The sequence below is a fragment of the Nannobrachium achirus genome (genome assembly GCF_963921795.1).
Source record: "Nannobrachium achirus genome assembly, chromosome: 3".
Lineage (NCBI taxonomy): Eukaryota > Metazoa > Chordata > Actinopteri > Myctophiformes > Myctophidae > Nannobrachium > Nannobrachium achirus.
The window spans coordinates 24496865-24641043 of NC_137812.1; the positions used below are offsets into that span (position 1 = coordinate 24496865).

The window sequence follows — 144179 nt, forward strand, 5'->3', positions numbered from 1 at the left end:
ATTTTGTCCATGGACCCCCCCATCTGAAAAGGTTTTGTGCCAGGGACCCCCAGAAGCAAGGATTTGAGTTAAAAGATATTCGCTTTAAAAATACATCATAATTATTCAAAGCATTTATGATTTTTCAAAAATGGCAGATCTACATGCTCATAGTGTGGCACAATGTGACGTGCTGTGAGCTTGTATATCTGCTATTTTTTAATAGCCAAAGTATAGATTGTGATTAAAATGATTGTGACGTTGTTAATTCATTTAGCTGGGGACCCATCCAGCCCAAAGATCCCTGGGGGTTCCCGGACCCCACTTGTGAGAACCAATGCTTTAAATGCGACTTAAATGGACCCTTATTGCACAAGAGTGACAGACAGGATGCAAGGATACAAGTTTAAAATACAAATCACTTGCATGAATTCCCATGAGATTCATAATTCATTGTTAAGATGAACTGCGTTATGCTTTCATACTTGTTTCTCAACGTAAGGGTCTGGGGACCACCAGTTGGGCTGTAACTCCGAGGTATAAAGATGAGGTAAGATTATGATTAGCATAGTGCATGTGGTTCTCAAAGTGGGGTCTGCTGGGGACTCCCAGGGGGTCCAAATCAGTGATTAATAGTTTAATAGGAACCAAATGGACTCTTTCCTTTTAGCATTATTGTATAACTGTAGGCTACCTCTGTACTTTTCCCTTTGCAAACTGTTAATAAAGTATTCCGCCAATCAATAAATCAACCATCCAATTCAATTCTTGAGATAGCTTTATTGGCATGAGAAAACATAGGCCTACGTCCACAACATTGCCAAAGCAAGTGTCAAAATTAAGAACTGAAAAAAGGGAACATAATATACAGTTGAAGGGGTTACAGCATTGTGTGTAAACAGACTCACTATCTGTGTGCATCATGTGTAATCAGAGGGAAGTATGTGTCTCTGATGACTTGGTATAGTGGGCAGGTGGTAATGTGTAGGTATAGCTTTGTTTCTACCAGATTTTGTGTGCCATCCACATGGCCAATGCATATCAAACTAAGGATCCTTGAAATTAAATGGAAAAAAAGTCAAGAATCACTGGCTTTACTATATGATGATGATATGGCATCCTGTCAGTTAGGTTAGGACACAGCATAGCCAGCCAGACCAGCCAGACAGACAGAGAGAGGAGACACAATCTGAATGCATGCATGGGGTGGGTTGGTATTGGCCACACCCTTGTGTAAGCCGGCGGACCAATGGCGTGGCGCTGCGAGGAAAGTTGGCCTTTTATGGAGAGGGGGGTTGCGGCACGCAGCGCCCATAAAGCTGCCTTCCTCACCGGCTAATGTTGCAGTCACTTCTCCTCTTGACACCCGATCAGCACACAGGCAGCAGCAGGACTTATTGCACTACTCTATTCTACCTACCTGAGCCCATCACCCTCAACACAACACAGGTAAGAGTAGTGAAGACAAGAGAACAGAACATGACTTCAAGATCAGGCATTATTTAGATGGTTTGTTTGCAGCGGTAGATTTGTAAAGTAGATTTACTTTCTGTAGGCTACTTAAGTACAATTGTGAGGTATTCCTACTCAGTATTTCCAATACTTTTACTTCTACTCCTCGGATCAAAATATTGTACTTTGTTTTACGTCAACTATTTGAAAAGCCTAGTTATCTTTGGTACTTTTTTTGATGCCAATACTTTTGTACGCTACTCTTACTCAATTTCGAACTTCTACTTGTAACAGTAATTCTACATTGCAGTATAGCTTATACTTTTAGTTAGAATTCGAGTACTTTTTCCACCACTGGGTTTGAGGCTTGTTGTGGAGCCTTGGCTGAATGTCGGTGTTGCCATGTCTGCTTATTATAAGCTACTTTCAAAGTCTCTAAATATTGGTAGTTTTCTCTCTCGAAACATTTATAGATCTACAAGCACATCATCTGTATTATAGGTTGATGCAGGCGCACCCTAGTATTTATTGGTCGCTTCTTTTGGGCTTAGTTTTTACTAGACCTGGATGCTTTGCTCTCTCAAATCTGGCAACACTCGTATGAATGATTCAATGAATGAAGTAAAATCAGCTGATGCGTGTTGACTGCGTCTCAGGTGTCGCACAGCTCTGTATGCACTGGGAAAAATAGAAATACTCCCATGTTTCTAAGTGAAAGTATCAATACTGCAATATAGAAATTGCCTATTCCAGTAAGTCAGGAAATTAACGAAATATTGACATAAAATGTTTGAAAATGCTTATTTTTGAAAATGCTATTTTCAAACGGCCTAGGTATATAACATGGGGCTAAAGGCGTTTATGTTTTTATAATTTATATCAGCAAAATGAGTAAAGTTGTCAAATTTTAGAGTAGGCTACAGTGGTTACTTTACAGTTTACACCACTGGTCATAAATAATTTGTCCCGTTGTTGTACACACCTATAGTTTTCTTTCTCAAAGGTTTCACCGAGCAACTTTAATTTACTGGAAATTAAGAGTTGAATGAAACATTAACTAGGCTTCATGCAACGTCATAACTTCAGCAGGTTCACTGACAGTTTTGCATAGTCAGGTAATTGTTTAACTATTGTATGATACTGACTTTAGATGGTACACTACGTCATAAGAGTAGTAGGGCTACTTTACAAGTTGGCTTTCATCCCTCTACTCTTTAATCGCAGAGTCCTCCTGATAGGCGCCGTGCAGGCATCTTAATTAGGTTAGCCTTGTTAAAGGAGGGAGTGGCCGCCTTGTGTCTGTCTGTTTGACAGTCCTGTGTTGTTGTCCACACCGGGCCGTGCGTGTCGTGCCGTGCCGGGCCGGGCAGCCGTCATCATCCCTAAGCTGCCTGCGCTCACTATTTCCTTATATGGCCATGGCGAGACAAGGGAGAAGAGAGTGCCTTTGTTTCAGCTATAGATTTCCACACTGTGGAACTTGTGCCACTGCGACACCTAGTGTCGAGTCTCTGTAACTGCAAGGGGGGGGGGGGGGGGTGTGACTGGAGACTGGATTACAGATGGGGATGTTTCTCCCCCCTCCCCCTCCTGCAGCCAAATGCATATTCATTTGGACGTGAAGGGGTTTGAAAACCACTGTTTTATAGATGTGTTTCACACAGGGCAGGCAGCACACATTCTCTTTCCTTTTACTTAACTTATATATTTTTCCCCCTGTTCTCTGTCCCTTATGCAGCCATGGAAGATGAAATCGCCGCCCTCGTCGTTGACAACGGATCCGGTATGTGCAAAGCTGGCTTTGCAGGAGATGACGCGCCCCGTGCAGTGTTCCCCTCCATCGTTGGACGTCCCAGACATCAGGTACACAACACTGTACTAAGTTCAAACTTGGCTGGATGGAGTAAGATCTGTATATTTTATGTGCTTGACCATTGACATCTTGTAGAATTATTTGCAAAATGTCATAATTTACTTTAGTGCTCAAGCCTTCTATGTACAACAAATGGTCTAAAATAGCTGACCTACAAGCTCACAACATGTAAGCTTGTAGAATTGTCACGACTTTTCAACAGCAGCACGAGAGTGCCGCGCTGCAAGCTTGTAGATCTGCAATTTTTAAATGTTTAATGCATAAAATAATCGTTACTGTTAAAGGACAACTTTGTTTTTTTTTACAACAAGGGTTAATATTTTAGATTGTAGTTAGAAAAAGAACGTCACTGCTTTCTATTTTTGCAATTTTTGTATTTTGATTTCAGTGGGTGGGGGCGTGCGTACAAGTGGCTAAATATGTCTTTTTAGACACAATAAGCCGGCAATTTCTTTGTTACTGTTAACACCAGCCCCCATAAATCATATCTGCCCATGAAAGATTGTGGTGCATCTTGGGAATGGGCTTGTGTCTAAACATGCATATTTAGCCACTTGCAAGTAAATTAAAACATTTTAACACATCTTTATGTAATTGCCATCTAAAATATGAACCCTTGTTGTAAAAAACAAAGTTGTCCTTTAAAATCTAGAGTTGCACAAAATTATTGCGTTCCCGGTCTAAACCAAATCTCCTGTGCCTTCTCCTTCCCCTCCAGGGTGTGATGGTGGGCATGGGCCAGAAGGACAGCTACGTGGGCGACGAGGCCCAGAGCAAGAGGGGCATCCTGACCCTGAAGTACCCCATCGAGCACGGCATCGTCACCAACTGGGACGACATGGAGAAGATCTGGCATCACACCTTCTACAACGAGCTGCGCGTGGCCCCCGAGGAGCACCCCGTCCTGCTCACTGAGGCCCCCCTTAACCCCAAGGCCAACAGGGAGAAGATGACCCAGGTAAGAAAACCTCTTTAATCAATGGTTTAGTCTCCCTATTCACCCTGAGGTGTACAAAAATGGCAGATCTACTAGCTCAGTATTTCTCAAACTTTCAAATTTCAAGGTCTCCCCTTAACTCTGACAGTGTACGAAATGGAACCAAATGGACCCGTAAGGGTTCATTTGGTTCCTTTTTTATACTGACAGAGTTACAGACTGGTATGGGTCAATTTAGACCCCCATAAAGAGTCCCTGGAATCCACTTTGAGAAACACTGTACTAGCTCACAACACGATGCATTGTGAGCTTGTAGATCGGCTACTTAAAACGTAAAAGATGTATACATTTGTTCATTAATCGAGGCAAAAAGCTTGAAATCATATTGATTTGAAGTCATATTTTGCAGCCCTAGGAAGACTACATCTGTCCTCTTTCCTCCTACTTGTCACTCTCCAGGTCTCCTCTTTCCTCAGTTGATCTTTCCTCTTTTACGGAAGCTTAAGGTTTCTGCCTCCTGTGTGCTCTTGTGTACTGTAGTAAAGGATTGATGTTTGGAGCATGGAGTAGATATGGGTCATGTTTGACAAGTCAGTCAAGTAGATGTTGCCTGGTAACTAACTGCACCGGCGTTTTATAACAATGAGAGGGTTGTAGTGAACTACTAAATCTGTTCAATATGAACAAAGTGTGCTTTAATGGTTCTGTTCTGGCATGCCGTGTGTTTCTTAACTGAACGAGCTGAAACGTGCTGTGATTCGATTCTGGATTGACTCGAGGTTATTAATGTGATTCTAGAGCAATGACTTTGAAAACTACTTGGCCTAGCCCTAGAGCGATATTAATCGTGATGACTAGCTTATCCTGACCTGACCTCCCACCCTCTTTCATTCAGATCATGTTTGAGACCTTCAACACCCCCGCCATGTACGTGGCCATCCAGGCCGTGCTGTCCCTGTACGCCTCCGGCCGTACCACCGGCATCGTCATGGACTCCGGCGATGGCGTGACCCACACCGTGCCCATCTACGAGGGCTACGCTCTGCCCCACGCCATCCTCAGGTTGGATCTGGCTGGCCGTGACCTCACAGACTACCTCATGAAGATCCTCACTGAGAGGGGCTACAGCTTCACCACCACAGGTTGGCACAAACCACCCTGAAACCACACTTTGACACTTGCCAAAACACTTCCACCACACATTGAAACCAGCCAGGCGGCTTCTAGTGTTGTATTGTTAGAGGTGTAAAAAAAAACATCCGGGATTATACCGCAAGCAAACTTAAACCACATAATCCCTCTAGACTTGGTAAATGGGACATGAGCTTGCTCTGTAGTCTGTACTTGGACTCCTTTCTACACTAAATCTCTTGGGCAAAAATGTCTAGATCTGCTATTTATTTGGCTAATGCCCCCCCCAGAATATGGATGCTGGGGATAAAGTGGCTAAAGAATTATATATTGTGTAAATTATTTTCTTGACCAATCTCTTTTCTCTCCCAACAGCCGAGCGTGAGATCGTGCGTGACATCAAGGAGAAGCTGTGCTACGTTGCACTGGACTTTGAGCAGGAAATGGGCACCGCGTCCTCGTCTTCCTCCCTGGAGAAGAGCTACGAGCTGCCCGACGGACAGGTCATCACCATCGGCAACGAGAGGTTCCGTTGTCCAGAGGCCCTCTTCCAGCCCTCATTCCTTGGTGAGTCACATCATAGGAAAGCCTGTCTAAAAGCCAACATGGATTAAAGTTGTCAGTCGCCATGACTGATTCCAGTTTGGACTCTGTAGAAGCCAGCACGTCTTCAATGGAAGCATGTTGCGCTGTGAAAATGGCTAATAGCTGCAAGCTCTCAATTTGTATTGGGCTATTTTTGGTATTTAAAAATTAGGAGTATTTGGAAGTGTCAACTAGCATGTTTTGAAGCATTTCCCATAATGTTTTAGATATTTCATAAAGCTAAAAGTTAAAGCCAGTCTGATTATGTCACCTGGTTGGCAGTATGTAAAACAGCATGGCTCAATATTACTATCATATTTTACATTGGCTCATTTTAACAGTTTCACAAATCACTTGGCATTTGGCCATACACTTTCAGGCATGAGCTTCTTTAATCTATGAGCAAAGATGGCATTCATCTAAACTGGGGTGAAATTATTCATCAATTGGCTCATAAAGTTGACGTAATTTGTTTAGTGCGTGTATTTAATCGTAAAAGTCAATGCTTGTTCCAGTATATGCATTTCTATCTAGATTCACTGCATGGATTAATCGTATGATGGAACTAATTAGTTAAAGCCCTAATCTAAACCTCTCCTCCTACGTGTAGGCATGGAGTCTTGTGGTATCCATGAGACGACCTTCAACAGCATCATGAAGTGTGACGTGGACATCCGTAAGGACCTGTACGCCAACACTGTGCTCTCCGGCGGTACCACCATGTACCCTGGAATCGCTGACCGCATGCAGAAGGAGATCACCTCCCTGGCACCCACCACCATGAAGATCAAGGTAAAAAGCTTGTCCTTATGCTCATTACAATCCCCCTTGTAGTGTGTGTGTGGTAAAGGCTTTGACAACTGCTGCCACCTGGTGGATGTTAGGAGTTACAACAGCTAGTCTTTATTTCCTAAACCTATAGTCTGCCTTTCTTTGTTGTGCACTAGCCGAATGTTTCCCAATGTAAGGACTTGATGCCTAATACCAATTGTCAAATATTAAGAGGCAAACATTGAAAACAAGCTCACACTTCGTTTCAGTGAAGTGTTGTGAGCTTGCAGTTTGGCCATTTTCACAATATTTTCTGTGGAACAGTCACTAAATGTAATGCTTCACGTCACGCTAGTCTTAATTCAACACTACTGTAGTGTTTAACAAAAAACCCATCAATTGATCCATGATCGATCTCTCCTCTTCCAGATCATTGCTCCCCCAGAGAGGAAGTACTCCGTCTGGATCGGAGGCTCCATCCTGGCCTCCCTGTCCACCTTCCAGCAGATGTGGATCAGCAAGCAGGAGTACGACGAGTCCGGCCCCAGCATCGTCCACAGGAAGTGCTTCTAAACGGACTGTAAAAAAAAAAAAAAGAAAACCCTCACACCTCTTCCACCGATCTTGATACAGCTCTGCGTCTGCACACACAACCTTGGCACACCGACCGACACACACTGGCGTGTGCAGAGCCTGTACCACCCTCCTCTTCTTCACCCTGACCCCCCCCCCCCCCCCCCCCCCCCCGCCGCCTCACCACTACGGCTATGGTACCATCCACCTGATTGGTGGAAACCTTTTTTGCAGGAAGTTTTAACTGGCCGGAGTGAACCGGGTGGTTTGTGTGCGTGTGCGTGTGAAAACAGTCATTTGTTTGTGTAGGTCATTCCAAGATGTCTTGTCTGTTTGTTCACCACCTTATTTGCCTCTATGAAGGTGTATTCACTGGTGGGTGTGCTGCCCAACAGGCGTCTATATAGTATTTGCTTAATGTGTAAATTATCTGAAACTTGTTTTTGTACTTCCAGCCTTAAATGATATATTATATTTACTTGGGGTTCCAGTTTGTTTTGTTCATTATGCAAGGAGATGAAGCTTTTACCTTTTGTATGGAGGTGTAAAAGGTTTGTTTGTGGGGCGTGTTGCCCCCATTAGTCTACACTGACCAGTAAGAGCCCAATAAAAGTGCACATGTGAAAAAAAAAAAATGTTCTTTCCGTTGTCTTTTAATCCTGTTCATTCTCAAGATTTAGACATTTACTACACCTGTGGATTTGGTCCAGGTTGTTGTTGCCCACCCACATTTTCAACTAAGGGTGTCGCACAGTGGTTCCTAAACTGGGGGTCCCCAAATTACTTTGAGGCTTCCCCCGATAGTATATTAATGTGCAACATTTTTCTGATCGTAAACATACCTAGTGTCTAAAGAATATCTGCCGCCTTCTTCTTTTAAAAAAAAAAAATTAATAGACTCATCAAACTACAATGTAATGCCCAACAACTCGAGTGCTCGTCAAGGTGGGATCAAGGAAGGCTGAAGGTTTGAACTCTTGTAGAAGCGCTGACCTAAAACTATTAATGTAGGCTGGTTCACAAGTTTACCTGGAGTGGCAATTTCCTCACTACTTTACAACTACGAGAGGTTCGAGTGGAAAGAATTATCTGTCTAGTTGGTTCAAAGTAGAAGATGGAAGGGGGAGTCACATGCTGTCTGCACTCAGAATTAAACATGATGTATATTTAATGGTAAAATCGTTCAGACTTTCATCAGGCATGGTTGGTTCAAAGCGAAGAATGGACCAATGGGAATTTGTTTCACTGCCTCATTCACATGGTGCTTACATTTAATATAAGTCAGTCTTTCTTGACCACTTCCAGCCTGGCGTCCCTATTTTGGTAATTTCATTGGCTCAAAATAAAATAAAAAATGGAGCTTGAAGGTAGGTTATTTAGTTAAAATAAGTGTTAAATAGCTCTTGATTTCAATTGTATTCACCTAGAATGTTTGTTCAGGAGTCTCCCTCTTTCCAGCACTTTAGTAAGCAGATAAATGTCTTGATCGAACAACAAAATTAAGAACTATGTGGTACACATTGAAAGAAGGTACACATTGTAGGGGTACATTTTCTTACTGTGATTTATGTCCAATCATATTCTATGGTCATTCATAGGATGGACCATAGGTCCTATGAATCACCTACAGTGGTGACTCATTTATGCTCCCAATGGAGGAAGTATATTAGCTTATTGGATGAGCATGAAAATGTTACATCAGCTTTTGCATCACGTTAAATATGGACGGACACATAGGGTTATTTTCTCTCCCTCTGCCCTTGACTCTTTTTAAAAGGAAAAAAACAAACAAGCAAACAATGAAACAAATAAATGCCAAGAAAGCTTTCAGAACATCTCATTTTATGAAAGAATAGCTATACTAAATGATATTAACCAATAATTTTCTCCCAGTTACTTTCTTTTTGTCTTGTTAAAAGATCTTGTAGCCTATGTAATGACTTTTTTCTAATCAAAATGTAATTGGTAGGTTACTTTATCATATTTGTGTTAACCTTTTTCAAAAGACAAAAAACAGACATTACAAAAGAAGAAGAACATAAAAAGTCTAGTATTTGTAGCAGACCTATTTTTGACACGTCTTGTGAATCTGCTTATTTAAAGCGACTTTGGGCTTTGTTTTTTCTGTAAAGTCGCTTGTAAATATTGATAGTTTGCGGGGTGCAGTTCTTTTTGGGTCTTGTTTCTAAAGTTCAGTTGCTTATTTGGGCTTGTTTCCTAAATGTTGATTAAACCACTCATCAATCATTTTAATGTCAAGGACCCCTAAATTAATATTTAGCCTATTCGTTCCAAAGACTGATTTGTCCACATATCCCCATCCAAAAATATGTTTGTGTTGTGCCAGGGACCCCCGTTACAGATTTATTTTTTGAAATCAGAATGAGCTTGTAGATCGGCTTGGCTATTTTCAAATTGTATCATATGGGAGTTAGGCTATATTTGTTTTTTTAATTATTAACTATAAAACAAAATAAAAATATTTTAGAGATAAAAATATCGAACAAAACACATGTTTTAATCTAACTCCATATCAAAGTGGTCGTGCTTATTTTTCTCCCAAAATCTGGCAACGCTTGGGCTGTAACAGGAAACGTGTCCGTCTGTCAAAACGTTCCGGTGGTGTTCTGTGGCTCAGGCCGATTGGATTCCATCCAGAGGGAGAGATCTGTTACAGTTATCAATGAAGCTTCTTCTGTCATAACCTGCTGCCTCACACACAAGTTTAAAACAGCAACAACTATGAGTACATCTATAGCAGGAATAGTGGAGGACATGGACTATCAAATTGTACAGGTTAGACCACGTTCAACTGACGTTTGTGTTACCCAGCTACCTTTGTTTAGCTAACTGTAAACTGTAAGCTAGTTTAGCCAGAACTGATGATGACAGCCTATGGAGATTTCATTGCAAGAATTTGTCCTTGTAATGGGAATTGTGATTATTACACCTCTGTGTAATTAACCTTTTGACGTGTATTTTAAGTGCCCCTATTCAAGCAAATTATTGTGCTGCTGCACACACAGTGGTATTGCCTTCATGTCACAGACTGTTTTTGATTGGCACTATACTCAATAAGTTTATTTATGAAACACATTTAAAGGGAGAGTAAGTGATATGGATAAAACTAAAATAATGTTGTTAATCACTGTGTTCTTTCTGATATAATCATTGAGTGTTCAGTAACAGAGGTCTCCTTGTCTCTCCAGCTCTTTAATGAACAGAAAATACATTTTCAGTTTGGTGACAAAGTTCAGCCAACCAGGAGATGGTATCCATTTATCAGCTTAAAGTTGTACTATGTAACTTTTTTTATAAAACAAATCTTAAAATTCTCCTAACTATTAAAACACAAAAGTTTTAGAAGATCCGTGCCGTGAATTTCAGCCTGTAAAGCCTTCTCTATATGTAAACTGAGATCCTTGCCGGGGACCGGTTCTCGCGCGAAAATTGCGTCATCACACTACCGGCCAATCACAGCGAGGGTTATACAACTGCCGGCCAATCACATCGCATCTTGAAGTGGGGTCGCCATTTTGTTGTCGCCGGTTTGTACCATCCAGTCTCTAGGTAATTTCGCCTACCAGGCAGGGTGAAGGAGTGTATCTCTGGAATTACTGAACGCACAGGAACAAGGGACCCCTCCAAAGATAGATCTCAGCGAGGTGGAGGCAGACGCGGGGGTCTGAAGGTACGAAAAACGGCCGAAAGACGCGGACGCGACCGCGGTTCGCTATAGGGCTAATGACCACTAGGTGAGCAACTTACACAGTATGGCTTTAAATTTTTAGTGTTCCAATTCTAAGTTTCACTTGTTACTTGCGCCAGCAGAGAGCACAAGTACTGCCATCGGCTGGGTATATATAGTCGATTTAGTAAGGGGAACATAAGAAAATCTGCAAAGTAAATCATTACCAAGAAATGTCTTCACCAATGCTCACATGCTACTTAAAGCATATTTATTTTTTGTATTTCTTTCCTGTATAGTAAATTAATGGGACACAAACACAAATCAGTTTTTTATGGGGTTTCCCCCGGGAGTTGAATTTCAACCTTTTAGTACATATTATTACACACCTTTAGAAACACATTGGTGAAGAAATTTCTTGGTAACGATTTACTTTGCAGATTGGTCAAATATCTTATAAAATCCCCTTACTAATTGCAGTACTTGCGCAATGTACAATGTACATACTGTTCATTGTACAGTATGTGTGTGTATGTATGTACAGTATTTATGTATGTATAATGTATGTTTGTATGTATGTACAGTATGTATGCACTGTATGTATGTATGTATGTATGTTTGTTTGTATGTCAGTGTACTCTCTTGTTTAAGACCGTAGCCCAATCAGGGACCAAGATCTCTGTCAAAGTCATCAAAACAGGCAATGAGGGACCAGTATTCCTGGTGATGCCAGTAGTGATGTCTTTGGTCATAATATACGTAATCTCCTCGAGACAGACTCTGATAGCTTACGCATCAGGAAAGGAAGAGGAACAAAACAGAGTGGCCGTTCCCTTTTCTTTGACGATGGCTAGCCAGATTGTAATATACGTATCAGTTTGATTTTGGAAGTGGTCTAAAATATGACCTTGCTGTGTAAGGACATATTGATGACCCATGATTCTGTTATCTCTGTGTCCCCCCCCCCCCCCCCCAGGCTGTTGGTGACGAGGACGTGATGACCTCGGCCTACGTGGGAATGTCGGGTTTGTCCGACGAGATCCTGCTGTGCATCCTGCGCCACGTCCCCGTGGGCGACCTGCTGCTCAACGTGGCGCGGGTCTGCCGCAAGCTGCACGCGCTCTGCCACGACAAGACCCTGCTGACGCACGTCTGCCTGTCCGAGCACTACACGGTAGGTAGGGCATTCACCAAATATTTGAATATTCGAATATCAAAGTCACTATTCGACGTTGTTCACGGAAGTCGAATATTCGCTTTAAAAAAAAAAGAAAAAAAAAAAGAAAAGAAACTTGGCTAGATAGGAAGTCATAAAAATGAGTTGTCAATGCCCCTGGTGGATGAATTTGTTAATGCTCTATACCAGGGCTTCTCAAACCTTTTTAGGCTGTGACCACCAAAATAAACATATTTGAACTGGGGACCCCCACCCTGACAAGCACTTAAATTGTAGATGTTACATTTAATGTGACGGAGATAAATATTGTAAAAATAGCAGATCTACATGCTTGCGCGGCGTTGTGAGCATGTAGATCGGCTATTTTCACAATGTTCGCCTCTTGCTTACTTAATATTTGACAGTTTGGCCAGTTTGGCCAGTCCTGTCGAATATTCGATATTTGAATACATTGAGGTCGAATAATTCGAATACTAAAAATCACTATTCGTGAATGCCCTACTACACGGTAAAAGAACAACCCACGACTTGTCACGTTGGTAACGCTCTGGCCTAGTTCTGAACGTCACCTGTAATTGGTAGATCTACTTTTCAGGATTCAAATTCAGTTGTAGCAAAAGCTCAAAACTCTACGCATTTCGCGCCATGTTTCGAGCTTGCGGATCTGCTATTTCATTATGCTTTTGTGTGATGCTGTAGTATGATCAAGTGGGGCATTCAATTATGAAAACACACAAACGGTTAAAATATGGAAAGAGGTTTTCCGCCCGACACATATACAAATATATATAAAAAACACCTGGGATTCGAACCCGGGTCTCCCGCGTTGAAGTCTTAAGGGGAACACAAAACGGACGCGGAAGGCCGCGGCGATACGCTGCTGTTCTATTTCTAGGCATAGCACATGGTGAAAATATTTTTCCTCACTGGGGGAAATGTTGGTATTTATGTGCGGTACTTCACGCGAGTCAATACTGCAACTACAGCATTTTTTTTTTTTTACTCGTTTCTTTTTTCAATCCAACCCACTTTATTTATATAGCACATTTTAAAAACAGAGTTTATAAAGTGCTGTACAGAGAATCACGGCTAAATACACTAAAGGCTAAAATACGGAAAACTAGAAAAACATGCAGTGCAATAAGAAAACAAAAAAACTGCAGAAAACAATATCACTGACAATAAAAGACACAGCCGCGTCAGACAGTGAAACAATAAACAAAACTAAAACCATATGAACTCTCAAATGGAATTAAAAGCCAGGGCGTACAGGTGTGTATTCAGACGAGATTTAAAGATCTCGACGGTGGGGGCCAGTCTGACTTGGGAGGGGAGTGCATTCCATAGGGTGGGACCCATAGATATATATAAGAAGGCTAGATAGATAGCTCACGCCCGCTGTTGGCCAATGGGGACTGACGTCGCTACAGGTCGGCCATCTTGGGACAGGACCGATCGCCCAGTATAACATTAATGTCTATAATGCATGTACTATTTAAATGACCAGAGCTTGCTCAATTTTCAACCTATTTTGAAACGGATTGGTTTGTTATAAACCTAAGAAACGTAGCTATGTTACTGTATAATTAGAATAATTATAACCATGGATTTCCATATGAAATAACATTAAGTATATAGGTAAAGTAAAGCAATTAGCTATACACACTGTATTTATATTGTAAATATGTAACATGTAATAGTTCCATTATTAGTAATATTTATATTATTTAATACATTATGTATTAAATGTAAGAATGTATTTATTTAATACCAGTAAGACTCCCTAATCGGGAGATAAGCGACCGTTGGTCGCTTATCTCCACAAATAGGCCAAAAGTTTGTTTTACCAATTATCAAGACATACGGGCAGTTGACAGTTTGCCATGGTTACTCATTGAAGTTGAATCTCCATATATGGAGACATAAGTTGCTCATACCATAGCAACCATGTTTTTTACAGGGCCTGGGATTGATGACATCAGAAATCTCCATATATGGGCATGAAAGGGATTTTGTTTCTGGAAATATGTCTGTGGGGTGCCACATTTGGAATAAAACACTTACATCACACATCTGGATATCCATACAGCCCATCTAGTTTGCCTGTGTCCATTTATGCCCATATATCTGATGACATTGGGACAATGATCTCCATATATGGGCATAAAACTTATGTTAATTAGTAAAGCCTGGGGATCTCCATATATGGGCATGAGGGGTACCCTAAAAGGTCATCATCTGGGAATAGCAAATATAGTTATCCTAGAAAGTGAAAATCTTACATCAAAGGCCATAACTACCTACCTACCACCATACTGCATTCCTCATTAAACTACCTACCAGTAAGATGCCTATAGGGAGAAAAGCAAAGGGCGAGGTTGCACCATTTCTTGGTCTTCTGGCCAGTGATGTATATCGGACCATTTAACCATATATGGAGACATCTGGTACCCAAAGATATTCACAGATATGGGCTTAATATTGATGACATAAGGGATCTCCATATATGGGCGTAAAAGGGATTTGGTTCCCCTGGCATCACAGGGATCTCCATATATGGGCATAAAATGGATTTGGTTACCCTGGCAACACGGGGATCTCCATATCTCCATATATGGGCATAAAAGGGATTTGGTTCCCCTGGCATCACAGGGATCTCCATATATGGGCATAAAAGGGATTTGGTTCCCCTGACATTACAGTGATGTCAGTGGCTGGTTCTACAGAGGGGATCTCCATTTATGGGCATAAAAGGGAATGTATGTATGATGATGTCAGATATCATAGACGTCATAGGACTTTCACATAACGAATAACTGAGTAAGCATGTAAACCCGTAAAATCTATATTTGGGCATGGCTGATTTATGACCTCATCATGATGACACGAGCAAACACAGCTGAATTGTATAAATGATCAGTGCAGAAACCAACAGAAGTATTTGACCAAGACTCTTCGATTTAAACATCAACAAAGGTGTGACGTTTGTTGATGGTCACAAAGGTGTGACGGACGGACGGACGGACGGCCGGTGGAGGTTTTTGCGACCGTCAGGGAGCAGTTTACTATGAAAACCTCCACCGGCCGTCCGTCCGTCCGTCCGTCCGTCACACCTTTGTGACCATCAACAAACGTGGCATCCCTGTGATGCCAGGGGAACCAAATCCCTTTTATGCCCATATATGGAGATATGGAGATCCCCGTGTTGCCAGGGTAACCAAATCCATTTTATGCCCATATATGGAGATCCCTGTGATGCCAGGGGAACCAAATCCCTTTTACGCCCATATATGGAGATCCCTTATGTCATCAATATTAAGCCCATATCTGTGAATATCTTTGGGTACCAGATGTCTCCATATATGGTTAAATGGTCCGATATACATCACTGGCCAGAAGACCAAGAAATGGTGCAACCTCGCCCTTTGCTTTTCTCCCTATAGGCATCTTACTGGTAGGTAGTTTAATGAGGAATGCAGTATGGTGGTAGGTAGGTAGTTATGGCCTTTGATGTAAGATTTTCACTTTCTAGGATAACTATATTTGCTATTCCCAGATGATGCCCTTTTAGGGTACCCCTCATGCCCATATATGGAGATCCCCAGGCTTTACTAATTAACATAAGTTTTATGCCCATATATGGAGATCATTGTCCCAATGTCATCAGATATATGGGCATAAATGGACACAGGCATGGGCTGTATGGATATCCAGATGTGTGATGTAAGTGTTTTATTCCAAATGTGGCACCCCACAGACATATTTCCAGAAACAAAATCCCTTTCATGCACGAATATCACTACACAGCATGTCTACACTCATGTCATCAACATGGACCAGTAAGATTTTGGAAAAACACATTTTTGCCCTATTTGTGGAGATAAGCGACCAACGGTCGCTTATCTCCCGATTAGGGAGTCTTACTGGTCATAGTAAACTGCTCCCTGACGGTCGCAATAAAAATCTGTCTCATTTGGCTTATATTTATTTTATATAAAATAGTCTCATGTTGCCATTCTGTAAAATATGAGATTAGAGATGGGGCCTCAAGGATATTTTCTTAAGGACATAACAAAACCAAATAGACCTCTTTTTTAACTAAAATAATACATTTTATTTCAGCACTGCAACTGCAAGTCATTTCCCAATCAGTAACATGACCAATCCTCCCCTCCCTCTGAGATCAGACCACCAACAGCTAGACGAGTACATACATAATATATACCAACTATAGTCATAACAGCAATAATCATTGCGACCGTAGGTCGCACTTACTACAGAAAGCTGCTCGAGGTGTCCGTCTGTCCGTCCGTCCGTCCGTCACACACGTCACACGTCACACTTTTGCCCTGCTCATATCTCCGCAACCGTTGCCCCGATCCATGCCAGATTTTGCACACACACTCCTTACCTGCCAAACTACAACCTCCAAGGACCCCCGGAGCTCCAGGGACCCCCAGCTCCCTCGGGGACCCCCAAGTGTAAAAAATGAGCACATGTGCAAAAATTACCAAATGACCACCCCAACGGGGCTGCTCACGGGGCATTCCCGGGGACCACCCACTCCTGGTGCTCCAGAACGGATGCAAAAGTGGTGGCGCCCCCAGTGGAGGACCCCCTGCCACTGCAGCTCACATAAAATGCCGTAACTCGGGCTAGGAGCGACCGGGAGAGCCGGGGCCGGTACCTATTCGTCCGCCTTGGCGGCGCGGAGACCCCACCCCTCATTTCTCACATGCCCCTCTAGCGCCACCATGAGGCCGATTCAGATTTTGCCCTAAAATCACGAAAATCACTACACAGTATGTCTACACTCATGTCATCAACATGGATCAGGAAGATTTTGGAAAAACACATTTTTGCTCTATTTGTGGAGATAAGTGACCTACGGTCGCTTATCTCCCGATTAGGGAGTCTTACTGGTGATATATAATATATTTATATATATATAGATATTTCTTTTTTTGTTAAACCCCATGCTGCACAGGTAGCTTTTGGTGGCCCTTGATATTTAAAGTTGTACTATGTAACTTTTTTTATAAAACAAATCTTAAAATTCTCCTAACTATTAAATCACAAAAGTTTTAGAAGATCCGCGCCGTGAATTTCAGCCTGTAAAGCCTTCTCTGTATGTAAACTGAGATCCTTGCCGTGGACCGGATCTCGCGCGAAAATTGCGTCATCACACTACCGGCCAATCACAGCGAGGGTTATACAACTGCCGGCCAATCACAGCGCATCTTGAAGTGGGGTCGCTATGGCAGCCATATTTGTTGTCGCCCGTTTGTACCATCCCTTCTCTAGGTAATTTCGCCTACCAGGCAGGGTGAAGGAGTCCGTATCTCTGGAATTACTGAACGCACAGGAACAAGGGACCCCTTAAAAGATAGATCTCAGCGAGGTGGAGGCAGACGCGGGGGTCTGAAGGTACGAAACACGTCCGAAAGACGCGGACGCGACCGCGGTTTGCTATAGGGCTAATGACCACTAGTTGGGCATCTTACACAGTATGGCTTTAAGTAGGCTACATGCAGTACACCTGTTTGAAGGTTCAATGGACCAATATTATATTGAACAGCTCAACAATGATCAATGAGGTTGGGGGTTAGACTGGAACTTTGGGGGGCTGTTGAGAGGGCGGTGGTGTGGCAGTGTAGAGAGACAGACAGGATTTACCATCATCAAGTATACCTGTAGCATTAGAACTGAATAGCAAAATCACAGTGGGTTCCTTTTCTCAGATGGCATTCAGTGCACTACTCATGGGCTCATACGTTCTTGCTTGGAGTAAACTTTAAATGTAAAGCCTGAAAGGAGGTAAACCAGACTCAAATAAATCCATTGGGGAAAAATAAATGACCCATTATTTAACATCTGCATTACTTACTTTACAAGAAGACTACACAATTATAGAATGTAGAAGAATGTTTTATTTGATCATTGTTGGCCTGTTATATCTCCTATGGTACCAGATCAATACAGCATGGAATTGTGGATGAAATGTTTCCATATATATATATATATATATATATATATATAAAACCACTGAGGAACATTGGCTCGAAGCCAAAATTAGGCTTCTGTATCTGCACACAGAGTTTGAGCGAATGGCCTTTAAAAAGGACCATTTTGGGTAGTCATTTTAGCAATATTTAGAACAGGGACACAACTAACTTCATCAGTGTAGGGTGGTGACTGTCAATGCCTGAGCAAAAACACATCCTCTGAACCTATATCCTCCTATCCTATGGGCTGTTTTCATCTGGAATCTGCAGATGCCTGGCGAACGACCCACTCTGCTGCCTTCAGAACAGATGGCATCACCAGACCTCCATTGCTTTTCAGGGTCAGCAGGTGGTAGCTCTTGTCCTTACAGGCAGATTCAGCATCGGTCACAAGGCTGGCCCGGCAGACATCACAGGACAGCTTCTTCAAAGTGCGTCGCACAACAAATCCTGAAATTAGCAGTAGACAGATTATTATAATATTATTAATATTATTATTACAATAAATGTACCCCCATTGATTCCGGATGGGGACCCAAATGCATTCGGGTCCCCATCCGGAATCAATGGAGGTAAATTTACTATAATCTGTCTTAGGAATGTGATAAACACAAAAAAAAAATATTATTGAACTCAAGTCTCCATGGTGTGAATAATCTATATATAAAAAAGTCATTTTGGGGGTGAACTACTCCTTTAAGGGTAAGGATGTATGTATGTACAGTATGTATGTATGTATGCATGTATGCATTAGCCTATGCAAACTTTGAGAATAAGACTTAGACAACCACACTAAAAGAGTTAAAAAGTGTGTAAACAGGTGGTAGAAATATTTCTAAAAGCCAGGGTCAACAACACTCTTGCAATGTTATTATCTCACAGCCCTGTTGTTCCTGTGCAGCAGAACTTGTATTGTACATAGTGATTATCCTAATTATAATATAATATTGTCATATTTGTGGCAGGTGATCCAATTTGGATACTCCTTTCATTGGAGCAGCCATAGGCAGCAAAACAATCAGGCATCTTCACATACAGTAGGCTATATTTCTGTAAACAAAAAGACAGCAATTCCCTGTATCAATGTATCTAAATGTAAGATATTTTAACAAACCAAACCGCTTGGAAATCATGTAATTCTGCCTCTCTCACCATTGTAACTTTGCTGTCAACTTTGTAATAATATATAGGTCTAGCTCACACTCACAGGCACAGCCTCTTTCTTGTCTCTTAGCCTGCAGCTAAAAAATACAACTGCACATATGGAGTAATTTAGACAAAAGATTAGTTGTCATGAAATCGTTATTGGTCTCAGGAAAACCTGATAATATTTGAAAATCTCGATTGTTGTCTTGATGAACTTGCATGTGCAAGTAGCCATGCCACTTAACTATGCTGCATGCTCTTTTTTCGAAATGAAAAGCTTCAATTTCAACATGTCAACCAGCCTGAATCATAGCCACGTTAATAATGTTTGTAATAATCCAAACCGTTATCCGTCAAGATTTCAGAGAGTAAAGAGTTTTTAAGTGTGCAGATCACTCACCTTACAGGCACTTTACCATACAGCGTGCCGGCAGGACAGGGGGGATGGTCCTGTCCTAAGATGGCCGCCAGTGAACGACGCCGCCGACTCCGCCTTGCACCATCTAGCCTTCTTATATATATCTATGGTGGGACCTGCGACTGAGAAAGCTCAGTCACCTCTGGTCTTTTTATTGCCCTTTGGGGCTTCCAGTCTCAACTGGCCCGTGGAGCGCAAAGGCCTAAGAGTTCTGCAAGGTATAGGGGCCAGGTGCCAACCCATTTAAAGATTGATTTTCCCTCTCCCTCTAGACGAGTGACCTGTCCGTGCGGCAGATCCTGAAGCAGCTGGCCAATCACGTGCAGTCCCTCAGCCTGAGCGGGTGCTATTGGCTCTCGGGCTCCACCATGGAGCACCTGGTGCGTTGCCGGGCGGTGACGCGCCTGGACCTGGCCGGCTGCCGCCTCACCTCCCTGCGCCTGTCGCGCCTCCTCTCCTCCCTGGGCCTCCTCAGGGCGCTGGCCTTCGACGTGGCGCCGGGCTTCAACGCCGCGCAGCTGGGCTCCGAGGCGGTGGACGCGCTGAGCCGCCTGGCGGAGCTGCGGCAGACCCTGCTCACGCCCAGCTACGGCGTGGTGCCGTGCTGCGCCCAGCTACGCAGGTGAGAGCAACTCTATGGGTTAACCAGATCGCTAACCCACCCTTTAATCCAGGGGTCTTCAACGTTTTCAGGCCAAGGACCCCTTAGTTGAGAGAGGGAGAGATGAAGCAGGGACCCCCACAACCTTTTCATAGATTCCATACAGTTTCATCGTTTGACAGTCTCAGCACAATAATCAGTGTATTTTGGATTCATCTCAATTTGTGTTTTCAGATATTTAACCACTTGAGCCGTCATTACCTAATAAACTTGACCTTTTACTATGTACTTAGTCTGCTCTTTTTCCCCTCTACACCAAACCTCTTTGCCGAAGATAGCTGATCTACAAGCTCACAACGCCTCGCAGCGTGAGGCGTTGTGAGCTTGTAGATCAGCTATTTTTGGTTACAGTTCTCAGAATATGGACACTAAGGTTCAAGTTGTTAATATAAAAAGGATTGGAAGATTTGGAGGACCCCCTGTAGTAACTCCGAGGACCCCCTAGGGGTCCCGGACCCCCTGTTGAAGACCCCTGCTTTAATCAGATCATTAAAGGTATGGTGAAATCAAAAATATGTATTTTTTTCTCCCCACACTTTTAGAGCATATCCGTGGTCATCATAATGGGCATACCTAACTATAGATGGGGGAATCATCAATATTTGTGTATTTTTAATCAAAATTCACTAAAAGGCCAATTCTAATTGCTGCGTGATGACAAGGGATTCCCAGGTGTTGTGCGCGTGTGTGTGCGTGGTTATATGCCTAAACCTAACCCTAACCTTAACCTCAGTAAAACTATGCCTAAATTTAACCTTAACCTCTGCCTAACCCTCATTGACGTTTTGGAAGTATTTTGACAGGTTCATGGGTATCTTAGTGGTGTAGTAGTGTATGGACAAAAACACATGTAATAACAACAAATAAGAAACCAGGAATCGCCATCCAGAAAATGTACCTCTTGTGACTTGTGTGTCTTGTTGCACCCGAGTGCACTCGGGTCCCCATCCGGAATCAATGGGGGTAAATTTACTAAAAAGATTTTTTCGTCTTAAGAATGCGACAAATACAAAAATTACTATTGAACTCTATGTCTCCAAGGCATGAGTAATCAATAGAAAAAAAGTCATTTTGGGGGTGAACTACTCCTTTAAGTGTGTGTGTGTGTGTGTGTGTGTGTGTGTGTGTGTGTGTGTATAGCCCATCTACGCAGGCACGTTGAGAGCTTACAGATATTCTTTATTTAAAGTGGGAGGGATACGCCCAAAACAGCTAAATCATCTAATTAACTAATATTTTTGATTTAATGTCAATTACACCCATGTTAAATTAGTACAGTAACTGCAATAAATTAATTTGATTGGCTAATATGGGGGGAGGGGGCTTTTTAGATACAATAAGCCCATGTGACTTATGGGGCTAGTAGATAGATAGATAGATAGATAGATACCTTTATTATCCCAAGGGGGAAATTCAGTTGTCCAGTTGTAGCATAGCAGTATACAGTTATTTACAAAGTTACAGAGAAGTAAGAAAAAAGATAGTTAAGAGGGAAAAAAAGAGCAGTACAGTACCAATAAAGAGAAGGTGCATCAATAGAGGGGGCGAATAATATATAAGTATATATACATAAAGTGTCTTACAAAAAGAGACCGTAACAGTCAATGCTAGTTAGTGCAACAAGTATCTCACTGACATTGTTAAACAAAGCAGAATACTCAGAAACTACTAGTAATGTTACTATAAATGTTACTATAAATAGTAATAAAGAAATTGCCAGCTTATTGTGTCTAAAAAGACACATTTAAGCACTTGCATCTATGCCCCCATGCACTGAAATCAAAGTCATTAAAATCACTAAAACAACAGAGAGAAGTAAATAAAAACATTTTAACGCTCATCTTTTCTTTTCTCTAATTACAATCTAAATCTGTGTGTGTGTGTGTGTGTGTGTGTGTGTGTGTGTGTGTGTGTGTGTGTGTGTGTGTGTGTGTGTGTGTGTGTGTGTGTGTGTGTGTGTGTGTGTGTGTGTGTGTGTGTGTGTGTGTGTGTGTGTGTGTGTGTGTGTGTGTGTGTGTGTGTGTGTGTGTGTGTGCGCCCATAGGCTGGTACTGCAGTTTGATATCCCAGAGGTGACCAGAGAGGGCGCCAGCGTGTGCTGCCAGTTAATGGTGGGCCAGAGTAGCGTGCCACATTACCAGCAGCTGGAGGAGTTCACCGCTAGATTGGCCCCTGGAGAGGTGATTGATAATACTAATACTAATACTAATCATACTAATACTAATACTGCTAATAACCAGTAAAGCGCCCTAAGGGCGAGAAGCGTTGTGCTTTGGCATGAGATCAACTTTCCATCTGCGTCCTAAAATATATAGTATTGGAACTTTGGCTACAGTGTGCATGGACGCTTCTTTGTCTTTTAAAGACTATTAATGGGATGAACTTTGACCATAACAAATGCACAGACCTGGTTGGTTGCTTAAGTTGGACAAAATGTGGCCGTATTTTCCCAAACATGGAGTGACTGACGTCTGACATCATATATGTTTGATGTCATAGACCACATGAGCAGGGGCGTAGCCAGGAATTACATTTTGGTAGGCGAAATGCCAGCCAAAATGCCAGCCCAGCCCAGCCCCCCCCCCCCATTTTTGAGCGGTGGTCACACCGTCTCCATAGCGTGGCCGTGTGTGTATCCGTGCGTGTGTGTGTGTGTGTGTGTGTCTGTCTGTCTGTGTGTCTGTAGCCTCTGGTGTATGTAGCCTCAGTACCCTGGGTGACCAGAGAGGTGCTGTTGAGTCCAGCCTGGCCTGTGCATCAACACACACACACACACACACACACACACACACACACACACACACACACACCCCCAGGGGAGGGGGGGGGGGGGGGGGGGGGGTTGGTGGGTAAACCACCGCTCAGTTCACACGGGTGTGATTTTTCCATTCAAAGTGGATGGTAGATACAGATAAAAAAAATATCTACCACAGATATTTGCCACAGATACTTTTATCTGTGGTAGATATTATAGATATATTTTTTATCTGTTATCTGGCCCAGTGGGAATGGGCCTTAAATTTATGGAAGAGGCTTGCTTAACGAGTTGTAATATGCTACAGCTGGAGAGACAACAAGAGTAGACGTCAATTCTTAATCCAGCAGTGCTGGATTTAAACAACACAATGATCACATATTGTGTTTGGAAGCTGTTTACTTACTACATTAAGGACTTTATTCATTTGGAACAGAGGATATCCTACAGGTCTCTGTTGTTGCGACTTGAGTTAAATGGGCCGGCAGCCCAAATTTACATCTCTAAAAGGGTAACACTTTCTCAATGGCCAGGCCGCCTACTAGTCAATGAATGGAACTGGTTGAGCGACATTCTATAGGCCTATGGTCCTCTCCACACTGTAGGACTACTGCCCAGTCAGGCCTTTACACAATGGAAATAAGAGCCTTTTTTTTTTTTTTTTTTTAGGGAGACTTTTTTTTTTTTTTTTTTGCAAGATCAGATCTCAGTTAGTAGCCTCGTTCGCCTACCGCTGCCTACGCGCCTGCACATGAGACTGACACAATATGTCCAATTGCCCATATATGGACATTCCCAAGCTCACAACGCTGCGAGGCGTTGTGAGCTTGTAGATCGGCTATTTTCGGCAAAGAGCTTTGGAGGGGAAAAACAGCAGACTAATGCCTCATTCACACTACAGATATATAGTTGAACGTTTAGCTTGGTAATTCAATGTAATCTCAATGGAAACCAGCTTTAAAGCTTTCAAAGCTTTGCTTGGAGCGTCTCCTGTATCTTTAAAGCTGGTTTCCATTGAGATTACATTGAATTACCAAACTAAACGTTCAACTATATATCTGTAGTGTGAATGAGGCATAAGTACAGCGAAAGGTGAAGTTTATTAAGTATTGAAGGTTCAAGTGGTCAAATATCTGATAACACACGTTAACACGAATCCAAAATACACTGATGATCGTGCTGTCAAACAATGAAACTATATATGGGAATCTATGGAAAGGTTGGGGGTCCCTGCTTCATCTCTCTCTCAACTAAGGGGTCCTTGGCCTGAAAACGTTGAAGACCCCTTAACTTTCCCACTGCCAGATTATTTATTTATTTATTGGGTCTGGTGCCATCAAAAAGCGGCTTACCTTTGCGACGTTATAGTAGATAGACAGACAGACATTTATTTATTTATTTTTATTTTTTTGGGTTGTGCAATAGTGCACTTTGGTCTGCCAGGCAGCAGAGGGCGGCGTCATGCGAGAATGAATGTGAATTTGCCTGTTATGTGTTGAAGAAGAAGAAGACCAGTCACTGGCCATAGAGCCTTACAGCCGGAGGAAATCAACAAGGAAGTGAATTGTTCTCCGTTGATCTAACGCATAATGGATTTTTTACACCATCACCGCGGAAAATGTGTTTACAGTAGACGGCCGCGCGACCCCTCATCAGCTTACAGTCATCAGACGAACGAACCGAACGAGCGCCGTATTGGCGGAGAGGTCTTGCGCAATCGGGCGAACGTGAACGTTCAAAGCGGTGGGAGAGTTAAGTAGGGTGTTCAATTACGACAAAAAACACAAAGTTAAAATATGAAGATAAGAGGTTCCTGCCCTGCGACAGCAACAAGCATATGAGCGTGTGCATCTCTTCTCTCCTGCTCCCAGGTCAACCAGACGCTGCTGCTCCTCTACCTGGCCGTGTTCAGTGTCCGTGTTCCGGAGCACCTCCGGGTCTTCCTGGTGTCCATCCCCGGTCCCAACCCCGCCCACTGGGCCGCCGCCGCCTCATTGGCCCAGAGCTTGGGTCACCATGGCGATCTGGAGGCCTTGCAGCTTCCTCGCTCCTGGCTGGACCCTCGCTCCCTAGAGCGCGCCCTGCGGGTAGGAGGACCGTCACTTAACGTAATCACCCGTGATCACAGTAATAGTCCTTTAACCTTTTAACAAAAACCTTTTGTTTTGACCCAAAAACATCACTTACCCTACCTTAAAAATAGAAAAAGTATAACAAGGACCCCCAATGTCCCCATGGACTTCCATCTTTGTGCCAGGGAGCCCGTCAGGGGCGTCATTTGGGCCTCCAGGGTGCAACACCCTAGAGTATTTAGGGAAAAAAAGTAAATCTCTAGCCCATTCCTGTCAAGAGTTAATTTCATCCAACTTAACTCATTTAGTGCTCCTGAAATTAACAGATTAAAATGTCCAGCGTGCCTCCCGCAGGCTGCATCCACGACCGTTGTCTTATTTTGAAGGCCAGAAGTCCAGCGTAAACACTTCCGGTTTGACGTCATCACGTCATTCACCGGAATCGCTCGTCATCAACATACTGTTGTGTAATGGCGGATCGGTGCTTTTCAATATGTGTTATATAAGCGAGAATCTACTGCCATCCTCCCTTTAACTCTTATTGTGCCGATCCCGAACAAGTTCGGCTTTATTTCAATCCAATAATTTATTTTTTAATTTTTTTTACTTACCGTGAGCTGCTTGTAGAGCCGTGGGTGGTCCTGGCTCGTCCTACGCTTTCCAGCGAGCCATTTTACATGGTCCGACGAAATATTCCATTAAAAATGGTTTAAAATACATTTTTGAGCCCCCCAATGTTCACCAAATGTTCGGCGCCGCCGGCGGTACGACGTCCAGTATGCCGATCCCGAATTAATGCGGCTTTTTTAATGAAATTAATAAAATGATCCGAGGCCTACTGAAGCCCCGGCCTAAATTTTCCATCCAGTGACCGAGATCCAGCCGCCCCCCGGCCGGCCGTAAACGAGTAACGCCGCCGCGAATCGCCGCCGAATCCAATGCAAACCCACATCTTTGAAGGTCATTTTCTCTGGATTGTGTTTTTAGGGAGGCGGCGCGAGGTTTATTTACGGCGAAATCGCCGAAAAATGATCTTTTAAATGAGAAAAAGCTAATAGCTATTTTGTAGCCATTTTCATCCGGGACCTTTTCATGACGTGCACGAACGTGAGCACGCGCGTCACTGCAACGTGAGTCCCCGGATGCTAATGCGCTCGCCTATGGGAGATACCCTGGCATTCTTTGGCGCCCTCTAGGGGCTGGCACTGGAAGGAAAGTGTTGTTTTGAGATAATGGACATTAAAGATGAGATTCCCCGTCTGCCTCAATGTTATGGGATTACTATTTTGTGCTTGTGGATCCGTGATGATGATGAATCGGCGAGGGCGATCGTCTCAGGACCTTCCGCCAGGCTACAGGGTAGGAGAACCGCCGTTACAGTAATAGAGTACTTTTCGCGAGTATACTCGGGATCGGCACCATGTGCTACTCGAGTATTTTTCACGAGTATTCTCGGGATCGGCTAATTGAGTTAACATTGAGGTGCCCACAATATTTATGTGCCCACTGCCCAGTCTTCCTGCACCCTTATTGTGAAGGGCTGATGGCAGACGTTTCTAAACCTCGCGCACAGCATGTTTCCGCGTTGGTTAAAATAGCTGATCTTCAAGCTCACGTTGTCTCGTGGATGCGACGCGTTGTGAGCTTGCATATCAGCTATTTTCGCAGCGCAACACACATAGGACAAAGTGTAGTCAGGCTTGCGAGACGTAATGAAGAGGAGATTCACAGTGCAGCTGCAGAGTGCAGACAGCACCGCATATCAACGTTCACGAGGAGCTGCATGCAGTGCGTACGATTGGAGCATGTGAATGAAAAGAGAGATGAGAGGACAGACGACCGCGGACACGCGGACCGCCGCATGAACGGCCGACGAACGCCGACGAACGCCATTCACGGGCGTCAGAATGACCGCGTTCGACAATATCGTTCATCAAGCGAAAGCAATTACGTTCAGTTCACGTTCGCCCAAAATATGAACGTGTTCATGAACGATCGTTCTTTGAACACTGCCTATGGGAGTATTGTTTCTAATAATAAGAACATAATATAAAAACAGAACAATCAAAGAAAAACTAGAAGCAGTGTTCTTCCGAACAGGACTCCGGCAGGTCAGGTAGGTTTTCTTTGGTCTACTGGTGGTGACTATAATAGGCCAAAGTGAAAAGGGTGCCATGCGTTCTTGAGCCTTTCACGGCAATCGGACGCTGCATGCGGGATTTGAGGCAAAGATGTGTTTTGCAAAAGTTGAACCGCTGGTGGCGCTATAACAGGCCAATGTGAGAAGGGTGGCATCTGTTCCTTGGCCTAGTGGGAATGTGTGTGCAAAATCTCACACACATAGCAGGCTGCGTTTGAGACAATTTGTTCAAAAAGGAGCAATCCTGCAAACCTTGGAATTCAATGTTAGCCAATTAGATAGAATATGATATCGGACAAATCCGCCATGATTACATCACTGTAGAGATACTGTGTTCTGATTTGTGTGATTTTCGGATAAAATCTGAAGGAGTAATATCGAAGAATGTGTTTTCGGCCTTCTGGTGGCGCTATAAATGGCAGATGTGAAAAATGCAGGGCACAGGTTTTCCTTGGCCTCTGGGAAGTGTGCATACAAAGTTTTACACTAATCGGCAGATTGACCTCTACACAACATGTATGCAAAAGACTATATGCAACAGACATAAAATACTGTGATACTATTCACCTGGACAGTTTGATGCTGTACATAGTAAGCCTTGCCGAGCCATGAAGACCATATGACTCGGCCGAGCCATGAGTCTCATAGGGCAGGAGCCCATCTCCTGTTTCTGTAGCGTGAGGCAGCTTGATGTACAAGTACACCCCCTGGACATGACGCTAGTATGTCACGGGGACTTACCCCCAATCAAACCCTTGATGCTGAATGCCAAGCAGGGAGGCAGAGTCTTTGTTATGACCCGACCCAGGTTTGAACCTGGATCTCCCAGTCTCAGGGCAGACACTCAAACCACTAGGCCACTGAGCTGGTACATGATATCATTGCAATCCTTGGACATCACAACATAGGTGTAGACATCACAGTTTGTATTCTGCTTGGTTCAGGAGTTATGTTTAGTAATGGCGGATATTAAAATACCCATCAAGGGGGGACATTTTTGGGAAGGCTCCATATCAGACATTGTTCAAGGACCCAAACTGTAAAGTCTACGAAATATGGTTTTATGCTTGTATCAACCCCAGGCGGGATTCGAAAGGCATATGCCCCAACCACTACACTAGACAGCCACAGGATCAAAAAAAAGTTGCCTTGTGCCTTGATTTTATTGATTTTCTTTCTTCATATTTTGGAGGCTTGGGGTGAAATCAATCTGAGTAAATGTAATCTGAGTATTTCTGTAATTTTCGAGTGATCATATTTTCTTTCACTCAGAACAGAAAAATAACGGCCGGTAGAGAAGGGCTCATTTTAAACACTAGAAGCTGGGGCGCCCGAGTCGGCGACCTGGTCAACTCGGGAACGATGTAAATAGGGAATGAATGCCCCGCCCTTTAATGCAAACCCCATTATACCTGTTGTCATAGGACCCGTTTTGACCATCTGTTTGCCTGTGTCCATTTATGCGCATATATGAAGATATCTGTATCTGTCTGTCTGTCGGCGTCCATTTTATGTCCATATATGGAGATCACTGCAGATACAGTTCTGGGTCAATTTTATGCCCATATATGGAGATATCTGTCTATCTGCGTCCATTTTATGCCCATATATGGAGATCTCTGTATCTGTCTGTCTGTGTCCCTTTTATGCCCGTATATGCCCATATATGGAGATATCTGTCTATCTGCATCCATTTTATGCCCATATATGGAGATCTCTGTATCTGTCTATCTGTGTCCCTTTTATGCCCGTATATGCCCATATATGGAGATATCTGTTTATCTGCGTCCATTTTTAGCCTATAAATGAGATCTCTGTTGCTTTTTGTTTGTTTCTTCTTTAACTCTTACCACGCTTTGAACGTTCACGTTCGCCCCAATTCGCAAGACCTCTCCGCCAATACGGCGCTCGTTCGGTTCGTTCGTCTGATGACTGTAAGCTGATGAGGGGTCGCGCGGCCGTCTACTGTAAACACATTTTCCGCGGTGATGGTGTAAAAAATCCATTATGCGTTAACATCAACGGAGAACAATTCACTTCCTTGTTGATTTCCTCTGGCTGTAAGGCTCTGTGGCCAGTGACTGGTCTTCTTCTTCTTCAACACATAACAGGCAAATTCACATTCATTCTCGCATGACGCCGCCCTCTGCTGCCTGGCAGACCAAAGTGCACTATTGCACAACCCAAAAAAAAAAAAAAAAATAAATAAATGTCTCTGTCTATCTACTATAACGTCGCAAAGGTAAGCCGCTTTTTGATGGCACCAGACCCAATAAATAAATAAATAATCTGGCAGTAGGAGAGTTAAGCAGAATACGCAGCCTGCTTAAATCTGCATCATTCAAGTCATCCTCCCAGTCCCACGCTTTTTTGCTTGTCTTATGTTTGTCTTTGTCTCTTTTATTTTCTTTTTCTTTTTTGGAGCGGGAGAGTTCAGCTTGAGTTTTTTTGGAGAACCTGTTTTTTGTCAGTCTTGTGCTGTTGATTTAGCTCGTCTTATGTTTGTCTCCTCCGTCTGCACCTCAGCCAACCCAGATCTCGACTACTGATTGTTCTCTTCAGCAAAAGCTGTAAAGTCATTTAAATCTGCATCATCGATGTCCTCCCAGTCACACTCTTTGTTGCTTGTCTTATGTTTGTCTCCTCCTCCATCTGTTTGTCTGTGTCTCTTTATACCCATTATGGAGATCTCTGTATCTGTCTGTGCCTCCGACTGTGTTGCAGACACAGTGCCAGTTCCCCCTTTAATGCAAACCCCATTATACCTGTTGCCGGTTCCCCCTTTAATGCAAACCGGCGGCCGAGCGTCTAGTCAGCGACCTGGCCAACTCGGGAATGATGTAAATAGGGAATGAATGCGCCACCCTTTAATGCAAACCCCATTATACCTGTTGTCATACAACCTGTTTTGACCATCTGTTTGCCTGGGTCCATTTATGCCCATATATGGAGATATCTGTATCTGTCTGTCTGCGTCCATATTATGCCCATATATGGAGATCTCTGCTCTTTGGGCGGCCAAGCGTCTAGTCGGGTGCCGGCCTACTCGGGAACGATGTAAATAGGGAATGAATGCCCCACCCTTTAATGCAAACCCCATTATAACTGTTGTCATAGGACCCGTTTTGACCATCTGGACAACTGTCCATTTATGCCCATATATGGAGATATCATGCCCATATATGGAGATATCTGAATCTGTCTGTCTGAGTCCCTTTTATGCCCATATATGGAGATCTCTGCCCTTCGGGTGGCCAATCGTCTAGTCGAGGACCGGCCTACTCGAGAACGATGTAAATATGGAATGAATGCCCCACCCTTTAACGCAAACCCCATTTATCTGTTTGCCTGTGTCCATTTATGCCCATATATGGAGATATATTTCTGTCTGCGTCCATTGTATGCCCATATATGGATATCTCTGTATCTGTCTGTCTTCATCTTGAGCAGTAATACGCAGCCTGCTTGCTTTGCCACCCATGGGGAATTATGCCCCTCCGATTGTTAGGCACTACCCATCATGCCCGTTGTTCAGTTGGCGTACGTGATGTCAGAGCCCTTTATGATGTGATGTCACAATGAGTCGGCGCTTGCGCCGATTTCCTCCGGAACAGCCTGATGTCAACAATCAGCTCCGCATAAGTACATTCCGAACGTTTCGCGCCGTTTCGGGAAAACCGTTCATCGGGTCGAGGCCGGGCACTGCACTCCGCGCCGCGGCGCGGAACGCGCGTGCCGGAGCTGAAGCCGGTGGGACGAACGGTTCTCGAGATACGCGGATTACATACGATACGCGGATTACATACAGATAGACAGAGATTTATAGATAGATGAACGTGATCTGGAGTTAGATCAGACGTGTCAACATTCAAGATTTTGACATACGCATATGCCATGGGCATCCAGGATGTTAACATCAACTCAACCCAACGTGGGGTTTGAACTCACAACCTTCCGTATATCAGGCAGAGGCACTGACAGCAGTCACACATAATGGACCAGTCATTTAAAAAATAAATAAATAAAAACGTTTCATGTAATGTCAAGACACTGAGTGCCTTCTTTCAAAATGATATAGCACCCCCCTTTGGCCAATTGGGGTAAGATTGGTTTCAGTGATATTTGGACTAACCCTCTACAGTAGTTCATCATGGAAATTTGACTTTGCATGTATGTTTTAGAGGCAGAAGAATAATTTGCATAAAACTGCAATATTCATTGAATTATTCAAAAAGCATGTTTCAATTTACAAAAAATCTGATCTGACAGATCTTTAGATATTGGTCCAAAGTTCATGTAAAAAAGGTTCTGTGCACGTGACACGAAATTTCCGGATTAAAAGCAGGTTTAAGTGTTTTACAAACTGCTCAAAATGGCAGTCTAAGGACGGAGCTTACTTAACAAAGACACAGATGGCTTCCGCTTCAGTCAAAAGCAAGTTGTATGTCTTTAAACGAAACGAGACATGACTTATGCCCGTTTAAAGTTTGAATTTTCAAATGCTTTGTATAGCGCCCCCCTTTGGCCAATTGGAATAAGATTGGTTTCAGTGATATTTCGACTAACCCTCTACATCTTTGCCAAATGCCATGAACGTGTAATTTTTCATGTATGATTTAGACTAGAGGCAAAAGAATAATTTCTTTTATATGTTTCAGCTCAGGATGAATGACACCAATTAAGATTAACCATACCATTTATTGCAATGATATAACCAATTATGCAATGATATTGCAACTTAGTTTGGCGATGTAGCTCTGCTTTGATTATCAAATTATCTGCTCGAACATGAGCCATAATCTGATATATCAAACTCCCCCAGAGCAAAGCATGATATACAGATAACATGCACATAACATTGAACCTTCCCAGTTGCATGATTTAAGAGATTACATATCATAATCCATAGAACACAGTACTATCTGTAATGATACATATACCATAACTACATTTACATGATTTAAGAGATCACATCATAATCCATAAACACAACATGATTTGAGATCACGTCATAATCCATAAAACACAGAACAATCTGTAAACCATACATATAACATAAGTAACTACATTTACAAGGAGGAGGAGGTGGAGGGATTTTTTTTAACACATACAGCTGCACAGTGCACAACCAGTAGTAACAGCTAAACATTCTAGAATGAACATAGAACAGGAAGTTGCTGAAAATAGACTGTTTGAGATGCATTGTGGGTAAGAGGGCGTATGAGAATTAAGCTTGTAGCCAATGAGAATGAACATGAGGTGATGGATTGCTCTGTGGGGGTGTGAATGAATTAACTGCTTAATGAAGAGGGGGTCCGGGGAGATAGCAACAACACATCCTGCCTTCCACAAATAAAAGAACTACCGCTGGCTCCATTTGCATAAAACTGCAATATTCAGTGAATTATTAAGAGTTAAGAGTTACAGGGCAAAACGTAAAGTGGGCCGTTATAGCGCCACCATGAGGCCGAGTGGATGTAATTATTTTATATATATATATATATATATATATGTTACAGTACGTTTGGGTAACTCAGTACGTTCATTGTAAGAGCGCTTGTTTTGTCGTTCACCACACACCAATCACCACCAGATGGCGACGACAGCCATTCACTAGTGAAGGCGCTGACGTCACTCGTTTGCGACTCTCTTTCTTTATTTACTAGCCTAGCTCGGCAGTGTTTAGCCATTAGCTTACTATGAGCTAGGGAGCGCTCCATTGTAGTCACTTGGACAGGGCGTTTATCGTGGGCTTGCCCAGGCCTTACGGCCTGGGCATAAATATAACGATTGCATTCACCACGGCTTCGTAACTCGCGCGGCGCTCCGCCGGCCGCGCGGCCCTGGCCCTGGCCCGCTCTTCGCGGCCACTCGCGCCTGCGGCGCTCAGGGGCGAAGAGCAGGACCAAGGTCCGCTGGCCTTCGCGCCGCTTGCAATGTCGTGGACAATCGAGCGGCTCCGCCTGGAGGACGTTGTTGTGGTGACCGCTTGTTCCGCCCCGTGCCGCACGACGAGTGCTCCGTTTCTCGACCGTACTGTTTCTCTATCAAACCGTGACATATATATATATATATATATATATATATATATATATTTTTTTTTTAATATGAATCTCCTCTCCGAAGTTTGAAACTGTAGCCCTTATGGTTTGCGAGAGAAAAATACTTGAATGTGAATTTTTGCATTTTCCCATTATAAGTCAATGGGGACAATTAAGCGTTGTTTTTTGCCAATTACGTCACCATGGTAACGCGGATCGGAAGGAAAAGTAATAGCACACCATTCCCGGCCGAGCCGCACGTTTTGATGTATATATATATTGTGGGGGTGGCGTAAATGGTGCGGCACTAGTTAGGTCCCACTAAGCAATTTGGTGGTTAAAACACGTTCAAATGACGTCTTCGCCCTAACCGGACGTCTAGCTAGATCCGGTCTGTGACGAGTTTAAATTTTAAAGTTTTTTCAACGGCTATACATAGACTAGACATTGTATCACCGTCATTTTAACGGCGTTAGCGGCCGCCGAAAGTAGTGAAAATGATGGCAGCCAGCAGGGTTTAAAATCACTATTCCTTGGTTCTGAGAGCCGAATGATACCTTAACCACCGCAGCTGATCGTATTTGTAATGCATTCTTGCACTGCTATTATTTGACACAGGGAGTCGACGGGGTTCGAACTCGGGAACTTCTGTCCATGAAACCTGTGCGCTGCCGCTGGACCACGGAACGGCTTATTACTTACATGTGTTCCAGCAGCTATTAGTAGTTGACATATCGCCTCCCGCTGTTCGTTTTAGGTCGGTGCATTTTGTTTGACAACACAAACTAACTTTATATTGATGGATAGCTATAAAACGATTTTATTTAATCATAATCGTATGGTGGGGGTGGGGATGTGGCCGGGGAGACATGCAGTCTTGTGTGTTTGTGTCTGTTGGTGTCAGAATTAATTATGTAACTCAGAAGTAATAGTATGCTGTCATGAGCAGCACCACGGCATTATGCCATTATTTATTACACTTTTAGAATTTTTCAAAGGTATTGCCCAGCACGTCTTTTAGACGCCTAAAAGATGTGCAATGGCCAGAAAACTGCTCAGTGGATGCAATTAAACTACAACTATTAAGGTAGAACCGGGAGATACTGTTAGCATCCGATAATGAACAACTTGATAAAAATGTATAAAAAAAAAAAGATGGTCTAACACACGTTTGTCCTAAACGGTGATATATCGTTTAAATGGAAGCGTTCAGATGACGGCTACAACTAAACTAGACTATATAGTGAAATTGGCTCTTAAAATTACTTTAGTCCAATATTTGAAAACCAGGTGTGGATATTAAAGCTGTTTTTTTAATCAACAAGTATGGAATAATGGATTAAATGTAATCAGCTACAATCGGTCTATAGACAGACTGACGATAGACGGTTCAAATGACGGCTAATCATAACCATAGGTCTAGATGACGGCTAGTGTTTACTGGGGTGCTGAAATTTGGGGAATCGTACAGACAGACATAAGTATGAGCGAGTACAAAAAGTGTTTTGCCATTGCATGGCAGGCACACTTAATGACAATATCTAAAGTGTCCCACAATCTGATTACTGGTAAACTGACTCACCGGGCTTTCCTCAATGCCAGCGAAAAGCCTGGTTGGTTTCATTCAATGAACCAGTGTGATCCGGTTTAAAGCCCGCCTTCTGTATCCGGTCATTTGCGCGCACAATACATTCATCACACCGTTTCTATATCTGCTCTGGACCCAGACCGGATCCTACAAAGACTGGATACTCCTGCTGTTCAACTGAGTTTCGTTTCCCAGTAAATAGGCAGGAAGCGTGTATCTATTCTGCATCTAGCTTAAGGCAAGACCCACATTTAGACATTTTAGAGTGAACATTTTTGACACAAAGCTTTGCTCTAGGGGTCCCTGGAACAAAACATTTTGAGATGTGGGTCCACGGCTAATTACATATGATTTTGGGGGTCCTTTAACGCATGTAGGCTGGGCCTGGGTTTCATTTTGGCTCAAGGCTGCTCCGAATTATGCAAACAGTTGTAGGCTACTTTGTAGAGGTTAGATAAATATACATTATTTTAAAGGGATGTCTTAATCCCTTGGTTAATTAATAATAATACATGCATAGAGGACCATCCTTTTAATTGTCACTCAAATAATTGTGATTAACGATTTAATTGTGTTTTTGTCATTGATAATTACATTTCTGTTTGGCTTTTAGGCTTTGAAGATGCACACTTTACTTTACTTGTTTATTTAGACAGGACAGTACCAGTTCATGAACACAGAGATATTGACATATTGTATAAGAATACATACAAAGATCTTTGTGTAAACCAGACGGAATTAGCTAATGCTAAATTTCATCCGTTGTCCTCGGGACATAAAACAAGAAACAAAACAAAACTAACAAAAACAAAGAACAGAACAATACAGGGTGAACTACACCACAACAAAAAAATAAATAAAAACACAAAAACAAGGTGCTTGGCGCAACAGAGTGCCTGGTGCGACAAAGTGCCTAGTGCCAGAACTAAGTTAACCCTAACCACGTGGGACAGACTAACCTGACAGGCTTATTCGTACAGGCATCAATTATTTTCTTACAGGTGGTTACAAGTTTGTGAGCGTTTTAGCCATTGCTTCAGCTGCCCTTTAAAATCACCGAAAGTGGGGATCTCTCTAATTTTGGCAGGGAGCTGGTTCCAGTATTGGCACCCAATTATGGAGAGAACGTTTTTACCAAAGGTAGTTTCTCTAAAATCTATTTCACAGTCTCCCCAGGATGTTGACCTAGTACTGCGTCCAATGTCCCTCTTCATATGGATGAATTCCATAAGAGGAGGGGGAGCCAGACCATTAAGGCATTTATATATTAAACATGCATTTTTAAAGTTCCTAAAATTTTCAAAGCTGAGGAGGTCATACTTTTCCAGGATCTTACCGTGGTGATAAGAGTTTGGTTTTTTGTCTAGTATTTTAATAGCCCTTTCAAATACCTGTTCAATAGGTTTGGTGGTTGTTGTATTTGCAAAAGACCAGTTTGTAAAACAGTATTCCATGTGAGAAAAAATCATGCAGTGAAAGTATGTTTTGGCTGCTTCTATTGTTAGGTAGGGTCGAATTTGTTTGAAGTTTCGCAGATTGTAATTGATAGTATTTGTTACTTTTTCTATGTGCTTCTCGAAGGTTAGATTGGAGTCCAAGATTACACCTAGATACTTGAAATGTGACACATGCTCCAATTCCACCCCCTTTGAGAAAACACCAGATCTCACAGTGGTGACTGGTCTCTCGCTGAACAACATAAACACTGTTTTCTTCACATTGAGCATGAGGCAGGCATTGTCTAGCCAGGCGTGTACCCTGTCAAGTGCACTAGTTAGACTCTCAGAGATTTGCTCAGTGGTCTTGCCGTGGACAGTGATGACGGCAGAACTGACGGCATCTTCGGCATACATTTGTACATTGCACACATTATGGCACACATCTGGTAAATCATTGATATATAAAGAAAACAATAAAGCGCCTAAAATGGATCCCTGTGGAACTCCTACTGGATTATCAACATACAGGGACTGGACACCGTTTATCACCCCACACTGTTTACGGTTTGATAAGTATGATTGTATCCAGCGAATTGAATTTCTGGAGAAATTGAAATCTGATAATTTTGTGAGGAGGACGTGGTGATTTACGGTGTCAAAAGCCTGTCTGAAGTCCAGAAACACAGCACCTACATATGGGTTTGTATCCAGACTCTTCTTGGTTCTTTCAATGAATACACTATTTGCCGTTTCAGTTGAGTGTTGTGTTCGAAAGCCAAATTGCATTGGGTGGAGTGCTGTCTCCCCCTTGTTGAGATGTTTAATCATTAGTTTGGCAACCCACGTCTCCGCAATCTTAGATATGCTGGGGAGGATGCTTATGGGTCTGTAGTTCTCAACCAGAACTGTGCTACCTGATTTGAAGATGGGTGTAATCAAAGCTACCTTCCAGGAAGAAGGAACCACATTTTGTCTAATAGACTGATTGACCAGAATGGTGATAGGTTTGGCCAATGAGTCACTGTGAGTCTTTAGGAAGTTGGTGTCAAACCCATATGCATCCTTGGCTTTGGAAACTTTCAGTTCGCCAATAATCTTTTTTACCTCACTCTCATTCAGTTCGGCAATAATCTTTTTTACCTCACCCTCATTTATTTCCTCTAGCTCCATGGGCTGTGTTATCGAGATTGGACAGGATGGGATGTTAGGGGGGGAGAACATTTTAGTTATATCAGTGATACTAGACAAAAATACATTATTAAAGGTGCTGGCCAGTGTTTCAGGGTCATTTACAGTGACCTCACCCAATTTTAGTTCAAGTGTGTTTGTGTTCTGAACATTTTGCTTACCCAGCAACTTATTCAGAACTGACCAAACATTTTCTATACCCTTTGCATTCTCTAATTCACTGATGAAGAAACTTGCCTTTGCTTTCCTCATACGCTCTGTTACAGTATTTTTGGCTGAGACAAAATTGTCTCTGTCAGTTGGTAAACCAGTTTTAAGACTCCGTTTTAGTAAGCAGTCCCTAGTATTCATCATGTTTCTGCAGTCGAGATCTAGCCATGGTAAAACACGTTCTCTCCTAGACCTGTTCTGCCCCCTTGTGGAGAATGAGGATATCAACTGCTCCAGTTTGGTAACAAATTCATAACTATTTGTCTCAACATCAGTGTGAGAGAGAATGCTGTCCCATTCAATTTCACTCACTGCATCCCCTAGCTGTTGTAGCTTATTTTTGGGAATGTAGCGAGGAAAGGAGGTTTTTTTTGGGGGTTGAGTTGCGGTGGTGAGTTTCCTAACTAGGAGTATTACATTATGATCAGATAGACCAGTTAAATAATTGTACATGTTTACTATCCTATCTGCTTTATTAGTAAACACTAAGTCAATTTTAGTTTGGGATTTATTTGTTACTCTAGTTGACTGTTCAACTAGTTGCTCTAAGTTAAAGGAATCAGTAATTCGTTTGAGATTTTTCCTTTTTTGTTTATCATCCCAGTTTACATTCCAATCACCTAAAATAATCGTTTCATTTTTTGATTCCCTAGATTTCAGGAGCGATTTAAGTTGGTCATAAAAGTCAATCTTAGCTTTTGGGTGACGATAAAGACATATTATGGTGAAAGACATTTCTTCAGATAGAGACACTTCTATCCCTACACAGTCGAAGTTAATATCAGGAGGCACCACAATTTCTCTGCAAGTCAGAGTGTCCTTGATGTACAATGCCACCCCACCCCCCCTCCCCTGTGACCTGTCCTTTCTGAATACATTGTATCCTGGCTTGTTCACCAGGGCTGATGGGGATTCGTTGGTCAGCCAAGTTTCTGATAGTCCCAAACAATCAATATTGGACTCTGTAAAGAGATGTTCCAATTGGTTTGATTTGTTAACCATGCTTCTAATATTTATGTGGCCACAGAAAAAACCCTTAGGTTTGCACAGAGGGTCCCAAACAGTTCTGGCTTGATTTAGAGTTTTAAAATGTTCTTCTATTTTAAAAACACGATTCCTGGGGCCTTTCTCGGTGCAACCGTTATTGTTGATGGGTGTGTGATGGATGTCCAGCGGCCTAGCTCCGCTGCAGAGGCTTCTAGGCACGGTGGTAGCAGCCTCGGGAGTTGGTGTCGCCGTCGGGCCGATGTCCCGCTGCCCGGGGCTTCTAGGCACGGCGGCCACAGCCCCAGGTGGTGGTGGTGTTGCGGGGTCGATGTCCAGCGGCCTAGCTCCGCTGCAGAGGCTTCTAGCGGTGGTAGCAGCCTCGGGAGCTGGAGACGCCGTCGGGCCGATGTCCCGCTGCCCGGGGCTTCTAGGCACGGCGGCCACAACCGGCAGATATGACACACAACCTAAATACACAAAGAAATTACTGACATATTTGACAACTTACTACTTAAAAAATAACATTGATAGTGGAAATAGCCGATCTACAAGCTCACAACGCGTTGCGATGCGACACGTTGTGAGCTTGTAGATCTGCTATTATTTTCTAAAAATGTATGAACATATTTCAACATTCACGATTATGACGATTATGACAAAATAATTGCGATTATGTCAAATAAGTGCGATTAGACGATTATGTAATAATTGTGACCACCCTAGATAACACACTCACCATCCCTCGCAGGCGTGCGGCTATAGACTATATCATATAATTTATAATCTCTGTAGAGGTGCTGGTCACACTCTGGAATCCTTTCCCCCTTGGGCGTACATCCCATCATTAGAGTTCTCAAATTCTGCCCGAACCCGACCATACCCGAACCCAACCGACATTTAGGGTAGGGTAGGGCCTAAATTGTATGCTAATTAGTCGGGCCGGGTAGGGCTCGGGCTCAATGAAAAAATACAATATTCGTTTTTTATTATTTTATTACTATTATTATATGATAGACCCGACCATACCCGACCCGACGTTTTCGGGCCGGGTAGGGCCTAAAATGTATGCTGACTAGTAGGGCCGGATAGGGCCTCGGGCCTGCCCAGTTAGGGCCGGGCCTTAATTTTCAGGCCCGTTGAGAACTCTACCCATCATCCCCTGGTGAGTTCTCAGCCCCTGGTAGGTCGTCACCTTAGGCCAATAAGGCCATCCACAGTGGCATTTCCGCTCAATTCTTTCTGAAAATACAGAATTATAAGGAGTAAACACACACACACACACACACACACACACACACACACACACACACACACACACACACAGCTTTGCTGCTCGCTAGTCGCTGACCGTTTTCAAGAGGAAAGAAGAGCTTAAAGTAAACACAACTTTGCTAGTGTTCCGTGTTGATAGCCTATATAGCCGATCTGCAAGCTCCGCGACGAATTGTGACTGCTGGGCATGGATAAGTTAATTCACATGATGTGGAGAAACGTTTGATTCTTACTTTTGAAATGCATCAGGTCAGTCGATGTCTGACTGTTGATGAATCTCTCCACTGTGTCAGTGTGTGAAAGTGATGTGTCGTTCATGAGTGATTCATTCATAAAAACGAATCACAAGAAAGAATCGTGAACAATTCGTTAATTTCCTTAAAATGATACGTTCACGCTTTCGTTCATACCCCCGTCCCATCTCCCTGATAGCCCCCGACCACAGAAAGATCATCAGAGACTGTTCGAAGGGAACGTCATTTCGACAGTTAAGGGAAGAAAGAACTGAACCAGTTGGAAAAGGGGTCACATACTGTGGTACAATTTTGAGGTCTTTTTCCTTGCTGGAGTATTTCCTATTTTCAGTACTTTTACTTCTACTCTACTATCTCAGAGGAAAATATCATACTTTTACTCCACTGCAATTATTTGAAAACTTTACTTACGAGTTACTTTGAAGATTTGGATTAATATTACAAAACATACATTAATAACTTCAGCCCTAAGTACATTTCGGCCATTTGAAAATAGACGATCTACAAGCTCACACGTGTCGCATCACTATCACTACATCACTACTCACTACATCTATATAACAATTGAAAACTGACAGAACGGTGCAATCGATCTACCCACCGGTCGACGACCCAAAACGAAACAAATGCGCATGCGCGAGAGAGAGAGACACGAGAGAGAGAGAGAGAGAGAGACAGTGAGAGAGCGAGCGAGCAAGAGAGAGAGACAGACAGACAGAGCAGTGAGAGCATTGTGAGTGAGAGTGAGCGAGCGAGAGAGAGCAAGAGAGAGAGACAGACAGACAGAGCAGAGAGAGAGAGAGAGAGAGAGAGAGAGAGAGAGAGAGAGAGAGAGAGAGAGAGAGAGGGGCTTACAGTCCCTGTGGGTCTAAACCGAAAGTGAAACTTTACAACGGCATGGAGAAAGGCAGCAGAGCAGTCCTCAATTATTCATTATTTTCCTCACCGACACCAACAAGGGAATAAGGGACGTGTTTCAGCTCAAACAGCCTTCATCTGCTTTGTTCAAGATGCAATCATGGAATAATTATAACTTTAAAAGGGACGACCGACTACTGCTGGAATTTGAAGTCAGTTACACAACATTTGGTTACCCGGCGAATTACGTAAATGTGAGCGCCCGTTAGGGCGCGATTTCTAGATATGAGCGGCCGCGTCAGCGGCCGCGAATTTCTAGTTGTATACAATTTAGAACTTGTGAAATGGGACATTCTGCATTATGAGTCTATTTTTCTTTTGGTAATTTTAGTGCATTTTGACACCAATGCTTGTACCCAAGTAAATTTGGAATTCTGGACTTTAACTTGTAACAGATTTCTAAATCTACATTACAGTATTGATACTTTTACTGTACTTAAGTGAAACAATTGAGTACTTCCCACCACTGCCGTATACTTGTCACATCACATGACAAAGCGACAACACACTCACCATCCTTCACAGGGGTGCTGATAACATGGATATCTTCATCTTTTCTGGCTTTAGGATTCTGACTCTTGCTCTTTCCCTTGGGCTTGCATCCGTTCTTCGGACGGAGTGTTTCTGAACAATTACATGCACCGCCACAGTCGCACGTTTGGAGACTCATTTCTTGAACTGTGTAAGAAGAGGACACAGTATAATTCAGTAATAAAAAAATGGCAAACAGGAATGAGTAAAAAACAAAATCATAACCAAGTTAGAATTAAATAAAAAACATGTTCTAGGCCTCCTCAAAGTGAAGATGGGAAGGAAATCCAGTTTAGTTGTAGGCAACACACATGGTCTTAAGCCAGACAGTTTTAGTATGTTTGCTTTTTTTGATCTACACAATTATGAGTGGTAGTTATCATGTTTCGTTTTACAGCCCATGTTATAGCCTATTTGTGTCACTAGATGGTGACAGGTAACTGCGTGTGCATATGTGTTATCCAAAAATAAACTATTAAATAACTAAGCAGTCCTCTCTCCTGGTGGAGACCTCACAGGTCTCCACCAGGCCAGGAAGGTTATTGTAGCCTCCTGGTGGCCCTATAAGAGGCCCAATGTAAAAAGTGTGCCATGTCTTTTTCAGCCTTTAACGACAATCGGATGCTGCATGCATGATTTTGTTCCAAAAATGTGTTATTTCATGACCTAGTGGGAAAGAACCAAGCTGCTTTCATGATCCGAGGCATGTTGTTCAAAACGGATCAATCCAGCCAACTTTGGAAGCCAATGTTAGCCGATCAGGATTCAGGATTAGTCTTGATCACGTGGCTATAGAGACACTGTGTACTGATTTAAGGAGTAATATCCAAAAATGTGTTTCACATAAGTCGGCCTCCTGGTGGCTCTATAAAAGGCAGATGTGAAATATGCAGAGCAAAGGTTTTCCTTGGCCTCTAAAGAGTGCACATACAAAGTTTTACACTGAGCAGTGGAGTTATAGGTAAAAATACAAATGGGCCTGTTATAGCGCCACCATGAGGCTGATTTGAATTGAATTTCTTCCTCTACCTATTGGGACTGTGCATGCACAATTTCACCAAAATTGCAGGCAGTGTTCATGATTTTAGGCATTTTGTTCAAAAAGGACCAATCCTGCAAACTTTGGAAGACAATCTTAGCCAATCAGGAAGGAATATGAAAAATCTGAAAGACCTGTTTCATTGAATGACTATTAAGATACTGCATAGCGATTTGCGTGATTTTTGGACTAAATCTGTAGGCTACTGTCCAAAAATGAGTTTTCCACAAATCCGCCTCCTGGCGGCGCTACAACAGGCCCATGTAAACCATTGGGGCCAGGGAGTGTGCGTGCACAGTTTCGCAAGGTGCCAGAGATTAGCTGTCCACAGAAGGAAGGAAATACAGACACGCAGACACAGACGGACGGATGGGCAGGGTGCAAAACATTGTCTCCCTGTGCCTTTCGGCCTGGTGGAGACAATAACAAGGAGTCCCTTTTTTATGCCTCAGACGTTTCAGCAATCGGCAAAATCTCGATATTCCGACGGCACGGAGATGTCCCAGAGAGAGAGAGGTCCACCCCCCCCTTCATGCACAGAGGTTGGCATGATTACAATAATTAATTAATTAGCCTAAAAGCCAGCAAATAAATAGCCAAATCTGAGCACGTATCAATATAGCCTATAAGGCCAAATCTCATTTAAAAAGTATAAAAGCTATTTGAGATGTTTATAGATTAGAATCTTTATTCTTTACACACCTGCTTCCAAATAATTAATTATATAATTCCAGTTCGCTGCGCATATTAGGTCATTTCAATTAAGCTCTCACTCCAGTCAGCACTGGTATGAAAAGAGTCGAGCAGCTCCCTAGTTTAAACTAGGCTATAAAATGACATAATAGGCTATAGAATAGATCTTCAGCCAAGTTGTGAATGAAAACGTAGGCCTGTGCTTTATTATTATCCTCACCTCAAGTAGACTAAACGCTGAATTATTATTTCTTCAAATTGACTGGATCCAACCTGATCACACAAGTAGGCCTAAGAGGTAACATCCAGGTCTTTATCCATCATGCTTTCACATCAAACAAAGTAATCACTCAAACCTATGTTTGAGTGTGTGACCAAGTTTAACATCTTAAACATCACATGCTGCACACGTCGGCATCCTCAGTCAGCCGATTCTCCTCCTCTTTCTCTCCCCGTGTGTGTGTGTGTGTGTCTCCGCTCTCATAGGCTACTACATTGAACAGCCTTTCGGACTTTAAGGTGCCCTACACACTACAGGCGTTTGCCGTCGGGGCTGCCGCTAGGATCAGCGGTGGCCGCACCACGGTGAAACACAAACACACTCGTTCAGTGAGTAAACGCCGCGCGGTATTTCACAAAGATGAACACAATCCATCTCTCACCGCCCGCGTAAGCATGCACAAACGAGCACGCTCGCGGGGGATTTCACGGGACCGCGCCCGCTCTCCTCGCCGCCCCAAAACGTCGCTGCGCGGCTGAAAAAGCCGCCCGCCTCCCATTGAAAATGAATTGCTAGGAGGCGGTGACCACGGCTAGTGTGGAACCCCCTTAAGTCTCTTGGACTTTAATGCCATCGGGAAATCACCACGCCCTCAGCAATCCAGCCCTCATCAGTAATACCAATACATAAACGGCATACTGATTATTTGTAATTTGTCTGAAGGCTACTCTGGTGAACATCCTGAATGTTATAGCCTAGTAAGCCTACACCCCAACACCCAAACCTACCTATGAGCCCCCCAAAAAGTTTTTATAATTAGGGTGACCATTAGGCTATTCATCCGCTCAGGGGCGGTCACATAGGGTACGCCTGGGAGCTCAAGCGTACAGCTATGAGACCCATAGGCGCCGGAGCCAGGTCTTTTTGGACTGGACTGCTACCCCACTTTTCAGGCTATCGACCTATTTCTTCTGTCTTTTGGTCTGTTTTTTTCCCCCAAACGGCGCTATGGTCCCAATGTCCCCATTGTCTTGCTAAATCGCTGCTGGAGGTTGTTGCGACCCCAGTCACTCATGCTTGCTTCCAGGGGCGTTAAAGCCTCTTGGAGAGTGGGGGGGATGACATAACCGCGCCCTCATGCATGCGCGCAAAGCGCGCGTGCACGTTTCGCGCGTTGGCGGTTTTTCGCGGTTCTGATCGCGTTTTATTCGTGTTTCCACGGTTTATTTTTTTGCTAAACAATCAGGAACAGCACACTACACTTTCCCTTTGCCTCTCTCCACATGCACCAGCCAGCAAGATAGTCTATAGTTATAGTAGATGGAATTCTTGGTACCAACACTCCAACAGACAGACAACACCATTATCATATAATCATTCAGTTCCAAAAGCTTTTCAGTTAATCTACTTAATTTTACACCACTGTCTACTACAGCAAGCATGATGGTATTGGTTCCCAAACGTTTTAGCCCGTGAACCAAGAGAAACGAAACCCAAACAAGTAGAAGTGAAAATAGCCGATCTACAAGCTCACAACGAGTCGCTTCGCGCTGCATTGTGAACTTCTAGATTGGCTATTTTCAAGACCCATACAATGTGTCCACAACGCTAGCCCAAACAGTGTTAGCTAGCAGCATAGCATCCATCATTACTCAAACTCTAATATAGCCACGACTCACTCACCAATTGCTGACTGAGTGACGATGAGACGAGCAGGACGATGTTTAATGCCTTTATAGCCTACATGGTCTTGTCTTGGTGTTCTGTTTATATTCCTTTATGCCTGTGTTGTTAATTTCACCACGAGTCCATCATGACGCAAGCAAGATACGCACTGACGACAGAGAGGTCGACCGTTAAAGGGGCGTCCTATGAAAGCCATTTCCTCTCTGCACAGAAGTGCATTTCAAAACAAGAGTCTTTATTTTATTTTTTTCATCTATACAATCGATCATTCAACATGTTTATTTTGAAATTGTCCTGGAAAATAGTAGCCAAATAGCCCCTACATGCCACTGAGAGGTTACGTTTGTGTTGTTTGTGTTGATGAGAGCCAGCTTGCAGCGCAGGGGAGGAAGAAAAAAAAAACACTCCGGCCGGCAAAAAAGGTGGGGGGGATGAGATTATGTGTTTATGAAAGTGGGGGTGTCCCGTCGTACTCACAATGAATGGTGGTGACGCGCCTGCTTGGCTTCCAATACACAAGCTGTCTGCTATTACATGTTCAACCGGTTCTGATGACGGCCAGGCTGCAGTGGTGTAAAGTAACAAATTACATTATACTCACTCAAGTAGCCTACTGTAGGCCAAGTACAATTTTGAGGCTTTCTCAGAGGCAAGTATTGTAGGCTACTTTTACTCTACTACAAATATTTGAAAACAGCTGTTACTTTGCATATTTCGATTATTATAAAGGCATACATTAACCACTTCAGTCTATATATTTAGGCCATTAGAAATGAAAATACAAGATCACAATGCAGACGCTTAGCTATGGCTATGGTTTGAAACCGGGACAAGAACATATAGAGTTATAATAATATAAGTAGGCCTAGGGAGGCGAACCACTGTTCCCTAAAACCGGGACCCTCAAAGCAATGCGCACTTTCACCTCCATTCTCTAACGTTTGTGTACGCGCAAGTAGCCTACGCACCAGAGCGTTGCATAATGCATACAGGCAGTGAGTGATTGACAAACAACCTCTTATTCAGACACGCAATGAATTCGTTCATGTTTTCTGATTGGTTAGGTGAGCATTTCATGAAAAGAACATGATAAATGTCTATGCAATTACTAAAAACAGTTACTTTTAGGCTATTTTAATTCTGGCGAAAACCGGGACAATTTTGTAGTGAAAAGTGAATGTTGGAAACCGGGACATTTTGGAGATATTTTTCGGGACTCTGATCTGGACACAAGCAGCCCATAGCACTCCCCCCCAAAAACCCACATAAAGTGCCCACTGCCCAGTTTTCTCCACGAAAACAAACAAGAAACATAAACTTTCACATGCGGTTTGAACTTACTGGATAAAAGTGTAAATGTAAAGAATTTAAATTAAAAAAAGACAAAAGTGTTAAACCAGCACTAAACAAATCCATCAAGTTAATAAACTAGTATAGTCTAGTCTATATTTGTGAGAATTAACTACTAAAGTAAGCCTATGACACTGTCTGATTGTCATTACCTTCATCTTGATTCTTCTTCACCATCTGTCTTGTGCTGCAAAAGTTTCACTTCCAGTATTTATCCGTGCCCGGTGACGCTGCTGCTGCTTACTGGTAAAATTCCCTTTCATTGAACGCTTTGGTTCCCATGGCGACGCGTACACGCAGCAAGGTCCGTGAAGTGAGCTGCATTAGCGTTTCCGGCCTGGGAGCTGGCTGCAATAAGCCAAGCTCCAGCCTTCAAAATAAAAGTCCACTAAATAATGTTTATTTTAAAGACACAAATGTATTTAAAAAATACGTGTATGATGTATGTCTCTATACTAGTGTACTTCTAATTGTCCTAACACATTTTCCAGGTTCTTTCAGATTGAAATTTGTGGTATGCGAGCTATTAAAGGCCACTTAACAAGTTAATTCCATTCTTTCTATTGTAATCCATAGAAGAGCTTCAATTGGTTGTTGACACAAGTAGGCTACATCTAATGAGGTCCAGTTACTTAATTATCAATTTTACTTTATCTGTTTATTTAGATTGGGCAGATGTAATGTATGGTAGGCTACTATAGGCTATATTAATGTAAGTAATGAAAATACACTGTGTGTGCATGTACACCAGGGGTCTTCAACAGGGGGTCCAGGACCCCTAGGGGGTCCTCAGAATTACTACAGGGAAAGGCACCAAATCTATGTGTGATAGGACCATTCTTTTAGAATAAATAAACAACCCTCTCATCCCTTTTCTGAGGAGAACTTTAGCCAAAAATAGAAGATCTACAAGCTTGTAGATCGGCCATTTTTGGCAAATAGGTTTGGTGTTGAAGTGAAAAAGCCGGAGACCAAGTACAGAGTGAAAGGTAAAATGTACTAAGTAAAAGATGGAACAAGGATGTAAGGAGTTCAATGTAAAAAAAAGAAAACGCCCCCAAAAGCTCTAGTGGGCACTAGACAGGAGGCGGCTCTTTGCGTTGGCACTTTGAACACACGCACGTGTTCGGGAGGCCTCCTCTATCACACCACACTCTCCGCTAAGCAGGAGAGGTGTAAAATCAATTTCTGTTGGCTTTCCAGTGCAGCCACTCGCTCAAAATAGTGACATTGTCAGACAATTTCAAACTCTAGTTGGCGCTGGAGAGCAGACGGCTCTTTGCGTCGGCACTTTGAACACACGCACACGTTCGGGGAGACCTCTATCACTCCACACTCTCCGCTAAGCAGGAGAGGTGTAAAATCAATTTCTGTTGGCTTTCCAGTGCAGCCACTCGCTCAAAATAGTGACATTGTCAGACAATTTCAAACTCTAGTTGGCGCTGGAGAGCAGACGGCTCTTTGCGTCGGCACTTTGAACACACGCACACGTTCGGGGAGACCTCTATCACTCCACACTCTCCGCTAAGCAGGAGAGGTGTAAAATCAATTTCTGTTGGCTTTCCAGTGCAGCCACTCGCTCAAAATAGTGACATTTTCAGACAATTTCAAACTCTAGTTGGCGCTGGAGAGCAGATGGCTCTTTGCGTCGGCACTTTGAACACACGCACACGTTCGGGGAGACCTCCTCTATCACTCCACACTCTCCGCTAAGCAGGAGAGGTGTAAAATCAATTTCTGTTGGCTTTCCAGTGTAGCCACTCGCTAAAAAAAGTGACATTTTCAGACATTTTCAAACTCTAGTTGGCGCTGGAGAGCAGACGGCTCTTTGCATCGGCACTTTGAACACACGCACGCGTTCGGGGAGACCTCCTCTATCACACCACACTCTCCGCTAAGCAGGAGAGGTGTAAAATCAATTTCTGTTGGCTTTCCAGTGGAGCCACTCGCTCAAAATAGTGACATTTTCAGACACTTTAAAGGGGAAGACCACCCATTTTCAATATTGAACTGTCATTAATATACCTTAGAGGAGTTGTGTGGAAATAAAGTTCTGTGTTGCCTAGAACTGGAACATTGATTTGGGGGTTTGTATTTGCGACCGTAGGTCGCACTTACTACAGAAAGCTGCTCGAGGTGTCCGTCCGTCCGTCCGTCACACACGTCACACGTCACACTTTTGCCCTGCTCATATCTCCGCAACCGTTGCCCCGATCCATGCCAGATTTTGCACACACACTCCTTACCTGCCAAACTACAACCTCCAAGGACCCCCGGAGCTCCAGGGACCCCCAGCTCCCTCGGGGACCCCCAAGTGTAAAAAATGAGCACATGTGCAAAAATTACCAAATGACCACCCCAACGGGGCTGCTCACGGGGCATTCCCGGGGACCACCCACTCCTGGTGCTCCAGAACGGATGCAAAAGTGGTGGCGCCCCCAGTGGAGGACCCCCTGCCACTGCAGCTCACATAAAATGCCGTAACTCGGGCTAGGAGCGACCGGGAGAGCCGGGGCCGGTACCTATTCGTCCGCCTTGGCGGCGCGGAGACCCCACCCCACATTTCTCACATGGCCCTCTAGCGCCACCATGAGGCCGATTCAGATTTTGCCCTAAAATCACAAAAATCACTACACAGTATGTCTACACTCATGTCATCAACATGGATCAGGAAGATTTTGGAAAAACACATTTTTGCTCTATTTGTGGAGATAAGTGACCTACGGTCGCTTATCTCCCGATTAGGGAGTCTTACTGGTGTAAAGTACAATGTGTGATGTCATCAAGTTGTGATTTGCAATACAAACCCCCAATCAATCTTCAGTTCTAGGCAACACAGAAGGGTAACTTTTTTTATTTATTTCCACACATCTCCTCTAAGGTATATTAATGACATACTGTAGTTCAATATTGAAAATGGGTCGTCTTCCCCTTTAATGCAAGGACAACAGGAAACCAAATGATGTTTTTCAGGCCAGCTTTTTCAGCCTCCGCCTCTTTCAGGATATGAACAGGATGCCGGGGGCGGGGCCAGGAATAACATGAATATAGAGAGAAATACTTGTTACAAGTAAAAGTTCGGAATTCAAAATGTACTTGAATAAAAGTACAAGGTATTGGCATCAACTTGAAAGATGTTGAAAATAGCAGATCTACAAGCTCACAATGCAATGCAACGCGTGAGCATGTACTGGAGTAGCCTAGAAGTAAGAGTATACAAGTGAAGTATAAAATACCTCAACATTGTACTAAGAATATTACTTGAGTAAATGTACTTACTTTTACACCACTGGCATTGTAGACCCAGATGCGTGTGAAACATGATAAAGAAATAGTCATGCAATAGTATGAATTTCAGTTTATTTACACTAAGGATTTGCAAATGCAAAATATTATAGCAGCATTATTTTCTGTAAGTGGCTAGCAGAGTCAGACTTAACTAAGCTTAAATTGTCTTTATTGAAAAACGTTGAGGGGAAGGGGGCTGGGGGTCAAAACTTGGAACTTTAGGGGCTCACATGGGGCTGCTGTCCTGTGGGCAGAGCAGAGAGCAGTGACTATAGATTCCAATTGGGGGTGTTGGGAGCCCAGTCAGCCTAGGTGGGGGAGGGAGAGAGAAATGAGGTGAGCTTCAGAATAATTACAAAGTCAGTTGAGCCACAAGGTAGTGAAGACGTGTTCAATCTGCCCGTTCCACACAGTTCAGAATAATGAACTCACTTACACTGCCTCCCTTGCCACCCTTTGGCCGATTGTTGCGAGCTTCGCGTTTTAGCTGTTTGGCATAGTCCTCTGCCATACTGCCGAGTCCTCTGACATACTGCCGAGTTTCGTAAAAAGCGACTGTACGGTCTAGCCACTAGAGAAAAAGTGGCGGAAGAATAATGAGAAAGTCCAATATCAATGAGTGGCCTTTGCCACTACGTGGCTTGGCCACTAATTAAATAAAAACTAAGGTAAGATGACTAAATAATATTGACAATTTCTGCAACAAATACAAACTAGACTAAATGCTAGGGAGGGATTAGTGAAGAAGAGATCCAGTAGAACTAAAAGAGGAGTCATTTTATGTTTGGTTACGATCGCCATCAAGGCCTGCTCAAACACATTTTAGATGACAAAATCAACTGCAGTTGTCAACGCAGTGGTTCTCAACCTTTTCAGGCCGCGATCTACATGCCCTTTAACGCGATCTAACCCTAACCCTATTTTCACAATTCCTGCCTCTTATATTTGGCCGATGTTTAATTTGTTATTACAAAGTCCTTAAATTATCACTTAAACTTTGTGTTGGTTTGTTTACTGTTGAGTGAGAAAACAGTGTTGCACAATGCACATTATCTAATCACCCGGGGACCCCCCCCGAAATAATTTGGGGCCCCCACTGGGGGTCCCGACCCACAGGTTGAGAACCACTGGTGTAACGGACCAATTCTAACCCGCAGGGCAACAGCCCCAGGCACCTGAGCTTCAGCCGCGCCCCAGCGCTGCGCGCACAGCTCTTCGAATCACTGCTGGATGTGGGCGGAGTCAAGGACGCCACGCGGCTGCTCAGCCTCAACCTGAGCGGGATAAGCCACACCCCTTACCCAGAGTGCAGCAGCAGCGGAGGGTAAGGATGATAACAATTAATTGCTGTTAAGAAATTATTAGATTAAATTAAACCAGGGGTCTTCAACAGGGGGTCCGGGACTCATAGGGGGTCCTCAGAGTTACTACAGGGGGTCCTCCAAATCTTTGTGTGATAGAAACTTTTTTTCCTCCTTTTTTATATTAACCACTTGAACCCCCATATTCAGAGAATTGTAGCCAAAAATAGCAGATCTACAAGCTCACAACGCCTCGTGCTGCAAGGTGTTGTGAGCTTGTGGATCGGCTATTTTCGGTAAAGAGGTGTAGAGGGGGGAAAAAAGAGCAGACAAAGTACAGAGTGAAAGGTCAAGTTTATTAGGCCTAAGATTGTTCAAGTGGTTAAATATCTGAAAACACAAATTGACATGAATCCAAAATACACTGATGATTGTGCTGCCAAACGATGAAACAATATAGAATCTATAAACAGGGTCCCTGCTTCATCTCTCTCTCAACTAAGGGGTCCTTGGCCTGAAAACGTTGAAGACCCCTGAATTAAAAGATTTTAATGGTTTCATTAAATGTTTTTGATTCATTATTATTTATTATTATTTGTCTACATGTACTGTACATGAAGGCAATTATGTTTCTGCACTAATCTTTGGTTTTGGACAAGAACACATCTTCCTTTTGGTACTAAAACGCCACTTATCAATTAACCAATTAACCGATCGATAAAGTTATCAATTTACAATTTACAATTTAGGCATTTAGCAAACACTTTTAATCCAAAGCGACTTACAATATGCAGGTAATACATCAATATAATAAGCAAGATAATAAGTCCGTACATCAACAACAATACAACAAATGCATAGGAATATCAATCTAGAAATACAATAACATAGGTAGACCACGCACCTAATCAGTACAAAAACATTTCTAAAACCTAAAAATGCTATCTAGTGGGAAGGGGAGTTTTACAGTAGTGCTATGGGTTTAGTTGGAGTCTGAAGAGCTGAGTCTTCAGTCCATGGCGGAAGCTAGGGAATGAGTCTGTAGTTCTAAGTGCGACAGGGAGTTTATTCCTCAGTTTGGGGGCCAGGAGGGCAAATTGGCGAGGGTTCATGTCATCATCCCTGTGTTGGCTGATCTGAGTGAACGGGTGGGGTTGTAGGGGTTATCAACTTTAAATCGATGAATCAGTCGATAATTTGCATCCCTAGCGTAGGTAGGGATGGGACGATACGCAATATTATCGTTTATCGTGATAAAAAACACTTGCGATAATCGTATCGTGGAGATTTAATTTATCGTGATATCGTCCTGCATCATGCACTGGGATCAATTCACCTTTTATTTGCTAAGCTGCATATCCAGTACCACTTAAAGGAGATACACCATGAAAATGCACTTTTCCTATTTTAAAACCTTTTTTTGGGGTCCCACTGGCATCTTCTATCCTCACAAAGTCCCATTTCTGACCGTTGTGTATTTCTCTGGTTTTGGGAGGGCACAAGTTAAAAGCTTGTCACGGGTGCTCAAAACAGGCTGTCCTGATTTGCTGCCGAATGGGACGTCACGATCTGCAAAAGCATCCCACGGGTGCTCCATTTGCCCTCCCCTATGAAGCTCCAAACCAGACCTAATTTTAATAATCCAGCCCCTCTTCTGCTCATTTGCATAGCAGCCAGCGTGGCTCAAAAGTTAAACCAAGGTGAAAAAATAAAAAATATATATATTAAATAACCTGAGCAGCCAAATTATCATGACAACGTATGCTCACACATATCCACGTGTGCACGTTGCAGAAACACAGCATTTCACAAGTGCCACATCCATTGTAGCTGCTATCAAAGGAATTGGAAATATGGACTCACCAAGCTGGTATCTGCTGTATCTCGTTAAACAAAAAATAATCCATTTGCAGCGTCGCTAGGCAGATTAGCCTTGGCTACTGGCTAGCAGGCTAGCTCGGATCCAAACAATCCACCGTCTTTTATACTTCATCAGATCACAACAGATGATCCTCTGATGATGTCCTCTGCTTGCTCTGATCGCGCTACCATGTTAAACTGTTAAACAACTATTCTAATCTGTAGTAGGCTATAGTCCAGTCTTGTTGTGGACAACGATGCTCCGAGTGAGTCTGACAGCTGCAACAACTTTCTCTTTCAGTTGGGTGAACTACTGAACTTTGCGTGACCCTGAGATTAACCCTTAAAAACCCATGGAGCTGCTCAGATGCAGCCTAGATGGCTGGATAATAATATTCCGTTTATAATGGTTGCAATATGTTAAAAAGAAAACTATAACTATAATCGAAATGAAAAAAAAAAAAAAAAGAAATATATATATATATATATATATATATATATATATATATATATATATAATTGTTATTATTTGCAAGACCTTTTGTGTAGTGTTTGGTTGGGGTGCATATCTGCACACACAACGGCAGAACTGCGCCACCCCCCCGCAGGCCAATTTTATACTGCAGCTGAAAATGCTCTGAGAGCCATTCAAAAATGAGAGAGGCTCTCTATTCAGGAGTGGTAATTTAGCCTCAAATCTTTTGAAAAACGTTTTTGGGACATAAACAATATGACATAAATACTTTTTAAATGCATGGTGTATCTCCTTTAAACCCTCTATAATTGGTAAAAGGTACTTATAATATACGTACTTGATACAGTTTTTTCACTCTCTAACAAATCTCTTTGCCAAAAAATTGCCGATCTACAAGCTCGTACTTGATACATTTTTTTTTCACTCTCTAACAAATGTCTTTGCCAAAAAATAGCCGATCTACAAGCTCACAACGCGTCGCGTGGTGTGAGCTTGTAGATCTGCTATTTTTTTGGCAAATGTTCCGCCCCAGGATAATGGATTTTGATTATCGCGATAATATCGTAAATCGCGATTTCTTTCGTCACAAAAATCGTGATATGAAATTTTCATATCGTCCCATCCCTAGCGGAGGGGGGATGCGGTGTGGCGGCGGGGGAGCCGCCGGGGAGGACCGGCTGTCCGCCGCGACCATGAGCCGCCTGGCGCTTCGCTGCTGCAACCTCCGACACCTCAACCTCATGCACACGCACTACCACCACGACGGCGGCACGCCCGGGCTCGGCGGCGAGGAGGAACACCTGTGTGCCAGCCTGTCCGGACTGAGGCACCTGCGCTCGCTGGCGCTGCCCGCCTGCGCTGTGTCCGACGGCTCCTCCTCCTCCTCCTCGGGCGCACACAACAACAGCACCGCCGCCTCACCCTCGCCCTCTTCACTGCTGCTGGGGTTGAAGAAGACGGCCCGCCTGGGGGTCCAGACTTACAGGTAGAGTTTGTCCCCCGATACGCCAGGATCAGAAATGCTGCCAATGTATAGTGCCTTAAGAGAACGGGTACACATTATTGTGCATCATTATTTTATGCTTTAACTATTGAAAAATAGCAGATATACAAGCTCACAGCGCGGCACCGAGTGCCGCGCTGCGAGCTTGTAGATCTGCTATTTTTGAAAAATGTTGAAAATTAGAATTTTGACCCGATTCGATGTCTTTTGAATCCTTTTAAGATTTTTTTGAAAAACCCTATGTTTCTATGTCAGCAATCTGGCTTAGCCATCGTCAAAGAAAAGGTCCTTTTCACTTAAATGGAGCTCAGTTAGTCTGTTCTTGAGGCCACGGACACGGAGGCCACGGACCCCCCATCTCAAAATATCTAGTTCCAGGGACCACCCAGTAGCAAAATTTGAGTTACAAACGTTCGCTTTGAAAATACATATATTCAAAGATTTGCATGCATTTTCACGACTTTTTCAAAAATAGCAGATCTACAAGCTCGCCGCGCTGTGAGCTGTATATCTGCTATTTTTCACTGAATTCCGAATTCTGAAATCCTATGATTTGGAAGTCTCGCGAGACGAGATTTAGAACGTGACTGAATCGCTTTACGGCAGAATCTAAACAATGACGTAACGCTCCGGACTTTGCTGCATGTTAGCTCAACACTCCCTGCACCCCACTTTGAGAACCACTGTCATCGATTTTTGTTTAAATTTTATTACACACTGGTATCGAATTGGTATCAGCTAGGAATAACTGGTCTGTATCGCTACATCTCTGCTTCCAGGCCAGAGTTGGACACCTCCTCCGTGGCCAGGGACAGCACCTCATCGGGGCTGGCGCGCCTCGTAAGCGGCTGTCCTTCGCTGGAGGCCCTGGAGATCCTCTGCCCCGGCTTCGTCTCTGTCCTGCCGCGCCTCGAGCCGTGCACGCGCGCATGCACGGAGCCCCGTGGCGTGTGCGCGTGGGCCAGGGGAGTCGGGGACGTGCACGTCGCGGCGCTGGAGGCGCTTCCCCGCCTGCGCCGGCTGACGCTAGCGGGTCTGCCGGGGATACTCAAAGGGACGGGGCTGCTGCAGGTGGCCAAGGGCTGCAAGGACCTGCGCACTCTATCGCTCGCCAACCTGGGCTCCCTGAAGGCCATGGGCTACGCCGCCGCCCTGCTGGACACTCTCAGGCACTGCGCGCAACTGCGGGAGCTCAGGTTAGATTCTATCCTGAGCTGCCGTTAGAAAGAATAATACTTCATTCACTATTTGAACAAAAGCCAGATTGCAGCGAGACTGCAGCCAGATTGCAGCCAAATGGCTTCCAGATCACAGCCATATTGCAGCCATATCGGTGTGGCAGCCAGACTGCAGCTAGATCACAGCCAGATCACTGCCAGATCACAGCCATATCACTGCCAGATCACTGCCAGATCACAGCCAGATCACAGCCATATCACAGCCAGATCACAGCCAGATCACAGCCAGATCACAGCCATGTCATGAATTTTATAAATGTGGACTCAAATAAAGAAATTGAAGTAAGTGTGTGTGTGTGCGTGTGTGCGTGCGCAGGTTGGAGCAGCCGCACCTGAACGCCAACGTGTCGTTCTTCGAGGCCCTGTCGTGCTGCTCTCAGCTGCAGCGCGTCTGCATCGTGTCGCGCAGCGGCACCTTCGACCCCATCGCCACGGAGGACTTCATGTCGCGCTGCCACGCCGTCACCGTGTGCCACATGTTCATGGGCGGAACCCTGGTGGCGTGTCGCACCCTGCAGAGGGTGTTACTGGACAGGTCAGTGTGTGTGTGTGTGTGTGAGTTTGTGTGTTTTTCTCTTTAAAAAATATATATAGTTTATAAAGCTTGGCTAGATAGGAAGTCATAAGAATGAGTTGTCAATGGCCCTGGTGGATGAATTTGGGTTCCAGGGGTTCTCAAACCTTTTTAGGCTGTGAGCCCCAAAATAAACACATTTGAACTGGGGACCCCCACCCTGACAAACACTTGGAATTGTAGGTATTACATTTAATGTGACTCGGTTCCGCAAATAAATATTGTGAAAATAGCCGATCTACATGCTCACAACGCCTCGCAACGCGAGGCGTTGTGAGCATGTAGATTGGCTATTTTCACAATGTTCGCCTCTTGCTTACTTAATATTTGACAGTTTGGCCAGTCCTGTCGAATATTCGACTATTCGAATACTTTGAGGTTGAATAATTTGAATACCAAAAATCACTATTCGTGAATGCCCTAGTTTGTGCTCCTGTGCCCTCCTCCTCCTGCAGGTTCTCAGCGGAGCGGGCAGCCCTCAGCGTGGTCATCTACCCGCTGCAGCACGAGGACCTCCCCCTGGTCATCAGAGACATCCCCCTCCCCCTGCTGGACCGCATCACGCTGTTCCAGAGCCGCGTGGCCCAAGCCCCGCCCGCCTCCGCCGCCGCTAGGCCCGCACCGCGGTGACTATAGTGACGGGACCATGTTGTGAAAATGACTCGTCGCCGCTGCTACTGTGGCGAACATGACTGCCAAAATAAGCTTGAATCTTAAAATGGCACTTTTTGTCAACCACTTGAACTCCTCCCAGCATCCCTATTCTGGGGGGGGGGGGGGCTATGGCAAAAAATAGACGATCTACAAGCTTGCAACGCGTTGCGTTTGTTGTGAGCTTGTAGATCTGCTTTTTTGGGCGAATCGCTTTGTGTGTATAGTGACATTAGACTTTAGAGTGTACCAAATGTGCTCTCTATAGGTCTGTTTGATCAAGTATAGAGGGTTTAAGACAAGTGGTACTGAATTAGCAAAATCTCCACAATACGATTATTGTGAGTGTTTTCTTTATTACGATAAACGATAATAACAATTATTGTCCGATCTCTAATTCTTACTCCTCGTCCCCATATTATTCAAACGAGTCCAGTGACCTCTCATGGACCTTTGACACTACAGTGTCACACAAAAGCATCAAAAGTAGCTACACAGTACAAACTCGCAACGTGTTTTGAGCTCGTCGCATGTGATTAGGACTCCTACAACACCATCTGATTTTTTTTTATTTTTTTTGGCCAGTAGAAATTAATTCGGGCCTTGCAGGGTTAAAAAGAAATAAAGTTTTCTGTGTATGACAAGTTGGTGCTGATATGACAATGAAGTGTTTGTCTGCTACATGTTTTAAAGTCGTGGTAAAATGGCTTTTTTTTCTAGCTCGCTAATTTTGTCCAATGAAATGCTGGCCAACCAACCAATCACAGATTGCAACCAACTATTTGCGAACTTGCGACCGACTGTGCCCCTGTCCACTCGGACTATGGGATCTAAAGACACACGCTGAGTCAAAAGTGGTTAATTTATGAAGATTCATTCACCATCCCAATCGGAGCCTACAAATGGTCTCGCAAGTTGGCACCGGCGCCTGACAGCAAATCTCGAGGACGTCCCATGTTTACTGGTGCTGGATCCCGCAAGAGTTGGGACTGGGAAAGATCGACAATAAAGTTGACTTTCTCCTGATTTGTTTCGCTGAAAAAAGCCATTTTAGTATGGAAATCTTGGGAGGGAACATTGCGTGGCTTGTGACGATTGGATCCAATAGGCTATTTAGTTCAGTGATGGGGCTAAATAATGATTCAGAAGCTGTGTTCACGTTCACTCTTCCATTGACGCCTACTTCAAGTTCACACAGATACGGGGAAGTAAACCAGACAAAAGTCTAAACCGGCAAGTCTAGCTATTTTTGTCTTGGGCTAAGCTTACAGCGCAGCCATTTGTCTCTCGTCAGGAGAGAGAGACAGACAGAGACAATGCTAGCTGAGACTCGTTTATTGGCTTATTGGTTCATTTTAATGTACTGTTTTAAGCCACGTTTACATGATAATGATCAGTAGTGTTTGTCTGCAACATGTAAAAAAAAAAGACTACCTCCAAAACAGACAAGGCCTGCCCCCCCCTCCTCTGTTTTACAGGCTCGTGAAATGGTATCCACTGTGTGATTTCTGTCTATAGTGTACAGTATGTGAATGTTGTAATAAACAACTTAAAACTGTTTTTTTAATACGTTGTCTGTCATGGCAGTCCATCGTAAATGTCTGTTCACCATTAACGAGACACACTAGAGTCGACTAGACGTACCCTACCAGTCAATAGTTTGGACACAGCTTCTCACACACATTGAATAGAAGCTGTGTCCAAACCTTTGACTGGAAGGGTACCTTAGCTACAGGTAGTTGAGAGAAGTGTATTGTACTGTACCATATCGTCTGTTCAGTGTTTCTCAAACGTTTTTGTGCCAAGGACCCCCAAATTGGCTGCGGACCCCCATCTGAAAATGTTTTATGCCAGGGAACTCCCAGAAGAGGAGGAAAAAAGTTTCCAAACATTTTTGATATTTTTCAAAGATAATTCAAAAATAGCAGATTTTACATCATTTATGTTTATTGATTTCTCAATCTGACCAAAAATATTTGTACAAATATATATATATATATATATATATTTCCCAGATAAACTTTATTTTGCAGCGCTACTCCTCCAACACGCTTGTAGCGTGTGTCATCAATATTAAGCCCATAGTGTCGACCATCGACACCGGCTTCATCGGGAATCGATTCCTTGAATTTTGCGAAGAGATACGTTACATAGTATCTGCAGACCATTTCTGGAAAATGTGCTCTATAAATAAATTCATTATCATTATCAGGTTATTTATATTTGTGAATTAATTTTCTCCATTGACTTGAATTAAAAATTATACTTTTCCCAAATATGACATCATAGACCACATGAGACTGACACAGTATGTCCACATATGGGCATTCCAACAAAAACAAAGACAAAAGGAGACAAGAATGTATTTTACAACCAATTATGTATTATTACATACCGTTAAATAAACTTGTGAAAACATACACAAGATTGTGGATCTTATCTTGTGGATACAGTTACAATATGTAGATATATGTGTGTTTCTTTGGAATTTAACGCAGTTCCCAAAACAGGGACGCCTGGTCTCATGCCTCAATTTACAGTATAAGACATGTCTTTTTTCCCCATCGTCGTCGTCGAGGTTTTAGTGCTGCCCTGGTGGCCATCTCAAAAACCTCCCTCACGCCCTCCTTTGTTTTTGTAGAGCACTCCACGTATCCGAAGGCACCGATCCTGTCTGCCACGCTGCGCCCCTGCTCCGCTGTCACAGGTTCTTGGTTAGTTTTGGCCAGCTCCGCGCGGGTGGACTCGTCGTTGAACAGGTCCTTTTTATTCCCCACGACGATGATGGGAACGCCAGGGCAGAAGTGTCTGACCTCCGGGACCCACTTACGTAGGATGCTCGCGAGACTTGCCGGACTGTCGACGGAGAAGCACACAAGGGCGACGTTGATATCCGGGTACGAAAGAGGACGCAGTGTGTCGTCGTCCTTTTGACCGGATGTGTCGCAAAGCGCTACCTGTTTTTCGTCCACTTCGATGTCGGCGGCATAGAGCTCTATGTGCCCACAGTGTTCGAGACGAACACTGTGGGCACATATATGGAGATTTCGAGTATCTGTCTGTCTGCTGGCATTGTGTCACTTTTATGCCCATATATGGAGATCCAGATGTCATCAGTGTATAACCATACATGGCACCTGTCTGTCTTTGTCGCTTTTATGCCCATATATGGAAATCTCTGTATCTGTCTGCCTATCTCCATCTAATGACTAAATAAGGAGATCTGAGTTGTCAATTGTCATCATATGCCCAGGCATATCGGCTGGATCGGCAGTTCTGGACACACCTGGTATATACATACAAGCGTATATGCATACACTTGTATGCATACACTTACATTATTGAGCATATCGGTTGGATAGGCGGGCACAGCACTCACAGATGCGCGCAGTATGAAGTCGGTTGGTCCCATATATGGGCATAGCGGTCATACAATATATCAGCAGTTCTGGACTACCGGATCTCCATATCTGACTAGATATAGGTGCATGGGTTGGACCGCTGGTTTTAGACAACCACAACCACCTTGACGTCAGGCCTCACCTCACGTCGTCGCAATGTGTGAGCGGCAAGTTTGAAGTCTGTCGGGCAGACAGTTCTTGAGATGCGTGAACTAGGCTACACTCATTCATGCATTTATTGTACGATTCGTATGTGTCTCCGGGACAAAGCAAGTAAACATTTGGGGTTAAAATCACTGTTTTGTATTAACTTTGTTTGTATAGAGTGGGCACATTCAGAACACGCACACAGAGCGTGAAGCCCTGGCGAATATGAAAAAAACATCCTGCAGGGATCGCTATGCTGAGGGTTTCATAGAGGCCCTGTGGCCTGGCTGTGCCTCCCAGGATGGCCTGGGCCACTGAGATGAGCACGTCAGAGTGGATGTCTGCCCCGCTCCGCCTGAACACCGGGCTCCTCTGGACCCTGAATGTGATGAAGATTACACTGCCATTTTGTCTCTCTTTCAGGTGAGAGAACACCACTTTTGGACCAGTGAGTGAGAAGTTGACCACAGCTTCTCTGTCTTTGTGGCCTGTTTGCTTTAAAGCATACATGGGCAACTGGCTGCCCGGGGGCCACATGCGGCCCCCACCTTCACTTATTGCGGCTCTCAGGTTAATACCGGAATACTGATATATTATTGATTTCAGCTGTTACAATTGCAAACATGACCTGCTTTAATTCCGTCAGTCTATATTAGTAGCTTAATGACTAGTATAGTAGTATTAAAATGTATTTTTTATGTCCAAGTTATTTGTATTTAGGTTCCTAAAGTTAACATGAGTATATAACTAAATGCGTTTGAAATTAAATAAAAATGTTACATTTCAGGATTCCAATTAAAAAAATAACAAAAAATAATGCAGGATTCCAATTCAAAAGAAGCAAATATTGCCGATCTACAAGCTCAAAACGCATCGCGCTGCGATGCGTTTTGAGCTTGTAGATCTGCTATTTTTACTTCTATTGTATGCGATACTAGAATGACAAAGTAGGACGTAGCAATATGCAATGTGGCCCTCTGGAGTGAAGGTGGAAATATAGTGGCCCTCGTAAAACAAAATAACTGATTATTTAGTTATTTTGTTTTACCTTTATGATGTCAACATTTTCTTTATTTTGGAGAAGAAGCCATCCTCCTGTTGCTTCTCTTGATTCCCTTCTGCTCTGCTCTGTCCTGCACCACTGCTGCCCCCACCTGCAGGAGCGACCACTCCGTTGACGGTACCCTCGACGTCGGTCTCATCCTCGGCATAGCGCAGGAGCAGTGAACGCTGCCGCTGGGTCAACTTCTTTGGTACCCTGATCTTGATGTGAACAAGGTGATCACCGTAGCTGTAACTGTTCATCTTTCGGATGCCTTTCCCCTGCAGCCGGATGACCTGGTCAGCTTGGCATCCTGCAGGGATCGCTATGCTGAGGGTTTCATAGAGGCCCTGTGGCCTGGCTGTGCCTCCCAGGATGGCCTGGGCCACTGAGATGAGCACGTCAGAGTGGATGTCTGCCCCGCTCCGCCTGAACACCGGGCTCCTCTGGACCCTGAATGTGATGAGGATGTCTTTCTTCCCTACGGACATACGGACAGTCTGACCATCATCGACCCCTGCAGGTACAGGCACAGTGATGGTCTGCCTCTGCTTATATTGGCCTGTACCTCGGCACAACACGCAGGGTGTGATTATGATGGAGCCCCTCCCACCACAGCGTCGACACGTGGAGCGCATCACAAAGGGACCCGTGTTGATGGACTCCATGCCAGTGCCGTTACAGTAGTTACAATGTGACACCTTGGTGCCCGGCTCACTGGCCTTCCCATCACACCGGGGACAGGTGTCCTCCAGGTTCACTGTCATTTCTTTGGACACCCCCTTCGCTGCTTGGGCAAAGGTCAGCTCCATCACAAACTCAGGCCTTTGTTCAAACATGCTGCTGAAGTCTCCGAAGCCCCCGCCTCCAGCGAACTCTCCAAAGATCTTTCTGAACATCTCCTCCATCATCTGCTCCTGTTAATTCTTAATGATTTCAGGTTCACTGGTATCTCTCAATACTGACCTCACACTCTTGGGTGGGCTTGGCTTTTGCTCGTATCATCATCACTATGATGTCACTATGATGTCAGCCATGCCCAAATATGGAGTTCCATGTGAATCTCGCCCCAAAATAGGAGGTCCATGATGTCAGGATATAGTCGACAAGTACCATGGCAACCTGATGTCAGCAGATCCCTGATGTAATCAGTGTGTATGCCCATATCTTTATGCTCATATATGGAGATTTCGAGTATCTGTCTCTGCTGGCATTGTGTCACTTTTATGCCCATATATGGAGATCCAGATGTCATCAGTGTATAACCATACATGGCACCTGTCTGTCTTTGTCGCTTTTATGCCCATATATGGAAATCTCTATCTGTCTGCCTATGTAATGACCAAATAAGGAGATCTGAGTTGTCAATTGTCATCATATGCCCAGGCATATCGGCTGGATCGGCAGTTCTGGACACATACAAGCGTATATGCATACACTTACATTATTGAGCATATCGGTTGGATAGGCGGGCACAGCACTCACCGATGCGCGCAGTATGAAGTCGGTTGGTCCCATATATGGGCATAGCAGTCATATATCAGCAGTTCTGGACTACCGGATCTGACTAGATATAGGTGCATGGGTTGGACCGCTGGTTTTAGACAACCACCTTGACAACCACCCTCAAATCACGTCGTCGCAATGTGTGAGCGGCAAGTTTGAAGTCTGTCGGGCAGACAGTTCTTGAGATGCGTGAACTAGGCTACACTCATTCATGGATGTATTGTATTTATTGTTCGTATACAGTACATGTGTCTCCGGGACAAAGCAAGTAAACATTTGGGGTTAAAATCACTGTTTTCTATTAACTTTGTTTGTATAGAGTGGGCACATTCAGAACACACACACAGAGCGTGAAGCCCTGGCGAAGATGAAAACACCATCCTGCAGGGATCGCTAAGCTGAGGGTTTCATAGAGGCCCTGTGGCCTGGCTGTGCCTCCCAGGATGGCCTGGGCCACTGAGATGAGCACGTCAGAGTGGATGTCTGCCCCGCTCCGCCTGAACACCGGGCTCCTCTGGACCCTGAATGTGATGAGGATTACACTGCCATTTTGTCTCTCTTTCAGGTGAGAGAACACCACTTTTGGACCAGTGAGTGAGAAGTTGACCACAGCTTCTCTGTCTTTGTGGCCTGTTTGCTTTAAAGCATAGCTGTAGCAATGTGTGACTGGATTGGATCCCCTTCAGCTCGACTCAGTTCTTCATTTACCATATTGCTGACTATTTAGTTATTTTGTTTTACCTTTATGATGTCAACATTTTCTTTATTTTGGAGAAGAAGCCATCCTCCTGTTGCTTCTCTTGATTCCCTTCTGCTCTGCTCTGTCCTGCACCACTGCTGCCCCCACCTGCAGGAGCGACCACTCCGTTGACGGTACCCTCGACGTCGGTCTCATCATTGGCATAGATCAGGAGCAGTGAACGCTGCCGCTGGGTCAACTTCTTTGGTACCCTGATCTTGATGTGAACAAGGTGATCACCGTAGCTGTAACTATTCATCTTTCGGATGCCTTTCCCCTGCAGCCGGATGACCTGGTCAGCTTGGCATCCTGCAGGGATCGCTATGCTGAGGGTTTCATAGAGGCCCTGTGGCCTGGCTGTGCCTCCCAGGATGGCCTGGGCCACTGAGATGAGCACGTCAGAGTGAATGTCTGCCCCGCTCCGCCTGAACACCGGGCTCCTCTGGACCCTGAATGTGATGAGGATGTCTTTCTTCCCTACGGACATACGGACAGTCTGACCATCATCGACCCCTGCAGGTACAGGCACAGTGATGGTCTGCCTCTGCTGATATTGGCCTGTACCTCGGCACAACACGCAGGGTGTGATTATGATGGAGCCCCTCCCACCACAGCGTCGACACGTGGAGCGCATCACAAAGGGACCCGTGTTGATGGACTCCATGCCAGTGCCGTTACAGTAGTTACAATGTGACACCTTGGTGCCCGGCTCACTGGCCTTCCCATCACACCGGGGACAGGTGTCCTCCAGGTTCACTGTCATTTCTTTGGACACCCCCTTCGCTGCTTGGGCAAAGGTCAGCTCCATCACAAACTCAGGCCTTTGTTCGAACATGCTGCTGAAGTCTCCGAAGCCCCCGCCTCCAGCGAACTCTCCAAAGATGTTTCTGAACAACTCCTCCGGGTCTACATTGGCACCTCCGGCCCTGTAGTACTGCTGCTCCTGGCCGGCCCCAGGGCCACTGCCACGGCTGGGGTCGAAGCCTGCCGCCCCGTATGTGTCATACTGCTTCCTCTTCAGCTCATCACTCAGTACCTCATAAGCTTCAGCTAGCTTGGCAAACTTCTCTTTGGCTGCAGGGTCATCCGGGTTAGTGTCAGGGTGGTACTTCTTTGCCATCTGATAGTAGGCCTTCTTAATCTCCTTCTGTGATACAGAGCGCGAAACCCCCAAGACTTCATAGAAGTCCTGCTTGTTTTCCAAGGCGCTGTTGGTGTGGAAGGAGCGACCGGTGATGACATGTTGATATCTTCCTGTTAATGGTGGCAATGTCACGGCATTTCTGAGCCTCCAGGAGCCAGAGCTGACCGCTGTGCGACACAGCCGTGTCCTGAGTGTCGTTGTGGGGTTGGCGTCTCCGTGTCTTGCCCGGACGAACAGCAAACAGGCCCGGCGACGTGCACAAGAAGACACCGCTGTCACCAGCCAGTGTGTCGTGCACCGGGCTGTGGAGGTTGCCATCTTTGCATCTCTACTCTACTGTCAAAGGCTGGCGGTGGTCTGTGCATGCGCAGGGCAAGCTCTCGGTGGCCTGGTTCTTGCTCGTATCATCATCACTATGATGTCACTATGATGTCAGCCATGCCTAAATATGGATTTCCATGTGAATCTCGCCCCAAAATAGAAGGTCCATGATTTCAGGATATAGTCGACAAGTACCATGGCAACCTGATGTCAGGAGATCCCTGATGTAATATCTGTCTGTCTGTCTGCTGGCTTGTGTCACTTTTATGCCCATATATGGAGATCCAGATGTCATCAGTGTATAACCATACATGGCACCTGTCTGTCTCTCTGTGTCGCTTTTATGCCCATATATGGAAATCACTGTATCTCTCTGTCTACCTGCCTGGACTTCAAGTTTGAAGTCAGTCGGACAGATCTTGAGATGCGTGAACTACATTCATTCATTTATTTATTGTACGATTTTTATTTGTCTCCGGCACAAAGCAAGTTGTGGGTTGAGGTAAACATTTGGGGTTAAAATCACTGTTTTGTATTAACATTGTTTGTATACAGTGTGCACTTTCAGAACACACACGCAGAGCGTGAAGCCCTGGCGAAGATGAAAACAATTGGACTTGACAATGTTGCCACTTATAGTACCCCCACTATATGTTGGGATCCTTTAAGATCTTAACGATTCCGGTTCCCATTCCTATTGGGGGTTCCAAATAGACCCTTAGAAATCTGTAACTCTGAGGGTACAAATGGAACCAAATGGATCCATGCGTGTCTGTCTGTCCCATTTATGCCCATATATGGATTTGCAACCTGATATAAATAACAACAACTCGAGACCAGTATGTTATATTGACACTGGAGTTGGACACTACACTATAGTAGTGTCCAACTCCAGTGTCAATTGTCAATTAAGATTAATAAAATACAAAGATGTAAGACAAAAACAATTAAATTAGCCATTTCTGAGATGCACATGCGATGCCTACAGGTATGACAATTATTAGGCTAATTACAGGGGGGAAATGGTTGGGTTAAACAACTTCAGAGTTTTGAGATTTAATTTGCTTTGCCATGATTCAGAGTGCCGTCACAGAAAGAAAGGATATATATAGGCATACTCAGTGGTGTAATGGTCATAGAACGCAGTATGTGGCTGGCAATTCTTTCACATGCACGCACAGGTACGGATTGTTCACTCTAGAATGCATGTGCCCCTGAGACCCCAGCCATTACCATTTACTTGACAACGGCAAATGGCTACTTTACATAACAGCTTTACAAGTGAGTGTGGACAGCAATACAGTATGTTGGCTTCAGTTGGGCTGCTGCTAGTCTATCTGCACGCAACAATGTCTCATCCACCTTCGCAGCAGAAGAGGGTAATACCGGTACTCGTTCAAAGCAAACTTTTAGTTACAGCTCCTATAATTTAATGCGTTCGTTGAGAAGATTTTCAAAGACTAACACTAAGCTAAAAACCAGTAATTTCCTATAAAAAATGTTTCCTACTACTATTTATACAAAGGTAAAAAGGCACATTTATATTAATCACAGCCATTATAGGAACGCGTGACATCATGAAATGACAAAACAACATTACACCTCTGGTGTGTGTAAACCTTCAAGGTGTAACCTGAATATCCATTGTTTGGGTTTTCCAGCAAAAAAACTAAAACATAGTAAGCTTGTTATTCCCCAACAGAGGGGGCATACTGCAGCATTAATCTGTCAAACTCATCCCCCTTGGATAAATAGTCTCTCAGGAAAGGGTGGGCTCTGTGGGCATCCCTCAGCTGCGAGAGGTAGCGACCGGTCACCTCGGGAGTTCTGCCCAGGTGCTGAGTCAGCGCCATGAGATTGACCAGCGTCTCGGGGTGGCCACTGTCCTTGTCCAGCACCTCCTGCAGCAGCTCCTCGGCCTGCTCCCACTTCCCCTGAGCCATGCAGCAGGCCGCCTGTCCGTTGAGAAGCAACGCCGTGGAGCCGTACTTCTCCGACATCCCCTGGAAGATGTAGAAGGTGTCCTGCAGCTTCTCCCCGCCGCCCGCGGCCATGTTGACCCACGCAGTGGCCAACTGTGTCAGCGTTGCGTCTTCGTCCCGCTCCCGCATCCGCTTCAGCTCCTTCCTCGCCAGGTCGACGCGGTCAAGGCTCAGCAGAACCTGGACGGTCATCGCCGCGCACTCGTCCGGGGCGCCGGAACGCGGAGGGGAAACCCGCCGGAGAGTCCTGAGGGTGGCGTCCGCGTTCCCCTCGTGGTAATAAACGGAGGCGGCGGCAAGGAGGAAGGCGGCGTTGGCCGCGCACTCGCCCTTCACCATCTCGCCGTCCAGAGCGGCGACGATGGTGCCCCTCTTGCTTTCGTCGGACAGATATTCTGCAAACATCTGCACGGCCTGCAGTTCGGGTGCGCGGCCTGGCTTGATATCTTCCAGGACTACGGCGTACTTCCTCTGAGCGATGTACGCTCTGTACAGAAACATGTCCCTCTCGATCTCCTTTTCCGGGGTCGAAGGCCTCGCCCTCTGAGCCTCTTTAATACATTGCTGATAGCCGCCAATGTAATACGCATTCGTCACATTAAAAAGCTCATCCTCAACGTCTGACTGCTGCACTCCCATGGTGACTACTGAACAACATCCTGGTCAGAACTTTAATTTTATACTTTGGAGGTGAGGAGGTCGGATTGGACTGAAACCTTGCCCAAATATGGTTAGCCATAGTTGTGACGTCATAGATGAATAAAAAGATGGACTGGTCCCATAGACTGGTCCGGGATCAACAGCCACATGCTGTTATTAATGACGGCAGTCATTAGACTATTCTTCCTCTATCTACTATATTTACTTGCACCAGCAGAGCGTGCAAGTAAATAACCTATCATGATTGATAGGTTATGACACGATATGACATGAATGGTGGCGCCTGTTAATGACAGGTACAAAAGGAGGTGCCACCAGTTGATGTGTCATTTGTCTACAGTGTTGTAGAAGCGGTCTACATCGCACACATGGCTCTCGATATAACTTTACTGTTCAAAGCCACCGTAAAAACTGTTAAAGTTCTGAATAAGGCGATAGGGGTCGGCTTTCATTCTCCCAAAGATGACATTTCGAAGCAAAGCAGCAGCAGCAGAACCGATTGTGGATTTTCTCCCGAGGCAAAAGAGGTGATCACAAACATCACCAAACTCAAAGACTTCCTCCTGCAGCACAGGAAGGCCTACGTGAACGCCAGAAGCCTCGTCTCATCGGACCTTGCCAGCATGACGGACGGCGAGCGGGACAAGATTGACCAAGACGCCCAGATCTTCATGAGAACCTGCTCCGAAGCGATCAAACAGCTACGCGCTCAATCCGAGAAGCAGTTGATGTCGGCACAAATGAGGGTCCACAGGGGAGCCGTCCTGGACATGGCCGAGGCGTACCTGAGAGGAGTGTGCAAGTTGTACTCTGAGCAGAGAGCCATAAGGTTCAAGAGAGTGGTGGACAAGAAGAGACTGTCGAGACTGCAGCCAGAACACCACAGTATGACACAGATGACACAGAAGAGCCACGTTATGGCCAAAGAAAAGGGATTGTCCGAGGTCCGACTCTGCAACAGCGCAGACCCGTGGGGGGAGGAGGGCGGCGTGGAGGACGAGCTCTCCCCTGAGGAGATCCAGACGTACGAGCAGGAGAACCAGAGGTTAGTGAGGGACATGAGCGGCATGGTGGACGAGTGCAGACACATCGAGGGGAGCGTCGCGGAGATCTCCCGACTCCAGGAGATCTTCTCCGAGAATGTCCTTCAGCAAGAGACGGAGATCGACAGCATTCACCAGCTGGTCGTGGACACTACGGAGACCGTCAAAGAAGGAAACAAAGACATTCGAGAGGCCATGAGAAACAACGGCAGCTTGCGCCTGTGGATCCTCTTCTTTCTGGTCATGTGCTCGCTCTCACTCCTTTTCTTGGACTGGTACAGTGGCTAACCAGCGTTGCCGGATTTTGTCTCGGGTCACCCCTGTAAATAACGTTTTCATCCACGGCACTCCTGAATTACATTGGGCCCGATTCATCAAGCACTTTACGGCCAAATTACACCCATATATATTTTGATCATACCGGCATTTAGGACAATTCCCACGTTAGGGGTCAGATTCAGCAATGTTTTTTTGTCAGGGATTTTGAAGGTAAGACAGAAATATAAGCCAGATTTAGTCACTTTATTTACACTATATTTACGACCAGATTGATGAATCGGGACCAATGTTACTAATATAGCACTTACAGTACCGGTATATGTAAATCTTTCCTCCTAATTACTAATATATATACCACTTACAGTATATGTAAATCTTTCCTCCTAATATACAGTATTTCATGAGGAAAACCTGGGAGAATACCAGTTCCCACTAGAAATACTGTTCCTACGAAACAGTGTGGGCTCACTCGTGACTATATTCTGCAGCGTGCTAACTGTCATGTGAGGCTCAAACAATACTCCGCTAACACCACTCCCAGATGTTTTTCCACACCTCAATTGCACCTCATTGAGGCATTGTGAGCATGTAGATCTGCTATTTTCAAAATAGAACTGTGTTATAGAAGATGTGACGCCTCAACTCTTAGTGCTAGTCAGGGTGGTGGGGGGGGGGTCCCCAGTTAAAATATGATTATTTTGGGGGTTGCGGCCTGAAAAGGTTGAGGACCACTGCACCCACTTTAAGAAACCGTGGACTATAGGCCACATGAACACTTTGAACCTATTTCGAAATAGACGATCAACAAGCTCACAACTGTGAGCTTTTGTGAGCTTGTAGACTATATTTTCAAAAGATCTTGAAAAGAAATGACATATGGAATCTGGTGAAATATTTTCAGATGGTGGACAGAATATGGTACATATTCATTTGGGGATCTCTGTCTGTCCGCCCGCCCTAGTTCCTTTAATGCCCATACTGTATACAGTATGTAGATCCCTGATGTTAACAATATGATGTCATGGTATGACATTTGATGGACGGCTCACAGATTCCTTGCATTCTTCAGGGATCAAAGTATAGGGAGATCTATTGTTGCAAGTCGGTTCCATACCACCGCAACAAGATTGGTAAATATAAATAAATAAACCTCATTGTGACGTGTTGTGAGCTTGTAGATCGACATTTTAAAGTGAAAATGAAAGTGAATGGTTACGTCTGTCAGGGTTTTACCCTGACCTTATTCCTAACCTTAACCTCAGTAAAACAGTGCCAAAACCTAACCCTATTCCTAATCTTAACCTCAGTAAAACTATGTCTAACCCTAAACTTATTTCTAACCTTATCCTCAGTCAAACAAAACAAGAATACAAGAACTGCCCCACCGAGCGGTCAGTGTGAGCTTTACGCGTTATTATTGCTTGTACTTTTCTCTCTACTATGTTTTATCATTTGTGAAATGTTTGACTTCAAAGTCTTCGGCCTTCGGCCATCCGGCCTGGCAGAGACAATAAAGACAAATCACACCTAGTGTGAGGTGAGCGGTGCTATTTATGAGTTACTTGTGTACATAATATACTTTGTGTGTGTTTTCAGCAAGCCCACACAGTTTCTGCAGGAACAGTTTTTTCTAATTATTTTCGATAAATGTGTGTAATCTCTGGGTTCATGTCAAGGTGCATGTTTGTCCATACAGTATGTGTTCAAATACAATGTCCATATATTTGCCAGATAATCACTGTCTTTACTTTAATTTATAATACATGTTTCCCTTAAAAACCTGCACTATCCATACTTTTCACATAGATTTAATGTCTTTGCTAAATAGTTACTATATCGATTTTAAATCATTGAATCGAATCATATCGCCATGAATGAACCAATATCGTCCATGTATCGTATCGTCAACCATGTATCGTGATATGTTTCGAATCGCTATTAAAATGTATCCTTACACCCCTATTAACGGGCGAAGACATTAGGGACAAGGGGCCAGCAGCGTGCACCTCGTGGCACGCTCTGCTTGCGCACAAGTAGGCCATGTGTGGCCTACTTGAGTGCCAAGTGCAAGTTGGCACCTCGACAGAGTGCAGTTCTAGTTATAATTGTGGGCTCGCAGAAAGCGAGACCAGTATGTTCTCCCAAATCTTTATAGTAAGGTTATTCTCCTCAAAACTGTCCGACGGTACAAAGGCATGGCCTTTAGCCAATGAGGGAGCAGCGTTCTTGGTGACATCACCACCAACAAGTGTGACCTGATATAAATAACAACAACACCCACATGAAATCTTTTGTAGTTTTTGAGATATTTAACTTTAAGCACCCAATACATTTGATGAACCCCGAACACCATATATGGGCATGATTGAATGGGTCTCCCCTCCTATCATGCCCATATATGGTGTTCGATGTTGGAGCGTCCGTTGGGTAGATCTTTTAGCCCCATACATGGTGTTCCATGCGAGCCCACACTGTTTCGTAGGAACAGTATTTCTAGTTATATCTACAAATTCCACATAAAACTGCTTGACGTTTATATTTGTAATATTATGCTTTAATAAAGGCAAAAGTAGCGGTTTCATTTCACATCTCAACAAGAAAACCTGAACGACCCTTGACTGAAACCGATTTTAGTTTTCACAGTTTCCTCCTTGAGTAACTAACAATGGCCGACAAAGTCTCTGAATACACGCTCCGACTCCAGGAGCAAGAGCGACAGATCGAGTCTCTCTCTGTGGAGATCCAGGAGTGTCTTCTGTCCCGGGAGACATCGTCCTCGCCCCCCACACGGCTGGACGAGCTGATAGAAGAGAACACTCGTCTGAAATACAGACTGAACATCCTGAAGAGGAGCCTACAGGAGGAGGAGGGCAGGAGCGTATCGTCCATGGTGAACATCAACCAGCGGCTGGCGGAGATCTTCGGCCAGGCCATCAGGGCAGCGTATCCGGAGCTGGACGACGACGACCCTGGTCTGGTGTCCGTCACGCCCAGCCAGCTAGACAGGTTCGGGGACTACCAGTGCAACAGCGCCATGGCCCTCGCCAAGATCCTGGAGAATCCCCGCGGCGCCAGTCCCAGAGAGGTCGCAGAGAGAATCGAGCGGGCCGTCCCCGACAACGAGCTCATCCAGCGGACGGAGGTGGCGGGCCCGGGGTTCATCAACATCCACCTGAAGAGGACGTTCGTGTCCGGCCTGCTGTCCGGCCTGCTGGTCGACGGGGTCCGGCCGCCTCCGCTGGCCTCCGGGGAGAAGAAGAAGGTGGTGGTGGACTTCTCGTCACCCAACATCGCCAAGGAGATGCACGTGGGCCACCTGCGCTCCACCATCATCGGGGACAGCGTGTGTCACCTGTTCGAGTTCCTGGGCCACGAGGTGCTCCGGCTGAACCACGTGGGCGACTGGGGCACCCAGTTCGGGATGCTCATCGCTCACCTGCAGGACAGCTTCCCTGACTATCTGACCGCCAGTCCCGACATAGGAGACCTGCAGGCCTTCTACAAGGAGTCCAAGAAGCGCTTTGACCAAGACGAGGTCTTCAAGAAGCGAGCGTATCAGTGCGTCGTTGACCTTCAGAGCAAGAAGGACGACTTGACCAAGGCCTGGAAGCTCATCTGCGACGTGTCCAGAAAGGAGTTCCAGAGGGTGTATGACTGTCTGGACATCCGGCTCGTTGAGAGGGGAGAGTCTTTCTACCAGGACCTGATGACCGACGTGGTCAAAGAGTTCGAAGACAGAGGGTTTTTGAAGGTGGAGGACGGTCGTAAGGTGGTGTTTGTCCCCGGTCAGTCCGTCCCTCTGACTGTGGTGAAGACGGATGGCGGCTACACGTATGACACCTCAGACCTGGCGGCACTCAAGCACCGGATCTGCGAGGAAAAGGCCGACGTCATCATCTACGTGACGGACAATGGGCAGGCCCCCCACTTCCAGCAGGAGTTCGCCGCCGGCCAGATGGCCGGCTGGTACGACCCCCGTGCGACCAGGGTGGAGCACGCGGGCTTCGGGGTGGTGCTGGGAGAGGACAGGAAGAAGTTTAAGACCCGCTCCGGAGACACAGTGAGGCTGATGGACTTGCTAGATGAAGGACTCAAGAGGTCCATGGACAAGCTGAAGGAGAACGGACGGGACCAGGTGCTGAGTGCCGACGAGCTGCGGCGGGCCCAGCGTGCCGTGGCGTTCGGCTGCATCAAGTATGCGGACCTGTCGCACAACCGCGCCAACGACTACGTGTTCTCCTTCGACAAGATGCTGGAAGACCGGGGGAACACGGCGGCGTATCTGCTGTACGCGTTCGCGCGCATCAGGTCCATTGCCCGCCTAGCAGGCCTGGATGGGGCCGCGCTGCGGAGGGCGGCGGCGACCACTGCGGAGGTCCGGCTGGAACACGACAAGGAGTGGAAGCTGGGGAAGTGCGTGCTGCGCTTCCCAGAGATCCTGCACAGGATGGTGGACGACCTGCTGCCGCACACGCTGTGCGACTACATGTATGAGCTGGCGACCACCTTCACCGATTTCTACGACCGGTGCTACTGCGTGGAGAAGGACCGGGAGACGGGTGAGGTGGTGAAGGTGGACATGTCCAGGATGCTGCTGTGCGAGGCCACGGCGGCCGTCATGGCCAAAGGCTTCCACATCCTGGGCATCAACCCCGTAGACAAGATGTGATGTCATGGGGAACTGGCACCTTAGCCTGTAGTCTCGCGTAGCCAGAAACTAACTATTCCACAATCTCCGAATGCTATATAGAGAACTACAGCTCCTGAACGGAGAGTAATGGAAACTGTCATTACCGTTCAAGAAAATATATTTTAAAATGTCATTTTTGCTAAGCAGCAAGCTAAACATGCTTATATGATTTTTATTTATATAATGATAAATGTGCTCGATGAGAGACGGAAACGGAAGTGACGATGAGGCTTCACTTCCACTTTAACCGGTTACTCATCGTTCTTCTAACTTTATTCCAGACTGTATGACGGGAGCATTTCCAAATCGCGGAGTCAACAGTCTGGCCACGCGAGACTACTTATCCTGTGACGAACTAGAAAGATGCAATTTTGGAAATCCAGAGTGTGGTTCCCCTGACGTAATTTGGGAATTCTATTATCAGAACACTTGCAATTCTGGGAAATTCTCTAGGTCGTCCTCAGAAGAGCCTTCCATCGTAGCTTCCAGTCATCCCGGTGCTCCATACATCCTGCCAGCTCGTACACCCTCTGGAAATTGCAAGTGTTGTATCTAGTTCTGATGTCTGCATTAAGGAGTACATCCCTGCTTAGCTCTGAATTCTGAAGACGCAAGGTACCTTCTACCAATGTAATTAGTGTGGTGAGGAATGAGGAAACAGAAAATAAAAACTTTTAGCCAATTAGGAAGGTGCATATAGGAGATGTCACGTGAAATCATTTGTAGTTTTTGAAATATATAACTTTAACCACCCAATGCATTTCCAAAGGGAAATGAGTCTGGAGAAAGGGGAAGAGAGACCCATTGAATGTAGGAGTCTAAAGGGGAACACATACCGGACGCGGAGGCGGCGCGGAAGCAGAGCGTCAAAACATACGGCCCCTCAATGAACAAACCCACACCCGCAGCTGTTCTATTTTTCCAGCGTTGCCGCGCGGTGAATATGTTCTCCCATGGTTCTGCCCACCGGGGGAAATGGATGTGCTGTGTGGCAGCGCGCCGCATCCAGTTGGTGTTACCGCGTGGCACTTCACGTCCATCGATACCGCGACGCGACGCTGCGCAGCCGCCCGCGTCCAGTATTGTTTTGTTGGACGAGTGCCCTTTGGGTAGATCTTTATGCCCATACATGGTGTTCCATGCGAGCCCACACTGTTTCGTATGAACAGTATTTCTAGTTAATTATAATTGTCATTATCAGTATATTTTCCATTATCTGTCTTGTGTTTCACAACTGTGGTGTGGACAGCTGAATCCCCCTGCAGAATCAATACTAGGTCCATCCATCCGTTCGTCCATTCGTCGACCCACCCACCCGATATTGTCTATGAACAACACACAAAGTATAGGCCTAAAAATATGGAAGCAAATATATGCTATTATTCAAATAAAATGACAAATTAGAAATGTATTGCATTATATACATACATATACGTTCATTGTCTATAGATTAAAAAGCATGTCTCTTATTTCATCTTTTAATTTTTTGGGAATCAGAACTTGACATGGTCTAATTAGGTACTATATATATATTTTAGAGCTTTACATAAAACAAATAGCCAAATATTCATATAATCCTGTATCTGAATCAACCAATAAAGTATATTTGAGTGAAGCCCTAGTCTGATGTCATGTAACTCCACATTTGGATATATATGACGCAACCGCCTACGATAGGAACCACTAGTTAACTACTTTTAAGTATGTTTGCCAGACCCATGAAATGGGTAGGCCTACATAAGCAAATGTCGGTCTGTCTGTCTGTCCTGGTTTTCTATATAAAGGGTATATATGATGATGACATGATGATGACATGCCTACAAAAGGCATGATGTCATAAATGATGATGACAGACAGGGGTCTGGCACAACCAGGTTGACCTGGTCTAGTTTTACATATACGAGGATGTATTTACCAATACGAGGATTCCTGACATCACAGCACTGACGTCATAGACGAATGATGTCATAGACGAGCACAATAAGAGTACATGGCTCCATCAAAAAGAAATACACAGAGACCGCACTGATGGAGTGGCAGCCAGAGGAACAGGGTCTCCGGCAGGTCGTCCAACTTCTCAAGGACTCCCAGTCGGCTAGCACAGCCACACAGAGAGCTGTCCAGCAGAAACTCCAACAGCTCAACCAGTTCCCCGACTTCAACAACTATCTGATCTTTGTCCTCACGCGACTGAAAGCCGAAGACGTGCCCACCCGCTCTCTGAGCGGTCTGATCCTGAAGAACAACGTCTGGGCCCACTACGACAACTTCCCACCGACCGTGGCCGACTTTATCAAGCAGGAATGTCTGGACAACATCGGCGACCCCCTCGTCCGTGCCACCGTTGGGATCCTGATCACGACCATCGCCTCTAAAAGGAAGCTGCAGGAGTGGCCCGAGCTGCTGCCCCGCCTCTGCAGTCTGCTGAGCTCGGAGGACTACAACACCTGCGAGGGCTCGTTTGGCGCGCTGCGCAAGATCTGCGAGGACTCGTCGGAACTGTTGGAGAGCGATGCTCTGAACAGACCACTAGACGCGATGATCCCCACGTTTCTCCAGTTCTTCAAGAACGGCAGCCCCAAGATCAGGTCGCACGCCATAGCCTGTGTGAACCAGTTCATAGCCGGCAGACCTCAGGCCCTGATGGACAACATGGAAACCTTCATAGAGGGTCTGTTTGCGCTGGCTGCAGACGAGGACTCGGAGGTGAGGAAGAATGTGTGCAGGGCTTTGGTCACGTTGCTAGAGGTCCGCATTGACCGCATCATCCCCTACATGCACACCATCATCCAGCACATGCTGCAGCGGACTCATGACCCGGATGACAACGTGGCTCTGGAGGCCTGTGAGTTCTGGCTGACCCTGGCTGAGCAACCTATTTATAAGGAGGTGCTAGCTGAACACCTGGTGCAACTGATTCCTATCCTGGTGAATGGGACCAAGTATTCAGAGATTGACATCATGCTCAAGGGTGATGTGGAAGAGGACGGTGCCGTGCCGGACAGCGAACAGGACATCAAGCCAACTTTCCACAATCCACGCGCCGTCACATTCCAGCACGAGGGTGAGGAAGCAGAGGACATAGATGAAGATGATGACACGTTGTCCGACTGGAACCTCCGTAAGTGTTCGGCTGAAGCCTTGGATGTGCTGGCCAATGTGTACCATGATGATCTACTTCCCCACCTCCTGCCCCAGCTCAAAGATCTACTCTTCCACCCCGACTGGGTCAACAAGGAGTCTGGGATCCTTGTACTGGGAGCAATTGCAGAAGGCTGCATGCAGGGCATGGTTCCCTATCTGCCTGAGCTAATCCCCCACCTCATCCAGTGTCTGTGTGACAAGAAGGCCCTGGTGCGTTCCATTGCCTGCTGGACCCTGGGTCGCTATGCCCACTGGGTGGTGTCACAGCCCCCCGACTCCCACCTCAAGCCCGTCATGACCAATCTGCTGAAACGCATTCTAGACGGCAACAAGAGTGTGCAGGAGGCTGCCTGCGGTGCCTTTGCTACCCTGGAGGAGAAGGCCTGCACGGAGCTGGTCCCCTATTTGAGCCTCATCCTGGACACGTTGGTCTTCGCTTTCGGGAAGTACCAGCACAAAAACCTGCTCATGCTGTACGACATCATAGGTACCCTGGCTGACTCTGTGGGACATCATCTGAACCAGCCTGAGCACATCCAGAAGTTGATGCCTCCCCTCATCGCCAAGTGGAATGAGCTGAAGGATGGGGACAAGGATCACTTCCCTCTGCTGGAGTGTCTGTCGTCAGTAGCCACAGCCCTGCAGAGTGGCTTCCTGCCTTACTGTGATCCTGTGTTCCAACGCTGCACCGCCGTGGTCCAGAAGACCCTTGCCCAGGCTCATAGGTACGACCAGCACCCAGACGAGTACGAGGCCGTTGACAAGGACTTCATGATCGTGGCCCTGGACCTGCTGAGCGGCTTGGCCGAGGGCCTCAGGGGCCACATGGAGCAACTGGTGGCTCACTCCAACATCGTGACCCTGCTCTTACAGTGCATGCAGGACAGCATGCCCGAGGTGAGACAGAGCTCCTTTGCACTGCTGGGAGATCTAACCAAGGCCTGCTTCCCTCACGTCAAGTCCTGCATTGCCGAGGTCATGGCCATCCTGGGACGCAACCTGAACCCAGAGTTTATTTACGTGTGTAACAACACCACCTGGGCAATCGGCGAGATCTCCTTACAGATGGGCGCGGAGATGGAGCCCTATGTGGGCACGGTTCTGCCACACCTGGTGCAGATCATCAACCAGTCCAATACCCATAAGGCCTTGTTGGATAACACGGCCATTACGATTGGCCGTCTGGGTTATGTCTGTCCGCAGGAGGTGGCACCGCAGCTGCAGCGATTCATCAGACCGTGGTGCGTGTCAATGAGGAATATCCGAGAAGAGGAGGAGAAGGATTCGGCTTTCAGAGGAATCTGCATGATGATTGAGCGCAACCCTGGAGGGGTCGTGCAGGATTATATCTTCTTCTGCGATGCGGTGGCTTTCTATGTCGACCCTAAAGATGACCTGAGAGACGTGTTCCATAAGATCCTGCACGGCTTCAAGGACCACATGGGCCAGGAGACCTGGCAGCAATTCTGTGAGCATTTCCCCCCTGTGCTGAAAGAGCGCCTGTCGGCTTTCTATGGCTTGTAGCCCACCCTCTCTAGATGTTCCACAAGGGGAATAGGAGAAAGCACTGCAATTTTTATTTACCTCTCCACGGACAGAGTAACGCTGATGAAGACCTGTGCGATTGAAACTTGTTGTTCTCTCCGTGGAGATTAGTAGTGTAAATAAAACTATATGCGAAAAGGACATTTATTGTGTGGCTGGCTGTTTTCTCAATTCCACTGAGAAGATATGCCTGCTAGTTCATCGAAGGGAGGGTTAGAGGTGGGGAACTTCACTTCAATGAAGGACAATGAGTGTCAGCAAGCGGTAATGCTGGCCTTGGCCCCCTGCGCTCTATGGTTGGCCCCCATTTTCCTGTGAGTGACCAAGGCTAAAACCATGGATTTACACATAGCATACCTTTCGAGTCAAACGACAAGAAAAATCAGACAAAACTAGAAAAAAAAGAGCTTAGTCAATGAATGCCAAGCTCTGCGGGACAGAAGCACAGACGGAACGACATACATACACACATAGCCAGATGCCAACGACACCTGGGGATCCCAGAAAGGGTTAGGGAGATAGATGGTGCTATATGCCAGTGGTTCTCAACCTAGGGGCCGTGTCCCCTGCTGCATATAATTTGGGAGGTCACCTCCACCAACTTTTTTTTTGTTTTCTCAGTTATCTTCATATAATCACTAATGTTCATCGTAATATGCTAAAATGTTTGTATACTCGGTCTGTGTCTCAGTGGACACTTCAGAGACCTGCATACAGTGACATGACATCATCTCTGGGAATCCAAGCTAAACAGCAGGATTTCTATTCCTGGAAAGCTCGAATGCTAATATGGAAGCCATTGTTCTCACGTTAATACAATTGTTCTCACGTCTGCATGCAATTAAGTGTAAAATATGCCATTACGACGCTATCAAGTCCAGCCAAAATACATTTTAGTCCACAAATTCAACTGTAGATTTAGTCAATTAGACTAAAACTAAAGCATTTCAGATGACTAAAATATAACTAAAACTAAATGGAATTGTATTCAAAAGATTATGCCTAAAACCGGATACAATTCTGGGAGATTGCAAGTTTGAAGCCAGTTCTTTGAACTGGGGTGGGTGACAATGCACCACAGAAAGCTCTGTATAAATTAGTTAGTTGTTCCAATTCATTCCTGCTTATCTCCTCCCAAACGTGAGAGGGTTTTGGTTTTGAAAGGGATGTCACTGGCAGCTGACAGTGTATTCATTCATTAAAAGGTTAGTTGTCTAGCCTTTTCACCATAGATTACAATTCCAGTTCCAGGGGTCATCAATGTGTCCGTCCGTACACAGACAAATCCGAAGCGAGAGTTTTTATAAGATTAGAAAGTTCCTATTTGGATCATAAGACCCAATTACTGAATGTCAGTCTCCAGATTTCCCTCAGAATATGTATGACACTGATTTACTATGACATTATGGCACATAAGGAGTCTTCTAGGACAGTAACGTTTCAAGGATGTGTTTATGGTGGTCCTAATATTATTGTACACTCATTTGTATGTCAATGGCAAAAATAGAATTTTGACAGAAATGTCCACCACAAGCCAGAATAGCGATGACCCCTGTCCAGTCATAGTCAATTAGTCATGGCAGTTCACAGTTGTAGCTTTTTGTAGCCATACTATATCACTGCGTGGATATGAGTCTGGTAATTCTAAATGGAAAGTTTATTTTTTCCAAGGGGTGGGTAAAAATCAAACCTCGGTTCGAAGTGAAGCGGTGAACTTTTATTCTATGTGTTCTAGAGTTATGAACTCTGTGATCTATACATTCTTTATATTCTGAATGAATTAATGATTTTATCTGGAGGGACGAATTGTCATGTGAAGCTTGACCAATCCTCAAAGTATCCAATCATCAGACCGGGATGGACACTACACACATACGGACGTACGTACGTACGTACGCACGGACGGACGGACGGACGGACGGACGGACAGACGGACGGACGGACGGGACAGATAAAACCTATTCATTCTGAACTGAAATGGCCATATATGGACATGGGACACACATTTTGCTTTTTGAAAAAGCCTATTCATTCTGGACTGATATTCTGGACGTACGAGACAGAAAAAACCTGTTCATTCTGGACTGGAGTGACCATATATGGACATGAGGTGACATACATTTTGTTTTTGAAAAAGCCTGTTCATTCTGGACTGAAATGACCATATATGGGCGTGGGACACACAAAGCCACTCATTGGAAGCGGTTTTCACCGCTTCAAAAATATATATATATCTCCGGACACATGCTTAGACCAGACCAATATTGGGCCCTGATTGGTCACCCAACTCTTAGGGGCGAGGAAATGGATTCACAATTGAGCGGGGCAAGACCCAAATCCGCCAAGGGCAAACATTTTTTGCACTGGCGGTGACAATAAGGACACCTCTAAACTTTGGCCAAATTGTCAAATATTAGAGGCAGACATTGTGAAAATAGACGATCTATGTTGCGAGCATGTAGATCTGCTATTTTCACACAAAAAAACGGTGCTATAGTGTGTGCCAGCGGCTACGTCATTGTAGTCCTTAGCAGCCATTTCTTGGGTCAAAACACAGGTGTTTCAATTGTTTGATTGCACTAGCCCTTACCCGTTCAAAAATATGAGCTCCAAAATGATGTGCAGTGTGTGGGTTATGGGATGTGCACTGTGCACACAGTATATGAGGGATGGAAAGTAACTTTAACTGGTGCTTGCATGATGTAGGAGCATCAATGTAAGAAACCCGTTTCGTTTAATGGCTACAGAGATACTGTCCCCCCCCACACCCGCCTGGCTGCACACACACACACACACACACACACACACACACACACACACACACACACACACACACACACACAGAGCTGGTTAAACATTTTGCCTCAAGCTAGATGCAGAATAGATGTGCCTGCTAGATGCAGAATAGATAGTAGATACACCATAAAAATGCTAATATACAGCATACGATTTGTGAAAGTGACAAACGGGCTTCACAGTTATGTCAGGTGTGTTCATATGCTAATGGTGATGCGATTTCAGATCAATTGCTCCAGCCATTGAGGAGAAACGCTGTTTCAGACAGACACTCAGACAGACATTCGCAAAATTATAGTATAGATAGAACTAATGCTATAGTCTAATCAGAACACCTGTGTAAGGCTGTGTTTACCCAAGAAATGGCCGCTCTTAGAACTACATTTGGCACACCCTATACAAAATGTAATTCCTCAACTCTTAGTGCTCGTCAGGGTGGGGGGTCCCCACTCCCCAGTTAAAATATGATTATTTTGGGGGTCACGGCCTGAAAAGGCGGTTGAGAACGGTGAGAACCACTGCACTAACAGGAAGGAACAGAAGCAAGTCCATGACATCACCACTAGGAGGCAGTAATCGCCTGAATCTTCTGGCTATATAATCCGTACATCGACAATCGATTAGCCAGGTCTGTATGTGCTGCTGTAACGACGTATCCATTAGCCAGGTCTTATCAGAACTCAAAACACACACGGTGATGAAGGCATTTCAAGGCAAGGCATGTTGTGAATGATGTCTCGTAAGGTAAACCACATTATATTAATTTAAGCGGGCAACATGTTAAAATGTGTGGCCTGTTCGCGCATCGTGCGAGACGGGAGATCAATGCTACGGGCTCACGTGGCGATCAGAAGAGTCTCCAGCGCTTACAAGGCTAAAAAGAACCCATCATCATCATCGTTATGTTCAGCATTGAGAACGTTGAGAATACCCAGCCTCTCTCCGTGGTTCACTGAAGGTCACTGCAGGAGGGGTGTCACCGGATCAGTCCCACTCAGTGCTGGAAAAGGTACTCGCGTTTCTTTACTACCAGTAAGACTCCCTATCTCCACAAATAGGCCAAAAGTTTGTTTTACCAATTATTACACTCTATGTGAACATTTACATCAACAAATCCCAAGTACTATGCAGAACGACCCATTTCAAGTTTTTAATGTACAACAATATTTAGAAAATAGGTCTACAAGCTCACAATGCTACGCATTGTCCTCGTCCCTTATATTCCCATAGGTTATATGGAGATCTCAGTGTTTGTCAGTCCTTGTTCATTTATGCCCATATATGGACATCTCTATATCTACTGTAACAGTCCTTGTCCCTTTATGCCCGGAGATCTCTTAACTGTAAGTCCTTGTCCCTTTTATGCCCATATATGGATATTCCTGATGTCATCAGTATATGAACATATATGGGCTTTCTGATATGCCCATATATGGAGATCTCTTAACTGTAAGCCCTTGTCCCTTTTATGCCCATATATGGATATCCCTGATGTCATCCGTATATGCCCATATATGGGCTTTCTAATATGCCCATATATGGAGATCTCTGTATCTCCATATATGGGTATAAAAGGATACTTCAGGTCTGACATCAGGTTTGTTTATATTGGGTTGCTAGGTTTGACATCACAAACTCCATGGGCCATCTGACCTAGAAATCTATATTTGGGCATAGATGACTCATCGTGACCTCATCATGATTTCAATCGCTATAAAAGGACTCTCAGTGACATACACTCTCCACAGATAAAGCAGTCAACCAGCCTACCAGTCAACCCATTCTTTGATTACTTTGTACAACTAGATTAACTTTTCAATGGCATCCCCACTGGAATTGACCGAAATGTACGACAGACAATGCCGGTCTTATACCAGGAAAGAAGCATTTCTTCGACTCAGACCTTATCGCCAGGGTTGGCTTATAGCAGCTGTCGGTAGATAATGCCGGTCTTATATAAGGGTCATTTGTGTACGGTGTGATTTGCCATGGTTACTCATTGAAGTTGAATCTCCATATATGGAGATAACCTACGCATCACACTAAGTCTGACCTCACCAGCCCATATTTGGGCATGAGCAACTTATGTCTCCATATATGGAGATATGATGACATCACACAGTCCTCAGCCGATGATGTGGCGTGATGTCATACAATACACAAACGAGCCCAGATATGAGCAGGGCAAAGGTGTGACGTGTGACCGACCGACCGACCGACCGACGGACGGACGGCCGGTGGGGGTTTTGATACTAAACTGCGACCTTACGGTCGCAATAAGTTGAAATAGCCATAAATCATAAATAACTATAACTCTTGTAGAGTGCTTTTATTTTGGGACAAGAGCTAACGTCCCAAAATAAAAGCGCTCTAAAAGAGTTATGATTTATGGCTTGATTGATTGATTGATTGATTGATTGATTGATTGAAGACTTTTTTAGAAGTTTTGCATAAGAAAAGGTACAGTTTCATGACGGTGGTACAGGGTCTACTAAAAGGAGATCCTAGAAAAGCACTTGGCTTATTTCCACAGGAAACCATTGAAGCATCTCATATAACATTGAATGACAGACGGATAGAACACAGCTAAAGTTAAAGTATCAATACTGCAATGTATAAATACTCTGTTACAATTAAAAGTCCGGAATTCTAAATGTACTTGGGTAAATGGGTAAAACAAAATTACTATTGATTGGTTGAAGACTATTAGAGGTTTCATAGGAAAAGGTACAGTTTCATGACAGTACAGTTAACTGGTACAATGTCAACTAAAAGGAGATACTAGTAAGCTTTTCGGCTTATTTACACTGGAAAACTTTTGGCACTTAAAGTACCAAAAGAAGAAAGTACTCGTTATGCAGAATATCCCATATTTCAAGTATTCAAATGTAGGCTATACAAATCTTTTGAAATAGCAGATCTACTGCAACGCGTTTTGAGCTTGTCAATCGGCTATATTCAAACATGTTATGTTTTGTAATAATAATCAAAATCTACAAAATAACTAGTACTGTTTTCAAATAATTTCAGTCCGGTAAAAGTTACAATATTTGCCTCTGAGATGTGGTGGGAGTAGAAGTAAAAGTAGTAGAATTCCCGTAAAGTCAAAGTTCTTCAAAACTGTACTTAAGTAAATGTACTGAGTTACTTTACATTACTGTTTTCAGCGCCTTCTCCTTGGCGAGACGTGTCCTCCCCAGAAGGGTGGTCAGAGGACGGCCAGGGACAGGCGGGTCACTTCGGGGCGCTGTCCGCCGACGTGGCCTCCAGGAGCTCGTACAGAAAGAGCAGCGCGGAGCTCCAGAACGCCCGGTACCCGGAGGACGAGGAGGATGTGCAGGCAGAGGGAGGAGAGGGGTTCCGGCCCCGCGGGAGGAACCGCAACACCACCTACTGGTACTTCTTACAGTGCAAGAAGCTCATCAAAGACAACAAGGTCTGTCTGACAATGACACTCAACCACTCCTGACCACTCCTTCAGTCACTCACTCAATCCTTCAGTCATTCAGTCAGTCGGCTCCGAAAACGTCGGGTATGGTCGGGTTTGGAAAGAATTTGAGAACTCTACCACAAATACATGCTTACTTAGTACATAAGAATACATTCACATAAATACTCAAAATGCTGGTCTCCCGGAGTATTGTTTCTGTCCCGACGTCACCCAATGTAGCCCTTAACCACAGCTTAGGCGCGCCACACACATTTGCGACAGCTATCGTGTCAGAAAGAGGGGGGGAGGGGGAGGTCCAATGCATTGTCAATGGAAGGTTGTTTGGTGTTTTGTCGTTGCCGTGTCTCAAGCTAGCCTAGCTAGCTTGAGACACGGCAACGACAAAAAACCAAACAACCTTGCATTGACAATGCATTAGTACGGCGTTCCCAGTGGCCATTCTCAGACGATGTTTCACGCATATGTGTGAGTCCAGCCTTAGAGAGACATGTTGTCCTCTATGGCTGTCCTCCTGTGTATTTTCTCTCAGCTCAGAGACATGTTAAAGTTGTCCTCTGTGTGTCCTGTGTTGTCTCTCAGCTCAGAATCATGTTAAGTTGTCCTCTCTGGCCCGGACCGCTGGCCTTGCAGTTCAGGGCTACAGTTTACAGTTTAGGCATTTAGCAGACGCTTTTAATCCAAAGCGACTTACAATAAGCAGATAAAACATCACAATAATAAACAAGAGAATATGTCAGTACATCAACAGCAATATAACAAATGCAAATGAATATCTATCTAGAAAACAAAACAATATAATCAGAAAAAAAAAAAAAATGCTAACTACCGGTAGCTTCATGTATGGTCATTGATTTTTTTCAGTAGTGCTAAGGGTTTAGGTGGAGTCTGAAAAGGTGAGTCTTCAGTCCACGGAAAGCTCCTAAAGCCCGTATCATAGTCGAGTCCGCGGTGGAAGGCTTTACACCGCGGTGTAGTCTTTTCGAGTCTTTTTGAGTCATGAAACTACAACGTTACATCATTCCTTACGGTGGAGAGCTTTCCACCGTGAATCCCAACACATCTCTCTGTTTTTACTATCAGACAGGCAGGCTCTACACCCCGTTCACTGATTGGTCGACCTGAACCGGTCTAGACGGGGTAAAGGACTTCACCGTGGGCCGTGACTATGATGGCCTGCACTTATTTTCTGACTTGAGGTGGAAAGCTTTCCACCTCAAATTTGCGGTGGATAGGTCTCCACCGTAGACTCTGATACGGGCTTAAGTAGCCACAGACAGCCAGGGCATCGCGGGTTCGAGTCCCTTTCCCGACGATCTTTGCTGCATGTCTCTCCCCATCTCTCTCTACCCGTTTCCTGTTAATCTCTACTATGATCTACTATGAATAAAGGCATAAAAGACCCCAAAATATATACAGTATATATATATATTATATTTTGGGGTATATAAAAGAAGGTTGTCCTCTCTGTGTGTCCTGTATTGTCTCTCAGCTCCAGGAAGCCTTGGACATGTTCAGCAGAGACATGCTGAAGGGAGAGAGGCTGCAGCCAGAAGAATGCAACTACACAGTCCTGATAGGAGGCTGTGGGCGCGCTGGACGCCTCAAAACCGCCTTCAAACTGTACAACGACGTACGTGCAGCATGCTGCTCACTCTCATGCCACGAGTGTTGGGATTGTTAAATGTTCACGCATAGAAACTCAAGTTTAAGTTTAACCCATTTGGGCCTAGAATTATTGAATGCTTTAACCAGTGAAAAATAGCAGATATACAAGCTCACAGCGCGGCACCGAGTGCCGCGCTGCGAGCTTGTAGATCTGCTATTTTTTGAAAAAGTCGTGAAAATGTGTGCAAATCTTTGAATATTATGTATTTTCAAAGCGAACGTTTGTAACTCAAATTTTGCTTCTGGGTGGTCCCTGGAACTAAATATTTTGAGATGGGGGGGGGGGGGGGGGGTCCGTGGCCAAATACATATCATTTTGGGCGTCCTTCACATGAAAAGGTTTGAGCACCACTGACATAGTAGTCTCTCAAGAACAGACTAACTGAGCTCCAGTTAAGTGAAAAGGACCTTTTCTTTGACGATGGCTGGCCAGATAGCTGACATAGAAACATAGGTTTTTCAAAAAAATCTTCAGAAGGATTCAAAAGACACTTATAGAACCTGGTCAAAATTCTAATTTTCACGATTTTTCAAAAATAGCAGATCTACAAGCTCGCAGCGCGGCACTCGGTGCCGCGCTGTGAGCTTGTATATCTGCTATTTTTCAAAAGTTAAAGCATAAAATAATGATACACAACATAGTGTACCCGTTCCGAATGGGTTAACAAAATCGATTCAGTTGATTTGGTTTGGTTACCCACTGTGGTTGCCTCGCCTTTATGTTCCCAGATGAAGAAGCGTGGTTTGGTTCCCAGCGAGTTCACGTACACCGCCCTGTTCAACGCCTGTGCTCAGTCGCCGCACAAAGAGGCGGGGCTTCAGCGGGCGCTGCAGCTGGAGCAGGAGCTCCGCCGTAAGAACTACGCCCTCAGCACCATCACCTACCACGCCCTGCTCAAGACCCACGCCATGACCAACCACCTGCTGGCCTGTCTGCACACCATCAGGGTACCAATGAACGAATGAATTAACCCTTTAACTCATTTGTAGCCGATCCCGCGAATACTTGCGAAATATTTAAAGGTATCTAGAGTGCTGATTTCATCAGGCATTATTTCCGACACTATCAAGGCCGCCAAAACACATTTTTGTTGACAAATCAACTCTAGATTTAGTCTAAACTAAAACTTTTCAGATGACTAAAATGTGGCTAAAACTAAATTAAGTGTTATTCAAAAGACTGTGACTAAAAACGAAATCAAAAATGTCCTGTCAAAATCAACACTGGTGGCCCGGGCTGCCGGCGTGGTGGTCCAGGCACCCTAGGCTGACATTGTGTCGCGGGTTCGAATCCCGATCCCCACAACCTTTTTTGCATGTCACTCTCCATCTCTCTCCCCATTTCCTGTCAGTCTACTGTCCTATCAATAAAGGCAGAAAAGCCCAAACATAATTACAAAATAAAGAAATTGTATTTTGTCAAATAAAAATCAACACGTGTGTGTGTGTCTATAGGAGATGCTACAGAATGGCCATGCCGTAACACAGGAGACATTCCACTACCTGCTGATGGGATGCCTGAAGGACACAAACACAGGGTTCAGGCTGTCGCTACAGGTGAGCTACATGCCACATTAAAGTTACAGTCCCCTCCTGACGAATGAGAGAGAGAGAGGGGGAACTTCAACTGTACCTACCCAGGATCCTAACCTGGCTGTCCAAATAGGCATATGTTCCGCTCATGAAAGGGGAAACCCTCGCGAGTTCACTAGGGGGATATTTGGTTTATTATGACCTTCAGGCAAGTCGGTGTCCTACCAAATTGGCCAAATTGTCAAGTATTTCGTATGAAAGAGGCAAACTTTGTGAAAATATCCGATATGCAAGCTCACAACAAGCTTGTAGTTAGGTTATTTATCTGTGGAACCGAGTCAAACTAAACGTAATTCCTACAATTACAACTGGGTCCCCCAGGGGGGGGGGGGGGGGGGGGGGGGTCCAATTTATGTGTATATTTAGAACAAAATAATATGTTTCTAATACTCAATAACAATATCATACAACAACCACTACTTCCAGAAGATAAGGCTAATGAATAAAATACTGCTCCAATGCTACTCCTCTGCGTTGTCTACCCGGAAATAAATGTTTTGTTTGTGGTGATATGGTCATAATGATTTCGTCCATAGATAAATAAATCCAAATTGCAGCTTTGATGTGATGTGTGTGTGATTTAACTGTTTTCAGGTGTGGCGTCAGATGCTGATGTCAGGGATTAGCCCAGACTCTAAGAACTACAACCTGCTGTTGCGTACGGCGAGGGACTGCGGCATCGGAGCGCCCGCCCTGGCCTCTGAGCTCCTGCTGAGCCCAGTCTGGACCGCTCAGCCAGGGAGAGACGTCACCACCACCAACACCAAGTCAGGAGGTAGGGCTGCAACTATATTTTACTACAGTACCTTTTTAGATTAATCAAATAATGGAGTAGTTTGTTAAATTATATTAAACTGATTGAATCGCTTAACCACTTACCAGCATTTTATACTTCGGCAAATTGTCAATCTACAAGCTCACAACCACATCAAATCTGTCACCAAATCCACCTTCTTCCACCTAAACAATTATGAAATAAATGAAAAATAATCCCACCTGGATTATTGTATTGTCTTGTCCGGGCTCCTCAACACAGCCCTGGACAGTCTGCAGTATGTGCAAAACTCAGCTGCCAGGGTGCTCACCCGTGCCAAGCAGCACATCACCCACAAACGCCTCCGCTGGCTTCCGGTTAAGTTCTGCATCACCTACAAACTGCTCCCCTAGCCCAGGGTTCCCCAATTAGTTTTCCCCAAGGGCCGAATTATGTCTAGGGTACCAAGCCGAGGGCCACAACATTGCAGGGGGCGACTGCGGCGTTCCCACTACTCCAGCGACAGTTCAGATATCGTCGTTGTCGGGTGAAAATCTTGTATGTCCAAAACCGGTCGTTTTGAATTTATAATTTTTAAAATTATTTAAACTAGTGAAAACAGCCGATCTACAAGCACACAACGCCTCGCGGTGCGAGGCGTTGTGTGCTTGTAGATCGGCTGTTTTCACTACTTTTGTGCGACGGCCTTGTATGATTTGCGAAAGAACGTACAAATTTGAAGATACGAGATTTCCAGCCGACAACGATATACTAGTGTTGTTGCTGCTCTTATAGCACCATTATTACTGGGGTTGGTGGGGGCCAGACAGTAGCCCCCCGCGGGCCGCAAATGGTCCGCGGGCCGCCTATTGGGGAACCCTGCCCTAGCCCCACGGTGGCTGTCAGACCTCCTCGAGGATTACTCGCCAGCTCGGAACCCGAGGTCTTCTGACTCCGGGCTCCTGGACATCCCTCCCAGCAACAATCAGACCCTCGGCGATAGAGCTTTCAGTGTGGCAGCCCCTGCTCTCTGGAACTTGTATTACTTGGATTAACTGTTGCACCCCTTTCAGCAGGACGCGGTCCTATAGACGTGGATCTCCTGGAAAAGCAGCTGTTCATCCAGGCTTCCCCTCGCAGTGACCGGACCGGTCAGCAGCTGTTCATTCAGCCTTCCGCTCACAGTGACCGGTCAGCCGGTCAACCAGACGACAGCCTCTGTAGTGTGGACAGTGGTAGGCCTGTCAATCACCTTTACTTGTATTATATTGTTGCTGTCAGGCAGAATCCTCTTATCTCCATATTCTAACCTTTTTGTTTGTTTTATTTGTATTTTCTTCGTAAATTAACATTCAACGTGAGCGTACCACAACGTCACACAAAAGCATCAAAAGTAGCAGATCCGCAAGCTCGAAGCATTGGCCATTTGAAAATAGCCGATGTACAAGCTCAAAAAGCATCGTGAGCTTGTAGATCTGCTCATTTCAAAACATTTTTTTATACATTTGAAAACTTGGGAAATGGGACATTGTGCATAATGAGTACTTTCTACTTTTGGTACTTGGTACATTTGAACACCGATAGCCTACCTTTGTGCTTTGAATTCCAGACTCTTAGTTGTAACAGAGTATTTCTACATTGCAGTAATGATACTTTTACTTTTCCCCACCACCAGAGGAGCCCTGCAGTGGACCAGGCCTCTCCGTGCAGCTGTTGCCAGTGAGGGAGACGGAGCCAGATGACCTGTTCAGTGGTCCACTAGAGGCGAGCTCCGTGGTGGTCCCCAACCTCCTGGACATCTTTGAGGGGAAGGAGAGGGGCGGAGTGGTGTCTCTGGGCGCCGTGACCGGGCCGTCCGACCGCCTCGCCCTGATCGGTGGGGCCCGAGGTGTCCTGGAGAAGATGGAGGCCAACGGGCTCCGCCCCGACATCAAAACCCTGAGCCTGTTGGCCGACACCATGGAGCCCGGCAGCCAATCACTGCAGACCCTGCTGCAGGCCGCTAAGCAGCACAAAGTGAAGCTCGACGGCGGCTTCTTCAACTCCGTGATTCGCCGAGCGGCGAGAGCCGGCGATATGGATTCCGCGAAGGTGAGCGCGCCGCTAGTGGGCACCTCACGCAGCCTGCACTACACTACAGTAGATTTCGAGAAGCCCTGTTCAATGTTCGCAGACACTATTGATTTAAAACAGCCTTTACATTTCAAAGACCAACTGAAAATATATCGTGCCCATTGCCCAATACAAGATTTGTGTTGTGACTGTGTTTAAAAAATATTGCATATTTTCAAAGAGGTTTACTTTGCAAATTAGTTAATATATCATCACAACTTTAACCATTATTTTATACTTTGGCTATTCAAAACTAGTAGATCTGCAAGCTCATCGCGTGTCACTTCATGCCGTGCTAAGAGCTTGTAGATCTGCTATTTTTTGGGGGAAAAGATCTGTGCAAATATTTGAATAAAGCGAACATTTCTAACAAAGCTTTGCTTCTGGGTGTCCCTGGCATGAACTCTTTTCATATGGTGTGGGGGGTTCTGCAGCCAAATACATTATCAATTTGAGGGGGTGCTTTGACTTTGACAAACTTTGAGACGCAGAACTGATTTAAAGTTTGCATGCTGCTTTCTCCTCTTCCAGGCTGTGTTGTGTGCAATGAAACAGCGGCGTATCAGTGTGGATGTGCAGAGCTATGGCTGTCTGGCTCTGGGCTGTGAGAGACAGAGTGATGGACTGCAGCTGCTCTCTGACATGCAGGTGAGTTAGTAACTAACTAGAGTCTACAGTGACAGTGGGTCTTAACTCATTTCCTGACATTTTGAATATGCCGTCTTTGGGATTTCCCTGCCAAATTCTCCATAGACTTCAATGTAATTTATAGTGCACGGATCATGCACGCCCATGCACAAATCATGCACCATGTGTGTGCACGTTTTTCACAGCTTTCAAACAAAAAAATCCGATTGGAAATCCGTTCAGGCATTCATGAGAAAGCAGCTATTATTGGAAGATGGGGTTGTATGGGGGTGAAACATGCAAAATCGCGATTGCAATCATGTTTACTAGATAAAATGGGGTCAAAAAAAGAAAAAAAAACAAAAAAAAAATAGATCTAGCCTCGTCAGACAATATCACTGAGGGTAATTGTTTTTGCAATGACAGATTCATCTGGAACCAGGCTAACAAAGATCAGCTGATATTTTCGACAAATGTTACTGAAGCTTATTTTTTTTTGTGGCTTTTGACCCCCTTTGTGCTTTTTGTAGGAGGCGGGGCTGAGGCCTAACGTCCATGTGTTCTCTGCTCTGATTGGCCGAGCAGCTCGGAGGCTGGACTACGTCTATCTGAAGAAGCTCCTCCAGAGCATGAGGGACCTGGGGGTGTGGCCTAACGAGGTGGTCATCAGACAGCTGGAGTTCGCCTCGCAGTATCCACCCAATTACGACAAGGTGTGTAATGTGGGCCATGTTTATACGTTTGCATCAGCCAGAGACGAGTGCGTATTTTTGATCTGAAATTGTCAGGGTTTTTTTTTTCTAATTAAACAAATTCACACCGCCTCTCAAAGTTTAGTCTGTCATTCAAGATTTCTGATCAGGTTTTTCTGATCAGCTTTATTTTTTAGGCTGCTGTACCCCTGAATAATGTATCTGCGGATTCATGAAAGGTTCTTTACCTAGCGCACGCACCTTAACAATGCGGTGACACAATCTGGAATGCCAACTCAACTCTGCCGCGTGCGTGCCTGCGTTTCCCTACTGCGACGAGCCGGTATTCAGGATTAGTTGGGTTGTGGAAATTGATGGTTTTCTTTTAAATATTCGGCTCCAGTATTGCTCGCAAAGCATCAAACTGGGCCACCGCATAAACAGGATAATCCTGAAGCTCCTTGGTCAGCAAGTGAAACTCTCCTTAGACCCAATAATTCCTTTTGTATATACTCAGATTGGAATCGGTGTGCAAGATGTTTGATGTAAGATTAAGCGAAGAATTAGTGGTCAAACTAAAAATATTTTTATAAATAAAACATAAAACCCTTATGTTGTCGGATATTTCCTAAGAGCAAAGGTTAACACTCAAATACCTGGAACGCGCCTGGGTCGCGTTAGATTTTAACCACTTTAACCACTATTTTATGCCTTAACCATTGAAAAATAGCAGATATACAAGCGAGCTTGTAGGTCTGCTATTTTTGAAAAATCATGAAAATGTGTGCAAGTCTTTGAATGTCTTTGACCCGATCTTTGACCCGACTACTAAATCCTTCCTCTAAATCACTGGTTCTCAAACTTTTTCATGTCAAGGACCCCCAAAATTACAGGTATTTAGCCATGGACCCCCATCTCAAAATATGTTGTTCCAGGGACCCCCCAGAAGCAAATATTTGAGTTACAAATGTTCGCTTTTAAATATATATATTCAAAGACTTGCAAAGAAAAATCATGATTTTTCAGAAATAGCAGATCTACAAGCTCGCAGCGCGGCACTCGGTGCCGCGCTGTGAGCTTGTATATCTGCTATTTTTCAATTGTTAAAGCGGTCAATAATCCTAGGCCTAAATGGGTTAAAGCCTCAATCTGTGAGTTCTTCACCTGGTTGGCAGTATGTAGAACAGCAGGATCAATATTACTAAAACATCATCATTTTACGTATTGTGTTTAACTCTCAAATTCCTGGAACGCGCCCGAGTCGCGTTAGATTCTAACCACTTTAACCATTATTTTATACTTTAACTATTGAAAAACAGCAGATATACAAGCTCACAGCGCGGCACCTAGTGCCGCGCTGCGAGCTTGTAGATCTGCTGTTTTTTAAAAATCGTGAAAATGAGTGCAAGTCTATGAATATCTTTGACCCGATCTTTGACCCGACTACTAAATCCTTCCTCTAAATCAGTGGTTCTCAAACATTTTCATGTCAAGGACCCCCAAAATGATAGGTATTTAGCCACGGACCCCCATCTCAAAATATGTTTATGGTTAATTGTTTAGGAAACGGCACTAGTGTGGGTGGGGGCTCCTTTCATGCGGTCGCATAATAGGACTTCACCGTACACCATTTTTCAGTCATGGTATTTTATTTGACTTTAATCCATGCCGTCTCCCTTTCCCTCTGGCAGTACAAGACCAGGAACAACTACCTGGTTCACATCGATGGTTTCCGTGGTTACTACCAGGAGTGGTTGAGGACCATGCCTGCCCAGAGCACCGAGTCAGGGTAGGAACTGTCACACTTATTACTAGGGTTGGGATTCTTAAAGGTGATACACCATGAAATTTCACTTTTCCTATTTTAAATCCTTTTTGGGGGTCCCACTAGCACCTTCTATCCTCACAAAGTCCCATTTCAGACTGTTGTGTCTTTCTCTGGTTTTGGGAAGGTGGAGGTTAAAAGCATCCCACGGGTTCTCAAAACAGGCTGTCCAGATTTGCTGCCGTCGATGACGGCCGTTTTTGAAGAAGAAAAAAAAAAAATTTCAAAAAGATTTTGGGGAGGGGGTGGCGCAGTTCAGGCCAAAGGTGGTACTGCAGCTGAAAATGCTCTGAGAGCCATTCAAAAATGAGAGGCTCTCTATTCAGGAGTGGTAATTTAGCCTCAAACCTTTTGAAAAACGTTTTTGGGACATAAACAATATGACATAAATACTTTTTAAATGCATGGTGTATCACCTTTAAACGCATATTTCACTTCTATCGTCTGCTTTTGGGAACACCCCAGAGAGTTTTTACGTTTCTTGTATTTAGATATTTGATATTCTCTTTTATCAGACATGCCCCCTTCCTATACAAACCCATTGTAACTTAAACTCCATTTAACCATGATAGATTCATCAACAACACCCAGAGTAGAGCATACATTTTCGAAAATAAAACACAAAAAGTAGTTTAATAATTTGTGTGACAGCCCTGAGTGGGAGCAGACTGAGGGGACGGAGGCTGAGACACAGGAGGAGGCCTCACAGGAAGCACAGCCCAAGGCGGAGAGAGGGACAGTGGCTCAGAGGAGTAAGTCAACATTTTTAATACTGAAAACATCAGATCTACAATAACATCACCCAAGAAGATCTGCCCCTGACAACATGAACAGCAGATCTGCTTTTTTCTGTCTTTTCTCCACAAATATAAAATACGGCTTAAAGGGATGGTTTACAAAAAGAAATCTGATTATTCACTCCATTGAGACTTGAATTCATGGATTTTTTTTTTATAGTTTTTGTCTCATTCCTAAGCTAATAATTTGATGACCAGCATTGGTTCCCTATGGAGACACAAAGAGCCTCCTCAAATTATCAGCTTAGGAATGCGACAATGAGTTCAAGTCTCCATGGGGTGAGTATAAGGGGGAAAAAAGGTATTTTGGGGGGTGAACTATCCCTTTAAGTGCTTAATTCATTTTTTACAAAATGTCTTAAAAAAAACCTTCTCCAAAATCTCGATTGTTAATAAGAAAATAATTAGCTTACGTTTTATCTCCGTCTCTCTTTTTCGGTGACAGTGGCTCCGAGGAGCCAGGAAGGAGCAGCTACAAGCACATTTCACCTTCCCAAGAGGGTCCGACGGAAGTCCACTTCATAACACACACACACACACACACACACACACACACACACACACACACACACTACCCACTACAGATACAAAGGTATGTTTGGAAATGGGGTTTTGCAACAGTTATTCGAACTAAGAAATGTAATCGACTAAAAGATAATATATTTAAATACAATGATCAATTCTGGTTGAAGACTCCCTCCAAAATAAAAATATTGAAAGTAGACGATCAGCTATTGTTGCTACTTTTACCCAACACTACAACAGTCACAGAGTATATCATTTTGTAGTTGAACCCATAGACCGTAACAAATATGGACGCTGGGAACCCATTGGTTCCCCCTCGGGTGTCCGCCATCGTTGTTGGTACCCATAGAATGCTATTGGCTGCCAACGGTCATGTGCAACCGCAGGGATACTAGGGTAAATGTGCTGAGCCTGACGGAAATAAAGCACACAAAGAAGAATCATTACAAACCTATGATTACAGCATACCCAGCAGACGATTCTAAAACGAATCCGTTTTTTTTTTTACATACATTTGTTGATGTAATATACAAAATGTTTAATTATCCAAAACAATCTGCTTCTTGATAAATTCGAAAAAGCCGTGGATAGAATAATACCCATCGGTAGTTGCAGCCCTATCTGGAAATGTATCTCCCTTTGACAGCTTGCTCGTGTCAGGCAAGCTTGCATCAAGATGTGCACATTGTACTGAATTGTTATCTTGTAGTGGTCAACACTGCACTGTAAACATGTAACATTGTAAGTTGTATTTATGAAGTTTTGATAAATATGAAAGCAATTCTATGAAAGATTTGAGTGTGTGTGAATGCTTCTTTTATCAAAATCATTGCGGTCCAATACTGCCCCCTCTTTAATGTGCAATTTGAGCTTCCTGGCTGTGAATTAAAACATTCTACCATAATCGTTTCTGTCGAGTGGAAACCTGATCCAAAACTGTTACTTTTCAGGATTCAAAGCATCAAAAGTTGCAGATCCGCAAGTTCGAAAACGTATCGCATCATGTTTTTTTTTTTTTGCGCTACTTTTGAATTGTGCCTATGTGTCAGTGTCCCTGAACAACAGTATGCGCAAACGCACAGTAACTAAAACACCTCCAATATAAAACTTTTTGGAGCTGTGTGGAGCTCCCTATACGTGGCCGTGTGTGTATCCGTGTCTGTGTGTCTGTCTGTCTGTCTGTCTGTCTGTAGCCTACAGGACCTTTTGTGACCACACGAGGGCGCTGTTGTTCAGGCCAAGCCAGACACCCCCCCCCACACACACACACACACACACACACACACACACACACACACACACACACACACACACACACACACACACACACAGCTCCACTTCGAACAGAGGTTCGTTTTTTTTTTTTTACTGAGCAGTGGATTGTTCAGTCATTGCAGAGCTAAAAATCATTATATTAAAGACATGTTACAGACATGAACTGACAATGAACTGAATGGACCATACCTGTCCACAAATACTGTACAGTTTCTAGTCTAAGGAACAATACTTGTCTTATGTTGCCATTTAATGGTTACTGGTGGTTTTGCTAGTTGAGGTGACAAACAGATTGTACAATGTAATATGACATTATTATGCCATGAAAGAATTGGGAATAGTGCCCTGAAACTGGGTGGGGGGTGGTGGTAGTGGATAAAGATAGTCTCAAAGAAAAATAAATTGAAAGATGTTCTCAAGTAATGTAAAGCAGGAGTGTATTATTTATTAATATTTTTGTAAAAGAGACCAAAGGTCTGTCCATAGTCTCTCCGAAACCAAACTTTTCGTCGGAAAGGTCCGGTTCGACTACAAAATGACGTCACTCGCGACTTCTGAAAAGCCTTACTCCGAATTAGAGATCGGAGATCTGCACGTCGGAAAGCCGTAATTCAGAAGAAAAGTTTGGTTTCTGAGAGACTATGGACAGGCCTTAATAGTAACCTGGACAACCGTTAACCTTCCTAATTTGTTAGAAAGGTCAATGTTAAAGTTATACATTTGACACCAACAACTTAGCCAAAACAATCGCATAGAAGTTTGCTTAGGTAAATTAAGCATTTTAAGTTTGTTAGGAAGCAAAAATTGCCCTTATGAGCATAAAATGCATCCTGAAATTATTGGGCTTTGGCAAACTTGTTAAGCTACATCTGAGATGAACATGAACACAGCCTAAAAGGGGAGTGGAGGTAAAAACTGCTCAAATGTGTTGTTTCCTCTGCCTTCGCACAATATTTAGTGTAGGCTTCATGTTGTATATACAGTATATGTCTACTACTGGTAGTACTACTTTCACCCTACACTACTTTGTTGTACATCAAATGGAGAAAATAGCCAATCTACAAGCTGAACATGTTTACCTATTTTATGCCAAATATCCACCAATTCTGAGTGACATGCCCAGAATAGGGACTCTAGGGTTCATGTTGTTAAAGAACACATGCCTTACTTACAAGGTTAGGAATTAGGAATAAAATATTACCTTTTTTTTAATGCTTTGAAATCACGAAACCGTACATACACATCTATTGCTCTGGATTGGTCACGGTGACAGAAATATAACTTCAGACTGCAAAAAAAAAAAAAAATCAGACTGCATTTATATTTCAAAGATGTTTTATTGTTTCAACAACATTTTAAGCATTATTATTGGCAGATCTGGCATACAAGGCCATTTAACTTTGTTATAGTATTAATTTTCAACATCTCACAAAGGAGCTTTATTTGGGCAATAACAGACAATGATGGTCTAAAGGTTTATCTCCCCAAAAAGTCACGTGCCGTGAACTTTGAACTCAGGTTTGTGTCGCGAGACATCTGGGTGCAATAAGAGAACCAGTACGCACCAAAAGTCTCTTGAGACAAGATTTCAAACGTGAGTTCAAGTTCACGGCTTCACGACAATAATGGCGTCGCCCGGCGGGAATAGACACTGTGTACTATGTAGTGGCATTAGGTACGACTGCCAAGATTCCGAGCCTTTTTCACCACCCCACTGAATATTCTGCACCGATCCGCACACCAGAGCATTCAAAGGACGCCCACGAGGGTGTCATAGAATGGGGGAAATAATCCTTGTCTATACGCGACCATCCATTTGAAAGGCCCTTCCGTGTCAACCTTGCATCCAGCCCCCCGCCACAAACACACACGTTATGTGTGGTTTTATTTTTTCTCCTTTTAATTCCTAAACAAAGGAAATTGTTTTTTAGTTCCAGTTACGTCACCGATGTGTCAGGTCCAGGGGAATCGGGAAATAATCGCCATCTAGCTTCAAAACTCGAAAACACGTCAAAGGCTAGTCGGGTATTCTCCTTTAACTGACCCCTTATGCTATGAAGACTATGTTGTCAAATATTATAGTAACCAAATGTGCACCTTGTACTTTATTTTCGAGCCAACCTTATAAAACCTTTGCAGTAATTGAATATCAGAGAATATTAGAGAAAAGGACTGACATTTCTTATTGCATTCAATAACAAGCTGCAGTTTATCTGATCTTGTCTTCTCAAGCTGTATCTCAGCATATGGCAGCAGACAGTGACAGTGCTAAACAGCTGGTCTATAAAGAAATGTTTCCATGCTTTCTTCACACGTTGGTTTCCTCTACAACCCTGCTGTCCTGATGAGCAGAGGAGATGAAGCCTCGTCTACGACCAACACTTCCACTGACCTTCACGTAATCTGGACCGTCCTCCTGAAACATGACAACACACTTCAATATTCATCACATTTACAATCATCAATAAGTATGTTTTGTATAAAATGTATCAGTATAAGTAGAATCAATAAAAAAATACATTAAGCTCTCCTCACTGCTTTGTCCATGTCAGAATCTTGTTTCCTTTAAAAACAAGAAATAATATATTTATTTAAATAAATGTTTTAATCTTTTTAGAAAATGTTTTTCATACAGTCGAGTATTGGGACTTGACATTTTGATGAGTTATGAAGCAACTCACCAGGCCCACAACATAACCAGAGGAAGCAGCAGCACTGCCAACACCTTGACTCCAATACCAACACGAAGGATGACAAGATGAACTGCAGGAAATACAGTATTACTGCATAATATTATTCAAGACAGTTCCACTTCCTACAATTTGAATATGTTCAGTTTCTCTCTCTCTCTTTCTTTCTCTCTCTTTCTCTCTCTCATATTTGCATTCACATTTAAGAAAAAACAATAGTAGATGCACAAATTTAGGAAATTCAACAATAAGTGTTTCATGATACAGATCACGGATACAGGAAGCACCGTCTCCTCCACATGTGGCGAATGCCTTATTAGCTCTTGGCTTGGGCATCCCTGCAATCTGCAGTGTCCGAGTCATGTCGTCGTTGAGTTGTTGAGGTCGGGCTAATCTGAGAACACACCCAAACCCAGTAGCATGTGTGTCCATTTTAAGGTTGGGCTTTCTTCTGAACCCCAGGAAACTTTGCTTGCCCTCCCTTAATTTTCAGGGGCACTTTAAGTTTACGCCCTTTTGTACATATATCTTGTAACTGAGAAGATCTAGCAATTAAGAGTTCTCAACGGGCATGGAAATTAACGTCCGGCCCTAACTGGGCCGGCCTGAGGCCCTACCCGGCCCGACTAGTTAGCATACATTTTAGGCCCTATACCCGGCCCGAAAACGTTGGGTATGGTCGGGTTTGGAAAGAAATTTGTAATAAAATAATAAAATATATTTTTTCATTGAGCCCGAGGCCCTACCCGGCTCGACTAATTAGCATACATTTTAGGCCCTATACCTACCCTAAATGTTGGGTCAGGTTCGGGCAGAAGTTAAGAACGCTACTAGCAATTCCCCTGTTAAATGTTTTTTGCATGCTATAGGTGGATGTTGGCGAAGAGGTGTTGAGTTCTAGACAGGGCAACCACACACACACACACAAACACAACATACTGTTCTCAACAGAAGAATGAGAGACGTCCAAACAAACTTTTCCCATTGTACCACCAGGTCTTACCTGCTGACGTAGAGGCTTTGGTGATGGCGGCAGCAGCAGCAGCAGCAGCAGCAGCAGTAGCGGTAGGAGGACCAGGAAGACCAGGAGACACTTTATGATGGTGAGTCAGAGGGAAGACAGAGGGTGGACTGGCATCACGTTTATTTTTTTCTCTCTCTCTCTGTTATTGTGTTTTTCTCGCAACCAAAGCCGGGATAGTTCACCCCCAAAATCCTTTTTTTTCCCTATCATGGAGACTTGAATTCATCGATATATATATGTTTTTTTTGCCACATTTTGTCGCATTCCGAATTTGAGGAGACTCTTTGTGTCTCCATAGGCAACAAAGCAGGCTCTTTGTGTCTCCATAGGGAACCACGGCTGGTCATCAAATGATTGGCTTAGGAATGCGACAAAAAATAAAAAAATAAATATCCATGAATTCAAGTTTCCATGGGGTGAGTAATCGATAGGATTTCTTGGGTGAACTATCCCTTTAACTAATGTCCATAGTATGTCATGTACACTACAGTAAACATCTGCTGCTATGCTCACACACCTTTATATTATGTGTAAATATTAGATTTTCTTTGATTCCCCCTGCCCCCCTTCTTCTTTCTTTACTTTTTTATATGGACAATATAACTTGCACAAAAAAACTAATTCCACCTTTTTGGCAATACTTGCACGGTTAATACTGTCTCTATCACTCTCTCACCCCATGAAGTCATTCATCGAGAATTGTTTTGACACTCACATTCCTGAATTATATATAAATAAATTCACAAAAGAAAAATCAAGGATTCTTGACTCATCATGAGGTGAATAACTGATAGGGGGAAAAATTGTCAGTATCTGCTGCAAGAAATAGGGAAGCTCAAAGCAAATGTAATTTAGCTTGCCATGCTATTGTGAAAGGGAAATTACACAATTTCCTACCCAAACAAAAGTTGACTAGAAGCAGTGCGTCCTGGTGGTGCTATAATAGGCCAATGTGAAAAGGGTGGCATGTGTTCTTCACCAATCTTAGACCTTTCATGGCGCCACCATGAGGCTGATTTGAACATTTTGTAGTGTAATTTCTTCCTTGGCCTTTTGCAAATGTGCGTGCACAATTTCATTACAATTGCACGCTGTGTTCATGATTTGAGGCATTGTGTTCGAAACGGATCAATCCTGCAAAGTTTGGAGGCCAATCTTAGCCAATCAGGATGGAATATTTAATATGGGACAGATCCATCTTGATCATATGACTGTAGAGATACTGTGTACTGATTTGTGTTAATTTTGGGTAAAATCTGAAGGAGCAATATCCAAAAATGTGTCTTACATAAGTCGGCCTCCTGGTGGCCTATAAAATGCTGATGTGAAAAATGCAAGGAAAGGGTTTTTCCTTGGCCTATAGGGAGTGCGCTTACAAAGTTTGAAACTGATCGGTGGAGTTATGTAAAACCACGAATTGGCCTGTTATAGCGCCACCATGAGGCTGATTTCAAAAAATTGTGGCATTTCTTACTCGGCCTAGTGGGAACGTGTGTGCGTGATTTCATGTTAATTGCACTCTGCATTTGTGATTTGAGGCATTTTGTCCAAAACGGACCAATCTTACAAACTTTGAAAGCCAATCTCAGCCACTCAGGACGGAATATGGACAATCGGACAGATCCGTGTCGTTCACATGACTGTAGAGATACTGTCTACCGATTTGTGTGATTTTTGGACAAAAACTGTAGGAGTAGTGTACAGAAATGTGTTTTGCAAACATCGGCCTCATGGTGGCGCTAGAACAGGGCCATTTGAAAAATGTGTGGCAGAGGTTCTGAATTGGCATCCAGGGAGTGTGTGTGCTCATTTTGGCAGCGACCAGGCCAACGGCGCCGGAGATTAGCTGGTAACAAACTCGGAGGACGGACGGACGCACGCACGGACTGACGGACGGACAGGGGCGAAAACATACTCTCCCCCTGCCTTCGGCTGGTGGAGACAACTAGACTCAGGGTTCCCACGATCGTGAAATTCCTGGAAATATTTTGAAATTAGAAAAAAATAGCTATGCATTGTTTTTGGTTATTGATTTTTTTAAACTTTTTTTTTGTTGCTAACTTTTTCTATCGATTACTCACCCCATGCACCCCATAAATTTTTTAGTTTTTTTCGCATTCCTAAGCCAATAATTTGAGCAGACTCTTTGTGTCTCCATAAGTTACAAATAAGGCTATTTGTGTCCATATAGGGAACCAGTGAACCACTGCTCGTAATCAAATTATTGCTTTAGGATTGCAACAAAAACATTTAACATTAAAATAAAATCCATGAATTCAAGTCTCAATGGGGTGAGTAATCGATAGAAAAATATAATTTTGTGGTGAACTATCCCTTTAAGGAAGCTGAGTGCAAACTACAGTCATGCTATTACAAAATAAAAATTACACAAAGTCCTACATTACCTAACCTAACTTAGTAGTAGCATTGTTGTAAATAAACTCACCGTACGAAACGTTGAGTCGTACGTAAGTGTATGTGTCACAGCCGGGTCTTTCTATTCCACACCTGTAGTGGCCGGAATCATCCCTTGTCAGATCACTAATGGTCACAAAGAAGGTGTTTCCTTCGTCCTGGATGCGGTATCTCCCTTTTGAAACGTTTCTTTCCCCTTTGTTATTGATCAGGATGTCTTCATCTCTACATGGTTCCTTGCAGAAGTATTTGAAATACCTCTTGGCCAGGGTGTGAGAGCATTTGATTGTGACCTTGTCTCCCTCCTTCGCTTCCTCACTCACATCCACAGACTCAACGCCACAAAACCCTGTCAAAAGACAATGGAAAAGGTGTCAGTTTTATGATAGCAACCATTAATTAAGAGACAGTGAGGGAGAAAGAAAGAAAGAGACAGGGTGACTGACTGACTGTGTGTGTGTGTGTGTGTGTGTGTGTGTGTGTGTGTGTGTGTGTGTGTGTGTGTGTGTGTGTGTGTGTGTGTGTGTGTGTGTGTGTGTGTGTGTGTGTGTGTGTGTGTGTGTGCGCGTGCGTGCGTGCGTGCGTGCGTGCGTGCGTGCGACACATGCATGCGTCTGTGCTCATGTGCGTGTGTGAGTGCGTTGGGTGGATAATATCTATGGTTGGAAATATATTGTACTTACCACCCAGAAGAACAACTATGGAGATGAATGTCCTCATGTTGCTCATTCCACCGTGTTGTCCTCGTTTCTCATGAACTCATTAACAAAATAGTTGTATTTCTGTACAGTGTGTTGCAGGTTTCTCATAGTCATCTCTGATGCTCCACTCAGTTTCCTCTATAGGCGTGGACTATTGTGGGTGTTGTACAGTAAGTGGACTGTATTTCCACATAACAACTCAAAGGTATATTAATGACATACCGGTATGTTCAATGTTAAAAATGGGTGGTTCCCCCCTTTCACCACGTTATCCATGTTGGCTATTCAAAAATAGCAGATGTACAAGCTCACAGTACATCTGTACTAAATATCTGTAATAAACTAAGACGCCTCAGGAAGACATGCGACCTCGCCTTATCTGGCCAGTGATGTATATCGGACCAGTTACCCATATATGGAGACCCCTGGTACCCATATATGGAGATCTATGTACTGTATATGGATATATGCTGTGAGAGCCCAAACATGCTTACTCAGTTATTATTCGTTATGTGAAAGTCTTATGATGTCTATGACATCTGACATCATACATACAATCCCTTTTATGCGCATACATGGAGATCATACATACAATCCCTTTTATGCCCATCTCAATTGAACCTTTTCCCCAATTTAATATGAGATAGATTCTGACCAAATATAGGCTCCAGTTTGTAAAAAACATGATGTTAATCTGTAGGTCAAGAAAACTATACACACACACACACGTATGGCATGTACACACACACACACACACACACACACACACACACACACACACACACACACACACACACACACACACACACACACACACACACACACACACACACACACACACACACACACTATTGTTTCAGTGTGTTGCTTCCATAGAGTTGGTTGCTTCATGTGGTTTGTGTGTTTTGAGTTCAGTGTGAACATGAGTTCAATCGCTATCAGCTGGCACTGAGCTTGTGCAGATTTAGTTCCATGTCTAAAGGAAAGACTATTTAATACTTTATTCTCCATCCAGCATCATCTTCAGCATCCTTTCCCAATGAACCTCTCCTCATCCCTCCTCTGCACATGTCCAAACCATCTCAACCTCGCCTCTCGTGTTTCATCCCCAAACCTGTGCTGATCCTCTAATACAGGGGTCTTCAACGTTTTCAGGTAGAGTAGAGAGAGAGAGATGAAGCAGGGACCCCCCACAACCCATAGATACCATATAGTTTCATCGTTTGACAGCACAATCATTAGTGTATTTTGGGTTCATGTAAATTTGTGTTTCCAGATAGTTAACCACTTGAACGGTCAATACTTAATAAACTTGACCTATCACTCTGTACTTAGTCTGCTCTTTTTCCCCTCTACATGAAACCTCTTTGCCAAAAATAGCCGATCTACAAGCTCACAACACCTCGCGCTGCGAGGCTTTGTGAGCTTGTAGATCGGCTATTTTTGGCTATAATTCTCAGAATATGGACTCTAGGGTTCAAGTGGTTAATATAGAAAAGGAGAAAAAAAAGCTTCTATCACACAAAGATTTGGAGGACCCCCTGTAGTAACTCTGAGGACCCCCTAGGGGTCCCGGACCCCCTGTTGAAGACACCTGCTCTAATATAGTAATTTCTGATCTTGTCCCTCCTTGTCACTCCTAAAGAGATTCATAGCCTCCTCAGTTCTGCCACCTCCAGCTCTGCTTCCTGTCTTTTTTGGCAGTTTCCAAGCTGTACAACAGGGGTCGTCAATGTTTTCAGGCCAAATACCCCTTTGGCCCAGTCTGTTGGGGCCTTAGTTGAGAGAGAGAGATGAAGCAGGGACCCCCACAACCTTTTCATAGATTCCATATAGTTTCATCGTTTGACAGCACAATCATCAGTGTATTTTGGACTCATGTCAATTTGTGTTTTCAGATATATAACCACTTGAGCTGTTATTACCTAATAAACTTGACCTTTTACTCTGTACCTTTTCCCCTCTACACCAAATCTCTTTGCCGAAAATAGCCGATCTAGCTTGTAGACCGGCTACAGTTCTCAGAATAAGGACTCTAGGGTTCAAGTTGTTAATATAAAAAGGATTGGAAGATTTGGAGGACCCCCTGTAGTAATTCTGAGGACCCCTTAGGGGTCCTGGACCCCCTGTTGAAGACCCCTGCTGTACAGCATGGCTGGTCTCACTGCCGTCTTCTTATAGATCTTCCTTCCCATTCTTGCTGGTAGCCATCTGTCATAAATCAGTCGTTCTCAACCTTTTCAGCCCACAACCACCAAAATAATCATATTTTAACTGGGGACCCCCCCACCCTGACGAGCACTAAGAGTTGAAGCATTACATTTTGTATAACACGCGGTGCTATTGTGAAAATAGCAGATCTACATGCTCACAACGCCTAACAACGCGTGGCATTGTGAGCATGTAGATCTGCTATTTTCACAATTTCTGCCTCTAATAGTTGACAATTTGTAGCCTACTGTTGAGTGAGAAAACAATGTTTCACATTAAGCTAATCATCTGGGGGCACGGTGGTGCAGTGGTTAGCACTTCGCCACACAGCTAGAAGGTCCTGGGTTCGATTCCCGCCGGGGGAAGCTGTGGGCGCTGGGGGCGTGTTCCTCCACCTGCGTCATCAGCACCCACACCCTAGGTGGGGTTGGCGATGGGGCTGTTAAGTATGACATCATTTTGTAGGCAGAGGAGAATTTCTGCCCCCAGTTTCCGTGAATCTTTTTACTATTTTTACTATTTACACATTTTTCTTCTCTTTGTTGTTGAAAGGAAAGTGTTAGAATTATACTTTAGTCGTTATTTTTGTCTCGGATCTGTTGAAAATAGCGAGGGACAGAAAATGCTCTGGGGGCAGATTCTCCTTGCCTACAAAATGATGTCACGGCTTAAAAGCCCCATAGGGCCTTTCTGTGGTGAGTTTGCATGTTCTCCCCGTGTCTCCTTGGGTATAGGCCCTCACACAAAAACATGCAGTAGTCCTGGTTTCTATACTACCTCCTCCTAGCCAGCCGGGTGCTCCCCAATGTCCCCTGGCGCGGCAGGGGGAGAGCGGAAACCAGGACTACAGATTAGGTAGTCACCGGGTGAGAAAAATGGGTTGCAAAAACCGTGGGATAAAAAATATTAAAAAAAAGAAAAAATCATCTGGGGGCCCCTCAAAATAATTTGCAGTTGAGAACCACTGTCATAAATCAACTCCTGACACTTTCCTCCATCCGTTCCATCCGTAAAAGTACAAAAGTTTTGAAAATAGCAGATGTATAAGCGACGCGATGTGAGGCTATTTTCAAGGTATAAAATAGACGTAGATGTTGGTTAATGTATGTTTTATAATAATACGTAATAAGTAGCCTAAAGGTATTGGAAATACTCAAGTACAAATACCTAAAAATTTTACTTAAATACAGTACTTGAGTAATTGTACTATAGTTACTTTGCACCACTGCACTACATGTCAGAGGACCTGAGCCTCCTCTGGAACAACAGTTTTCCCTTTTCCTTCCTGTAGAGGGCGCCAGAGTTTTTATTTTGTGTCACTTTGAAGTAATGCAACAACACAAGAACAACAGTAGGTCTACTCTAAGGCTCACATGATTACAATGCATTGTATTCCATTCCAACGTTTTCAGGCCAAGGACCCCTTAGTCGAGAGAGAGAGAAATGAAGCAGGGACCCCCACAACCTTTTCATAGATTCCATAGTGTCATCGTTGGACAGCACAATCATCAGTGTATTTTGGGTTCATGTAAATTTGTGTTTCCAGATATTTAACCACTTGAACTGTCAATACTTAATAAACTTGACCTTTCACTCTGTACTTAGTCTGCTCTACACGAAACCTCTATGCTCGCAGCGCGAGGCGTTGTGAGCTTGTAGATCTGCTATTTTTGGCTGAAGTTCTCAGAATATGGATGTTAGGGTTCAAGTGGTTAATATAGAAAAGGAGAAAAAAAAGCTTCTATGCACAAAGATTTGGAGGACCCCCTGTAGTAACTCTGAGGACCCCCTAGGGGTCCCAGACCCCCTGTTGAACCCTAGTAAGTTCCCGAGTAAGTTCCAGTCCAGCCATTGTACTGTATTGTTATGAAACCTCAGCTGATGGTGAAAAAGTACTAACTATAAGTGTAGGAAAGAAAAGGGTCTCCTACAAACAGACTCATTCTCAGGCTTTAAAAAATGGCCTTTCCTAACAAAATGTAGGATCTGAAAAAAGGGACATTGACCCATAAAAAGATTGGTAGGTTACCCAAATATGTTCCAAAGTGCACCTTCATCTGACATCAATATTGCATACAATACAGTATATTCAAAGATTATGAACTGGAATATGTATATATTTTTATTTTTATTAAAGAAGAATTGAACATCACCTCAAATGCATGTAGGCCTGTACATATCACCACTATGAAAAACATGAATGCCAGCTCATGAAAAGCCTAGGTAAAAAATATCAAAGACATTGTTATTAGTACGAATTAGGAAAACATTGGAATTAAAGTGTGGAGCTCTTAATACAATAAAGAGACAGTGAAGGCATCATGGCCCCAATACAATATACTGTACAATTCAAATACCTCAATAGCGATATTCATAATATCATATTGTGACCATAATATAAATATAGGCCTAATAGATTTTCTAAACTAGCAACACTTAAAGACCACTTAGAATATATAAAATAAGGTTTAAATTACTAATGACTCTGGGCCCTGGGTACAAGGATTCACTGCGGGCCCTCATGAATGTTCTACATAGGGGGAGGAGGTTTAACCCATTTAGACTGGGAACGCATTATTATTTTGTGTTTTAGCTATTGGAAAATAGCAAATATACTGTACAAGCTCACAGTGAGCTTGTAGATCTGCTATTTTTGAAAGATTGTGAAAATTTGTGCAAGTCTTTGAATATTTTTGACAGTGGTGCTCAAACTTTTTCATGTGAAGGACCCCCAAAATGATATGTATTTGGCCACGGACCCCCATCTCAAAATATTTAGTTCCAGGGACCCCCCAGAAGTAAAATTTGAGTTACAAATGTTTGCTTAAAAATAATACATGTATTCAAAGATTTGCACACATTTTCACGACTTTTCAAAGATAGCAGATCTACAAGCTTGCAGCGTGGCACTCTGCGATTTTTCAATAGCTAAAGTATAAAATAATTAAGGCCCCTCCACCTTGGGCCATGGTAACTCAGTCCCACTTTTCCCCCCCCCCCTTGTGACGTCCCTCATGTTTCCTAGGCCTGCTCATTCAGGTCCTCGATAAGACATTCTTCGAGTTCCTCAAGACCTTTGTAGAAAGCACGCTTGGCTCGAGCCCCACGCTTGTCCAGGAGTTTAAAGAGTTCCCTCATCCTTCCCGGATCGGTGCGTTCAGACCTGACACCCTCGTAGTCCTCGTTCTTCATGATCCTCTCCTCGACCAGGACGTCCATGATGGCGTCCAAACACGTCACTCTATTAATCAGGGCACGCTTGTGTTTATCCACCCAGGCAACCTCTGTGGAGGGTAGGACAAAAGATATTAGACGTGCTTTATTTGCGTCACTCAGTAACTGGAATATTAACAGCTGTCTGTATCCGGCCTATCTCAGATTTGTGGAATCTTACACACATAAAGTAGCCTAAAGTTTCATAATAATTAGAATACATAGTAACAAGACTCCCAATATGATCTTGTAAACGATACATTTAATTTGAGTGATTTTTCTATATACTTTAGGACATACTGTATACATAGCCTGTTTTCTATAGGAATTAACCTGGTCACAGTCTTCAAAACACAAGAATAGTTAACATTAGGTAACATTACTACACAAGTGTAGCCTAAAGTCAAAATTAATTGTCTGTATTTACTGTAATGACAGCACTCACCTGGGCTAGATGCAGCCGCGCCTTTGGGTGCTGCTGATGGAAAGAAAACAATGTTCAAATTACTTTAAAATGCAAAAATGTGAGCTAATGATATCATAAACTGGTGGTTGGAAATTAACTGTTAAGTTGTTGAGTCTACTACTTTAAGCAGCACTCACCTGTAACAGCTGATCCATTGGATGCTGCTGTTACTGCAAAACAAGGTTCACATGAATTAAAAAAGAAATGCAAACATATTATAAGCTAATATGGACTAGTAAAGTTGGAAAGTTAAGAATTGTTAACTTGTCAAAGTTAACAAGTCAAACTACTTCAAACTTACCTGGGACTGATGGCGCACCTACAGCTGCAACTGCAAGAAATAAAACCATGTTCAAATTAATTACTGACACTGTCACAGTCATATAGCTAAAAGCATTAATAAAATACTTTTGTTTTGTTTAGCCAAACGTGAAAGTATGTTAAGAATGTATATCTATATATAGCTTATTGCTCTGTGTATGTGTTTGCTCTTAAGACTTGTCGCTATCTGCCGAGAACGATGGTGTCATTCCCCCTTTGTGTCTGTGGGCGATGGATTATATAAATGCAATCTTTTTGGCATTAAGGTGTAAACATGTCTACATGATACTCCTTCTGTAGAACTTTCCTGCCAACGTTCAGCAGAACAGTCACAATGATTTGATCTACTGTATCGCGATACGCCTGCCGAGTTTTTGTAATCAATTGAATGTTTCCATGTCATCAACTTTGCTAAAACATAGTTGCCTAGCCCTTTAGATCCAACATGTTAATAATGGACGTTACGTTGTTTGAACAGACAGTCATAGCAGACATACACACATACTGTAGGCCTTCAGAGTAACCTCTGTCTAATACATTCATAAACTATGTTTGTCTACATTGTGTCAGAAGTCACAGTTAATCCATACTGAGAGAAAGTCAACAGGTTTATATAAAAAATAAAAATGGCTTATCGCAGATCTGTTTGAATCACTGACTGTATAGTGAAGCATGGATTTTGGGAGCCCATGCACTGCCTCCAGTTTCATTGCTATTCTAACTAAATTAGAAAAGTGTGCTCTTCTGACCACAGGTTTGGTCATTTGCACTTGGAATGGGATCTGACAAATCTTAAGTTGATCACAGACCCCAGAGATAACATGTACCAATTTATGTGAGTTTTGGACCAAACTGTCTGAGTATTTGTAAAAAGTGTGTTTTGAAGAAAACTCACTATAAGAAATCTGGCACAAACAGGGCATATAAATTGCATCATGGGAAAATTGTGGCAGAGGTTCTGCTCTGTCATCCAGGGAGTGTGAGGGCACAGCTTAATGTCAATTGGGCCAACGGTGCCGGAGATTTGGATGCCCCAAGTATAATATATTTTGTAATGTTAACATTTTATGTTTTCAACTAGGCCATCCAACACACACTGGCAGCCAGGGTATAATACAGCAGCAGCAAATATAAACAATCAAATCATTGTAAACATTAAACCCTCTCTTCACTTACCAAACTCATCCTTTATAGTGTTCTTGCCAATCTCCCCCAGAATATTTGCAATAATCTTAATCTGAACTGCAGGACTGGAGTAGGCACCCAGAATCGCATCAATGGTGTCAAACATGTCTTTGTTCTCTAGAGCAGCTTTTGACAGCGGTTCTTGGCCATCAAAGTTTTCACGGTCTTCCAGTTCCCTCTTGAACTTCTTGAACTCGTCGACACTCAGCTTCTCCAGAGTCCTTTTGATCAATTTACGGTTTGCCATGGTTGATGATGTCTGAAAAAAAGAACAGTTAAGTTTGTATTATATCAGAAGAAGGCACCTGTCTTTAAACATCTGTGATCAAGCTGAAAGAAAAAAAGAAAAACATAATCTGCACTGCACCCAACACCTCTCAAATAGAGTCTTCATGTTTCGTTATTTAATTAGACCGATTTATAGCTCAGATATTTTTCTTTTTAATTCCTGACTGTTTATTTCATGTTTTTGCATAGTCTTGTATATTTTTCTGTCACTAAATGTTTCTATGAATTGAGTGCTAAGGACCCCAATGGAAAAAAGCCATATAGGCTTTCTTGGGTTTAAAATGCTTATAGCAGAACTAGTGTTGAACTGTACATTTCCCGTGCTTTTTTTGTTGTTGTTGCAAACTGCAAATAAAGTTTTCAGTCATTCAATCAGTGAACGGCTTTAGGCAAAAGGATTTACAGGCAGTAGATCAGAGGGAGACAGCCAGTTGGACAACATACCAAAAAAACAAAGCAACCTGATTTCAGAACCTGTTGTTTCCAATAATTTGCCTGTAGCAGTGGTGATTTTATTTAAGATTGGAACCAAGCCATCCACAGAACCAAATGTTTTATGGTCATGATTCACCAGTGTGTGATTTTTACATACACAGGGTCTGTGGGTTTAGTTTTGCCCTATTAAGAGTGTGACTTCTTCCAAAACCAAAAATGCTGAAATGCCCCTGTGACCCTGAAGACCCTGGTGCTCTGAATACGCGTTACGACACGTTGTGAGATTGGAGATCTGCAATTTTCTCTATTTTTGAACAGAACGTGTCTCTGCAAGGCCACAGACTGGACATGATTACACATACACGTATGCACATGCACACACTCACTACTAGCTTCTTACACTATATGGCCCATGGCCCCACCCAGGTTTCTCACCCAAGTCTCTCCTCTGCCGTGTTCAGTTGTAAAGCAATCTTGACTAGACTATCTCAGTATTAAAGGCACAGTGAAATGACATGCCTTTGTTAAAAATAATTGTTAAATAGCTCTATAATATCATGATAGTAACAATGCTGCCATGTCTGCTTATTATAAGTGACTTTTGGCTTGTTTTTCTGTAAAGTTGCTTGTAAATGTTGATAATTGCGGGGGTTGCATTGCTTGGGGCTGGTTTCTAAAGTGTAGTTGCTTTTTTGGGCTTGCTTCCTTCCTAATGTTAGTGGTTCTCAAACATTTTCATGGCAAAGACCCCCAAATTGAGATGTCGGCCTATTTGTCTGCAGACATCCCACCCCCCATCTGGAAATGTTTTGTGCCATACAAGATTTGTGTTAAGAACATAATAATAATATTTAATTACATGATATACTACGCTAATCATGGCTTCATTCTAGGCTTAAAATAATTTATATCAATCACTTTTTGTAAATATCTATAGGGAGAATGAATGGCCGATTCTTCTAGTGGCACCAGAACACCACGCCCACTGCTATGCCCTAAAGCAGTGTTTCTCAAACTTTGAAATGTCAAGGTCTCCCCTTAACTCTGACAGTGTACAAATGGAACCAAATGAACCCGTCAGAGTTACAGACTTGTCCATTTAGACCCCCTAAAGGAGCCCACAGAGTCCCTGGAATCCACTTTGAGAACCACTGCCCTAAAGAGTGTTTGTCTGGAACAAGGGACTGGTCTCCCCGTCTCTCCAGCCCTCTAAAGGAGTAGTTCACCCCCAAAATGACTTGTTTTCTGTTGATTACTCACCCCAAGGAGACTCGAGTTCAATAATGTTGTTTGTTTTTTGTCACATTACGAAGCCAATACTTTGAGGAGACTCTTTGTAGGCCCATTGATTACACTGGGGGTCAATTTATTATATATAATCAAGTTATTGTCTTAGGAATGCGACAAAAACGAAATGTATCATTGAACTCAAGTGTCCATGGGGTGAGTCATCAATAGAAAAACAGTTATATTTGTGGTGAGCTATCCCTAAATGCATTTGCAGGTCGGGATACCAATTTAATCCAGTCAGGAGAGAGATCTCATACAGGACACAGGACAAAGTGATGACACACAGAAACGTGCAGACACAACTGAAACTGAAACTCTTTCAAATTGAAACTGATAAATGCATATTCTCTCTCTCTCCCGATGAAATTGGCAAACCCACATGACAATGTATTTTCAGTTCATGCATGGGACAAATTGGCAAAGACTCAAACTAAGGACTAAGGATTGTGTATACTGTCATTTTAGTATGTATTATTTGTAAAGCCTAACTACCCCCCCCCCCCCCCCCCCCCCCCCACACACACACACACACACACGCCCATTTTAATTTTACTTTAGTTTTGACTCCATAGAAACTAAAATGTAAGTTTTTTCGCTTTCAGCATGATCACAGATGCATGTTTAAATAGACAGGTGGCATTAAAATCACTAAACTCAAATTATTTTGCATATTACAAAATAAAACTCAAAATTCAAAATTGCCTACAGTACATCTAAAAATCTATTAACCTAAAACACAAATCTAAAATCTGCTATCATTCAAGGAGTCTTACCTGTGTTGTGGGTTAGGAGACAATCGTCTGAAGGGAGCTCTGTGCAGGTAGGATCAAGTATGGTCCAGTACTGTAGTTGACAAGTGGGAACTGCTCTGTCTTTATGCTGTAGCTCTGACAGACCGTGATTGGTTCAGAACAATGGTGAGGTGTGGCAAATGCATGCATGAATTCGGGTAACCTGTTTTTAAGATCCCTCAAGGCAAAGGAGAATGTACACTGTAGGCCTACATTGAGAAGAGAAGTTGACCAATAAAAGTAGAAATACCACAATATAAAAATAGTATTTTATAAGTAAAAGACCTGTCCTGTATTCAATATTTGAATAAAAGTTAAAAGCATTGGCATCGAGCAAATGTAATACATTTCTTATTAATGAGTCAAACTCTTTTTCTAAAAATAGTCGACCTACAAGTTCACTTGTAGATCTGGAACTTGTAGATCGGCTATTTTTGAATATAAGTATACCAGTAAGACTCCCTAATCGGGAGATAAGCGACCGTAGGTGGCTTATCTCCACAAATAGGGCAAAAATGTGTTTTTCCAAAATCTTCCTGATCCATGTTGATGACATGAGTGTAGACATGCTGTGTAGTGATATTCATGATTTTAGGGCAAAAACTGTAGGAGCAGTGTCCAAAAATGTGTTTTAAAAATCAGCCTGAAGGTGGCGCTAGAATAGGGCCATGTGAGAAATGAGGGGTGGGGTCTCCGCGTTGCCTTGGCGGACGAATAGGTACCGGCCCCGGCTCTCCCGGACGCTCCTAGCCCGAGTTACGGCATTTTATGTGCGCTGCAGTGGCAGGGGGTCCTCCACTGGGGGCGCCACCACTTTTGCATCCGTTCTGGAGCACCAGGAGTTGGTGGTCCCCGGGAATTCCCCGTGAGCAGCCCCGTTGGGGTGGTCATTTGGTCATTTTTGCACATTTGGTCATTTTTGGGCTCCGGGGGTCCTTGGAGGTTGTAGTTTGGCAGGCAAGGAGTGTGTGTGTAAAATCTGGCATGGATCGGGTAAACGGGTGCGGAGATATAAGCAGGGAAAAAGTGTGACGTGTGAGCACATTTGGTCATTTTTTACATCTGGGGGTCCCCCAGGGACCTGGGGGTCCCTGGGGCTCCGGGGGTCCTTGGAGGTTGTAGTTTGGCAGTCAAGGAGTGTGTGTGCAAAATTTGGCATGGATGGGGGCAACGGTTGTGGAGATATGAGCAGGGCAAAAGTGTGACGGACTGACTCACTCACTCACCCACGGACAGCCGGTGGAGGTTTTGGTAGTAAATGCGACCTACGGTCGCAAAAAGTGGTTAATGTATGTCCAGAGTTACGAGCTCGTTGTGAGCTTGTAGATCTGCTATTTGCAATACTTTTTGAAGCTCACATAGTGAACATTTAGAAACAACAAATAAAACAAATAAAAACTAGACTAAAATGTTAGGGTGGAGAGGATACTGTAGGTCAGGGTTGGGCAACTTTGATGATAGAGGGGGCCACTGTTTCTGAATGGAGATGTGTGCTGTAACCTGTATTTCCACACTCACTCCAGGGGGCAACATTGTATATAGTTGCTGTCGACAGAAACCTGTTATCTCCATATTTGAAGGTAAATGAGGCGCAGCTTGCGTAGCTAGTTCATGCAGACAACTCAGGGGGCGCGCCTCCCTGATCAGGTTGATCAGGGCGGGTATTTAAATCTCTCTGCCTACTGTTTTGTAATCCCACCACCTCCCCGGCATCCACCTGTAGGCTCTGTTTCTACATCCCCTATGGGGGTCTTAATTCTATTTGGTATAATTATTCTATTTGATAATGTATCTAAAATGTTTATGCTTACAGGGAATGAATAGAGACAGAGTCCTGATGCCAAACTATGCTTCATATATCTTGCTCATGCTATGCTTCATACTGTATATCATGCTCAGTAATTGCACAGTAAATGCTCAATACCAATATATTTTAAATTAATCCAAGAGTTGTCTGCCTGAAGTTATTTCATAAATTGATGTCCCACTCCATCATTCTACTGTCACAAATAAGTAGCTAAAAATAGCCAGTCTACAAGCGCTAAATGTGTTAGCGTGTTCTTTATTTCGTTATACTGTAGGCTACTTACAATATGTAAACTTTATGAACTCCTGTTTTGAGGTCCTGTTTTGCATGTTTGGAATTAATATAATATATCAGTATATTCGTATTCTGATATTAATCTGTGGGCCGCATTAAGTGAAGGTGGGGGCCGCATGTGGCCCCCGGGCCGCCTGTTGCCCATGTATGCTGCAGTGTAGGTGTAGGCTATGAAGTAAAACTGAAAGTTGCTCAGTCAGAACACATTTCTGTGTTGTTTTCACAATAATTATAGTCATCAAACCTACTAATGTAGTTCTATAGCAAGGGTTCCCAAACTTTTTTGGCTCAGGGTACCCCTATAAATATCTTTTTCCTTCGAGGCACCCCTTCATTATATTCATAGTTTTAACCCCCAGCTTTGTGTTTAATTGAGTAAATCAGAATTGTACAGAGTTGTACATTCAAATTAATTCACCTCCATATAAGGGGAAACATAACACAATATTTGCCATTATTCTCCCTGAGATTATGTTGTGAGGAAAATGTTGAGATAATAGCCATTAGGGCTGGGGCGTGTTGTGTACAATGACAACCATATTCAGATATTACTGTACTCTCATTTCTGCCCGAGACTTAAGGCTGTTATTTGCATAGGTTAACTCAATTAAGTTAGACAGAAGTCACAGAACATTTTTGCTGACTTTATTCGCGCATCCCGTAGATAATGTCCAGAAATATGCTCCATATATATGACGTTCCAACCTGCATCTTCCAGGTGGCTTTTGTTGGCGTTTCACCTCGCTAAAAAACCTCCATGATTTTCAACTTCAGCAGATTGGCAGTGCTGCGGGATTGAATATGCGAACAGACGATAATAATATGGATTTGGGAGCGTAGCCTAATTACAATGCATGTCTCATTAAAAGCAATATATAGTTTATAGTTGAAGGGCAACTACACAGTATACTGTATGTAGGCTGGGAACATGACACATTTTACGTGAATTCACGCGTTGTGTAAACACAGACAAAACACAGACAAAACAAGCCAATACGAGGTGTAAACGCGATGCCAAAATGAGACAGGCAGCGTCTCCAGTCGTCTCCATATAAAGGGGGCTTAAGTCTGTCTCTTACTGCAACAAATGTGGCTTATTTACATTTACCCCCCAGGGCTCCTGCAGGGTGTAGTCTCAGGTCTCTGTCTTTGTGTAGGAATGTCATCTGCTGTGATAGGTTGGGTACTGTAAACGAAAAGGTGATGATACATTTTGGGGTCACAGCCTGAAAAGGGTTAGACCCACTGCATTACACAACTGCTGTGTTGCAGTTATTGCACCGAGCCCTAGACTGCGCCAATGGAACTCCTTGCAACAGATAATGGTTAGGAAGTAGTTGCATGCAATGGTTTTGTTGCAATGAGTTATTGTGACTAGTTGCATTGGTCGTCATAATTCTGGTGTGAACTCTGTCATCCACTTAACTTTTTTTATTTTATTTTATAATATATTTAGTTATAAAAATAATTGCAGTATAATCGCGGTAATGAACTCGACACCGCGGTATGCATTACACAACCACGGTATGGCGGTATATTGTGGTTATTGAACTCAGCCCTAATAGCCGTTTTGGTTGGAACTGAAAATAACTTTGTACTTCAAGTTTAAGATTATACAAAATATTATTTTTAAGTGTCCAAATAAATTCTAAATATTATCAAATTATCTTGCGGCACCACTGGACTGCCGTCATGGCACCCCAGGGTGTTTAGTTAGTTTAGTTACTTTGCAGATTTTGATTCTTATTACAAAACACTCATTGACCTCTTCATTCCTATACAGTATATCTTTTGTCCATTTGAAAATAGCAGATCTACAACAAAAAATATTTTATACTGTACATTTTGAACCTGTGAAATGGGGACATTCTGCACAATGAGTACTTTTACTTTTGGCACTTTAGATATATGTTGATACCGATACCTTTGTACTTTTACTCAAGTACATTTTGAATATTTCTTACTGACCCACTTTTTGGGGAAAGGCTGTCGTAAAGGGATGAAGGACGGTGCAATACTATAAGAGAAGAGAGAAAGCAGAAAGGTCATGGGTCAAACTAGACAAACTGGTCAAACTTTGTTTTATTATCTCTTCTTACTCGCCTTCACTCGCTGGAACACTGTAGACAACCCAAACCTGACATGTTTCACATTCTACAACTAACATGTTAGGGCGCGTGTGTGTGTGTGTGTGTGGTGTGTATGTGTGTGCGTGCGTGCGTGCGTGTGTGTGATGTGTGTTGGGTGCATGCGGTGTGTTGAAATACCAACACACCGTGTTGTCCTTGTTTCTAACAAAGTAACAAACAGTTTAACAAAGTAGTTCTGTGTACAGTATATGTTGCAGGTTTCTCATATAGTCATCTCTGCTGCTCCACCTCAGTACAAAACCTCTTCAGATGCCTTCACCCTAACCCAGGCCTTAATATGAGGCATCAAAACATTATGAGGACTTCTACTAAGAGACATGCTATGGGTGACTGAGACGGAGACAGAGACATCATAGTATAGTGTGGACATGTACTGAGACTTTGCATTTTTTTTATTTTGTTTTTTTAAAGATTTGTTTTGGGCTTTTTATGCCTTTATTTGATAGGACAGTAGGCTGACAGGAAATGGGGAGAGAGATGGGGTATGACATGTGGCAAAGGTCGTCCGGTTCGGGAATCGAACCGGCGACGCCAGCAGGCATCATAGCCTAGTATGTAGTATGCGCCTTGACCACCAGGCCAGCGGGTGCCCCCTTTGCATATTTGACTAAATCAGAGCCTCTGTTCACCTCTTCATCCAGGACTTTGTGTCAGGTGAGTGGGTTTTACTGTGGGCAGTAGAACCACTCAGGTGGAGGCTGGTAGCATTCTGGACATAGTGGCTTCTGAGACTTCCCAGCACAACACACACACATGCACGCACGCACGCCCAAACGGGGGAAATCCCGTTAAGGTAAACCCCGATAAGGCAAACGGGGCAAATGTACGGCCCGGGTCTCCTACCGTATCTGATAGGGCAACATGCAAATCTCCTTCTGCCGTCCCGTTAAGGCAAAATGCAACAGAGTAGCCTCCTTTTGTTATGGTGAAATGTGAATCGCGTTTCACATGAAGCACCTAGATTTACGTAATTACATTCCTGTGTGTTTTGGAAGATGTACATATTTTGTATATAGTAGTCTATATATATATAATGTTCTTACTTTGAAGACTTGGTGTTTTGTTTTCCTTTTTCAATAAAAAATATTTGTGGAAATCACTCTCTGTCTGATTGGTTTAAATGATGTTTAGTACTCTTAGATTACATTTCACAATGGATTACTTTTCTTCACTGCAGCCTCATCAGTGGCATGAAAGCACCTGTGCACACTGCAGCAGGTTAACATTGAAACTTAGAAACAAAACTCACCAGAGATCACAAAGTGAAAAATACAAAAAGAAAACGCCTAGGGCATCTCTGCTTCATCAGAAGACTATTGAACTTAGAACAAACTCAGCAACTTAAACGAATAAGCTCTGTATCAGAGTGTTGACTGTTGGTACACTTACATTTTGCCTTAACAGGGCTTTGCATTAACGGGCGTTGCCATTACGGGACGCGCCCCACAAACGCACACAGGCAGGCAGGCAGGCAGGCAGACAGACAGGCATGCATGCACCCACGCACACACACACGTACGCGCACACACACACACACACACACGCACACGCACACACACACACACACACACACACACACACACAACTGTTCCAGAAATGGACCTGGGAGTACCGATAGGGGAGGTCTTTGCCTGGGTGCTTCTTTTTCTTCTTTGGGTGCTTCTTTTTCTTCTTTTTTAATGGCAACCTACACCATTTCTGTCTCCATACTGCTGACTGTTGTAACTATGAAAATGAAAAATAAAAGGAAGGAAGCTGCTTATTCTCCCTTCAAAGACCCACCACACACAAGTTTTTTGTTGTTGTTGTTGTTGTTCTAGCATTGTGTTGTGTTATTTGAAATAAGATGAATAAAACACAATAACCTTTAGCGTTAGAGACATTTAGCACAATTCTTTTCAGAGTGACAGTATAGACTAGAGACTGCTGGCTTTGAAGAGAGTGTTAATTGAGGACAGGAGGAGATCAGATTCAAGCAGCTAAACTAGTTTTCTTTTTGGCAAGGAAGCTAATAGTGGTTTTCATTAAGGACAGGTACCGTATTCTGTTGATAAGAAAGGCTTGGAACATTATTGTGATTCCATTCTCGTTAAGTAATGGAACATCGGTAGCCTGACAGTCAGCCTGAATTGACATTTAGTTAAACATACATTTAAAGGGGTGTGCAGGTGCGTCACAAGGGGTAGGAAAGTGGGACTGAGTTACTGGGGCCCAAGGTGGAGGGGCCCTAATAACTTTATCTATTGAAAAATAGCAGATATACAAGCTCACAGCGCGGCACCGAGTGCCGCGCTGCGAGCTTGTAGATCTGCTATTTTTCAATAGTTAACATTCATGGGGGGCCCGCAGTGAATCCTTGTACCCAGGGCCCAGAATTTGGTGTGACGCCCCTGGGGGTGTGGCTAGTGATTCGGGTCTGGAACCAGGCAAGAACATCGAAGGAAGAAACTTGAAAAATGACTGTCATGGCATGGAATGCAATGTCACAACTACATCTTTATCCTGATGTAACACAACAGTATCATGCTACAAAGAAAATCATTCAAAAAAGAAAAGAATAAAGAAATATAACACACTATCTCGCATTACCCCAACATGATAGTCATGGAGCTGTAAAGCTGTCAAAGCTGTAAAAATAATGTTATATATAATAATGGCAAATATTGCCTCATGTTTCCCCTTATATGGAGGTGAATTAAATTGAATGTACAACGCAATTGTGATTTACTCAATTAAACACAAAGCTGGGAGTGAAAATTATGAATATAATGTAGGGGTGCCTCGAAGGAAAAAAAATATTTATAGGGGTGCTTGCCCCTGAGTCAAAAAGTTTGGGAACCCCTGCTGTAGAACGGTCACCAGCCCATTCGCCTAAAACGTATTCGCCTCAACACATTTGGTCCTTTCGCCTGGCACTTTCGCCGTGGAGGAGAGTCTTTTCACCGCCGTTGAAGAGCCATTTCGCCTAAATGTTCAAGGGTCCGTCTTCTTTATCCATTTTGCCTGGCTTAAAATGTTAAGTCGAGTCAGGGCCGGTTTTTGCTATAAGCAATATAAGCGGTCGCTTAGGGCCACAACCACTAGGGGGTCACATCAGGGGATGGTTGTGCTGGGAGTTTTAGGTATACTGTAAGTGTGCCAGAATGCAGTTTTCTATGCATTTTGGGGAGTTTGACCCCCCTAAAGATTTTCGGCCCTGGATATACAGTATGGATAGGTTTGTGTTCCTGGATGAAGTATTTCTGCTTGTATGTAGATAAGGGGTCTTCAACGTTTTTTCGGCCAAGGACCTATTAGCTGATGAGAGATGAAGCAGGGACCTCATACTGAATATTCGTATTTCTTGAATGGTACATGAATGTTGCTTGCATTGCAGCCTTTCATAGAACCTTAACATTCTGTGCAGCTCACAACCCAGACATCATTATTGAAATTGTCAGCCAGCTCTGTGCAGTTAATTTGGAGAAGTAAAAACTCCTGACCAGATACATAACTTTTTTTTTGTTTTAAGATTTGATTTTGGGCTTTTTATGCCTTTATTTTGATAGGATAGTAGACTGACAGGAAATGGGGAGAGAGATGGGGAATGACATGTGGCAAAGGACATCTGGATCGGGAATCGAACCGGCGACGCCAGCAGGCATCATAGCCTAGTATGTGGTATGCGCCTTGACCACCAGGCCAGCAGGCGCCCCTCAGATACTTAACTTAAAAATGTGTGACAATGTAAAATCCATCAAGCCTCAGAATGGTGAAGTAGAGCAGTGTGTTCTTCACAGCTTCTTCACAGCTTTCATGACATCTGACAATTCAGCACTAATTTCTTTGGCAGCGACTGACTCCCTAGTCCCTGTGTAGCATACAGTTTAACCTGTGACCTGTTTAGCATGCATTGCCTCCATCAGGTGCAGGTGCACATATTGTAGGGGATTTAATGGATCTCCATTAGCTGATGTTGGAGCAACAGCTAATCTTCCTGGGATCCATATAAGAAACATACAAATATCCTATAAAAACCAGAGGGCACGGAAATATCAAATTAAGTTTTCAGAAGGCTACTCGCAACACTTTTAAAAACACGCAGCAGAAGAAGGAAATGTTAACGTTTCTCAGACATATGTGGGTGTGAAGTGTGGTTTACATAGGATATTATGCAAGTAACACTCAAAAGTGTGAACTTGCTACTGTAGGTTCTTTTGACAGTCTTTTTAACAGATTAAACTATCAAAAATGATTAGGGCTTATCTGTGGATCACTATCATTCATTTTCATATTTCATGATTTTTATTCAGCCACAGCCAAAAGGTGTCCCTGATTTTCCGGCAAGAACTTCAAGCCACTTTCACCCCTGGTTTTGGGGGGCCACCAAAATAAATCTAGCTTAGGGCCAACAGAATCCTAGAACCGGCCCTGAGTCGAGTGTCTTTAACTAGGCAACGATGACATGCGATGCGCACTGGCCGGGCTGCCACATGTCTGTCTGTCTGTGTGTCAGACAGACAGACATGTAGACAGACAGACAGAATTTGGCACAGAGCAGAGGAGGGCGCACCAGAACCAGACACAGAAAGTTTATGCTTGCAGGGTTGATCTGCACGCCTCCTACCAGAACAATTTTGCTGCATATCTATCATATAATTAGAGGAGTCAGTCAGTCAGAGGTCACAATGCATTTATCTATTCACTCGCTTCAGCGATTGATCCAAACTTTCCCATGGCATTGACCATTAGCATTATACACACGGTGACGGAGCCCGATTTAAATTTTTCCCAAATTCAAGCTATTTATTAGCGTTTTCTACAACACTTCTGTTGAACTCTACAGCCTGTTGTCAGGGTTACGGTCTGTTCCTCCAGGCCATGGGATCCCATAGCCCCACACACACCTCTCTCACAGTTAGGAATGTTGCAGTGAAGAGACACACGTTTTCTCTCTCTCTCTCTCTCTCTCTCTCTCTCTCTCTCTCTCTCTCTCTCTCTCTCTGCATGCATGGGTCATGCATGCACCGGGTGATGTGTGTCTCATCTTCCAACGGGTATGGAAAAACTAGCAAGTGCATGCATACATCCCCATACTTCTATTCACCTAATTTTGCTGTTATATTATTTGTATCCATCATAAATATACACTCCTCCATGGGCTGCTCCTCCTTACATTATGATGCTCCCACATATTCTCACGCACGCTCCAGTTACTTTCCCCATAACCCACACCCTGCACATATTTTGGAGCACATATCTTCGAACGGGTAAGATCTAGTCCTCTATATTTTACAAACCTTCTTCTCCATAAAGCATAGCAGCAGTAGGCCTATGATAATCTTCCAAATCAAATGCTATGATGTATATCGGGACATCATGACTCATGACCTATTTGTGCAGTGCACGTATCAATTAATTAATTATTATTTGGACGCACCTGATTCCAAAGCTCTAATCTGTATATCTACGCTCAATTCTGCTGTCAGACTGTCCATGTTTGCATATTATCCCTTTGTCATTTAAATATTATAGCGATTGTGACAGTGGTGTTACCTGTCAAACGGTGACCATTACACACGGCTATGCACTCCATAGTAATCACATACAGATAGTTATTGGAATCAGGTGTGTCCAAATAATGAATTAATTTATACGTAGCCTACCATATGGGAATCATATGCATTTCATATGGAAGAATGTGAAGCATTTGCATGGCTCTTATCTCACAGTTATGCCCTGCAGGTGCAATGCATATTTTAACTGGGGACCCCCCACCCTGACAAGCACTGAGTTGAGGCATTACACTTTGTATAAGGTTCTATTGTGAAAATAGCAGATCTACATGCTCACAACACCTTGCAATGTGAGCATGTAGATCGGCTATTTTCACAATTTCTGCCTCTAATATTTGACAATTGGTGTGGAGATTCGATCAGAGATAACATGCGAGATGAGAGAGAGAGAGAGAGAGAGAGAGAGAGAGAGAGAGAGATGTAAACATGTACAGTCTGTAGGCGAAATGGCTCTTCAACGGCGGCGAATCGGCCAGACAGGGTGGGTGAAAACACTCTCCTCCACGGCAAAAGTGCCAGGCGAAAGGACCAAATGCGTTTAGGCGAATACGTTTTAGGCGAATATGCCTGACACCCTATAGAACTACATTAGTAGGTTTGATGACTATAATTATTGTGAAAACAACACAGAAATGTGTTCTGACTGAGCAACTTTCAGTTTTACTTCATAGCCTACACCTACACTGCAGCATACATGGGCAACAGGCGGCCCGGGGGCCACATTCGGCCCCCACCTTCACTTAATGCGGCCCACAGGTTAATATCGGGATACGAATATACGGATATATTATATTAATTCCAAACATGCAAAACCGGACCTTCCTCAGTCCATATTAGTCGTTTTCATGGCTATAGTATTACAAATAAAGTTCAAGTTTACATTTGTAAGTAGCCTACAGTATAACTAAATATAGAACACGCAGCATTGCGACACGCTTAGCGCTTGTAGACTGGCTATTTTTAGCTACTTATTCGTGACAGTAGAATGATGGAGTGGGACATCAATTTACGAAATAAGTTACGTTCAAATATGGAGATAAGAGGTTTCTGTCGACAGAAACAGTATGCAATGTTGCCCCCTGGAGTGAGTGTGGAAATACAGGTTACACATCTCCATTCAGAAACAGTGGCCCCCCTCCAGGCCTAGAATGTTGTCTTTTTAGGGGCAAGGCCACTTGGCCTTTGGCCAAATGCTAGGGCAGGAAGGCCAAGATTTTAGTCCATTGAAATAATGAATTTAATTTAATTTAATTTAAGGGTTAAACTTACTGCATTGGTTTAAAGATGAGGTCTTAAAAAATGTATATATCAGTTTAGTTTAGTTAAATATCACTAAACCTTTCTTTCCTTTTCTTTACCATTTTGAAAAAACATTTTTGAATATTTCAAACAGCTGATCTCACAACATGCCGATGTACAGGGTTCATCACCATGTCAGCTTGTGATGGACATTTTGATAAATATTTTATTTTTGTCACGGACATACAAAATAACTGTCCAATAATTTTACAAAAGAACATATATACTGTATCATATTTGGCTAAATGGTTGAAATTTCAGTTCCTTAGTTTATTTATTTTTCTCAGTTCTCTGTCTGCTGGAAATGTCTCGTCAAATGATGTGTGGTTTGTCCGCAAGTTCTCTTCCTTCACCATCTTGCTGATGAGACAAATACAGTTCCATGTATGGTACACAAATACGTAAGGCTTCACTTCCTTCTAGCAGTCAAATGATTTGTGGTTGGTCAGAAAGAGTCTTTCCAAGTTCCCTTTCTTCACTATCACGGCATCGTTTTTGCAATTCATTGACCCATCAACGAATATTGTTTTATTCTTTTGTCTTTTGCCAAACTCATGTCTTGTCTTGTCTTGCATTGCATCCTCACCTGATGCAATCATGTAGCCAACACGACTTAATCATCCTGACACTCTACCAGTCCCCAAAATAATTCAAACAAACGCTTTATTATTATTACCCTTATTATTGAATATTTAGGATAGATTATTACACATGATAACCAAAATACTAAATGTGCCACGGACATTGTCCATGTTCCGTGCCACAGACACGTTTGTCCGTGTACAGACATGTTGATGACCCCTGCCAATGTTTTCCAAAATATAAAAAAAAATCACACTTGTGTGAACTGAGCGGTGGTGTGTGTGTGTGTGTGTGTGTGTGTGTGTGTGTGTGTGTGTGTGTGTGTGTGTGTGTGTGTGTGTGTGTGCCCCCTGTGTGTGTTTGTGTGTGAGTGTGCCTGGCCTATGCCTGGCCTATCCTGAACAACAGCGCCCCTCCCTTAACATGTGTGGTCAGAAAAGGTTACTGCAGGCTACATACCCGGAGACAGACAGACAGACAAACAGACAAACAGACAGACAGACCCACACACACGGCCACGTATAGGAGCGTTGTGACCACCGCTCAAAAAGGCAAAGAAGTTTATAGGGATAGGGGTACAGTCAGCTGGAGTAAGGCCACTGTGGCCTCAGGTCATGCCATTGGTTTGAGGGGCACAAGGCCAAACTGAGGGGCAACGACAGCCATGGCCTTCATGGCCTCCCTGAAATTCCTGCCCTGCCCCCCTCTATCATCAAAGTTGCCCAACCCTGACCTACAGTATTCTCTCCACTAGTCCCACCCTAACATTTTAATCTAGTTTTTATTTGTTATGAAATCTTGGAGACTCCTTTTAAAAATGTTGGATACTCCTAAAATTCTTCTAAATGTTCACTATGTGAGCTGGTTGAGAAAGACCTTCAAAAGTAGTAACTCTGGACATACATTAACCACTTAAGCCCTCTTTTATACTTGGGATATTCAAAAATAGCCAATCTACAAGTTCCAGATCTACAAGTGAACTTGTAGGTTGACTATTTTTTGAAAAAGTGTTTGACACATTAATAAGAAATGTATTACATTTACTCGATGCCAATACTTTTAACTTTTATTCAAATATTGAATACAGGACAGGTCTTTTACTTATAAAATACTATTTTTATATTGTGGTATTTCTACTTTTATTGGTCAACTTCTCTTCTCTTCAATGTAGGCCTACAATGTACATTCTCCTTTGCCTTGAGGGATCTTAAAAACAGGTCACCCGAATTCATGCATGCATTTGCCACACCTCACCATTGTTCTGAACCAATCACGGTCCAGTCCTGTCGAGCTACAACATAAAGACAGAGTAGTTCCCACTTCCCACTTGTCAACTACTGGACCATACTTGATACTATACCTGCACAGAGCTAGCTCCCTTCAGACAGCTGTCTCCTAACCCACTGAAACACAGGTAAGACTCCTTGAATGATAGCAGATTTTAGATTTGTGTTTTATGTTAATAGACTTTTAGATCTACTGTAGGCAATTTAGCATTTTTTTATTTGAAGTTGTATTTTGTAATCTGCAAAATAATTTGTGTTTAGTGTTTTTAATGGCACCTGTCTATTTAAACATCTGTGATCACATCTGTGATCATGCTGAAAATAATACATTTGAGTTTCTATGGAATCAAAACTAAAGTAAAATTAAAATGGGCGTGTGTGTGTGTGTGTGTGTGTGTGTGTGTGTGTGTGTGTGTGTGTGTGTGTGTGTGTGTGTGTGTGTGTGTGTGTGTGTGTGTGTGTGTGTGTGGGGGGGGGGGGGGGGTAAGTTAGGCTTTACAAAAAATACATACTAAAATGACAGTAAACAAAATCCCATGCTTGTCTGCAGACAAATAGGCCTACATCTTAATTTGGGGGCCTTTGCCATGAAAATGTTTGAGAACCACTAACATTAGCAAGCAAGCCCAAATAAGCAACTACACTTTAGAAACAAGCCCCAAGCAACGCAACCCTGTAATTATCAACATTTACAAGCAACTTTACAGAAATAGCCAAATGTCACTTAAGCAGACATGGGAGCACTGCTACTATCATGATAGTATTTAACAATTATTAATTATAACAAAGGCATGTCACTTTACTGTGCCTTTAATACTGAGGTAGTCTAGTCAAGATTGCTTTACAACTGAACACGGCAGAGGAGAGACATGGGTGAGAAACCTGGGCGGGGCCATGGGCCATATAGTGTAAGAAGCTAGTAGTGAGTGTGTGCAAGTGCATACGTGTATGTGTAATCATGTCCAGTCTGTGGCCTTGCAGAGACACGTTCTGTTCAAAAATAGAGAAAATAGCAGATCTCCAATCTCACAACGTGTCGTGACGCGTGTTCAGAGCACCAGGGTCACAGGGGCATTTCAGCATTTTTGGTTTTGGAAGAAGTCACACTCCTAATAGGGCAAAACTAAACACACAGACCCTGTGTATGTAAAACTCATACTCATTACAATGTCAAATACTGTACAGAAATGACAGCAGTGGCTGCCATTTTCCGGTTCCACAGATAGAAAACCCATACATTTCTTTCCCTTACAGATTTCCGAAGATATTTATCTAAATTATTTGAAGCCTGCAAGCCTTCCAACCTCAGAAACAACAGGTTCTGAAATCAGGTTGTTTTAGTTTTTTAGGTTTTTTGGTATGTTGTCCAACTGACTGGCTCCCTCTGGTCGACTCCCTGTAAATCCTTTTGCCTGAAGCCGTTCACTGATTGAATGACTGAATACTTTATTTGCAGTTTGCAACAACAACAAAAAAAAAGCACAGGAAAAGTACAGTTCAACACAAGGTCTGCTGTAAGGATTTTAAACCCAAGAAAGCCTATATGGTGTGGCTATAGCACTCAATAAACATTTAGTGATAGACAAATATACAAGACTATGCAAAAACATAAAATAAACAGTCAGAAATTAAAAAGAAAATATCTGAGCTATAACTTGGTCTAATTAAATAACGAAACATGAAGACTCTTTTTGAGAGGTGTAGGGTGCAGATTATGTTTCCTTTTTTTCTTATTTTTTTTCTTCTTTCAGCTTGTTCACAGATGTTTAAAGACAGGTGCCTTTAATGTTTTTTTTTTCTTTTCTTCTGATGTATACAATATAACAGGGGTCTTCAACGTTTTCAGGTAGTTGAGAGACTTGACCCGTAAATACTTCATAAACACCAAAGCTCTTTGCCGAAAATTGCTGATCTACAAGCTCACAACGCCTCGCAGTGCGAGGTGTTGTGAGCTTGTAGATCTTCTATTTTTGGCTAAAGTTCTCAGAATATGGACACTAGGATTTAAGTGGTTAATATAAAAAAGGAGAAAAAATGTCTATCACTCAAAGATTTGGAGGACCCCCTGTAGTAACTCTGAGGATCCCCTAGGGGTCCTGGACCCCCTGTTGAAGACCCCTGCAATATAACATCAACTGAAGCTTGAGTTCAGTCTATCCATACCTAAAACATTAAGAGAAGTTGTGATGTTAATGTATGTTAACTCTTCTTTTTGCATCAGACATCATCAACCATGGCAAACCGTAAATTGATCAATAGGACTCTGCAGAAGCTGACTGCCGACGAGTTCAAGAAGTTCAAGAGGGAACTGGAAGACCGTGAAAACTTTGATGGCCAAGAACCGTTGTCAAAAGCTGCTCTAGAGAACAAAGACATGTATGATACCATTGATGCGATTCTGGGTGCCTACGCCAGTCCTGCAGTTCAGATTAAGATTATTGCAAATATTCTGGGGGAGATAGGCAAGAACGCTATAAAGGATGAGTTTGGTAAGTGAAGAGAGGGTTTAATGTTTACAATGACTTTGCTGCTACTGTATTATACCCTGGCTGCCAGTGTGTGTTGGATGGCCTAGTTGAAAACATAAAATGTTAACATTACAAAATATACTATACTTAGGGCATCCAAATGGGCAGCTATAACCTCCGGCAACGTTGGCCCAATAGGCGTGAAGCTGTGCCCTCACACTCCCTGGATGCCAGAGCAGAACCTCTGCCACAATTTTTCCATGATGCAATTTATATGCCCTGTTTGTGCCAGATTTTATAGTGTGTTTTCTTCAAAACACACTTTTTACAAATACTCAGACAGTTTGGCCCAAAACTCACAAGATTTTTCAGATCCCATTCCAAGTGCATATGACCAAACAGAAGTCAGAAGAGCACACTTTTCTAAATTAGTTAGAACTAGCCCTTACCCGTTCAAAGATATGAGCTCCGAAATGATGTGCAGTGTGTGGGTTATGGGATGTGCACTGTGCACACAGTATATGAGGGATGGAAAGTAACTTTAACTGGTGCTTGCATGATAATATGTAGGAGCATCAATGTAAGAAATACCCCCCCCCCCCCCCCCCACACACACACACACACACACACACACACACACACACACACACACACACACACACACACACAGCTGGTTAAACATGTTGCCTCATGCTAGATGCAGAATAGATATGCCTCAAGCTAGATGCAGAATAGATATAGATACACCATAAAAATGCTAATATACAGCATATGATTTGTGAAAGTGACAAACGGGCTTCACAGTTATGTCAGGTGTGTTCATATGCTAATGGTGATGCGATTTCAGATCAATTGCTCCAGCCACTGAGGAGAAACGCTGTGACAGACAGACAGACAGACAGACAGACAGACAGACAGACAGACAGACACTCACTCAGACAGACAGACATTTGGAAAATTATATGTTTGATAGCAATGAAACTGGAGGCAGTGCATGGGCTCCCAAAATCCATTCTTCTTTATACAGTCAGTGATTCAAACAGATCTGCGATAAGCCATTTTTATATTTTATATAAACCTGTCAACTTTCTATCAGTATAGATTAACTGTAACTTCTGACACAATGTAGACCAACATTTTCATAGTTTATAAATGAATTAGACAGAGGTTACTCTGAGGCCTACAGTATGTGTGTATGTCTGCTATGAATGTCTGTTCAAACTACTTAACTTCCATTAACATTTTGGATCTAAAGGGCTAGGCAACTATGTTTTAGCAAAGTTGATGACATGGAAATATTCAATTGATTACAAAAACTTGGCCGATGCGATTCGGCGGGCATATTCCCAATAAAGTAGATCAAATCATTGTGACTGTTCTGCTGAACGTTGGCAGGAAAGATCTACAGAAGGAGTATCATGTAGACATGTTTACACCTTAATGCCAAACAGATTGCATTCATATAATCCATCGCTCACAGACACAAAGGGGGATTGACACCATCGTTCTCGGCTGATATCGACAAGCTCAAACACATACACAGAGCAATAAGCTATATTCATTCTCAACATACTTTCACGTTTGGCTAAACAAAACAAAAGTATTTTATTAATGCTTTTAGCTATATGACTGTGACAGGGTCAGTAATTAATTTGAACATGGTTTTATTTCTTGCAGTTGCAGCTGCGCCATCAGCTGCGCCATCAGCTGCGCCATCAGTCCCAGCAGGTAAGTTTGAAGTAGGCCTGTTGACTTGTTAACTTTTACAAGTTAACAATTCTTAACTTTCCAAATTTACTAGTCCATATTATCTCATATGTTAGCATTTCTTTTTTAATTCATGTGAACATTGTTTTGCAGTAGCAGCATCATCCAATGGATCAGCTGCATCCGTTACAGGTGAGTGCTGTTTAAATTAGTTTGACTCAACAACTTAACAATTAATTTCCAACGTTAACAGATCGTTTCGCCCGTCTGGCCGTTCGCCAAAAAAGAAATTGGAGTCTGTTCACCCGGGAGGTATCCGTTCGCCGTTAAGACCTGCACGTTCGCCCAGTCCTTTCACCGACCGTGTGTGTGTATGTAAAACATGTACTATAACCTAATAAAAATCTGGGCGAAAGTCAAGCAGCACTGGGTGAACAGACTTTTCAGTTAAGCGTGTTATACTAACATTGTATCTCTTTGCACACTACACAAGTACTAATACTATACTTTGTGATTTCCAGCTCCGCCAGTGCCACAAGTGTCCCAACTGTCCCATGATGCAGTGGGTGGTGAACCGGCCCCCATGGACACTGAGCCGTCCCACAATGCAGAGGGTGGTGAAATGCCCCTCATCCTAAGCACTGATGCATTCAAGAAGGAGAAACTAAACAATCCAGACGTAAGTCATTCTAACAATAATACAATTACTGTAAGAGATGTATAAGCTACTGTATTTATTCTAAATGTTTTCTTCACAGAATTACCCTGTGCGAGAGAAGTCATCTAGGAACCGCCTGGCCTTATTAATCACTAATGTGGAGTTTGATCTGCGTCAAATGAGGAGGAATGGTGCTGAGAAAGATGAAGAGAACATGCTGATGTTGCTCAAAGAGTTAGGATACGATGTGGAGAAACACAGAAATCTCAGTGGACAGGTACTGTAGTCTTAACACAAGAAGGATGGAAGGATTCTCACACTTAACTGAGTGATATAGTGAGTGACGCTGTGAGTGATTGACTTCATGTAATTCAGTGATTAATTTATTGATTTAATATTTTGTCACAGGAGATGGACGCGGCTGTCAAGAAGTTCTCGCAAGATCCGCGTCTCTATGGCACAGACAGCGTTTTTGTCGTCATCATGTCTCATGGGAATTTGGGAGTCATCAAAGGCGTGAAATGGACACCGGGAAATAATGACGTCTTCCAAATTGAACAACTCTACACATACCTGAACACACAGAACTGTCCGGCTCTGCTCAACAAACCCAAAGTCATCATCATCCAGGCCTGCAGAGGAGGTGACGATCTGGTTACAATAGGAATGCCCATGAAGTTTTACTGCAATGTTTTCCTACCTATTAGGCCTAGCCAGTGTTTTCTGTGTCACTGAATTCAGGCTTGTTGGCTTTACAGTGAGAGAAGTTAAAACATAAGACATTCTTGTTTCAGTGGTGGATGGATCTGCAATTGTCCATGATGGTGACATTGCCCATGATGCCTACATTGACATGGAAGGCATAGAGGATGATGGATCCTTCCGGGCACACAAAGAAAAGGACTTCATCTCCCTCCTTTCATGCACCCCACGTGAGTGTTAACATTTAATAGTTCATTTTAACTAGGGGGAAATATTTGATTAAAAGAGCTTTGTAAATTGATAATTCAATACTTTAAAATGATTTACTGTATGTGATGTCCATTCTATTATTTTATCCTGCAGATACTGTTTCATATCGTCATAACGTAACTGGATCCTTTCTCATCAAGTACATCTTTGAGATCTTCCACAAGTCTGCCCATGAGAATCACATTGAGGAACTGTTCATGAAGGCAAGTGCTGCAAATGACTAAAATGTCACTGCTTTGCATTGTGATCAATCAATAGCAAGGATGAACAATAATTGAGTTAAAATGTATGATCTGCTCTATTGCTTACGGTCCAACTACTGTACCTTTAATACACTGTTTTAACCCCACAGGTCATGAGAAGCTTTGAGAATTGTCCCTTTGAAAGAATACGACAGATGCCCACCAAAGACAGATGCACTCTGACCAAATACTTCTACCTCTATCCAGGCTACTGAGACACCTCTGTTTAAACAGAAAGATTTGAAATGGACTTTCCATATCGTAATGATTTTGATTTAGATTGCCTACAAGTAAAATACATGTTCAGAAATTGCAGAGGCTATGTGTAGCTATACATTATTTACTGGGGGTAAAGTAGTTCACAAGATGTTTGAAAACTACAAACAAAATACAAAATTAAATTCTAGAATTTAATTCCAAGACATGTATTGGGAAGTAGGCTATATATGATTATGAAATACAGGCAAATCAGATGTATACAGTGATATGTGTACAGTTTGCTTCTGCATAACTACTCCTTTCTTGAGTGAACAGCAGAGAAAGTTGCAGACTAGAAAATAAATTTGAAATTATGTTAGTGTTTTTATTGTGAATTGTGATGGTGTTCTATGTATGAAACAAAACCTTAACATGAATACTAATAAAGAATCAATGTTACTCTGACTGCATTTGTACAGGTGAATCATTTGTAATTATAGGTAGGCTATTGAAAACCTTCAACTAGTTCTCTCAGATGGGGACTGAAAAAAACAAACTGATGAAAAGTCTAGGCCCAAATGAGGAAAAAACAAAAACAACAACAAATAATTAACTGTTTGCATTGTGACTTATCGTAGAGTACATCATTATTTGTGTATAAAGCACAATGTAGGCATATAGCTGGTGACTTGAAAGGGGACCAGGGTAAAAGCAGATAGATCATACATACATGGGCAACTGGTCACCCACCTTCACTTATGCAGCCTGCAGGTTGGAATTCTGATTTATTATTGATTTCAGTTCCAATTCCAAACTGCAAACACAACCCGCTTTAATTACTTAATTACTTAGTTTATAGTTTAATGGTATTTGTATTGTATTTTTTATGTCCATTAAGTTAACATACTGTAAGTATAACTAAATGCATTAGCCGGTCTCTAAGTGTTTTTATTTTTTATTTTTATTTTTTGCTGCCTTGTAGACCGGCTATTTATTGGGTTTTCTTTTAGCTCCACACTAGAATGATGGACTGGGACATTCGTTAACAAAATAAGTTACGTTATGATATGGAGATAAGAGGTTTATGTTGACATTAGCAATATGCAATGTGGTCCACTGGAGTGAGTGTGGAAATATAGTGGCCCTCTCCAACATCAAAGTTGCCCATTCCTGGATGTTTAAGCTCCACATAGGGCTCCTTCAGGGCGTAGTCTCAGGTCCCTGTCTTTGTGTAGGAATGTCACCTGCTGTGATTAGCTATTGATAGGTTGTGTACTGTAAACTAAAATTTGGGGATCACAGCCTGAAAAGTTTGAGAACCACTGCATTACGCAACCGCTGTGTTGCAGTTATTGCACCCAGCCCTAGACCGCGCCAATGTAACTCCTTGCAAATAGTTGCAACTCCTTAGTAGCCTACTATAGTTGCATGCAAACAGTTTTGTTTTTGTGACTAGTTGCATTGGTGTGCACTGTTTTGTTTTTGTGACTAGTTGCATTGGTGTGCACTGGCCTTAAGGGAAGTTCACACCAAGTTATTGAACTCAGCCCTAATAGCCGTTTTGGTTAGAACTGAAAATAACTTTGTACTTCAAGCAGCACCCCTGGACTGCCGTCACGGCACCCCAGGGTGCCCCGTCACCCACTTTGAAAACCCCTGTTAGAACCTACCCACCTATTCAACCTGTGGGCTGTGGCTGGGTTTTTGTTTATTTGGGTGGAATTAATGTTTGGAATTTCTTTGATTTATTTCTTTATGAAATGATTGTTTTTGCTTTATTTTAGAAAATACTTTGAAATAATAATTAAAAAAGAAAATGTAGGAAAGAAGGGGTGTTTACCTGTGACGCATCCAAATGTGTCTCTAACCCAAAAATGGGCAATGACCGTGGTGTAATGTAACTAAGATGTACTGTACTGTACTTAAGTACAATGTTGAGGTATTTTTTACTTTCTTCTGTACCCCATGTCATCTCAGTGGCAAATATTGTGCTTTTACTCCACTACAATTATATGTTAACTTTAGTTTAGTTACTTTCCAGATTTTGATTCTTACTACAAAACACATTGACCACTTCATTCCTATACAGTATATCTTTCGGCCATTTGAAAATAGCAGATCTACAACGCATTGTTGAGCTTGTAGATCGGCTATTTTCAAAAAATCTTTTATACTGTACATTTTGAACCTGTGAAATGGGGACATTCTGCACAATGAGTACTTTTACTTTTGGTACTTTAGATATATTTTGATACCAATTCCTTTGTACTTTTACTCAAGTACATTTTGAATATTTCTTACTGACCCAATTTTTGGGGAAAGGCTGTTGTAAAGGGATGAAGGACGGTGCAATAATATAAGAGAAGAGAGAAAGCAGAAAGGTCATGGGTCAAACTAGACAAACTGGTCAAACTTTTCTTTTAATTATCTCTTCTCACTCGCCTTCACTCGCTGGAACACTGTAGACAACCCAAACCTGACATGTTTCACATTCTACAACTAACATGTTATGGCCTGTGTGTGTGTTGTGTGTGTGTGTGTGTGTGTGTGTGTGTGTGTGTGTGTGTGTGTGTGTGTGTGTGTGTGTGTGTGTGTGTGTGTGTGTGTGTGTGTGTGTGTGTGTGTGTGTGTGTGTGTGTGTGTGTGTGTGTGTGTGTGTACACGCGTGCGTGCATGTGTTTGGTGGATATCTATGGTGTGAAATACCAACACCAACACACCGTGTTGTCCTTGTTTCTCATTAACAAAGTAGTTCCGTGTACAGTGTGTTGCAGGTTTCTCATAGTCATGTCTGCTGCTCCACCTCACCCCTAACCTCGCGGTGTTCGTTCACAACAGGCCGTTTGGTTTCCGCCTAAAGCGGAAACCACTAAAAGAAGCGGCGTCGCTTTGATTTGGTTCCCCCCGTTCCCCCCGTTTCCCCAATCCCTATTAAAATGGTGCTCGAGTAGCCCAGTGTAGTCTTTCCAGTCGCTACGAGTTGGACTAAAAGATGCATATAACAAACACATTTTTCAAAAGCAAAAGTACGCAGCATCAAGGAGTTTATTAGGTAGGCCCTAAAAGTATATCCTTGAGCGCAGGGGAATTATTTTGGGTTAAAACTGAATCCGGTTGTAATCTTTCCGGCCAAATTGTAGTCTTTGAGTACTACAACATGTGTTGTGGTTTCCGCTCCCGACCGGATACAACCCAGAAATGTGAAGTGATCCCAGACTACCTCATCCCCACTCAGTTTCCTCTATAGGCTTGGTTGTACAGTAGGCCTATGTGGACTATTTAGGGTGTCAGACATTTTGCAAAGCATTGGTTCTCAAAGTGGGGCCTGTAATATAGCGTCACAATCATCTTAACCACTTTATCCATGTTGACTGTTCAAAAATAGCAGATGTACAAGCTCACAGCTTGTACAAAACCTCTTCAGATGCATTCAGCCTAACCCAGGCCTTCATACGAGGCATCAAAACATTAGACAAAAAGGAAAAAAAAAAAGAAAAAAAGAAAAGGAAGAATCGTATTTTTTGTACCACAGAACCCCTAAAGTGTTACTTTCTTTTACAGTTCTCCAGTTTCAGTTCAGTGTATTTCAATAACTGCACTGAAGTCTCTCCCTTGCCAAAGGCATGAGAGAGACTATGTTTTCGCCTCCGTCCGTCTGTCCGTGTGTGTGTCCGTCCGTCCCTCAAGTTTGTTACCAGCTAATCTCCGGCGCCGCTGGCTTGGTCTCGGCCAAACTGTGCACACACACTCCCTGGATGCCAATTCAGAACCTCTGCCCCACATTTTTCACATGGGCCTTTTATAGCGCCACCATGAGGCCAATTTATGTCAAACTTTTTTGACAGTACTCTTACAGATTTTGTCCAAAAAACACGCACATCGGTAGACAGTATCTCTACAGTCATGTGATCAAGATGGATCTGTCCGATTTTCCATATTCCATCCTGATTGGCTGAGATTGGCTTCCAAAGTTTGTAAGATTGGTCAGTTTTGAACAAAATGTCTCAAATCACGAACACAGTGTGCAATTTTTGTGAAATTGTGCACACACATTCCCACTAGGCTGAGGAAGAAATGCCACTTCAACATTTTCAAATCAGCCCCATATGGTGGCGCTATAACAGGCCAATTTGTGTTTTTACCTATAACTCCACCGATCAGTGTCAAACTTAGTACGCGCACTCCCTATAGGCCAAGGAAAAATCTTTTCACTGCATTTTTCACATCAGCCTTTTATTGCGCCACCTTTGGGCCGACTTATTTAAAACACAGTTGGATATTACTCAATCTCTTCAAATTTTCTCCAAAAATAACACAAATCAGTACACAGTATCTCTATAGTCATGTGATCAAGTCTGATCCGTCTGATATTTCATATTCCATCCTGATTGGCTAATATTGTCTTCCAAAGTTTTCAGGATTGCTCTGTTTTTTACCAAAATGCCTCAAATCATCAACGCAGCTTGCGATTACCATGAAATTTGCTACACATATTCCCACTACGTCAAGGAACAAATGCTACCCTTTTCACATTGGCCTGTTATAGCGCCACCAGCAGGTAGACATTAGCAAAACACATTTTTGGAACACAATGCCTCAAATCATGCATGCAGCATCCGATTGCCATGAAATGTCTAAGGTGAAGAATATATGCCACCCTTTTTACATTGGCCTATTATACAGTAGCACCACCAGGACGCCTGGCCTGGTGGAGAGACCTGTTCTCGGAAGAGCACTGCTTCTAGTTAATGTTGTGGAACATATATACATATATACAAGTTTATTTTAATGACGGTAGTAGGCTACATGGACAGTGGAATATTAAGGATATCGTTGCTGTCGGTCAGAAAACTCTCATCTCCATAGTTTAACTTCATAAAAAAAGTTCTTAAGCCAAATTCAGACCAGCAGCAGTATACCACTTCCTTCTGCATTCTCAGAATGTGGTACTGTACTGGCACAGCCCTAGCTTGGTTTCGATCATATTTGTCTGAAAGAAGCTTATATGTCCAGCTGGGTGATGTATCTTCCTCTACAGCCCCCCTCACCTCTGGAGTCCCCCAGGGCTCCATTCTAGGCCCCATCCTGTTTTATTATGTTGCCTCTATGCCCTATTCTATCTAAGCATAACATTTCATTTCACTGTTATGCTGATGACCTCCAGATCTATATACCACTTACAGTCAACAATTGCAATAACCCACTCCAACCTCTCACACCACTGCTCAAATACATGACATAAAACTCTGGATGGACACTTAAAGCTATACTGTGTAAGATGCTCAACTAGTGGTCAGTAGCCCTATAGCAAACCGCGGTCGCGTTCGCGTCTTTCGCCCGTTTTCCGTACCTTCACACCCCCGCGTCTGCCTCCACAACGCCGAGAGCTATCTTTAGAGGGGTCCCTGGTTCCTGTGCGTTCAGGCATTCCGGAGAAACGGACTACTTCACCCTGCCTGGTAGGCGAGATTACCTTTTGAGTAAAGAGACACACGGGCGACTACAAATATGGCGACCCCACTTCAAGATGCGCTGTGATTGGCCGGTAGTGTACCATGTGTGCATGATCGGCGATGTGATTGGGCAACGTATACACAACGTATACAGATGATGCAGATTATGTCATTTTGGCGCGAAATCCGGTCCACGGCCAGGATCATAGAAAACATATAAAGAGAAGGCTTCAGAAGCTGAAAATAACGGAGTGGGTGTTCTAAAACTTTAGCGATTTAACAGTTAGGACAATTTTAAGATTTGTTTTATAAAAAAAGTTACATGGTACAACTTTAAATGACAGAAAAACTTAAGTGGTCAAGACACTTCTCCTACCCTCACCCCCAACATCCGTCCCTCTCTAAAAAAAACACATCTGTGTAATATTTGATAGTTTAAACAAATCGGTTCTGTCATCAAATCCACCTTTTTTCAGCTGCAACTAATTGCCACGGTAAAGGCATATCTCTCTCCCAAGCAACTCGAGATGTTGATTCATGCCTTTATTTTGGCCAGGCGAGATTACTGCAATGCCTTATATTTTGGCATTGACCAGTCATTGGTCAGGCACTTGCAGTTGGTCCAGAATGCAGCTGCACGCCTCTTCACAGGAGATAAAAAGCGCGACCACATCTCCCCAGTCCTACCTCGCTCCATTGGCTCCCTGTTAAATTTAGGACTGATTTCAAAATCCTGATAACTGCTTTTAAATCCATTAACAGGCTGGCCCCCTACTTACTCAACAATAGCAATAGCCTTGGGGCTCCACTCTACGGTATGAGGGCTGCTGGGGTCTGCTGGGGAAACTGGATGACAGGGGCATTCATTTTGCCTATTAGACCCCATCATTTTGGGATCAATATAAGTAGGAAAATGAGCCTAGATGTTATTTAGTGCGGAGTTGTCCTTTAAGTTGCCGGCCTACATAATAAGTACTTTATTTAAGTACCATTTTGAAGTATTTTATACATATTTTAGTAGTATTTCCAGTAGTAGTAGTTATTCTACTGTGAGAGGCAAATATTTTACTCCACTACAATTATTTGAGAACTTTAGTTACTAGTTACTTTTGATCATTATTACAAATAGGCTACAGTAACCACTTCAGCCCTCCAGGTATATACATTCAAGATCAACAAGATCTCAACAAGATCTGTGAGCTTGTAGATCTGCTATTTTCAAAAGATTTGTTATACATTTGAAAAGATGTTTCCCTGGTTTTGAACAATAAACCTTCTGTTTGCAGAGCACTGGCAAGTCTCATGCACCACAGAGGTGCAAAGGGTCCAAATATAAAACTCAGATGTCATGACCAGAATTCAAACTCGGGAAGGGAAGAGGTTGACAAAAACCATGACCACAGTCTTTGTCCACTCATCGACACCGTTTTAATACTGAATATGTACAATAATTATGTTTAGTAATAATTTGCCATTAAGGTGCGATCAGGCGCTACCTGGTGGTTGCTTGGCTACACTACAACTATTAGAGGTTGTAGTAACTAGACACTAGAGGGTGAAATGCTACACAATGTTCCTGTCATCCTGTGTGCAAGAAAACTAAAAAAATGTCAACTAAGCATAGCCATGCATCATCATGATGAAGCTGTGAATTTATAGCGATAATATTGGATAATAAATGAACACTTTCAGCAGTTTTAACACCAGTTTACAGTTTGTTGATCTGATCTTGTCTTCTCAAGCTGTATCTCAACATATGACAGCAGACAGTGACAGTGCTAAACAGCTGGTCTGTTGTAAATGTAAAGAAATGTCTCCATGCTTTCTTCACACGTTGGTTTCCTCCTCTACAACCCTGCTGTCCTGATGAGCAGAGGAGATGAAGCCTCGTCTACGACCAACACTTCCACTGACGTTCACGTAATCTGGACCGTCCTCCTGAAACATGACAACACACTTCAATATTCATCACATTTACAGTAGAATCATCAATAAGTATATTTTGTATAAAATGTATCAGTATAAGTGGAATCAAAAAAAAAATATATATATTAAGCTCTCCTCACTGCTTTGTCCATGTCAGAATCTTGTTTCCTTTAAAAGCAAGAAATAATGTCAGAATCTTGTTTCCTTTATACATACATACATACATACATACATACATACATACATACATACATTACTTACATACAAACATATATATATATACATACACATACATACATACAAACAGGACACACACACTTTTGAGTGTAATTTTAATTTAAGAGTTATGAAGCAACTCACCAGGCCCACAACATAACCAGAGGAAGCAGCAGCACTGCCAACACCTTGACTCCAATACCAACACGATGGATGACAAGATGAACTGCAGGAGAATTACGGGATATTTTATCAAGACAGTTCCCTACAACTGAATACAGAATTTACAGAACTATTACTTGTGGAGACTATTTTTACAGGTTGAGTTGTTCTTCCATTACTGTGCACCACCAGGTCTTACCTGCTGCCGTAGAGGCCTCTGTAGTAGCAGTAGCAGTAGTAGCAGTAGCAGTACTAGCAGTGGTAGTACTGGGCTCCGTAGCTTTATGATGATGGTGAGCCAGAGGTAAAAAGGTGGAGAGTGAAAGAGAATGTTTCAGCTTTTACATGCATACTGTAGTTATTAAGCAGGGGGGGAAAGCACTTACAAATATTACATAATATTGTTTTATATCACAAGATAAACATACAAGATATAAGATACATTATAATTTAGATATTTTTCAAGACGGTTGCTAAACCGGATGACTTAGGGATATTTTACTACACAAACATGTTTGTTTGGCTTTTGGGAGCACCCCAGACAGTTTTTAAGTTGCTTGATTCAGTATTTAGATATTTGATATTCATTTTACATGCCCCCTTCTCTTTCTTTTTTTTTGTATAGGAAGGGGGTGTGTCTGATAAAATGAATATCAAATATCTAATACTGAATCAAGCAACCTTTTTTAATATGTAGGCCTAGAAGTCAACCATGGCCTAGCTGAAGCCTTATCAGTCTAATCTGCCACCCTACTCATCATAGCCTTAGAGACAGTGTCTGCTAATAGAAATAAGGAAGCTCAGTGCAAACGATAGTCACGCTACTACGAAAGGGAAATTACACAAAGTCCTATACCTAACCTAACTTGGTAAAATATTACCATTGTACCATTGTTGTAAATAAACTCACCGTTCCAAACTCTTAGGTGTACTTCAGTGAATGTGTCAACACCGGGTCTGTTTACTCCACACCTGTAGTGGCCGGAATCATCCACGGTCAGATCACTAATGGTCACAAAGAAGGTGTTTCCTTCGTCCTGGATGTGGTATCTCCCTTTTGAAACATTTCTTTCGCCTCCGGTATCGATCAGGACGTCTTCATCTCTACATGGTTCCTTGCAGAAGTATTTAAAAATATAATATGCATTGCTGTGAGAACATTTGATTGTGACCTTATCCCCCTCCTTCCCTTCCACGTTCACAGACTCAACACCACTTAACCCTGTCAAAAGACAATGGGAAAAGTGTCAGTTTTATGATAGCAGCAACCATTAATTAAGAGACATTGAGAAAGAAAGAAAGAAAGAAAGAAAGAAAGAAAGAAAGAAAGAGGGAGGGAGACTAACAGCTATTTTTCAAAATAGTAAATAACTGTAAAAAGGTTTAGGGATAAGGGGTAAGGCACCGGTGTGTGTGTGTGTGTGTGTGTGTGTGTGTGTGTGTGTGTGTGTGTGTGTGTGTGTGTGTGTGTGTGTGTGTGTGTGTGTGTGTGTTGGGTGGATATCTATGGTGTGAAATATATTGTACTTACCACCCAGAAGAACAACCATGGTGATGAATTTTCTCATGTTGCTCATTCCACCGTGTTGTCCTTGTTTCTCATTAACAAAGTAGTTCTGTGTACTGTATATGTTGCAGGTTTCTCATATAGTCATCTCTGCTGCTCCACTCCGCCCCACTCAGTTTCCTCCATAGGCGTGGACTACTGTGGGTGTTGTATGTGGACTAAATTGGGTGGCAATAGTTCTCAAAGTAGGGCCCATAATACAGTATAGCGTCACAATCATCTTAACCACTTCATCCATGTTTCAAAAATAGCAGATGTACAAGCTCACAGCTTATACATCTGTACATATTTGACAAATATTAATACTTTTTCCTCTCTTCAGGAGGGGTACAAAAACGTTTCAGATGGGGGTTTGCGCCCAAATACATTTCATTTTGGGGGTCGTCCACACAAAAATGTTTGGGAACCGTTGGTTAAGCCTAATTTAGTTGTAGTATGACAGTGTTGCTTGCCAAAAAGAACAGATCTGCAAGAGGCTCATAGTATCACCATGGGGTGTTTATATCTTGTAGATCTTTTCAGCCAGTGCTCAGAGAGAAGGACACTGTGAGCGATTATGCAAAAAGAAAAAAAGCCTTCATATGAGACAAATGTATGAGACAAATTGAAAAAATAAACTTTCTTCTTTGTTGTACCGTGCACGTAAACCCCAAAGTGTTACTATCCTTCACAGTTCTCCTGTATCAGTGTATGTAGTTCAATGCAATAGTACAAGTTTATTTTAATGAGTAGTATGAGTAGTACATGGACAGTAGTTGTATATTTAAGCAATATTACACGAGAGGTTGTTATTGTGATTATCGGACCGCAAGCGTTGCTGCAGCAAGGAGAAGGTAAAACGAAGGTAAAACATCCTGGCACACTGAAGCTCCCAAAATGTATTGTATTAATGGCGCAACGTTTTGACCTTATATGTCTTCATTTACTGACAAAGAATGAACTGAACGTGGTAATACCATGGAAACAAGGCTTCCTTTTACACAATACGTAATCGTTTCAGCTTAAGTTCATAAGCCATATTCAGACCAGCAGCAGTATACCACTTCCTTCCGCATTGTCACTCCTCAACCGGGGTCTGAGGGTCCTCCCCCAAGAACTTTAATTTTAACATAATATATTTTCATGTGTTCTATTGAATTTTGCACCAATGATTTGCCATGCAACTCCTTGCTACAAAACAGTTTTAAGGTCAACCGCACCAAAGCAACTCTTTGCAACTGCCATAATGGGTGATGTTGCAAGGCCAATCATTGGTGTCAGTCAGGGCATGACATTAAGGCTTGTCCTGTTTGTCCGGGACAATACTGGCAATGTACTGGCACAGCCCTAGCTTGGTTTTTGATCATATTTGTCTGAAAGAAACTTCTCTGTCCAACTGGGTGATTTCTCCTCCTCTGCACCCACCCACTTTCACCCACCTCCACCCACGTTCAACCCCTCCCCCCACCCTCCTCTACTCACTTTCACCCACCTTAATTATAAAAAAAAAAAAAAAAAAAAGAAACGCATTCCCAAGAAAAGTATTTATTTTGTGAAATAAAAAACACATTCAAAGTTTTATTTTCTAAGTCATTTCACGAATAAATAAGATAGCGGCAGGTGGATGTGCGAGCCTGCGAGGAGGAGCCAGGTAGGATGGACCTCTCAGAGCCCCAGGTCTTCTTTCTGCACCTTGCAGCCCAA

The 144179-nt window shown here is 43.4% G+C and overlaps 10 protein-coding genes across 11 annotated transcripts; 7 read left to right on the forward strand and 3 right to left on the reverse strand.

The window, feature by feature from the left end:
- The first annotated feature begins 1329 nt into the window (after positions 1 to 1329).
- On the forward strand, positions 1330 to 7877 carry actb1 (actin, beta 1). Its single transcript, XM_080721249.1, has 7 exons — positions 1330 to 1428; positions 3170 to 3294; positions 4023 to 4262; positions 5137 to 5383; positions 5748 to 5939; positions 6568 to 6749; positions 7158 to 7877. The coding sequence occupies exons 2-7, from the start codon at positions 3172 to 3174 to the stop codon at positions 7299 to 7301; spliced, it is 1128 nt and encodes a 375-aa protein (XP_080577375.1). The 5' UTR covers positions 1330 to 1428; positions 3170 to 3171; the 3' UTR covers positions 7302 to 7877.
- Positions 7878 to 9972: 2095 nt separating this feature from the next.
- Positions 9973 to 57379, forward strand: fbxl18 (F-box and leucine-rich repeat protein 18). Its single transcript, XM_080721695.1, has 10 exons — positions 9973 to 10097; positions 11966 to 12163; positions 20008 to 20357; positions 22441 to 22576; positions 25023 to 25238; positions 51225 to 51373; positions 54332 to 54688; positions 55486 to 55902; positions 56261 to 56479; positions 56974 to 57379. Exons 1-10 carry the CDS (start codon positions 10044 to 10046, stop codon positions 57146 to 57148), a joined length of 2271 nt encoding a protein of 756 aa, XP_080577821.1. The 5' UTR covers positions 9973 to 10043; the 3' UTR covers positions 57149 to 57379.
- Positions 57380 to 61767: 4388 nt separating this feature from the next.
- On the reverse strand, positions 61768 to 65466 carry LOC308282119 (dnaJ homolog subfamily A member 3, mitochondrial-like; the record flags this gene model as incomplete). The annotated part of the gene is made up of 3 exons (XM_080722463.1): positions 61768 to 62676; positions 63609 to 63786; positions 64022 to 65466. 3 exons carry the CDS (start codon positions 65464 to 65466, stop codon positions 61768 to 61770), a joined length of 2532 nt encoding a protein of 843 aa, XP_080578589.1.
- Positions 65467 to 67157: 1691 nt separating this feature from the next.
- LOC308282120 (coatomer subunit epsilon-like) lies at positions 67158 to 68090 on the reverse strand (the record flags this gene model as incomplete). Its single annotated transcript, XM_080722464.1, has 1 exon — positions 67158 to 68090. The coding sequence occupies one exon, from the start codon at positions 68088 to 68090 to the stop codon at positions 67158 to 67160; it is 933 nt and encodes a 310-aa protein (XP_080578590.1).
- A 389-nt stretch (positions 68091 to 68479) lies between these two features.
- LOC308281171 (syntaxin-18-like) lies at positions 68480 to 69442 on the forward strand (the record flags this gene model as incomplete). Its single annotated transcript, XM_080721287.1, has 1 exon — positions 68480 to 69442. The coding sequence occupies one exon, from the start codon at positions 68480 to 68482 to the stop codon at positions 69440 to 69442; it is 963 nt and encodes a 320-aa protein (XP_080577413.1).
- A 2656-nt stretch (positions 69443 to 72098) lies between these two features.
- LOC308281434 (arginine--tRNA ligase, cytoplasmic-like) lies at positions 72099 to 74102 on the forward strand (the record flags this gene model as incomplete). The annotated part of the gene is made up of 1 exon (XM_080721611.1): positions 72099 to 74102. One exon carries the CDS (start codon positions 72099 to 72101, stop codon positions 74100 to 74102), a length of 2004 nt encoding a protein of 667 aa, XP_080577737.1.
- Positions 74103 to 76151: 2049 nt separating this feature from the next.
- On the forward strand, positions 76152 to 78791 carry LOC308282121 (transportin-2-like; the record flags this gene model as incomplete). Its single annotated transcript, XM_080722465.1, has 1 exon — positions 76152 to 78791. The coding sequence occupies one exon, from the start codon at positions 76152 to 76154 to the stop codon at positions 78789 to 78791; it is 2640 nt and encodes an 879-aa protein (XP_080578591.1).
- A 3525-nt stretch (positions 78792 to 82316) lies between these two features.
- ptcd1 (pentatricopeptide repeat domain 1) lies at positions 82317 to 96390 on the forward strand. 2 transcript variants are annotated; one of them, XM_080721690.1, is made up of 13 exons: positions 82317 to 82617; positions 84776 to 85044; positions 86549 to 86689; positions 87454 to 87672; positions 88180 to 88281; positions 88912 to 89092; positions 90145 to 90306; positions 90747 to 91162; positions 91715 to 91831; positions 92341 to 92523; positions 94194 to 94291; positions 94979 to 95079; positions 95570 to 96390. In XM_080721690.1, exons 1-13 carry the CDS (start codon positions 82386 to 82388, stop codon positions 95647 to 95649), a joined length of 2301 nt encoding a protein of 766 aa, XP_080577816.1. In that variant the 5' UTR covers positions 82317 to 82385; the 3' UTR covers positions 95650 to 96390. The 2 variants fall into 2 exon arrangements, with proteins under 2 accessions (XP_080577816.1, XP_080577817.1); XM_080721691.1 differs by having other exon boundaries at positions 90148 to 90306.
- Positions 96391 to 108986: 12596 nt separating this feature from the next.
- Positions 108987 to 111397, reverse strand: LOC308282122 (apoptosis-associated speck-like protein containing a CARD; the record flags this gene model as incomplete). The annotated part of the gene is made up of 5 exons (XM_080722466.1): positions 108987 to 109249; positions 109624 to 109656; positions 109782 to 109814; positions 109946 to 109975; positions 111142 to 111397. The coding sequence occupies 5 exons, from the start codon at positions 111395 to 111397 to the stop codon at positions 108987 to 108989; spliced, it is 615 nt and encodes a 204-aa protein (XP_080578592.1).
- A 17763-nt stretch (positions 111398 to 129160) lies between these two features.
- On the forward strand, positions 129161 to 133189 carry LOC308282123 (caspase a-like; the record flags this gene model as incomplete). The annotated part of the gene is made up of 6 exons (XM_080722467.1): positions 129161 to 129416; positions 131624 to 131781; positions 131861 to 132037; positions 132169 to 132403; positions 132826 to 132935; positions 133085 to 133189. The coding sequence occupies 6 exons, from the start codon at positions 129161 to 129163 to the stop codon at positions 133187 to 133189; spliced, it is 1041 nt and encodes a 346-aa protein (XP_080578593.1).
- Positions 133190 to 144179: the final 10990 nt, after the last annotated feature.

Coding starts and splice junctions, on each gene's coding strand:
- actb1 (XM_080721249.1), top strand. CDS start 3,172: ATGGAAGATGAAATCGCCGCCCTCGTCGTTGACAACGGATCCGGTATG. Junction 4,263..5,136: donor ACAGGGAGAAGATGACCCAG/GTAAGAAAACCT, acceptor TCTTTCATTCAG/ATCATGTTTGAGACCTTCAA. Junction 5,384..5,747: donor CTACAGCTTCACCACCACAG/GTTGGCACAAAC, acceptor CTCTCCCAACAG/CCGAGCGTGAGATCGTGCGT.
- fbxl18 (XM_080721695.1), top strand. CDS start 10,044: ATGAGTACATCTATAGCAGGAATAGTGGAGGACATGGACTATCAAATT. Junction 25,239..51,224: donor CCCTAGAGCGCGCCCTGCGG/GTAGGAGGACCG, acceptor TCTAACCCGCAG/GGCAACAGCCCCAGGCACCT. Junction 54,689..55,485: donor CTGGGGGTCCAGACTTACAG/GTAGAGTTTGTC, acceptor CTCTGCTTCCAG/GCCAGAGTTGGACACCTCCT.
- ptcd1 (XM_080721690.1), top strand. CDS start 82,386: ATGTTAAAATGTGTGGCCTGTTCGCGCATCGTGCGAGACGGGAGATCA. Junction 89,093..90,144: donor CACCAACACCAAGTCAGGAG/GTAGGGCTGCAA, acceptor CACCCCTTTCAG/CAGGACGCGGTCCTATAGAC. Junction 91,832..92,340: donor AGCTGCTCTCTGACATGCAG/GTGAGTTAGTAA, acceptor TGCTTTTTGTAG/GAGGCGGGGCTGAGGCCTAA.